The sequence below is a fragment of the Rhineura floridana genome, chromosome 2 (genome assembly GCF_030035675.1).
Source record: "Rhineura floridana isolate rRhiFlo1 chromosome 2, rRhiFlo1.hap2, whole genome shotgun sequence".
NCBI classification, from domain to species: domain Eukaryota; kingdom Metazoa; phylum Chordata; class Lepidosauria; order Squamata; family Rhineuridae; genus Rhineura; species Rhineura floridana.
In genome coordinates, this window is record NC_084481.1 from 183,661,617 (window position 1) to 183,783,512 (window position 121,896).

The window sequence follows — 121,896 nt, forward strand, 5'->3', positions numbered from 1 at the left end:
TCCTCCTCACTCCCCATCTGCAACTCCTGGAATCCCAAATCTCCCTCCCCACTCTCTCTTAGAGCATCCTCAGGATCTCGATCGGAAATCCCGACAGTATCCCCTCTCCCAAGGCTTTCCTCCCTCCAACCCTCGGGCCTGGGTCGTTGGGGAAACTGCTGGTGAAAGTCTCGTACTAAGTCCGGGGCGTGGACGTCCTCCGCATTCTCCCACGACCTTTCTGCCGGGCCGTATCCCACCCAGTGTATGAGATACTGCAGCCGATTTCTTCTTTTCCTGGAATCCAAAATACTCTCCACTTCAAATTCCATTTGTCCGTCTATCTCTAGAGGGGCCCCTGGCTGCACCTCTGGTCTGAGGGGGCTTGGGGGGTGTTCTTTAGTGAGTAGGGAGCGATGAAATACAGGATGCACCTTGAACGTAGGTGGCAGTTTCAACCGGTAAGCCACAGGGTTGATTTGAGCCTCCACCTCAATAGGACCTACTCTTCTATCCTGTAACTTCCTGTACTTACCTGGCATGGGCAAGAACCAAGTTGATAGCCAGACCCTGTCTCCCACTTGGATCGGGGCTCCCTCCTGGCAGTGCCGATCCATGACGCGCTTGTAATCCTTCTTAGCCTCGTCCAACTGTGCATGCAATAGCTGTTGCATCGCCTGTAGCTCCTGGACAAACTCCTCGGCCGCCGGCACCGCCAGTGTTTCGCGGGAACTAGGGAAGGCCTTGGGGTGAAGTCCATAATTTGTGAAGAAGGGCGTTTGGCGCGTGCTGGTGTGCAAGGCGTTATTACAGGCAAACTCCGCGAGGTGCAAGTAAGACTTCCAGTCATTTTGTTGATACGAGATATAGCAGCGCAAGTATCCTTCCAAAACCGAATTGAGACGTTCTGTCTGCCCATCCGTTTGGGGGTGATGGGAGGACGACATCTTGAGCTCTGTACCTAGTTGCTTCCATAGAGCTCTCCAGAACCGTGCGTTAAATTGTGTTCCTCGATCCGAGACTATGCTGTTAGGCAACCCGTGCAACCGGTATACCTCTCTCACAAATAGTTTAGCAGTTTCTTCCGCGTCCAGTACTCCTGCACACGGCAGGAAATGAGCCATCTTCGTTAGAGCGTCTACGACCACCAGTATGGTCGACATCCCTTGGGAGTCAGGGAGGTCTGTTATAAAGTCCATCGAGAGTTCTTTCCAGGGCCCCCTTGGCATGGGCAAGGGCTCAATTAATCCAGCCGGCTTCCCAGGCGCGTGCTTCGTCCTCAAACAGACTGGACAGGTCTGCACATAGTTCTCTATCTCTCTCCTCATCTGAGGCCACCAAAAGTCTCTAGAGGCGATTTGGATGGTTTTGAAAACGCCAAAGTGTCCGGCCGACGGAGAGTTGTGGCACTGCCTTAATACCCAGGTCCTCATCTCTCCTGGTGGTACATACCTCGTGGATCGGTGACACAAGAGTCCATTGCTTTCATGGAATCTGCTCTCCTTTTTGGCGGGGTGATCCAGTTCGGCTAGGCACTGTAGCGCGTAAGGGTCTTTAGCATGAGCCTCCTTAAGATCTTTTTCCCAGGACCCCTGGCACGCGCCCGCAAGCACTCTCTCTGGAGGGATGATGTATTGGAGAGCAGCTGGGGCTTTTCCTTCCAAATACTCCGGTAGTCGTGAGAGAGCATCAGCTCGCTGGTTCTTGGCTTGGGGGTAGTAAGTAATTCGGAAGTTAAACCGAGTGAAGAACTGGGCCCATCGTATCTGCCTCTGGTTCAGCTTCCTAGCAGTCTGCAGACTCTCGAGGTTCTTATGGTCTGATCTCACCTCAATCTGATGCTGAGCTCCTTCCAGGTACTGTCTCCAGTGGGAGAAAGACTCTTTAATTGCAAGGAGTTCTTTTTCCAGGACAGTGTAGTTCCGTTCAGGGTCCATTAGTTTCCTTAAAAAGTAGGCGCAGGGGTACAGTCCCTCTCCCTCTTTTCCCGGTTGTAAAAGGATCCCCGCAATTGCCAGATCCGAGGCGTCAGTCTCCACGACGTAGGGTAGAGTGGGGTCTGTGAACTTCAGGATCGGTTCAGCTGAGAAGTGCCTCTTTAACTCCTTGAAGGCTCTCTTGGCCTCCTCAGTCCACCAGAACATCCCGTTACCCCATAGGCTGTCTGTCAGGGGTCAGTCAGCTTGGAGAAGCCCGGAATGAATTTCCGGTAATAGTTAGCGAACCCCAAGAAGCGCTGGACATCCTTCTTGGTTTTGGGCTGATTCCATTCCAATACACAGCTCACCTTCCCTGGGTCCATCTCTACCCCCTCTGGGGAGATTCTGTACCCTAAGAAATCCAGGGAGGTCAGGTCAAAGCCACACTTTTCCAGCTTTGCATACAGCCGGTTCTCCCTCAGTCTCTGCAGTACCGTTTTCACGTGCCGTTCATGATCCTGTGGGTCCTTTGAAAATACCAAAATGTCATCCAGATAGATGATGACGTAGGAGTCCAGAAGGTCCCTAAACACCTGGTTCATGAATTTCTGAAACACTCCTGGAGAGACGGACAACCCGAAATGCATCACTAGGTACTCAAACTGCCCTTGCGAAGTGAGAAATGCTGTTTTCCATTCGTCTCCCTCCTTCAGTCGCACTAGATTGTACTCTCCTCTCAGATCCAGCTTGGTAAAAACCTTGGCCGAACGCAACCGATCCAACAGCTCAGGAATGAGGGGTAGGGGGTAGCTGTTTGGTGTGGTAATCTGATTCAATGCGCGGTAATCATGGCATGGTCGGAGCTCCCCCCCTTCTTTTTGACGAACAGCAAGGGCGCAGCCGCTGGTGATTGCGAGGGTCGAATGAAGCCTCGCTCCAGTTTCTTTTCCAGGAACTCTCGCTGCGCTTCCCTCTCTGGCTCTGTGAGTGAGTAAATCCTCCCCGCCGGGATGCTAGCACCAGGAACCAGATCTATGGCACAGTCATACAGGCGATGTGGAGGTAGATTCTCCGCTTCCTTCTCATCAAACACGTCCTGGAACTCTTCATACTTGTCTGGCAGCACTACCTCCTCTGGACCTTGTCCGGTCCTGGCCAGGATGGCTCCTGTTTCTGAGGGCTGGCAATTCTCGTGGCAGTACTCAGAGGTAAACACCACCACTGCTTCCTCCCAGTGGATCCGTGGTCCATGCTTCGCCAACCACGGCATTCCCAGGACCACCGAGAAACTTGAGAGATGAGACACATAAAACGAAATAGTCTCTGAATGTCCCGGGATTTCCATCTCCAAGTCTCGAGTCGCTCGTGTCACCCCCCCCAACTTCAGAGGTCTTCCGTCAATGGTCTCCACCGCTAAAGGCTTTTCCAGCTCCTATGTTGGGATCGCGTAGCGGGCCACTAGCTCTGCATCCATAAAACAAGTGGAGGCTCCGCTGTCTATCATGGCTTCTGTCTTAAAACTTTGTCCCTTGGGTGTCGTAATTCGAACTGGCAACACCAGGACCCCTCGCGAGGGTGGCTGTGTCACTGCAGGCCCTTTGTTAATAGCGGCCCCCAGCACTCCGGCCTCGACGAGAGCTGGGTCACTTAGTTTCCCAAAGGCTCGGGTCTCCCCACCTTAGCCCCACAATTCCTCGCTAGATGGCCTGGTTTGGCGCAATACAGGCAGAGATTCTCCCGTCGCCGCCTCTCCTTTTCCTCATCCATCAAACGCGGCCGGATCCCTCCCAGCTGCATGGGTTCCTCGCCGCTGCTTGACGGGGGCGTCGAGCTTGGCAGGATGTGGCTTCGGGGCACCGGTATGGGGGCGGGGTAGCGGGGCGCCTCGTGCCTCTTCTCCAGTCAGCGCCCTTCCAGCCGGTGGTCTATCTGCAGGCACACACGGATCAGTTCTCTCAAGGTGTCTGGGGGTGACATTTGGGCCAGTTCATCCAGGATCTCTGGACTCAGCCCGCTCCGGTACAAATACATATGCGCTGGATCATTATACTCAGTCTCTTGGGCCAGGAGTTTGAATGCATTGGTGTAACTCGCCACGGACCCTGTCCCCTATCGTAGAGCGCCGAGTTTTCTCGCCACTGTCTCCTTCCTCTGGGGGTCTTGGAACATCTCTCCCATGGCGGTCTTGAAACCAGCGTACACTCCCAGCACAGGGTCAGCCCGGATCAGGTAGGGAGTTGCCCACTTCGCGGCTTCTCCCTCTAAGAGGCTGATGACAAAGGCCACCTTCGCATCGTCCGTCGGGAAATCCGCCCAGCGGACCTGCATGTAAAGTTCGCACTGGGCTAGGAACGTGGCAAACTGATCGCTCTGCCCTGCATACCTCGTGGGCAATCCTACAGGAGTCTTGACTGGAGCTGCAGCGACGCCGGGAGGCGCTGCCTGGAGCTGGGCTACCGCCGCCCTCAGGGCTTGGTTGTCAGTCTGCAGGGCCTGCGTCGCGGTCCGCAGATTCTGATTCTTGGTTTGCAGGGCTAGGAAATTCATCTGCAGCATCTGTAAATCCACCTGCAGCGACTCGAGGGTGATCCCTCCTGCAGTTCCCAGATTCATCTTGTACGCGACAAGTTGCTGGGGACTTGAGGGATGAGAAAGTGGCTCTGTCAAACTGTCGCGCCCAGGCTGAGACTCAATGACGAGACTCAATGTTGTAAGCAATTCTTTCTTTATTAAGGAGATCTCAACGTTATATTTACTGCGCTTCATGCAAACCCCTATTCTAAATCACTAGTATCCCTAACTACCTAATCCTGCAGCGTTGAAAGAAAGTTGACAGAGCAAAGTTTTCCCGCCTCTGCGACCCTTATGAAGGAGGGAGGCGGGCGCGTAACCTCACGCTTCTCCTGAGAGATTCCCCGCCTCCCCCCCTTTTCTGCTCATCCCTCCTCTGCCTTCTTCGGGCTTGAGGAGACGGGGGATCCTTGGGCCCCTCCCCTTCCAAAGTGCTGACTTCCCTATCCAGCCCGGGGGGGGTGGAGAATGGAGCGCCGGGCACCGGCTTCTTCCCAGGACTGCTGGGTTGAGGGGGGGTTAGGAATCCTCCTTCTTCCATCTCCTCCTCCCCTCCCTCTCCCTGCAGCGCGAAAGGAGGCGTGAGAACTGGTAGGGATGAGTCTTCGTCAGTTGGAATTCCAAGGTCCCTAACTGTCTGCATCTCTCACTCGTCCCCTTCCTCCTCACTCCCCATCTGCAACTCCTGGAATCCCAAATCCCCCTCCCCACTCTCTCTTAGAGCATCCTCAGGATCTCGATCGGAAATCCCGACACTCAGCTGTGTCTGTTGAATCTCCTGCCACATTCGCCTCCTGGTGGAGCCTCTATCACTGTCCCATCTTCCCCCTCCAGGGGAGGGGGGCTGCCTGCTGGCGATGTGGGCGTAGGGAGAGAGGAAGCATCAGGCTGGGAAACAACCAGCTGGTTAGGTTGACTCTCCAGAGGGGTATCTGGAGCTGCTGGGGTTGAACTGTCCAAGTCCAAAGCTGGGGCACCTTCTGGGTCCCACTCCCCACTCAGCCCTTCACCAGCTTGAACTTCCCACTCTAAGTCTTCCTCCTATGCTTCGTTCTCATCTGTCCACCCCCTACCAGCAGGGCTTACGACATTCCTTTTCATTGCAATGAACTGACCTTTGGAAGTGTGAATCAAGTCACATTAAAGTTTATTTATATACTTCATTTTCTGCAGTAGCTGCAACAAAAGCGCAGTTTTATTTCCCCCTTGTTGTCATTATTTTTATCACTGCCTTGTACATTTGTTATTACATTTTGCATTAAAGGGGGATACGGTACAGAAATGTTTCGTATAGACTGAAATAAAATAAAATAAAGCAGATGTTGGGAATTGGAGTCAGAGAAAGCTTTCTCTGTGTCGAATCCCCCTCCAATTATTGCTTGATTGAAGACAGGTTTCAGCTCAGAGGAATCTTCCTCGAAGTGTAATCAACTCTCCGACAGTCACTTTGCAGGCAAAGCATGGCTAGGGGCTGTGTGTGTGTGTGTGAGAGAGAGAGAAGTGAGGAATCTGGACTCTGAGACAATGTGACAAAGTATGTGCTATCTCTGAGATTAATCCCTGCCCCTTGCCCACTTTTGCCTTGGAGACAAAGTATGGCTGGATCTATTTGATCTAGAATAGATAATGTAGAGAACAGAGATCAGAAGTATGACTGTAATCTAGTGTAATTCACTTGGTCCCATTCGTTCCAAATGGACACCTCTGGTAGATAGGATGCCAGCATGGAAGCTACTGTTTTGGCCATGCTGGCTTGGGCTGATGTTGTAGTCCATAATCTGAGGGATCACCTTACCCCATATATGCTCTCTTGATTGCTTCAATCGGTGAAACTGGAAGTGTTATAGGTGCTACATAATATTCATTTTGCTCTTGTATGAAACTGATCTTTTAGCATGGCACTTTAGCATGGCACTATTGACATCAGGCAGGCACCTTCATTGTACTCTTTTCAGTGCCTGCTAAAAACATTTTTGTTCAGGCAAGCCTACCCTGATGTGTACAAGCTGATCTGTGTTTTAATCTGTTTCTAGCTTAACTGTTGATTTTAATAATATTTTGATTTTGTGAAAATACATGCTTTTGACTTTGTCTTGTATTGACTATTTTAGTGTTTGTTTTATTTTTGTTAACCAGTTAAGAGGTTCTATTTACAATCAAGTGATATGTAAATGTTGTTAAATAAAAATAAATAAATAAAAACGTCTGGAAGGCATCAGCTGGGAAAGGCTGTATTAGATTTTGAGGTGAATCAGGAAGATACACATGTCCTCTTTGGGAGGCACAAAGCAGTTTAAAATTCATAAATATACAAACAGTTCCGTAAAACTCAAAACCATCCATTCAAACTGTATCATCTTTAGTTTGAGATAAGCATTAAGTATAACAGTTGTCTGTAAAAGCCTGTTGGTAATTTTTTTTAACATTTTACTAAAATTTTGTAGAGTCACCAAGTTTTGGCTGGTTCATTTTCCATAGCGGGGGAGATCTAGCACCTAATTTTCTAGGATGGAAGCCCCCGCCTATAAGGCCCATGGAAGCCAACGTTGAAGGCAGGTTTAGATATTGATATTGGGTTATATTTAGGGTTACGGCCTCCAAGAGGTCTTCTGTATCTTTAAAAGTTGTGCAGGGGGAAGGGAGAATTCCACCTTCTGGTTTTTCCTGTTACAGTGTTGCAAGAACACCTGCACTTGGCTGACTTTCTCTTCTCCTAAAGATACAGGATCATTCTCAGGCCCTGAACCTGGCAACTCTAGTTATATTCAACTGTCCTACTCAGAGCAGACCCATTCAAATGAACCTAAGTTTGATTCTATTAACTTCAATGGGCCTGCTCTGAGTAGGAATATAGCATCATATGTCACTCAATACCTCTTCTTCACTGTTGCCTCACCCTGCAGACAATATAAGGAGTGCCTTCTATCAGCTTCGGCTGGTGGCCTAGCTACTACCCTATCTGGACAGGGATAGCCTGACTTCTGTTGTCTACATGCTGGTAATCTCTAAATTAGATTACTGCAGTGCATTATACGTGGGGCTGCCTTTGAAGACAGTTCGGAAACTGCAGCTGATGCAGAATTCAGCAGCCAGCCTGCTCACCAGAATAAGACGGCTTGACCACATAATACCAATTCTGGTGCAACTGCACTCGCTACCAATTAGTTTCCAGGCTCAATTCAAATTGCTGTTTTTGACCTATAGCCTTATATGGCTCAGGACCCCAATACCTCAAGGACTGCCTCTCCCTATATGTACCAACCTGGACCCTGTACTTGGCATCAGAGGCCCTTCTTCATGTGCCCCCTCTGAAGGAGGTGTGGAGAGTGGCAACAAGAGAAAGGGGCTTCTGAGTGGTGGCCCCATTTGTGGAATGCTCTCCTCAGGGAGGTATGTCTGGCACCAACATTATCCACCTTTAGGCACCAGCAAAAATATTTCTCTTCTCCCAGGCATTTGGTTCTTAACTTTGGAAGGCTTCTGGAGGGTGTCTGTTGTGTAACCTTCCTAAGGACAGTTGCTCCACTGCCTTATGCACTGCTTTTGTTTTTAACTTTTTATATATTTTTAATATTTTCCTTTATTTTTTTATTCTATTTTAAATTTAATTTATTAACTCCAAGTTGTTCTGAGCATGCATGTGTGTGCAGAAAAGCGCCTAACAAATGTATTTATTTATTTATTTATTACATTTATACCCCATCTTTTCATGATAGAAACCCAAGGCGGCTTACATATGGTTCCCAGGAGGTCTCCCTCCAGGCACTGACCAGACCTGATTCTGCTCAGCTTCAGCAGGGTGCTGGCCTCATGTGCCTTCAGACCATAGCATGGGACTAAACTGTAATATGTCAACTGTAAATGTAATAAAGTACTGGGAAGAAGGGTAGGATATAAATCAAACAAATAAATAATAAACAAATAAATAGGCCTTTGTACATCATACAATTGTGTAATATATAGGCTCTTCTGGTTTGTGAATTTTAATCCGCAATGATGCTGTTGATGTGCTAGACCCTGACTCTAGGTTTTGTGAGCTGTTCCTTCAGTGCAGCTGCTCACAGGATGGATCATTGGTTTTAGGCCTTTCTACTTAGTTCCATTAGTGGCTGACAGGCTTGCACAGATGGGGCTGCATTGCTGATCTGACTTCCCAACACTGCATGCCACGGCTGGTTACTGAAAGGAAGAGGGTGAAAGACAAGGCAGCAGGGAGCTTGATATACTGTGACCACAGCGTCAGAAGCATTGGATTGGCTGTGCTGCTGGACCTGCACCATGCTGAGTTCTCTGCTACCTTGTCCTTCCCCTTCTCAGTGACTTGCAGTGGCATTAAGAAGCCAGGTCAGCACTGCCCCACTGGCTGCTGCTGCTTGGCTCCTAAGCTCCTTCTAAACATAGTATGGATCTCACTTTGGTACTGTCATCTCTATGATGTGTTTGCATTTCATTTGTGTTTATGTGAGAAAAAGATAGGCTGGAAATGCTTAACAGACCTCACTGGGGAGTGCTCAGGGGAAATACATTACACATTCCATATCTACACATATACACATTCTCTCTTTATAATTTGTGAATGTTTGCCAAAGATTACTGTCTTGCTATTTCTCATCAGAGCTGGAGTTTATCAAAATGTCAACATAAAGACTAACACAAGGGGAAATTTTCTGCAGCGTGGCTAGGCTAATGCTCCCATTCTGTCAAGGAAGTCACAAGTGAAAGTTGCTGATGTAGCTGGAAGCATTATAAACTGAGAACTAAGGAACTATTTGTATATGCTACCTAAATAAATAAATAAATACATTCTGCTTTCTTTGACTGCAGTGTGACTGGAGGTGCTTGGGACCTTGAAAAATGCCTTCAGCTGTTTCAATAATTAGGTTGCAGGTAGAACCTATCTGGCTCCATTGTGACCCTACTGACCTAGCTTGTTTCGCTGTTGTTCTAATGATCAAAGAAAGCTATTCAAGATTACTATAGATTGTGTCATGGGAATGTGCCTGGTAAAAGTGAAAATGCACTGCTAATTTAATCATTTATTAAAGAAAATTGAAAAATAAATGTCCCAAAATGTTCTTTGGTATCCAATAATCCTTTGCACATTTTGCAATCTTGCTGATGATATCTCAGTAAATGCAAGGATTCTTTGCTTTCTTTTAATCTTATTTATGTTTGGTTTGGCTGGTGGTGGGGTGGGGTTAAGTTGGTGGGGATAGGATTTGAGCCCTTTTGTATATTTAAGACAAAAGCTCATGAATAGTTTTATGCAAATGGAAGCTTCGAGAACGGGAATTGAGTAAACCAGTGAATGTGCCATTCACCGTTGCATCAATGGAATGGCATAATTGTCCAGGCTCAGGCAGTAAATTACTTGGCTCTCCTGCAAATTCACAGCCTGATTATAGAGCTCTGAACCACAGCAATAGTACAATTAAACTTTAGTCAGCCTTATGAATGAGTATCATTTACATTATTTGAACTCCAATTACAATACAAGTTGTTGATATAAGTGCTTCCCAAACTAACACAGGTCCTCAAATGGGCCCCGGATCTTTAGGAAGCATACTCCTGTGGGCTAGCTGTGCTTTGTGTAAATACTTTTCTTGTGTAGGCCAGGGTGTTTGGATAGCTGTGACTTATTAGGTAAGGGACATGACTTTGGCTGAGAATATTGAATATTTGGTGTCTCATGTATGATTGGCTAAGACTGGCTCTATCACCGCAAGTGTTGACACGGATCTCTAAACTGAGAACTAGTTCTTCAGAATGAGCACCTGAGGTGGTGAACCTGTGTCTGGGCTGCACCGTTTCAGACTGGAGGTGGGAGCTCACATGATGGAATGCATGGGGAGAAGGTAAACTTTCCTATCTGAGGTAGGGATGGGTGATCTGTCAGTTTCATTTCTCTTTCTTCCAATCCTAAATTCAGTTCTTTCTTGCTTTCTTTTTTTTTTAAAAGGCCTCATGAAAATTCATCAGCATTTTAGTGTGCATTTCTCCTAATTCTCACCTTATTTGTATGCCATTCAGCCTTTCATTTTTTTTTTTAGTAAATTAATGTCCAGCCCTTCCTCCCAAAAAAGGAGCCTATGGTTTCTGTAAAGATCCTGGGCCCATTTGAGGAGCTATATTAGTTTGGGAAGCACTTACATCAATGACTTGTATTGCAATTAGAGTTCAAATAATATAAATAGTGTATTTTTGTGTATTATCTTTACAAATATATGCATTTTTGTGCGTGCTTCACCCAAGTTGGTATATCCATTTTTGTACATACTACTTGGTGGGATAATTGCATTGCAACATTCAGAGAAGTGCAAGTTTCAAAGAATGGCTTTGTTTTTATTTGTGTATTATTTTAGAAAATGCAAATTAGGTTGGTTCACCTTTAAATGCAAGCTCAGTTGAATTTCTCCCCCATCCCTAAGTCTAGCCTATCAGTTTAGAAGCTGTGTCCTTGACATCTAGTTTTCTGTGTTTAAGGTTTGTTTGTTTGTTTGTTTAATGGAGGAACATGCAGTCGTAGCTGCTACCTGCAATCTGAAGTGGTTTCCCTCATCTGCTTTTTGTGGAAACTGGGAAACACAAATGGGAAGGAACCAATTGCAGGGAAAGTAAGAGAGGAAAGCTCCAGGTGTGCAGGAAAAATGTTTTTATTAAGTCCCATGTATTTTTGAACTGTGTTCTTCCTCAGGGGTATCTTAAATATAACTGACAACCTGGTATCAAATTACTATTTACGAAAGATGATGGTGCTAAATAGGCTGGAAGTGACCCGTGTGGCTTCTCCTTCTGGCCCAGTGTCCCCTCCTCATCTTGCCACCTACACAACAATTTAGGCTTGAAAAAAACACATCAGCTCCAACTTTAGCTTTACTTCTTCAAACGTACTGCCCGGGAGGGGGGGTGATCTTCCTGGAGAATGTATCTGGTGAGGAAAGGTTTAACACTCTCTTCAGTAGGTGCACTTTCCAGGAAAATTTCTCCTCATTTGGCAATTCATTTTGGGGGGAAAAAAACCTAATTTTTTCATGCCTAATTGCAGTGTGGTGCAAGTGTGCATGTATGTTTGTGCAATGTGTGGATTGTGTGTGGAGGTGGCCATGCCTACTTTTGTCTTGGCTACCCCCAGCATTGACATTCAGCCACTGAAGGGCTGGCCAAGAGAAGGTACAGCCCTTAGGGTGAAAAACAGTTTCCCACCCTGGTTTACAACTTGTGAGAATTTGGCCTGGCTCCCAAGTTCAGCTTTATAGTACACCACTGGTAAAAGAGGCTGGAGTTCAGGTATGCTTCTATATATAGCTGGGTGTATTGCCAAATGCCTGGCCAGTGCAGGCACAAGACAAATTAGTTTGAAATTTCAGAAGGCAATGAACACACTGGTGGTGAAAAGGTTAACCAATTTATTAAAATCAGAGCTGCTGTGTTTACATTGAGTTTCAGTAAAGCTGCTGCTTTGACAGGCAATAAGACAAATACAGCAATAAAACAGAAACTAACAGCTAAAGGGCAAATTCCTATCCCCCTTGGCCTTATCTTACCTTGGCCTTATCTATTCAAGGTGTTTCCCCTCTCTGATCTTATCTTCAGGCTTCTTCTTGAGGCTTAATCTCCCTGATCTAGGGGTCTTCTATTTATACCAAAAATACCCTCTGGGAGGGGGCACCTTATACCTGTGAGATCATTATCTTCCCAGTGCCCAGATTGCTGGGTTCTGACCCTAAATTTGCTACAACCTGGACTGGAAATATAGCTGTGACAGACATTCCCAGCTTTTGCCCTCCATGCGCATAACTGCTATATTTTGACTAACTAAGAGTCTTTCCCTGACTCTTGTTTACATGTGCAGGGTGAGAACATTTGCAAACTACGCTTACCAATTAAACTTACTGTCTCTTCTCAGCTTGGGAAAGCCGCAAACAAGCCCACCTGGGCAAGCAGGGGTGGGAGATGAACTCATCTTGATTGTTTTAGTTAATGGAACAACTTTTCCCAAGCCCAGTTTTTGAACATAGGCAGAGTGAAGACTTCTTCCCTAGCTTTTTATAAACAGCATCAGGAAGCCTGTGATTTGAGCTTTCCAGACTCCAGTACTGTGCAAGCAGTTGGCAGAAGCAATAAGAACCCAATAAAGAAGGGGTTTGGGGCAGGAATTATGGGTCGGGGGAATGGGCATGCCATACTAAACCTCCTCAGTTGTACACCAAGATGTCTTGCGGTTGTGTGTTTGTTTTTTGGCTCTACATTGGGACTGCAGGCCTTCTTGCTCTGTCCTGGAGAACTAATAACTTCTGCTGCTCCAGGTTGGGCATCCATGATGGGGGAAACACCATTGCCTGCTCTTAGAACACTGTTTTGTTGGGACTGTGTTGTCTCACATTTTTGTAAGCTGTATTGTATTGCTTGAACTTTATATATTTGCTAGTGAGCACACTTGGGGACCCTTTTGATCAAAAGGTGGCATAGAAAAATCTCTAACATTTTCTGCACAAGAATATTACAACTAAGGGTCCCTCCAGTTGTTTTTATTGTGAATTCATTATGATTTGTGCTCATGATGGTATTTGGGCAGTTATACAATTCCCCACTTTCAGTACAGTGTGCACATGCAGAAGCTTCGGAGCTGACATACTGTTTCGTTTCCAGTCACTGCATATCCCATAATGTCCTGCTGAAATCTTGTAACTTTTTCTATCACAAATGTTCCAATTTATTTTTTGGCCCGCTTTTATTTAATTTTTTATTAAATTTATATGCTGCCCTTCCTCCCTGAAGGAGCCCGAAGCGGCAAACAAAAACATGAAAAACGCTCTAAAACAGCTTAAAACCACAAGACTTTAAAACATATTAAAACAAAACATTTTTTAAAAAATACAATAAAATATCTTCAAAAACATTTTTTTTAAAAGTTTTTAAAACATCTTAAAAAGCAATTCATTGATTTTTTTGTTGAACTAGGGTGCACAAGTGCCCCCCCAAGATGACAATAATGCAATAACACTGGGGAAGATCACAGAACAACTAATAAAGCAGAATAGTGTGTTAACTGTCCAGCATCAATCTACCAATAATGCACCATTATTGTGTCAATAACATGTTGCAGAATACACCAGCAAAAACAAAACAGTGGAGGGGTCCTAAGCCTTTGTAACCCTGAACAGCCTGAACACCTAAAGATCTGCCTTCTCCCAAATGAATCTATCCATCCATTAAGATTTGCATTAAAGGCCTCATGTTGGTTTCTTAGTATATGGAGTATGACAGGATATTAACATTTTAGCAAAATAAACATTTTAAAAGTGATAGATGCATGCCATGCTATCATGGTTCAGCTACATCCGTTGTTGATAGTTTTAGGAGAGCAAGTGAGAGAACAAGAGACACTGAGAGGTGAGAAGTACTCCCTCTAATAGTGAAGTCAAGTGGCTAATGCGGCTAACAGGAATGCAGCCAAAACAGGGCCGTTGAGAAGCAACAGGTATGAGCATGCACAGGGCCCCCCAAAGTTTGCTATAGAATTTTTTTTATTAATAAACATAAGTGGGTATCCCCCCCCAAAAAAATGCCTAGTAAATGGAATACTGAGTATCAATGGGGGCGGGAAGCCTATTGAAAAGCCAGGGTGGGGGAATGCCTGCTGGGGAAAGCTGTGGCTGGCTGGAACCCTGAAAAGGAGCTCTTCTAATAGGTGGTATGTATGCAATGCAACATTTTGACCCTTCCTAATCCAAACTGCAATGCCATGTGAGTATGTGATGCAACACTAGTTCTTTTCTAATCCAAATTATAACACAGAGTACACCCAATCTGGAACTGTTTATGACCAGTATATGCTGCTGCAGGTGATGATAAATTTACAAACCTGAAGTTCACCTCTTAGAAGGAATAATTATTGTCCAAGTAGTAATCCTAAGATTTCTGTTTAGAGTGAATAAATGGTCTATATTGGTTTGAAAAGGCTCTCTCCCCCCCCCGCCACCTAGAGGGATATAAGCATAAATTTAAGCATTTCCCCTCCCACTTAATTCCCTGTGGCTTTTCGCTCTGCATAAAATTCACCCCTAATTGTTTTTCCTACCTTTAAAACCACCTATAAAACTTTGAGTGTTCAATAAATATTTTTCCAGAACTGAAATAATGGTAAAGGCCCTGAAATATTAAAGTACCCTTCGGCTGTGTCTCTTTAAAATCTCTAGATTCAAAAGCAAATAATGTCCCCTCCTTGCCCATCCTTTCGAATAGTTTCTGAAATATTACAAGCTATCAAAAACTTCCTAGTGAATGATGCTTCTAAAACACTCCTTATTTTAAGATGGTTTTCCTTCCTTTTAGTTATGCAGGCATTTTCACATTCATTAACCTTAAGAGTCTACTTTCCCTTTCAGAAGGAAGTGGAAGACTTCGGGAAGTGTTTGCGTCTGGGAGATGAAGCATAAATTCCAGTAAACCTCTCAAGGGAAAGTCACAGACTCAGAGAGAACAGAGACATACTCCAGCTGATTTGTGTATTTTGCTGCTGCTGCAGTGATTTTTCCTGATGAAAGAAGAGGAGAAAGAGAAAAAATGAAGCAACTTTCAGAATCAAAGTCACTTACGGTTTCAAGCAGAAGGATCAACCGGTAGTGTCCTCCTCCTGCCAAGTCTGGTGACATGCCAGAATCCAAACTCCAGTCACACTGCACATATTACAAACTCCCTATCTGAAGGCATTTTCCATTGAGGGAGTAACATGAATACTGCATGTTGTCAAGGACTCCAGAGGAGTAGGGCAGAGGGGCTGTAGCCTCCACATAGATATAAGCAGAGATATCACTCAGAGAGAAAAAAGAAAGAAGCATCGTTAGCTGACATTAACAATAAAAACATTCCATCGATCCTAACTTAAACATATAAATTAATATAGTTAGTACATATGTCCAAATAGTTATTCAAACAAGATTGATTATAAACTGTACGTTTGGCAGCATTCAATTAAACAGTTCCATGTGCACAAGGATTACTGCTAGCACCGGGAGTTCCCCCCTCTCCACCCCCAGTGCATGCCCCATGTTGCCCCCAAAACTGCTTGGGGGCCTAGGGGAACCTTTAGAAGAGATTACATGAGGGAAGGAGAGGAGAGGAAATCCCATGTGCAAGGAGAAATCCTTGCTCTGATGGAACAAGCAGCTTAGAACTTGTATTCAGTGTATTCAACATTGAATACAACCCTTTATGTTCAAATGTAGAAAGGACAGTGAGTTCTTCAGAAGCAGACAGAGGGTATTTATCATTGCACATTTCGTAGTCTACTATTGCATGGGCAGAGAGGAGATGAGCTAGGCAAAAAAGAGACTGCTGTAGTAGTCAAGGCTGATTGATAAAGGAGAGGTAGAGGTGCAGGCTGTTCTCTAGGATCCAGCAGATGACTGTAGAATCTTGCTTGCTGTGCCTTTGGAGCAGAGCATTGCAGTGGAGGAACTAAAGAGAGACAGAGCTGGGGGTTGAGAGCAGGGGTGTAGTCATCCAGGGTCTCGGAGGGTCTTAGACCCCTTAATTTTTTGGGAGCAGGGTCCCAGCAAGGTCCCTATGTCTCCAGCATCCTATGAGCCAATCAGCATGAAAAGGAGTGTTAGCCACTGGAAAGAGTCTCCTAACATGCTTCTTTCCTGCTGATTGGAGCCAATCAGAGTGAAAGGAGATGAGTTAGCATCTGAGAAGACTCTTCTCAGTAGCTAACACTCTCCCCTTTCATGCTTATTGGCTCCTAGAGACATCTGATTTTGTGGAAGAAGGCATTGACAAGGATCTCATTCTCAACCTAGCAACATAAAAGGGGGGTATGGCTGTGACTATCATGAAGGGACCCTGCACTTCTGAATTTGCCACTACACTACTGATTGACAGTGGGTAGGCTGAGCCTCCAGATAGCGAGCTTCAAATTTTTCTACCATTCTATAATATTCATGAGCTGTATTTTTTTGGCATAGTTGGGATGCCTTTTGGATTTAATTTCTAACTTAATATTGCACCCATTAGAGCCTGCCACCACTGTCTGAAACAGAGGAGGCATATACTCTAATTGTCATGCTATGATATAATCTAACTGTCCAATCCTATGTGTGTTTACTTAATAGACTGATTTTAATATCATTATTTATATAATTTGTAAGAAAAATGGATGCTTTGATTACTTTTAGGATGCCATTTTAAAAAGTGTAAAACTTTATTATTTATCCATTAAATAAGAAGATGTAAAAATGTGCCTGAAAAGTAGGCAATCTGCATCACATTTGGAGTGTCTTGAGCACACCCCCACAAACCTTCAAGTCCCTGCATATTGTTCATCATATATCATCACATATGTAAGTTTTTGCAATGTGGATGCTCTGGCCAGTTGGCCTTCCCAGAATATGTACACCATCCATGTGTGTGATTTATTTATTTTAACAATTTCTATCCTACATCTTCAATGGCAAAGTTCCAAGGTTGTTTTACACAACATCCGAAAGGACAATATCAGATTTGCAATGGCTTTATTTTTTTTTTATTGACTGGTTTATTGTTTTTAGGGCTGTGCCGAATCCCAAGCCAAATTGGCCCCATGTGAAAGTTTGGGGGCTTCAGCCAAGTTGGGTTCTGACTGACAACCACCAATTGCTACAGGTTGGATTCAATGATCCAGAGTGATACAGGGCTGTGGGGCAGGGCATCAGGCAGGAAGACAAGGCAACCACAGCTCTCCTCCCTGGCTTAGGATCAGAGGCAATGATTCCCCAGGGGTGTGCAGAGCTATTGGGCAACTCACAATGAGCTTTCTGTTGTCCCTATCCCCGCCCTGAAAAATGCTGGTTTGTTGCATGCACAGTTATGGCAAGTACCTGTGTGGATCCATTCTCCCACAGTGCAACTGAAACCCTTCTCCTGAGAAGTCTATGGTTTCTATGTATTATATTACAGTATATATATTTAACTTGTATAGCACTTTATATTTCAAGAACTCTCAAAGCAGTTTACATTTCAACAGCAATCAATGTAAATTCCACATTCAAACATCAAACGTCTTTCTACATTTTAGGCCTTCTGTCCACAGTGCCGTGGCAGCTAGTGCAGGGAGAGTGATTTATTTTGGGCTGCTTTGTTGCATGTGGAAGATGGGTGCATACTGTGTTATCTGATGTCATGGGGTCTTTTGGTGCCTTTTACCCATGGTTAATATGTGGGAGTAATTAGTGCACAGCATCATGATCTGGTGGGTGGCAGCAGAGTTGTGAGGATCACTTCAGGAGTGTCTTTCAGTGATGCTGCGTCCCCTTGTTTCTAGCTCTGTCCTGTGGATTCTGATGCTATGAATGCATAACATCATGATTATGTTATGCTAGCGTTAGCCCTGGTGTAACAGCTACGCCACAGAGCAGGACAGCAGCGTTTTGTATGGTTTGTCTCAGAGCAATGTGCTCAATCCAGAGGCTGCTGGCAAAGCATTACTATGTTGATATGTATAATGGTATGAAATTACGATCAACTTTTGTTCTTTCAAATATTTTGTTAAATAAAAAGGTGCAACTACTGTCCAATATCAAACACATTAACACCTAGTAGTTTTTTGAAATGTTTTTGTGTTTTGTTGTTGTTATTATTATTTATATGCTGCTTAATGCCAAAATAGGCTTCAAAGCAGTTAACAAATAAAAAACCAATTAATACACAATGTTTGCTATTATGCAGCAGTGTAATGCCACATTTCCCTTTATTTGTTGAAGTTTTTTGTGTAGGTTGTTCTTTAACTTAATTCATTAGCTGAAAGTTTTGTAGTGTAGTGAATTTGTGTTTGTTTGGAAAGGCTATTCAGCAAAGGATTACTTCTTTACTGAATGAAATATTGTAGACGTTAATTGCACAGCACAAACCTTTAAGTATAAAACTAGATATAGTTTTAGAAAGCAAGCAGATAATGATGTTTCTCTGACTAATGACTGGATTTATATATGGAAAATGCTGCAGATTGTGACAAATATAAATTATGGAACTGAATAGATGATGTTTAAATATCAATGATTTTATTTCCTTAAAGGAAGTTGAGAGTACAGGTATTTATAATATCATTTATAATATTGTTATTATTCATAACTATAATGTTAGTGTGTATGTACACACATACATAATGTGTGTATAATTATTACTAGCAAGTGTGGCAAGAATAGGCAAAATTCAGAGAGATATTGCTTTCCGGCTATTGAATTTCCTTCTTCTAAGGGCCTTAACTATTTCTGAAGGTGATTAGGGTTTGATTACTCGCTTCAAGGGATGCATCTACAGTATACTCACATAGGTTCAGTATGACTCCCCCTTAGGAATCCTGGAAGCTCCATTTCTTTGAGACTGCAGAGAATTGTTTTGCAGAAATTTCTAACCCCCTTACAAAAAGACAATCCCCATGTAGTATTCTGCTTCATTCAAATTAATGGAGCTAGAGGGACTTTTTAAGACTGATTTTATTCAAACTACAACAGCATAATAGTATATGCGAAACCAGCTTGTCCTCCATCTGTTGGTTAGGACTGTCTGGAACTAGTTCAGTTTGGTCACATAAAATGTCCTTCAGAAAGGAACAGCTTCAGGTTTTAATATCCCCTTTCAGACCAGTGGTGCAGTCTATAGTTTAATCTTATTTTAATGTAGACTTAGTATGTTTTTAATTATATGTATTTTTTATCTGGAAGCCGCCATGAGTTCCAGTTTTGGAAAAATGGCAGGGTATAAATAAAGATAATAATAATATAATAATAACAATGGGCACAGTGGATGAATTCCAGAGTATGGCAGCCCAGCCCCTACCCAAATGAGCACCCAGAAAACAGAGCAGCAAGTGGTCGGGGTAGTGGCAAACAGATCCCATGGGCCTACCGGGTATGATGCTTGTAGCTGTAACACCCTTCCTTTCTTCTTATTTGAAAAAAAAAACAGGTTATAGTCTGAGGTTACAGACTATCCTGTACATCAGGGGTGCAGAGCTGGATCTGGTCCACCTCTCCTTGGGTCACTTTTGACAGGTGGGCGGGGCTGCTCACCTGGTGTACTGTTGTGTCAGGTGATTCAAACTTCAAAGGAAGAATTGGGAGCACACTCTAAATCAGCCCTGGCTTTAATTTAAGCTGGGGCTGAAAAGGAAGAATCTTTGCAGTGCAGTGTGAATTCATGCTGGAGCTGCAAAGATTCTGCCAACAGTGGGGCTGGTATTAGGCAGCACAGACTGCAAGCTCTGCTTTTGGCAGGAATCAGCTCCACTCAGCTGCTCTGATGGGGAACTCCTGAATGGAACCAGTCCCAGCAGGGCTTGCATTTGGCACCGAGTTTAAAAGCTGCTCAATGCAAGCCTCATTTGCTGAGGAACAAATGGAAGTACACTTGAAGGCTCCTAATTGTTCTTTTGCAGCCAAAGCTTTACCTGCCCTATACATGATGTTATGTGATGTCACCTGTGTGGCAGGTGAGTGTGACTGGGGGGGAAAGGGCCTTGTGGGTCAAATTAAGATCCTGGTAGGATCTGAAGCCGATATAGTATATATCTGGTTCTGCTTTTATATTTCCAGTGCTCAGATGCCCATTGTTTATCTACTGAAGCATGTCCTTTTAAAATACTTTGAACCTTATTTTTAGCCTGATGCAGGTAAACTTGGCACATTCTGCCTGCTTTGTTTAAACTAATATCCAAATATTCCAAAGGTTTTTTGTGCAACTTTGGATTTCAAATGTCAATCACAAGTTCATCTCTTATGGAATATCTGAGCTGCCAGTAGTAGTTGCTTTCATCAGGTTCAGGTCTATTAAAAATTCTTCAAATGCCTTCCATCTCAGCCTTTTAAACTTAGGTCTTACATTCTATGAACTTCCTTTGGTATACAAAACTCTTAAAATTTATTTATAACTGTACAGTATCATAAGTGGGCCTTTCGACTTGCCATAGTTGCATGTTTTTTACATCAGCCGCTTCTGTTCTGTAAAAGAGCTACTTCTTTCTCATTCTAATCTGCCACCTCTGTGTATGTATTGCAGCTTCACACAAATCTCTTTCAAGGTTCTGCAGAATTTCTTGAATGCTTCAGTTCTTTAGAGAATTTCAGATGCTCCATCTCTGCAGCCCTATCTTTCTTCACAGGGACCTTCTCTTTGAATTAAACTTTTCATTGGCACCCCTCCTGATATTGTGCTATGCTCTTCTTTGCTCAGATTGATTGAGATAGAGACAGTCTATAGATGAAACTGGTTTCATTCAACCACAATAACATTGGGACCATTCATAAAGTATGCCACATTTTAAGGGACTTTTAATCAATGCACCCAAGCCACTGCTGCCTTGGTCATGTATAGAGGTGAGGCTGGCTCTGTACTAATTAGGCTTAACCAAGAGTCAGCTTCGTGGATGTTCACTTACCTCCCCCACCCCATTCCTCCATTTTCTGGTTCAATTTCCAACTTCCTTTTCTTTTCTTTTCTTTCCAGTGCTAACGATGGTTGTGCGTTACATGTGCCCTGACACAAACTAAGCTTAAAGCAAACCAGTTTTCTTTTGTAACTGTGGCTTGCAAACCCACTTAAAACCATGACTGTAACCTCTAGCTGATGAAGGGACCATGATTTATATTAACTGTAGTTTGTGTGGGTAGGAAGGACAGGGAGCACCCTTTCAGAAGGCTGGTTACCAATTTGCAAACCATGGTTTACAGGAATATAATCTTATGTCTGCAGTGTACCTGATTTGGTACACTCCCCATTTTAACCAATACCCCGTTCTTGCTTTGTCCTCCCAGTCTTCCCACCTGTTCTTCCACTTGATGTATGGTGTGTGTTTTTGGACACTCCTATTGTTGTTGTCTTGAGCCTTTCAGCATAGTGAGGGCAAAGAAATAAAACAGTTAGTTAATAATAAATAAATACAATCAAACCTTAGCAGTTTTGCAGTCATGTATGAGCAAAAACAGTATGCATTTGTACAACTTGGCACATGCTTCTTTGTCAAATTATAACACAGTACATTAATTGTAAAGTGCTGTTTTGCAGAAGTAAGTGCTGTGAAAAAGCTCTATTCTTTTTGTAGACACAGCCTAGATACTTACAACAGAGGCAAAGCCCTGGAGGAAAATAAGATATCATGTTTATAAGGGCATAATATTGATGGAATAATTGGAAGGATTCTGACAAAATTCTCAGTGGAGATGATCTACAGTACCATGACTTTCACAGTCAATATTCTTCTTAGCCAGCACAAATATTTCTTTTAATGGCATATAAATCCATTTAAATTGAAAGTGCCATCTGTCAAACTTCCTAATCTGACCAGAGGTTCAACAACAGCCAATCGCCATTGAGCAGATGATAAAATGGATGTCAGCACAGTCGAACAAATTTGTATTAAAGATAGATGAGGCTATGAGCCTGAAGCCTGCTTCCACTTTAATCTGCAGGAGGCTTCCTCTCTTGCTTCCAGTGAGAGAGGGGTGACATCCGTTATTTATATCTTGTAGTGAATGGGTGTTTTTTTAACACACCTATTTACGCATTAGCCTTCCCTTCCCACATTAAACTCTGGAATATCTTTTGTCTTCTCCTCTGTGATACGTGCTGAATGATGCTATTGTATCATATTTCACAGACACACACACAAAAAACCCCACTGGGTTATAGCATTCCTGAAAGCACCAGACAGTAAGAAAAGGATGATTATAGAGGGAAGAGCCTTTTTAAAATGGTAATCCTTGTCACTAAGAAGCAAGGAGAAGGAAAAAGCAAGAGGCCAAGAAGCAAATTGACCTGAAACATAAAGGGTGTGTGGGCTGTCCTACCTTTCTGCGAGGGCAATCTGCTTTTGGTATACTCCCCATATTATAGTCCTCATTGTTCTATCTCATATTTGGCCTCCTTCAGTTGTTTCCTGTTTCCCTTGTCTTATATGCAGCTATAATTATTATAGCATTGTTCAGCTACAATTTAGTACAAAATTGTACTAATTGCTCCTTCTCTTTCTAGTTATTTGTTGGTCTAATTTTCTTACATTTCTCATTTTCTTTGGCACATTAAGCACGTTGACCTGGTTTCAGAGCAAGCCAATATGGTCTGGAACCATTTTCATACCAAGTGTATGAACATAAACACTTGGGGCACGATCTTGCCCAAAGTGGGCACTTTTAAATCCCATTGCTTTAAATTGGACATCTTTAATTGTGTATTTGTTTCTTCTGTTGGGAATTCAGATGTGCCTGACTTTGGGTCTGTTGTATGGTGATTGCACGGTGGCTGGCTGTGACAAATTATTGCAGATACTCAATTGCCCCTTTCACATGCACACAGAACCATGTGGGAGCTGTTTCTCTAAATGATACCTCATATGGCAGCAGAATGTTATCCATACAGCCAGGGCTGGCGCCAGCATGACTGGGCCCTTGGGCACCAGCCTGCCATCGTCCCATGGTGCCATAGTCCAACACCTTCCCATACACGCAGCACGGAGCTAATAAGCCCACCTGCACGTGCCACCTACCTCTCGTGAATGATATGCACACATGGTGCTCATTCCTGCCATCAACCAAGATGGTGGCTGGGGTGTCAGCTCCTTAGAGAAGCCCCCGCTACCATCTTGGGTGATGGCAGGCATGTGCGCACAACATTCAAACTGATGGGAGAGGTAGGTGGGGCGTGCATGCAAGCTTATTGAAGCACACACTGCCTGTATTGGGGTGGTGCCTGGGAGCTCCCTCTCTGACCCTGCTGCAGATCACGGAATGGGAACACCATACTCCTATCTAAGGAGGCAGGGGCCCTCAGCCAGGACCCAACCTGGCCACCCTCTGGCGCTGGCCCTGCATACAGCAGCCATGTAAGTAGCATCAATTGTGTGTGGGTTTCCCCATCCAATCAGCACCCCATCAAGAGGCAAAAATATAGCTGAGCAAGAACGCCTCTTCACTTTCACATCTCCACTAAGGTAGAACACTTATCTACATGAGCCACAATCTCCTCCACCCCACCCCACCGCACCCCAGTCCACTTCTGGAAATGTTGCTATTTCACGACATTGTGTTATTTCAAGGAAAGGATTGTGGAGAAAAATGGCAGCCTACCAGCCACTGATTGTTGTAGCTCTGTTGATGCATGGGGCGGTAGAGCAATACAATAAATAAAGAAAATAAAACATTACATTTTTCTTTATTTAATTTATTATCCTACCTTTCTGGCAAGGCACCCAAGGCAGGTTACAATTTTAAAATAGTAAAGCAAATGAATGATATAAAATGTAAAGTTGGCCCTGGCTGAGGTGGGGTGTGTAGGCCCTAATCTTGTCTTTTCCTTCCTTGCTTGCTCTCTTCTTCCTTTCCCCAGGACAGATAGTGTCAGCTGCTGTCACATTTCTAGTAAGCCCATCATACCCCAAGATTTTGAGATCTCTCTCCTCCCCCCATTTCTTTTTAGCCTTCCCAGTTCCCACCTTTTGCCCTGCCACTTTCAGAGAAAAAGTCTCCAAAAGACCTTTGGCTCAGCTCTACTAAATGCATTCATTGGGGAGCTTTACAAATGCTAATGATGCACAATTTAAAAGATTAACATAAAAGAGTCTGCATAAATGTTTCAGCAGTAATGTTGTACACTTGGAATACTGAGGCATGCTTGCAGAGTGGATGTATTAATATCATTCCAGTCATCTTTACACACTCTGCGTTGTGTAGACACTGAGAAAGAGAAATTAAAGTTGATGAATTCCATAAGATATAGGAATTGCACAAAATCAAGTAAGAACAGAGTGTCCATTCCTTCAGTATATTGTATATCACATTCAAAATGTATGCTTTCTCCAGGCAGAATATATTACTGTGAAAGATTCTGAATTCATTGGTTTCACATAAATTGTTTTCTGGGCTGGCATAACTAACATTAGCATGGTTCAGAAGTTCAGTTGTTGTTTTTAAAATGTTTTTGCTATTTTTCTACTCACTATGAAAAACATAATAATGAATCTAACTTTGTGAGGAATGAATGGGAGACATTTATGTGGGAAGTGACACATCTTAACCCTGATTTCAAACATGTTGTGGCATAAGATCCTCTGTTACCTTTCATGTGCATACTTCTGTCTTCATGAGCCACCCTTTCTACAAGGCCTGTTATGATTAGGCTCTTTTAAATACTGCTAAACTGTTGTGGCATGAGGTCCTCTATTTCCTTTCATGTGCATATTTCTGTCTTCATTTTCTAGTAAATGTTAACAAAAAGCCTATTTGTTTGGGTATGGGTAAGGGAATGAATGTGCATGGAAATGGATATCATAATTGCTGGCTATGTTTTAGTCAGGTTTGAATAGTGCGTACTACATTCACTTTTCTACAAATTCATCATGTCATCTTTAGGACCAGGGGGTCAAATTCTGCCTGCCTGACTCACACAGAAGATTGTGGTGAAATGAAAGGGAAAATAGGAGTGAGATGGATAAGCACAAGTTCATGATTAATTGTGGTTTTTAAAATACCACTGAAATATGAGCATAGCAAGCTATGTACTGATCCACAGAATACAAGCACTGTATCATTACATGATTTGAATTGTTAGTAATTGTCTGGCATTAAATAAAACATAAAACTTGCTATGTGATATTAGAGATTTTTTTCTTAAGGGCACAATCAGTGTGGAAGTTCTGTGCCAAGCCCTATTGAAAGTACAAGAGGACACATCTCCCATTCAATGTGGTACATCAGAAGCCATGCTAGATCAGGGCAAAGACCCATCTAGTCTAGCATCCTATTCTTACAGTAGTCAACCAGATGCCTATGGAAACATGAATATAGTAGCACTCTCTCCGCTTGTGATTCCCAGCAGCTGGTATTGAGAGGCATAGTATCTCTGACAGAGGAGTGAGAATACAGTCAGTTCAGGAGAACCTCCAGGTGGATTGGGACCCTCATTGCCAAAAACATGTTACATCTGCATAAAGTGCAAAACACTATAGACATTATATTCCTGCCATAATTTGAAAGGTACAGTGGAGGATAGAGGCAGTGATCAGTTAGAACCTGAAAGCATAGCATTACGTATCTACCACGGATAGAGTTTTCATGAATGAGCCACCATTTCCACTATATATTAAGCAAGGGCTTTCTTATGATTAGGACCATAGTTAGCTTCTAAGTGGCATGCAGAGCAAAAGTCATCAAGAGTTTTAACCCTCCCAGAACAGATTGTGCACCTAATTCCCAGACATGGGCATCATCTACTCACAGCACTTCTGTCTCAGTTTATGGGATCCCATGCAGCCCATCACTGCCTCCAGATACCTGTCCAACACCTTCACTGCCTCTCCTGATTCCAATGAAATGGAGAGATAGAGTTGATGTTTTGTGAGAGTGCATTATATAAATACTTTATAAATAAATAAATGAGCATATTGATGACATTATGCTCCAAATCTCTGGATGATGGTTCCCAATATTTTCATATAGATGTTAAATACACAGGCTACAGAATGGACCCTTGTGGATCAGGGCCAGATTAAGCTGAGGAGGGCCCCTAGGCTGATTGGTGTTTGGGGGGCCCTTCTCCTCTTAGGCAGTGTTTTTTTGCAGCTACACGCACTTCAGGCGCAGGTTTGCCATCAATCAAGATGGTGGCCGAGGTTTCCCTAAGGGGCTGAAGCCTCTGCCACCATCTTGTTTGATGGCAAACCGCAAAAAACAGTGGAGAAAAAGGTAAGTGAAGCGGGGGGATGGCAGGAGGTTCGGAAGCTCTTGTCCCACAATCTGCGGCTCCTGTCCTGGTTCCGCCGATCGCACGGGCCCCCAAGAGCTCTGGGCCCCTAGGCTTCAGCCTACTAAGCCTAATGGATAATCTGGCCCTGTTGTGGATCCCACAGTCCCAAAACTGTGGCATCAAGTTCAGCATGGATTGAAGTAATATCCCCCTCAAAGTGATTTGCAAATCTCTCACAGCAAGCTATTGAGTGGTCCATTGTTAATGATACCACATTGGATAACCACTCTAAACTGTTCTGCTGGGTAATTCACTGAGAATGCAATAGAGGCCAGGATGTATTTTCTCTTTGCTGCCACCACTGCCATATAGTAGAAACATCTATGCACTTGTGCTTCTTTGGCCAGATTTGTGCTAGAACTTGCACCACCTGCATTCTAGCCTTATTAGGTCTGTGGCCATCTAATAATAAACAACAACCGCTCTAGCCAATGTCCAGCCTGCTTCATCGCTTGGCGCTCCTTGGTGAACCAAGGAGCCTCCTAGACTCCCCGTGGCTGGAGAGGACACTTAGGAGCGATCATGTTGATGGTCCTTTCCATCTCACTATTCCACAGTGAAACTAAGGCTTCAGCAGGAGACACCAGGAAAGTCCCCAGGAGCATTCAGAAATCCTTCAGATTTCAAGAGCCTCTGTTGGCAGATCGATCTAACTGGGACCTCACCCCTGTAGGCACCACCAATCCAAATCTTAATAAAGAGTGATCCGTCCTTGACAGGGCAATATTTACTCCCTCAACCACTGGATCCTTTCCAGTGCCCTTTGTAGTGAAAATCAGATCTAGGGCATGACTTGCAGCATGTGGTGGAGGCACAATGTATTGCGACAGCCCCATGGACATCATGGCAGCCGTGAAGTCCTGAGCTGGCCTAGACAAAGCAACATTGACTAATGTCCTGGGATTCTCCAGCACCACACCAGAGACTCTACTAGCTCAGCCAGGAAGGTTGCTGGGCAGCAGAGTGGAGAGTACACAACCAGGTACACTGTTCCGTCTCTGCCTTCCAAAACCAAGTAAACCCTCACATCCAGCTCCCAGATAGACTGCCCCCCTGGCAAAAATGGTGGAACTTTTTATGGGTCACAGTGGCACCCCCCTCCCATCCCATCTCTGTGACCTTGACTGGTACTGCACTAAATACCCAGGTGGGCACAGCTGGGATATGTCAGTCCCCCCCCCAGCTCACCTACCCAGGTCTAGTAATACTCACCAGATCAGCTGCCCTATAAGATCAAATTATGGATGAGTGTTTTATTGTGGACTTACTTGACATTAAGCAATAGCACCACCAGATGGGAGGGCAACTCAGTGTTGTGACCCAGGTTCAGAGGGGAGGCTTGGAGAAGGGGACATTGACTTGGAGGACGGGGATGACGAGGAGAGTGTGCAGTGCGTCCCGTCACCTGACCATCCCCGTGGGAGAGCCGTGTGAACTGTCAGAGCCTGTAATTCTGGACACACACCCCTCGCCTGCGCCTGAGAAGCCGCCTTGCCAGCTCATTGATCCTCAGTAGGGCACCCAGCAACTTCCCATGCCATAGTGCGCTGATAGCCTCCACCAGTCCGAGGGAGAAGTTGAGGTCCAGCCCCCTTTGCCCTGTTCTTGCAGGCAGCTGAGGCACAAAGAGCAACGGTCAGGGCTTAGGAGAAGCCAGGGACTTTGTACGAAAGTCAAGCCTTCATAAGGAGGTGCACACACGGGGAGGAGTATCTTTGCTGCATCAATGTCTGTAGCTGCAAAGGCACTTAGTCAGGGATAGTAAGGGCAAATAGTTCCTAGAAAGCATAGATAGATGAATGAGTCACAAAGCCTTTGAAGTTACTGTAACCAAAACTCACAGCACCGAGTGCGCCTGGATTTCTTAACTTCGGGCGGGACACTCAGCATGGCTACCCAAGTCTCTGTTGTGGGGAGACTCAGCAGGGGTGGCAGATGTCAGGTGTCTTCCCCCCCTCTTCTACAATACTATTACCTACTCCCTAACTTCATACCTCCCCAGGACCCTATTAAGAGCGGTCCCCTGAACCACCCCAACCTGCTTCCTGTGATCCAGGTGCATGATGCCATTAATGATTTTTCCCCTCTGCCCCAAAGCAACCCACTGCTCAACCCACCAACAGCAGAGCTCAATATCACATTACCAGCAGCCAAGCATGTGCCCATGAGTGGTTTCCATGCGGTCACCTGGTCACCATTCCCTAGTACTCTGTCTCTCACCATGAAACTGGGTGTATTTATTTAGTTACATATTTACAATCCCCACTTTCATAAGAATATATCAAGGCAATATACAACACATAAAAATAAGTAAAAAAAAAAATTAAAAACATCAAAAGTCAATAAATACACATTGGTGAAAAAATAAAATAAAACTGCAAATAAAACTCTAAACAATACAGTTTTCAAAAGACATCTGATAGAAGAAAGAGATGGTTCCTGCTAAACTTCTACCAGTAGGGAGTTGCACAGGCCAGGGCCTACCACACTTAAGGCTCAGCCCCTGGGGAAAGCAAACCAAATCTCAGGGGTGTGCCCCATCAGAAGATCTCAGTAACTGAAGTGAACCATAAGGAATCAGCCAGTCCTTAAGGTATTTTGAGCCCAAGGAGTTTAGGGCTTTGCGAATTAACACAAGCACTTTGAACTTGGCCTGGTAGCAAATCAGCAACTAGTGCAGCACTCAGCAGCTAAATGACATGTCAGTTATCTGTTCCTGTGAGCAGCCTGGCCACTGCTTTCTGCACTAGCTGAAGCCTCCTGAACAAATGCAAGACAGCCCCACATAAAGCATGTTACAGTAATCAGTTAGGCACATACACAACCTCTCGGTTGTTTTTTGGCTGTCACACAGGAATCAACCCAATCAGCAATCAAATTACCAGGAGGTAGATGCCTTGCCTGAGTGGCTCCCATCCCATAGGAGCAACCCCTTTGGTGGTTACCCCAGTGGTCCTTATATGCCCCTGTGGAACTGCTGGAAAAGGCAAGTACAGTAGGGCCCCACTCATATGGCAGGTTACGTTCCAGACCCCTGCCTAAAAGTGAAACCTGCTGAAAAGTGGAACTCTGTAAACAGAATGGCGCCCGACACCCGAAAAACACTGTAAAAGTGGAACAAGCGCTGTATGAGTGAGGCCTTACTCTAATTGAAAACAGTTTTAGCGGAACGCCGAAAAGCGGGCTGCCGAAAAGTGGGTTGCCGAAAAGCGGGTACCTACTGTATAAGTGTTTGCAATCAGGAACTGCTGAGTCAGGCCTGAATATCCTCTCTAGGAAACCATGCTCTCTGCTCTGCAAGAGTTCATTGGTGATTGCTCGTGGCCGAGTAAGATTGTCTTCCAAGATAAGGTCTTTAACAGTGGGCCCGTAAGTGACTGTGGAGGCCAATTCTGGATCCACACAGCCTCCCACAGTAAGGACATAGGCTTCCAGATGGATTTGCTTGGAAGATCCCTGTGTGTGAATTTCTTTTATGTGGGGAGATCGACGCACGACGATCAACACACAATCTTGACAGAAAAAGGCTTTGATCCAATGGCATGGATACCATGACGATTGGAAGTCTTTTATCTGCTGCAGCCTTCATCCGCCTTCACAGCCGTTGTAACTACACATTGTTATCCTCCTCCTGTTCTGCTGTTGAGGACTTTCTTGGATCATTCTTTGTCTGGTTCCTCTCCCTTGACCTTACTGCCATGGGTGACCCTGCTGGGAGTACATGACTCCCAACGGCATCGCTCACAGGGTTCATTGGAACATGCAAGCCCACTCGCCACTACAAGGTGATGATCCAGCAAGGGACATTACATCTGCAAGAGTACCACATGGTAGATTGTTCAGGCTTCTTCTCCTTCTGCTGTTAATGTAGGCTAGTGTAGATGGAGCCCCTGGGCCTCCTGTGAAATGAAGGGGCCTTAGAGCCTTCCCCCACTCCCAGTATGCTCCATTTGGGGGCCTAATGCTGACTACCACTAGCAGGAACACTGCAGTCTATAGATTTATGACCATAAAGCTTGCTGTGGGCATAGCAGGTCCCTATGCAGCTGATGTGACACTGGTGGAGCTCTTTGCTGGCAGGGGGAACTTTCATCCAATCCTAATCTCCATCTAGTAGATGTGGGAGTTAGGATTGTTCTGCCCATATGAAAAATATATTATTGTGTTTTGTAGGAAATGAGAGTGTGTCTGTAACAAATTTAGAGAAGTTCTTCTTAAAAGCAGTATGAAAATAAAATGACATGACAGATTCCAGAGAAAAATAGGCATGATTCATTTATATCTTGGAATGCAGTTGCTATTACATCAATCCTGGGTTGTTCTAATTTACGTTTCCTACTGTGTTGAAACATTGCTAAATATTTTCTTAAGAAAAATATGAAGGTTCCTTGTTGTTCTGACTTCATGGAATCCCTTTCACTGTATAATGCCATTCATTTTTTCTGAAGTAATCATTCCTGTTCTTCCAGCACAATAGGGTGCAAAGGAATGAAGCAGAAAGGGTAATGATGGCTTTGGTAAGGAATGTGTGAGGCACATTTGTACATAGGCTGCGTACATGCCAAATATTTAAAGCACATCCTCCCCCTAAAATTCTGGGAACTGTAGTTTACCCCTCACATAGCTACAATGCCCAGCACTCTTAACAAACTAAAGTTCCGAGGATTCTTTGGAGGAAGCAATGTGCTTTAAATATATGGTGTATACATACACAGCCAGAGTTTAGATGCAGATGTAGCTTATAAAAATCTATTATGCCTCCCTGACTGACTCTAACCTATTGAAACAAAACAAAATAACTGCCTTCAAGTCAATTCCGACTTATGACAACCCTATGAATAGGGTTTTCATGGTAAGCGGTATTCAGAGGGGGTTTACCATTGCCTTCCTCTGAGTCTGAGAGGCAGTGACTGGTCCAAGGTCACCCAGTGAGCTTCATGGCTATGTGGGGATTCGAACCCTGGTCTTCCAGGTCATAGTCCAACACTCTAACCATTACACCACACTGGCTCTCTCTAACCTATTATGCAATCAATTTGGGGGGGGGATAGCTTTTTACCTACCAATGCATTGCTTCATAAATAGAACCAATTCTTCCAAAATACTTTTAAAAAAATGCAATTAATCCATACAGAGAATTTTGATGTAAACTACTACCAATAGCATAATATGCTTCAAAATCAGTTTAATGAAGGAAAAAATTTCATTGACTTTGCTTCTTAATGTAAAGCAAAAGGTTATCCACTTTTAAAAATCACAGAAGCTCTCTAGCTTTGTACGTTGCTGGCCATGTGCAGTAACAGCACATCAATGAGAGGGCGATGATGGTGACAAGTGGGCTTGACCATTGGGAAAGAGAAGGGGAGTGGCCTAAATGTTCTCTTTGTATTGCTAAATCTTATAGTTGCTTGTGCATATTCAGTCTGATTAAATTCAGTGGAATTTACTTGCAAGCAAATGTGTATGGGACTTTAGCATGTAGTCCAACACACTCATATCATGTAAGTCTGAAAACGTTGCTTCCCTTTAAATACAGGATGTGAAATTTGTATCGCTACAGCAGCCCACACTTTCAGCAATTTCTGAGCCATAGTCTGGGTTGTGGAAATTGCCTTCACACACTTGAAGCAGCCTCACATTGGGGACGGCTGATTTGCAGTGGCAGCTATGAACAGAAGTCTGAAAAGTGAAAATGGAACAAGTTATACATGCATGGGACTGCTCTCATTACTCACCTTATATAATTTCTGATTAAGGGGAGGCTATCTCATCTAATCTAGGTATTCCATCAAAGGGAAAACTAATGCTTTGTGCATTTAACCTTTTTTCTAGGGGGGGAGGGGAGGCCTAGGGGAAAAAGTTACTCATCTCCATGACATACCAGGGAGAAAGAGAACGAATGCCAATTATCTGGCCAGCTCCAGCACTTCTCCACGTAAAAACAATAGTGATGCCTGCATGCTGGGCAGCATAACTTTGGTCTTATGGCCATCATTATATATCTTTAGGTGCCAGAAAAAACATTACTGTTCTCCCAGGCATTTGGCTCTTAATTTTGGAGGGTTTTGGGAGGGGTTTTGATGTTGTAACCTCCTTTGGGGGCGAGACTGTTCCACTGCCTTTTATATTAATGTACTGTGTTTTTTAACTTTTTATTTGTTTTAGTTTTTATATTGGTTTTAATATTTTTATTGATTGTAAGTCATTTTGGGTTCACTTTTGTGAAAATGACAAATAAATAAAATACTATAAAAGGTGTAGTCCATAATCCACTGAATAGATGATTGTATAATGTTTTGTTGTGTTTTTTTAAAAAAAGAAACACCACAGGAAACTACTTGAATCAAACTTACATTAATGTATTTATTGTGGATATACATTTGCTTTTTGTGCCTGGGAAACTTTCAGCTGTCAATAAATTCTCATAAATTCTAAAGATTCCCATTCAGGTGAACTCCCTGTATTCTAAGAGTTAATCCACAAATTGGCAAACTGGGATTTTTTATCATCATGCACGATTACTATGTTAGCTACACTTGTTGCTGCTCTATATTGTTTGCAATCATCTTCAGTAGTGTCAAAATATTTTTCACCACTTCTGCCAAGACATTTCACACCTTTCCCTTTTAGAAAGAGAAATCTATTGTAGCCTTAAAATAACCAGGAATCTACTTTCTCTTCTTTATTCTCAAATATCCCTGAGGCATCAGGCACTGAAATGTTTTGGCACTGTCCAATTATCTTACAAAAAGCCATCATAGAAATAATATCCTCCCCAAACTCCCCTCAGTACTGCCCCAAGCAGATCAATATATTTCAAAGCAGAATAGCTTGAGCGCAGTGAGAGGAGGAAGAGGAAGAATGGAGCAGGCATGGCACCAACAGGCCTCCTTCATGCTCTGTCTCCAGGAGTTTTTGCTGGTATCTGCTTTTCACAAGCCACCTTTGTGTTCATGTGGTAAATGTAATCTCATTGATTGATTCAATAACCAATAAAAGGTTTGTTTATAAAGCTTTCCCAGCCTCTGAGACTATTCTCTATTAAAAAATTATACACACCTAGCAAATCTGAGTTTGCAACCAAATAGTTACAGGTGTCCACAAGCGGCCTTTACAAAGCTTAGGTAAAGCGACATGACTCTGCTGATATACTACCAACACAATGTTGGGTGAGCAGAGGTCTAACATGCACATCACTTCACTGTGCACAAGGATCCTCTTGTTCCAGATTTCAAGGCCCTTGTTGTTCACACTAACACTAGCGCAATGCCTCCAGTTTAACTGATGGATAAATTTATGTATCGCCACACCCATGTATGTCTTGTACATCAATTTGCTTTGGGAGTAATGAGATGCTTAAGTCCTTTCCCTAGGTGTGCCTCCATTTTCCGGTTCTCAACCCTCACACAGCAAACAGGCATTGCTAACTGAATGCGATTCTCCCCAGTGCCTCCATTGCTATTGAAATTTTAAATGTAAATGGTTGCGGGCATGTATTGGATAGTGCCCATGATATCACTTACAAGAGACACAACATGCACTCATAATGCCTATGCATCTCTGGTTTTTAAAAGGATATTTAATAGGATCTGAATTTCAGTGGATTCTTGTCCATATAGTTCTTTGAAAGAAACAAAGCAGCTATTGTGAGCTAGGGTCCCATTCCCACTCTGCAGCAATGCCCCACCATCTCCAGAAGTTTTTATTACTTTTGATGTTTCCCCCACTTACACCCCAATAGCAAGTCTGTCTCCCCTTCCCCATTACTTAGAATAGTTTTAACACCACTGCAAGATGAACGCTACAGTTATAGTAGTGTTTAGAGGAAAGGGATTGTCTGTACAAGCCTTGCTTTGGGGGCGGGCGGGCAAATGATTACACTATTGTAAAGGGCCATTCTAGTTCCTGTAAAATTTACAAAACCTGAATGTGAAATATTTCCAAACTAGGAAATGTGGTAGTAATGGGTGACTTCAACTACCCGGACATAGACTGGCTGCATATGTGTTCCAGTCATGACAAAGAAGCAAAGTTTCTAGATATTCTAAATGACTATTCCCTAGACCAGTTGGTCATGGAACCGACCAGAGGGACGGCAACCCTGGACTTAATCCTCAGTGGGGACCGGGACCTGGTGCAAGATGTAAGTGTTGTTGAACCGACTGGGAGCAGTGACCACAGTGCTATTAAATTAAACATACATGTAACTGGCCAATTGCCAAGAAAATCCAACACGGTCACATTTGACTTCAAAAGAGGAAACTTCACAAAAATGAGGGGATTGGTAAAAAGAAAGCTGAAAAACAAAGTCCAGAGGGTCACATCACTCGAAAATGCTTGGAACTTGTTTAAAAACACTATATTAGAAGCTCAACTGGAGTGCATACCGCAGATCAGAAAAGGTACCGCCAGGGCCAAGAAGGTGCCAGCATGGTTAATGAGCAAAGTCAAGGAAGCTCTTAGAGGCAAAAAGTCTTCCTTCAAAAAATGGAAGTCTTGTCCGAATGAAGAAAATAAAAAAGAACACAAACTCTGGCAAAAGAAATGCAAGAAGACAATAAGGGATGCTAAAAAAGAATTTGAGGAGCACATTGCTAAGAACATAAAAACCAACAACAAAAAATTCTATAAATACATTCAAAGCAGGAGACCATCTAGGGAGACAATTGGACCCTTGGATGATAAGGGAGTCAAAGGTGTACTAAAGAACGATAAGGAGATTGCAGAAAAGCTAAATGAATTCTTTGCATCTGTCTTCACAGTGGAAGATATAGGGCAGATCCCTGAACCTGAACTAACATTTGCAGGAAGGGATTCTGAGGAACTGAGACAAATAGTGGTAACGAGAGAGGAAGTTCTAAGCTTAATGGACAATATAAAAACTGACAAATCACCGGGCCCGGATGGCATCCACCTGAGAGTTCTCAAAGAACTCAAATGTGAAATTGCTGATCTGCTAACTAAAATATGTAACTTGTCCCTTGGGTCCTCCTCCGTGCCTGAGGACTGGAAAGTGGCAAATGTAACACCAATCTTCAAAAAGGGATCCAGGGGGGATCCCGGAAATTACAGGCCAGTTAGCTTAACTTCTGTCCCTGGAAAACTGGTAGAAAGTATGATTAAAGCTAGATTAACTAAGCACACAGAAGAACAAGCCTTGCTGAAGCAGAGCCAGCATGGCTTCTGCAAGGGAAAGTCCTGTCTCAGTAACCTATTAGAATTCTTTGAGAGTGTCAACAAGCAAATAGATAGAGGTGATCCAGTGGACATAGTGTACTTAGACTTTCAAAAAGCGTTTGACAAGGTACCTCACCAAAGGCTTCTGAGGAAGCTTAGCAGTCATGGAATAAGAGGAGAGGTCCTCTTGTGGATAAGAAATTGGTTAAGAAGCAGAAAGCAGAGAGTAGGAATAAACGGACAGTTCTCCCAATGGAGGGCTGTAGAAAGTGGAGTCCCTCAAGGATCGGTATTGGGACCTGTACTTTTCAACTTGTTCATTAATGACCTAGAATTAGGAGTGAGCAGTGAAGTGGCCAAGTTTGCTGATGACACTAAATTGTTCAGGGTTGTTAAAACAAAAAGGGATTGCGAAGAGCTCCAAAAAGACCTCTCCAAACTGAGTGAATGGGCAGAAAAATGGCAAATGCAATTCAATATAAACAAGTGTAAAATTATGCATATTGGAGCAAAAAATCTGAATTTCACATATACGCTCATGGGGTCTGAACTGGCGGTGACCGACCAGGAGAGAGACCTCGGGGTTGTAGTGGACAGCACGATGAAAATGTCGACCCAGTGTGCGGCAGCTGTGAAAAAGGCAAATTCCATGCTAGCGATAATTAGGAAAGGTCTTGAAAATAAAACAGCCGATATCATAATGCCGTTGTATAAATCTATGGTGCGGCCGCATTTGGAATACTGTGTACAGTTCTGGTCGCCTCATCTCAAAAAGGATATTATAGAGTTGGAAAAGGTTCAGAAGAGGGCAACCAGAATGATCAAGGGGATGGAGCGACTCCCTTACGAGGAAAGGTTGCAGCATTTGGGGCTTTTTAGTTTAGAGAAAAGGCGGGTCAGAGGAGACATGATAGACGTGTATAAAATTATGCATGGCATTGAGAAAGTGGATAGAGAAAAGTTCTTCTCCCTCTCTCATAATACTAGAACTCGTGGACATTCAAAGAAGCTGAATGTTGGAAGATTCAGGACAGACAAAAGGAAGTACTTCTTTACTCAGCGCATAGTTAAACTATGGAATTTGCTCCCACAAGATGCAGTAATGGCCACCAGCTTGGACGGCTTTAAAAGAAGATTAGACAAATTCATGGAGGACAGGGCTATCAATGGCTACTAGCCATGATGGCTGTGCTCTGCCACCCTAGTCAGAGGCAGCATGCTTCTGAAAACCAGTTGCCGGAAGCCTCAGGAGGGGAGAGTGTTCTTGCACTCGGGTCCTGCTTGCGGGCTTCCCCCAGGCACCTGGTTGGCCACTGTGAGAACAGGATGCTGGACTAGATGGGCCACTGGCCTGATCCAGCAGGCTCTTCTTATGTTCTTATGTTCTTATGCAACAACACTCCAATTTAATTCTTTTAAGTATTAGCTGCATATAGCATGTTTGGCAGCCTGCCCAGAGGAAGTTGTTTATGCTGTCCCAAGGGCTTAGCATAAGGAACGGAGCTCTACTTCAGTTGGACCGGGCGAGTGTGATTGTTTTTATGCAGAGGCAGCGTTCGGAAGCAGCTTCACTAACTTGTTGAAAATTTCTGAAAATACTGGAAAGAATGCTCTGAACACCCCATGAAATATTAGCATATGCTTAGATGCAACTATATCTGGAATAAGGTCATAAGCCCCTGTGTGACCACCACTTTTATTTCCTCCTCAACACTCACCTTCTATGGAAAACCTTAATCACCCCTTTATTCCTTATTGTAACTAAGCCAAAGTGTGTGTAATTGATGTAATCACATGTTCCTCCCCTGCCTGCACATGCCTCCACTTCCTTCCTTCCTCTGTTTCTAAGCCTCATGGGGTAGGGACCTGTCATACCTGTGTTTTTTAAATGGCAGGTACATAGATGGCACTATATAAATAAATAAAATCATCCTATGATCAACTGATCTAGTAAAAGCTCAGAAGCGCATAAATCAAGAGCTGTGACTGGCATCAGAGTCTAGTCTGGACAGAGTTGCATTTCTCCTCTGTCATTCATACCTGAGAATCAGCAATACATGTGAAATTGTCTCCATACCATTTAACATTTTGTCTGAACTTCTATAAAACCGAAGCTGCTTTTCTCAGCCACTATCCTTGCCTTCATTCCCTGCGTTGAAGTGTGCCTCCACACAACTGTCACCTAAATAAGGTTCAGCTATGGGTTTTATATGAGTATATATTGACTATTCTCCTAAAAGGATTAATGAACAAGACAGTGATCATCATTCTGTTATCACATTTGCCAAAATCATTGTGAAGCAGTATGTTGGAAAAGCAAATCAGTGATTAAATGATGGCAATGATCTTGTCTTGTATATGGCTATAAAGAAGGAAGATGTATATTTTCATATATCCATATACATGGTATAAATTGTAAAAGGGATTCTCCCAGCTTATGCCCCCAATAGTGATATGTGAAAATATAAGAAAGATAACTTTATTCACACAGTTCAGTATTACATAGAATCATAGTAGAGTTGGAAGGGGCCTATAAAGCCATTGAGTCCAACCCCCTGCTGATGCAGGAATCTGACTTACAGCATACCTGACAGGTGGCTGTCCAGCTGCCTCGATTGTCTCGTGTTGAGAGCCCGCCATCTCCTTAAGTAATTGGTTCCAATGTTCTACTGCTCTAACAGTTAGGAAGTTTTTCATGATGTTCAGTCGAAATCTGGCTTCCTGTAACTTGAGCCTATTATTCCATGTCCTGCACTCTGGGATGACCAATTAAAACACAAAAAAAACAATATAATTTACAAAAATAAAATAAAATAAAGAATATTATCATAATATTGTTAACTAAAAGCAGGGAGAGCCCAGGGTTCCAATCTCCCCTCAGTCTTCTCTTCTCAAGACTAAACATGCTCAGTTCTTTCAGTCACTCCTCATAGAGTTTTGTTTCCAGTCCCCTGATCATCTTTGCTGCCCTCCTCTGAACCTGTTCTAGCTTGTATGTTCTTAAAGTGTGAGGTCCAGAATTGGATGCAGTACTCAAGATGAGGCCTAACCAGTGCCGAATAGTGGGGAACCAATACTTTACACGATTTGGAAACTATACTTCTGTTAATGCAGCATAAAATAGCATTTGCCTTTTTTGCAGCCACATCACACCATTGGCTCATCTTCAGCTTTTGATAAACAATAGTTCCAAGATCCTTCTGGCATGTAGTCTTGCTGAGCCAAGAATCTCCAATCTTATGACTGTGCATTTTGTTTCTTTTTCCTAGGTGTAGAACTTTGCACTTATCCCTGTTAAATTTCATTCTGTTGTTTTAAGCCCAATGTTCCAGCCTATCAAGATCACTTTGAATTGTTTCTGCCTACCAGAGTACAGAGCTTGGAAGTAACTCATTATTTTTAACGAGTTACTTGTAATTAGTTACAATTTTAAATAACGAGTGGGTAATTCCATTACATTTGGCAAGTAACGGAATGACTAGTAATTTCCCTACTTTTCAGCTGCAACTTTAACGTTTCCATGTTAGGTTGGACGTTACTTGGGGGCGGGAACAAGGGGAAGTCAGCTCCTGGCTGTGATTGGTTAACACAAGACATGTGCCTCACACTGATTGGACCTCTGCGCAGACTCTCTCTTCCCTCGTGATCTGTGTTAAGAGGCACGAGGGAAGAGGTGAATAGGCAGGGCCTGCTAGCGTCTGAGAGGAAAAAATGGACGCCGGAGGAAAAAGCCAGGGCAAGGACAACGGAGAAGGCAGCAGCAGAATGGCGAAGAGCTGTGGAGGTGAGTGACGATGATTTTGTGTGTGTGTGTGTGTGTGTGTGTGCCCCCCGTGGCCCCTTCTGCCCCCCCACAGCATTTTTGCCCCCCCGCCCCCCGTGGCCCCTTCTGCCCCTCCCACTGCCTCTCCTTGCCTTGCTGCCGCCCCCCCATCAATCACAAGGCACTTCTGAAATTTCGACCCCTACTTCTCTTCCTTCCCCCCTTTTTGAACTCTTCCCCTTGTTCCTATGCATACCTGTGTGCTGTATTTATCCAGACAGAGCACTCCTGCCTTTTAAAATGCCGGCTAGCTTTTTATTGTATATTTATTTGAACTCCATCTTTCTTTTTATTTGTATTTTTGTCCTGTTTAATCACAAGACTGAATTGTATGTGGGACAAAAACTGTCTCAGTAATAATAATAATAATAATAATAATAAATCATTAGGCGTATAATAAATGGCTTAAGGCTGATTTTTTTGTTCTTGGCAGAGATGAGGTGAGAAGTAGGGTCCTTGCAGCTCCTCCTCTCAGTCCCCCAGCTCTCAAACTCATGTTCTGTGAGAAAGAGATTCCTAGTCCCAGAGAGAGATAGACTGTTGACAATCTCTGCTAATATCTATACAAATGTACATAACATGCATCACCTGAACTCACATGATCTAGAGTTACCTTAGATCTTGCAAGATTTGCAAATGAGAAGCAATAGGGTTTTATATTAGTTCTGATTGTCTATTGGGCTATCATAGGTTATATGTTTTTTTCATTTTCTATGGCAAAAACTCCAACTTCAGTGGAATTTATGTGATGTGTTCTAATCATTTGAATTTGGCTAATGAATGCTTTATTCTTTCATCAGAACTTTAGCAGTAGTACTAAAATATTAATAAAAAAGAAAAGGGAAAGAAAAAATACTTTACATACATCATTCAGCTGTATTGCTAATTATAGATATAGATATAAAAGATAAACGGCATTTTGTCAAAAGTATTTTTGTCTACATTTTATACCTCATCCTTGGTTTTCCAAGCTTGGCATGGAATGCTTCTCATACAGAATTAATTTGAAATGCTGCATATTTATTATCATAATCATCATATTCAAAATAAAAAATATATGTACCGCCTTCAAGTTGATTCCAACTTATGGTGACCCTATGAATAGGATTTTCATGAAGCTGAGAGGCAGTGACTGGCCCAAGGTCACCCAGTGAGCTTCATGGCTATGTGGGGATTTGAACCCTAGTCTCATTTTGTTCTCACAACAACCCTGTGAGATAGTAGGTTAGACTGGCCCAGGCAGGGTTATTCAGTGAGCAAAAATAATGCAAATAGGATCTCTTTTAATTGTGCTATCGACCTGCTTACTTCCACTCTGACTGGGGCATCTTGCAGCATGGGGAAGAGATGGGGGCACATCACAGCTGAAGTTCACCCACATAGGAGCATTATCTCTTGTTTATTACAGAGATGCCTGTTGCAGGTTTTGCTGCTGAGAGCAGCAGTCAGTTAGTGCGGCCACTTAAGTCACAGCTTGTTGATCCTGAGGAGGCAAAACTAGAAAGTGAGGTTCAGAAAGGAGGCCCTGTGCATGAGGAGGAGGAGGGCATGAAGCAGTGCCAGTTGCCCACAGCCACATCTGCAGAACAGCAAGTACCATGGTTTGGCTTTGAGAAAGCTTGTACATTTGTGAGCCAGAGTGGGAAAAATGTTGTACGATGCAATTACTGCCTTCCAAGGATCAAAAATCTGAGATCAGCTGTTTCCTCCTCATCCAATGTGAAGAAACATTTTGAGGTAAGCCTTTGTCATGCTGGTCCTCAAAGAGTGTCCATTGTCTATTTATGTTTAAATTGTGAAGTTCCTCTTCCATTTTTTCTTGGATTCATGCTTTGTTCTTCTTCCTCAGAGGGCACACCCTGAGAAGCTGAGACCAATTGAAGAAGCAATAAAGGCAAGGAGATGTGGCCTTTCTGAACCAATGCATGACACCCCTCCTCCCAAAATGCTGAAGCAGCAGCAGACAACCCTTGAGAGGTGGGGATCTGGCAGGGAGCCTGTCACCCAGAGCAATCTCAACAGGAGAATCATTGATTTCATTGTAGAGGAGACATTACCACTTCAGACTGTGGACAAACCATCATTCATTAATCTGGTTCGCATTGGACTCCCCAAAGATCTCACCATCATATGTGCCAAGACTCTGAGAGACAGAATTGAGAAGAGAGCATGCCACATGAGAGAAACTCTTGCAAACCGAATGGGTGCTGTGGCATATATAGCAACCACTGCAGATTGTTGGACCAATGGCAAGAAGAGTTACTTTGGGGTAACAGCCCACTGGATCAACCCAACTACCCTGAAACGTGAGGTCGGGGCCTTGGCTTGTAAGCGTCTGAAGGGGCACCATACATACGATGTCCTTTCAAAAGCACTGCATGATGTACATGTGCAGTACAGGATCCACAACAAAGTTATGTGCACTACTACAGACAATGGCTCCAACTTTGTGAAAGCGTTCAGAGTTTTCATGGCCAAAGAACCAGTGGAAGCTGCAGGCACCAGTGACGATGATGGTGATAACCAGGAGGAGGAGGCGGCTGAGGTGGAGTTTGTGCCTATCTGTGAGATCCTGGACACAGGACCTGAGGCAGAGGAAGAAGCTGCAGACTCAGGAGAGGATTTTGTTTTACCACCACACCAGAGATGTGCTAGCCACACCCTCAACTTTGTGGCAACACAAGACATAGAGGCCATGCTTTCTGACTCCTCCAAAAGTAGTCTTCTTGGTCCTTTCAAGAAACAGTTTCGTTCCTTGATGGGAAAGTGCAGCAAGTTGTGGTCCAAGCAGAACCACTCAGCCCAGATTGCTGAGTATATCCGTGTGCAATGTGGTGTGTATCTGAAGGTACCGAATAAGACCAGGTGGAATTCCACCTTTGATGCGTTGAAGCAACTACATGAGCTCCTGTCAACTGTGCCACTAAAAATGCATGCCATAATGGACCGCTGCTCCTGGTCCAGGATCACAGCTGCTGAGATTGAAGTGGTACAGGAATACACAGAGATTATGGAGCCACTAGCCCAGTCCCTAGATATCCTGCAACGGGAGAACAGCATGTTCATGGGATATTTGCTACCAACGCTCTGCAATCTGGACCGCAAGTTAGAAGGACTGGAAAACAAACCTGAGAGGTACACATACTGTTTTCAGCTGCTGAGAGGTGTGCGCGAAGCCCTAAGAAAGCGGTTTGCAGCTATCTGGGAGGACAAGAGGCTTCTTCTGGCAGCCTGCCTACACCCTCGCTTCAAACTAGATTGGCTGGAATCGTGTCAGGCCACCACCCATACCAACAAGTAAGAACAGTAGGGAAGCCCTTTGGGTGGATTACTCCAAGGGAAATGTTGTCTCAAGGGAGGCATCAGAGGGCTTAAGGTGGTAGGCAGGGGCTGGTCCTTTTCTTCCTGGGGCTCCTCATCACAACTTTGGGTTGCTGCAGGTAATCCTTAAGGGTCTGCTGTGCTGCCCCATGAGTGTGGTGACTTGGTCACCTTCCTACCTTCCATGTCATCATCCACAGGCTCAGGCTGGACCCTGAACCAGGGGACATGACAAGCATCAGGAAATGAAGAGCAGATGATGGTTTCCTAACATATATGTGTTAACATATCCTCTCTCTTTCTTAGATACACAATGGAAGCCTTGTTGAAAGCTGAAATAAAGATGGGTGTACTTAATGAGGACAGTGATCAGTCTTCAGATAAAGACCAGGAAGGAGATGACTTAGAAGATGACTTCTTTAACTTTCTGCCCCAGGGCAAGAAGTCAGCCGTGGACACTGCTGAGGAGGAACTGGTGAGGTACCTGAGGTCTCCCAGCAGGGAAGTGTCATCACTCCATGGCTTTCCATGTGTGCTGCGGTGTTTTTTGCAGCACAACACAGGCATGCCTTCAAGCGCCGCAGTAGAACGCCTGTTCAGTACTGGTGGCAACGTAATGACTGTAAAAAGACATTCCTTGTCTGACATGCTCTTTGAGCATCTTGTTCTTTTGAGACATAACAGAAACATATTATAAAAGCATTTCAAGTGTAAAATTTGATTTCAAGAGTTGGGGTATCTTCATTGCTTGGGGGGATGTGAGATTCTGTTATGCCATTATGTTAATCTTATGGATAATTTTTTTTATTCTACTACCTCCTGTGTGTGTGTGTTTATTTTTAATATTGTTTTAGGCTTCTTAGATGTGCAACAGCCAAGGCCAGCACCTTGTAGGAGTTTTTTAAAAAAAGTAACTGAAATGTAATTGTAGTGATTACTTTTGAGAAAAAGTAATCAGTTACTTTCAGAGCAATTGTAATTGTAACGGTAATTACTACTTTTTGGGCCAAGTAATTGTAACTGTAATTTGTTACTTTTTAAAAGTAATCTTCCAAGCTCTGCCAGAGTATTCACTATCTCTCCCAATTTTGTATCATCTGCAAATGTGATAAGCATTCCCTACGCCTCCTTAACCAAGTCATTAATAAAAATATTGAAGAGCACTGGGCCCAGGACTGAGCCCTGTGGTACCCCACTTGTTACCTCCCCCCAGTTTGAGAAGGAACCATTGAAAAGCACTCTTTGAGTACGATTCTGGAGCCAACTGTGGACCCACCTGATAATCATTCCATCCAGCCTGCATTTACCTAACTTGCTAATCAGAATATCATGAGACACTTCTGTCAAAATCTTTGCTGAAGTTGAGATATTATTACATCCACAGCAATTCCCACAGTCTACCAGGGAGGTTACCCAATCAAAACTCTGATCATATGATCATAAGAACATAAGTTGAGCTCTAGTGGAACAGGCCAAAGGCCCATTCAGTCCAGCATCCTGTTGTCACAGCGGCCAAGCAGAAGCCTGTTAACAGGACCTGCATATTTATTTATTTATTATTTATTTATTATTTAATTTGTATTCCGCCCTTCCTCCCAGCAGGAGCTCAGGGCAACAAACAAAGCACTAAAAACACTGTAAAACATCATAAAAACAGATCTTAAAATTCATTAAAATAAAACAGCGTTAAAAACATTTTTTAAAAAACAACTTAAAAAAAGTGTTTAAAACATTATTTAAAAACATATTAAGCAATTCTAACACAGACGCAGACTGGGATAGGTCTCATCCTAAAAGGCTTGTTGAAAGAGGAAAGTCTTCAAAAGGCGCCGAAAAGATAGCAGAGATGGCGCCTGCCTAATATTCAAAGGGAGGGAATTCCACAGGGTAGGTGCTGCCACACTAAAGGTTCGTTTCCTATATTGTGCAGAACGAACTTCCTGATAAGATGGTATATGCAGGAGGCCCTCACCTGCAGAGCGCAGTGATTGACTGGGTATGTAAGGGGTAAGACGGTCTTTCAGGTATCCTGGTAACGAGCTGTATAGGGCTTTGTACACCAAAACTAGAACCTTGAACTAACAGCATTCTCCCCACTTTTGATAATCAGAAACTGCTATTCACAGGCATACTGCTTCTGACAGTTGAGGTAGAACACAGCCATCATGGCTAGCAATCATTGATAGCCTTATCATCCATGAATGTTTTATTTCCTTTTACAGCTATCCAAGTTTGTGACCATCACTACATCTTGTGGGAGCCAATTTTGTAGTTTAGCTATACACTATGTGAAGTACTTTCTTTTGCCCATTTTCTTGCCCAACTTCCAACATTCAGCTTTATTGGATGACCCTGAGTTCGTATTATGAGGAAGAAAAATTTCTCGCTATCTACTTTTCCCACATCATGCATAATCTTATATATCTTCATATTACCCACCTATCCTCTAAACTAAAAAGCCCCAAATGTTGTACCCTATTTCTCATTCGGGAATTGCTCCGTCCCCTTGATCATTTTGGCTGCCCTTTTCTGAATCTTTTCCAGCTCTATATCCTTTTGAGGTGAATGGACCAGAACTGTATAAAATATTCCAAGTGCGGTCACACCATAAATTTGTATAATGGTGTTATGATATCGGCAATTTTATTTTCATTCCCATTCCTAATGATCCCTAGCATGGCATTCTCCTTTTTTTCACAGCGGCTGCGTGCTGCCAGTCACCCCCAGTTCAGACCCAATTAGCATATGTTAAATTAGCGGGTTTTTTGTCCCAGTGTGCATCCCTTTACACTTGCTTACATGGGATTGTATTTACCATTTTATTTCCCATGCACCCAATTTGGAGAGATCCTTGTTGAGCTCCATGCTATCTCGTTTTCTTTCAACCACCTGGAACAATTTGGTATCATCAGCAAACTTGGCTACCTCACTGCTTACCATTATCATTAATGAACAAGTTACAAAAAAAACAGGTTCCAAAGGTCTCTTTGGAAACTCCAGTTTAGTTAAGTGCTATTCAGATTATTCCTGAACCTGTGCAAGAACTATCGATCCTTCAACCTGTCTAGTCAAAATCTTACCAGCCACTCACACACAGTTCCTTTGCAATGACGTTGGGCTTGTCAGTCTGGCCTAGCTCATTCCAGTTATATTCCATTCTTGATGTTCAGGGCCCATCTGCCACAGATTGGAAGAGCACTGGAGGTACTGGGAACTCTCTGTAATAGTCTTGGAACAATGCCATGGTGACATTGTAGATCAATCCCATCAATATATCATTGATTTCCCTAGACACTTCAGAGAAGGGTATAATCACACATCATACCTTGATGTGGGGTGGTATATTCATATAGAATGTGAAAACTGTTCAGTGTATATGTTTCCTGATGTTAGCCATATGTTTGGAGTTACTGCTCAGAATTTTGATAATTCAGAAACATCATTTAATGGGAGCAAATTGTTTTTATTTATTTATTTATTTAATTGTATTTGTATACCGCCCCATAGCCAAAGCTCTCTGGGCGGTTTACAGTAACTAAAAACAAATATACAAATTTAAAACACAGCTTTTAAAAACAATTTAAAACACACTTAAATTTTTTTAAAACAATTTAAAACAACTATCAGCACTCAGTTGCTCGATCATGTATGGGAGTCCTCCTGGATCCTGCCCTGCTGCTTGAATATCAGGTGGCTGCGGTAGCCAGGAGTGCTTTTGGTCAACTCAAACTAGTCTACCAGCTGCACCCATTCCTGAAAGCAGTTGACTTGGCCACAGTGACACATGCATTGGTGACATCAAGTCTTGATTACTTTAACACACTCTATGTGTGGCTGCCTTTGAAAATGGTTTGGAAATTACAGTTGGTTCAAAATGCAGCAACCAGAATGTTAACTGGAGCACGGAGCAGGGAGCATATCACCCCTGTGCTTTATCAACTCCACTCACTGCCAATTTGTTTCTGGGCCCAATTCAAAGTGCTGGTTCTGACCTTTAAAACACTAAACGGCCTTGAACCAATGTACCTAAGGGACCGCTTATGCCCATATGTACCTGCCCAGGATTTAAGATCACCTGCCTCTGGTCTCCTCTGTGTGCCTGGAATTTATTTATTTATATTTATTTATTATTTGATTTATATCCCGCCCTTCCTCCCAGCAGAAGCCCAGGGTGGTAAGCAAAAGCACTAAAAACACTTTAAACATCATAGAAACAGACTTTAAAATACATTAAAACAAAACATCTTTAAAAACATTTTTAAAGCTTTCAAGACTTTTTTTTTAAAAAAAGGTTAAAAACATTGGGGTTTTTTTTAAAAAAGTTTTAGAAACATATTAAATAGCAATTCCAACACAGAAGCAGACTGGGATAAGGTCTCGACTTAAAAGGCTTGTTGAAAGAGGAAGGTCTTCAATAGGCGCCAAAAAGATAACAGAGATGGCAACTGTCTAATATTTAAGGGGAGGGAATTCCACAGGGTAGGTGCTGCCACACTAAAGGTCCATTTCCTATGTTGTGCAGAACAGACCAGATAAGATGATATCTGCAGGAAGCCCTTACCTGCAGAGCACAGTGATTGACTGGGTATATAAGTGATAAGACGGTCTTTCAAGTATCCTGCTCCCAAGCTGTATAGGGCTTTGTACACCAAAACCAGAACCTTGAACTTGGCCCGGTAGCAAATGAGCAGCCAGTGGAATTCTTTCAGCAGCGGGGTGACATGTTGGTGATACCCTGCCCCAGTGAGCAGTCTTGCCACCACATTTTGCACCAGCTGCAACTTCCGGACCAACCTCAAGGGCAGCACCACATAGTGTGCATTACAGTAACCCTGTCTGGAGGATACCCGGGCGTGGACAACAATGGTCAGGCTATCCCGGTCCAGAAATGGCCTCAGCTGTCTTACCAGCCAAAGCTGGTAAAATGCACTCCTAGCCACTGAGATCACCTGGGCCTCTAGTGACAAAGATGGATCCAGGAGCACCCCCAGACTACGGACCTGCTCTTTCAGAGGGAGTACGACCCCATCCAAAGCAGACAACTGACCAATTATCCGAACTCAGGAAACACCAACCCACAGTGCCTCCGTCTTGCTAGGATTCAGACTCAGTTTATTGGCCCTCATCCAGCCCACCGCCGAGTCCAGGCAACGGTCAAGGGCTTGCACAGCCTCTCCCGATGTTACGCAGAAATAGAGCTGGGTATTGTCACCATACTGCTGACACCTCGCCCCAAAGCTCCTGATGACTGCTCCCAAGGGCTTCATATAGATGTTAAACAGCATGGGGGACAAGATGGTACCCTGCGGTACCCCACAGCACAACTGCCAGGGGGCTGAAAGACAGTCACCCACTGCTATTCTCTGAGAACAACCCTGGAGATAGGATCGGAACCACTGTAAAACAGTGCCTCCAGTACCCATCTCAACAAGTCGGCCCAGAAGGATACCATGGTCAATGGTATCAAAAGCCGCTGAGAGATCAAGTAAGAATAACAGGGTTGCACTCCCCTGGTCCTTCTCCCAATAAAGGTTACCCATCAGGGCGACCACCTTCCCTAAAAAGGGGGTATTTGCGACAGGTAGGTAGTTGTCACAAACCAATGGGTCAATAATGAAAGATGAGAATGAAAGATGTTAGGCTGACAGGCATGCAGGAGAGAGCCTTTTCAGCTGTGGCCCTCAAGTTTTGGAATACCCTACCCCAAGAAGCCTGCTCTGCTCCCTCCCTGATGGTTTTCCGGAGATTTCTGGGAATGTATGTATAAAATATATTATTTTAATGTTTTTGTGATCTTTATTGTGTACAATTTTATTAGGTATGTGTTCGATTTTATTGTAAGTTGCCCTGAGTGCCTTATTATAGGGTAGAAGGGCAGGATAGAAATATTTTAAATAAATAAATAAATATTATCCCCTCCCCTCTTGTCTCTCTGGTAAAACTGCAACTCAGGGCTTGCCTGTTGCACTTGAGTAGCTTTTATGCAGCTAATTATATTTCCAATCTTCCATCCTGTGCAGCACTGGCACTGAGTGAGTGTTAGCTCCTGATGATGATGATGATTTCTATCCCGCCCTTTGGCCAAAAGGCCCTCAAGGCGGCTTACAAAAAATAAACACTAATATAGAGATACGTATCAATAAAAACAGTATAATTTACAAAAATTAAATAACAAGGTAATAACATTTTTAAAAAACAACAATTGGAACTTTCAATGAACTTTCATATCAGTGGTGAATAGGAGAAAGCACCCATTCATGAGCCACTAATTGTCCTATCCCACTGGGGTACCCCTAGATTTATTTGTTTACATCATCTGTATCTCATGCCTTCAACAGTACAGTTGTTCTGGGGCATTGTACAATTAAAATGAAAATACAAAACACGATTCAAGAATGGAAAAACAGTGGTGTTGCAGATGATGGATAGGAAATGTCTAATTTTATTCTATACCCTCTTTCAAGCACAACATTAAAGAATTCTATTAATCTAATTTTAATTATGATGTTTATTGCAAACATTTCACCATGGATCATCACATCTTTCTCAGTGACAGGCTGGCCCTACCGTTAGGCAGAGTGAGGCAGCAGATTTTAGATATCATGAAAGGGCAGGTAATTGTTATTTATTATTATTGTGTTTTTACATGTGGATTTTTTTGCTTCTGGTGCCAAAACAATATGGCTGGCCTTGGGTATTATGCACCTTGAATTTGTGGAGGGACAGGATGTCATTTGCTGCTTTGTCTCAGGCAGCAAATGGTGCTCTGCTCAGGAAACACGCAAGAAAAAGAAAAACACATACCTGCCATTGTTCAGTTTAATTTCAATAAACCAGTAGTCATCTAGCAAGAGAAATCTGCAAGTGAAGGTGCTTTGTGATTTGTGTCTCTGTTCATAAAACAGGCTGCATATGAACTGTACTTCCCTGACTCCAGAATACAGAGGTATATAGTGTTCCTGCATCACGTGCACTTATGATCATACTGTAGCTCCAACAACAATGCTAATTGGTTTGGGAGGGGGATGAGGGACTTTTTCAGGGTTTCTCTTTCATTTGTCCCTGGGAAACAAGCTGACAGCACCAACCATCTACTACCTGAAGATGAACTTTGCATGCAGCTCTCTGGCGCATATGAACACCTCTTGACTATAATTGTACATTTAATTGTCACTGGCTTGGGAAACACTTCCTGAACCAACTCATTGCCACTACTGATTTTCCTGCAGTGTTGTCTAGTGGAATTATTAAATGTTGCAACAACCCTGCAGTGTTATCCGTTGCTTTTATCCCCACATTGTAGGCTGGGTTGAGAAAGTAGTAGTATTGGTTATATTTTTATTTATTTATTAAAAGCATTAGTCTACTCTTCAACCTGAAGATCCTAGGGAGGAAATACCAAAACAAAAGCAAATTAAAAATATAAACTAACACAGATGAAACCAAAAACACAAAAAAAGAGATCTACAATAAAATGGCAAGTAAAAAAGACCACAAAAAGGAGCGACAAACAATACATCTCAGCACAACAACCCTATGGTGTAGTTTATTGTTACACCCCCATGTTAGATTGGAGGGCAGTGCTGAGAGAGAGCAGCTTACAGCAGCCCTGTAACATTGCCCACAGTTAATATTGCAGAGCACAGTGAGGCTGAGATTGGTTTGGATTCCCAATCAAAAATCCTTTATATTTCAGGGCAGTCTACTTATATTGGTTCCCAAGACCTCTTTCCTGCCCTCCACAAGCACTTAATTAATCTGTGATGTGTTTGTCATCTGAGCCTGTGGCTGAGGGGGTTGAAAAAACCCACAAAAGTTCACACCAAAGACAGGAGTGCCTGCTTTAACTTGGGTGGAACTTCATGTACATTTTTTAAAGAGACTGGTGGTACTTTTAAATGTTCCAAATAAATCTTTGAAAAAAATGCACAGGAAGTAAGACTTGGAATCTAAATTGAAGAATCTGTTGAAGAATAGTATTATATATACTTACTTCTTTCTTATATTTGAAGATATATCTAAATTCTAACCTTATTTCTCATACACTTATAATTTGTCCTCAGGTGGTGGCAGTGAGAACCTAAACAGTTACATCTTCCTGCCCAGTGGAGGGGGGGCAACGCATCCCATGGATCCCCTCCTACACTGCAGGAAAATAGTAGTTTTTGCATCCTGCAAGAGTGAAAGGTGGGCAAAACTGGGGAAATATAGGCTTGGAAGTTGCACTGCAGTAGTTACTTGTATCTACCTGTTCTGTAGTGGAAGGAAGAACAAGGAAGTGAAGTGTGATTTCTCACTACCGCTTGTTGATATGCTATCATCCATTCACTGAAGGATTACAGGTCCATAACCATCCTTCAGGATTCTTTTACATACACTTTTGTGAATGCCTGATCCCTTTCCTTGATAAGATTCAAGGTGGGCTGTGATGGCTGACTATGCAGTGCTTGAATCAAGCTTTGATACCACTTGGATTCTTTGGAACCCTTCTGATTTGGTTGAAAAATAGATCCCCCCTTCAGAAAGAAATAGAGAGCTCCTCACTAGTCCCAAAGCAAAGTATCAAACATGGTTTAAAAGAAGGAAGCATTAGGATGATAGAGGCAAGGAAACAGATCTAGCAAAATCTTAAGTAGAGGCAAGAAAAAAAGCCAGCTCTTCCAATCTGTCATGGGAACAGAGCATCTGAAAAAGAGTGGCATGAAGCAGCCTCCTGGTAGCATCCCTAAAACTGAACAAGCTGGGGTACCTTGTGCACTCAGTTATAGGGAAAAATGTAATATACAATCTTGCCCTGAACTTGAAAGGGCTTTTCTACAAAGGAGCCAGTCTTATACCCGAGTGTCTTGCATAACAAAAGACATAAGTGGCACATTCTGTGTCTTTTAAGTGTCCTGCTACAGGATTGAAGCCCAGCCATGGAAGGATGTCCTATTCAGTTCATACTTAATTTAATCCTGAAAAGACAGAGATCTTATGTGTTCTGAGTTCTTGAATTCTGAGACTGGATTGCATTCCCTTGGAAGGACTTCTATAGTTTGGGAGGTATGGTATTTTGGGAGTGCTCTTGGATCCAACCCTGTCAGTGGAGGCTCAGACAGCCTCAGTGGCTATGAGTGCCTATTTCCAACCACAGCTGGTTCGCCAGCTACAGCCCCTCTTGGACAGAGATGACTATACAGTACTTACTATATTCCACGTTCTGGCAACCTCCAGATGGGACTACTGCAATCCACTCAACGTGGGGATGGATGCCCTTGAGAATGATTCAGAAACTTCAGCTGGTCTAAAATGCAGTAGCCATATTGTTGGCCATGGTTCAATTTAGAGTTCAAATAACCATTTTTAGAACAGCTGCACAGGTTACCAGTTTGCTTCTGGGCCCAATTCAAGCTGATGACATCAATGTTTAAAGCCCTAAAGGACTTAGGCCCTAAATATCAGGAAGACTACTTACAAGATCTGAACAGGGTGGCTCATGACAGATGCTCTTGGAGGTCACTGATTCATAGGGTCACCATAAGTCGTAGTCGACTTCAAGGCACATAACAACATACTTGCATTCCTACCAACATTCTTGGCAGAGGGGGCTCTCTTGATAGTTCCTCCACTCTCAGTAGTGCAAGGAATGGTGGGCTGGGAGAGGGTTTTCTGTGACAGCCCCTAAACTGTATAACTGTCTCTCCACAGAGGTGTATCTAGCATCCTCCTTGTACAGTTTTTACCAAATGCTGAAGATGCACCTCCTTACCCTGGCCTTTTTCTGTTAATGGTATTTTGTTCTGTGTGGGACCCATCTCTTTTGCTTTTGGAACTGTTTTAGAATTGTAATGGTTTTATCTTGCTTTTATAAGTGTGTGCTGTACTGCTGCACCTACCCTGGGACTATGTGGTGAAGGGTGGGTGGGAAATCTTATAAATAAATAAGTAAATAAATAAATCCACATAGGGTGTGCTTGCTGGCTGGGAACCATTTACTCACAGTGGGAGATTACTAGTCAAATTGTAGGTATTACTTGCACTAGACATGGTATTGGCCTCCAGAATTAATTGCAATTTGTCAAGAGCAAGTGCCTACAGCTTACATCAGAGCTGTCTGACAATGTAGGGGCTTTTCCTGTTGATCATAATAATGATCTAGTTGCAAGTCAAATCACACATACAGTCTTGGGTCACGAAGGGTTCAGCTTAACAGAACAGTACTGCTTGGAGCATTGTTGCTGCCTCCTCCTGCCAGGTAAGTCTGCCAGGCAGCCCACCAATGTAGGATGGGGGGCACTAGATGGAAGTTTGCCCAAAGCCCTCTTAAACCTGTTGCTAACCCTTCTCGAGTTTTGATCGGTTAGGAAGGTTCAAATGCTCCCTCTCCTCCACCCCACTTTGATTACTGTATAAGCTTACTGGATAGCCTTGTGCAAGTCACTTTCTCTATGCATAGGCTACTTCAAGGAATCGTCGTGATGCTGAGTTGCTGTTCTGAACGCGTTGGTGGAAAGCTAGTGTAATTATCGCAAATCTTAATTGTGAGCAACTGGAGTTTCAGGTATTTTTGAAGATCTGCCCACCTGGATTTTCTGTTTTCTTATGTATACGATTTTAATCGCGGCGGAGTTTGCATGTGCTGCGGTCGCCCGTTCCTTTCCCTAAAGATTCACTAACGCCATCCCAGGTTTCCATGGAACACAATTACTGGCAAACCGCGGGAGGTCCCAAAATATTCCGTTTCCCCTTCCCTACGCCTTTAAATCCCAGGACCTGAGGCGGGGACTAAGAACCGCCTCCTCGGCGTTTTCGGTCAGCAGAAGGAAGAAGGCGACAGCGCAAAAACGGCCAGGCTCGCGCCCGAGAGCTTGCTTTTGTCACGCGCATAGTGCGTGGGCAGGGCTTCACGAGAACCTCACGACGACCGCCCCGTGGAAGAAACGGAAACGTTTACAAGGCCCATACCGCGCACGCGCAGCCCGGGGAGGCCTCGGGGGCGCGCGCGCTGAGCCGCGGCGGCGGGCAAGAGCAGGGAGGGGGGAGGGAAGGAAGGGAAAGCGGCTGAGGTAAAGTTAGAGGTGGGGGCAGGGAACGGAACCGGGGGGCGGCGGCAGAGTGTATATGTGAGAAAGCGAGAGAGAGCGGCTCCATCAGCTAAGCTAGTGCCGGGGAGGCTCGGCCGCCGCCATTACTAAGCCGAGAACACCGGGGAGGGAGGAGAGAAGGGGATGGGGCCAGGCCGGGAGTTCTTCTGAGGGACCTGCGGTCCGAAAGGGGGACGACGGCCGCCGCCGGCGCGGAGCGAGAGTTCCGGGAATGCTGCTGCTTTTACCTTGGAAGAGCCGGAGACCGAGGTAGGGAGGAATAAACCGCTCCTCTTTTTCTCTCACCGCCCCCCCCCTGTCGGCCAACAGTGGCCTCTCCCCCCCTCCCCATAACTACACCCAAGCCCATCAGCTGCCGCCGCAGCACCAGCATTGGGGTCGGGAGCCGGGCGGGTGCTGCAGCCGCTGTGGCTCTGGAGGCTGCCGCCAGTTCTAAAGAGGGCTGAGGCTACCGCCACCAGCAGGAACTGCTGAGTGAGTGAATGAGTGAGAGCTGGGCAGATCGGATCTCCTTTTTCTTTCTCCTTCCTTCCTTCCTTCCTTTCCTTCCTTCCTTCCTTGTCCGAGCCCGTTCCCCCGCGAAGGAGGGGGAGGGAGAGATGGTTGGACGCGTTGCTTCCTCAGGTCCCAGACAGGTGATGAAGGCCTGAGCCGGCGGGGAGAGTCAAAGGCTGCTCTACCAGGCTCTAGTGACTGCCAGCTGGTCACGGCTCCCCCAGCGAGGGAGGCGGCAGGAAGGGGGCAACCTACCTTCTTCCTCATTCCTTTCTCTGCCTCTCCCCACACCATTCTTTCTGCTTTTTAAAAAAAATCTCATGTCTTCCATTCTTCTCCCTCTTTCTTTCCTCCACCCCACCTCCGTTTCTGTTCCTTTTGGTCGTCTCCGCAAATCTCGCCATAGCAAACTTTCCTCTCAGACGTGAGTGGCCTACTCTTACCCCTTAAACCCTTCCTACCTCCATAGGGTGGATATAAGGATTTTTGGAACACAACGTTAGACAGACTGTGTTGCTGTTTACAATTCTTCATGTTCTTTATTGCTTCTATGTAACCCCTGTATTTTCTCTGACAAGGAAAAACTCTAGATGGAAGTCTGGAAATGACAGTTTGAGGTGGGGAGATATATAATATTTCAGGGGGAGGGTAGAAAGAGAGAAAAAGTGTGGAAACCTTCCCATATGCCCATTTGAATATGATGTTTTCAGCAACTCCAGTGTTGAGGATTTGCCTGAAAAGTAGGAGGAAAATGTTTTAGATCTGGACTAAAATAGGCCAGTGGGTGGGTGTGCATGTTAAGTTTAGGTTTTTTTGGAGATAATTGGTGTATTTTCCCCCTTGGTTAGATACAGCAATTGGCAGAGATTTCTTAAGTATACATTGCACAGTAAGGCAGTACAATTGAGCCAAGCATTTGTGGATCTATTGCACATCCATTTTAGCTGTCTATTTAGAAGGTTTGAATTGAAATTTATTTGTAACCACCATTTAGAAAGTGAATGGGGAGTTTAGTAGTAGTGTCTCTATGGTGTGAACAACTACACATTGTCGTTTAGGATCAACTATATGTATTGTCTTCTATGTGTTATATATCTGTTTCAGATTATTAGTAACTGCAGTTGTCAAAGGTTTTTAACATGTGAGGAACATATGGACTGTCTGAACATTTTTGTTTGTAACAGAGTTTCTTAATAATCAAAACATTAAGACATTGCTCTAACTTCATAGTACAAGTACTTGAGATTTTAGTGTACACGATCCAATGCGGTATGTTGCTCTAATGCAGGCATGGGGAATCTGTGGCCCTTCAGCTGTTGCTGAACTCCTATAATCCCTGACCATTAGCTATGTTGGGGCTGATTTGGAGTCCAACAACATTTGGAGGGTTACAGGTTCCCCCCTACTCTAATGTTTTGTATGTGGTCAGGCAGACTCTTGTCTACAAAAGTTCAGGCCATGATACATCAGATACTGCAAGAGTAAGCATGATTAGTCAGAATTCCCATTGAGTTAACATTGTCCCAAGGAGGAATGCTTAGACTTACACTCATACAGTGGGGCTTACTCTCAGGCATGTGTGTTCAACTCTTAAAATGCTGCTCTTTGTCAAATTGCTCAATTTTAGAGTAACACTAGTTAATTCTAATCTTAATGATAGAATTCATGAGCTGTTTGGCATGTAATGAGCTGAATGAGTTGTTATTATGGAATACAGTGTTCATCAACCCGTAGAATGGACTTCCGCTTGTGCAGTAGGACTTCTTCCTCCCTCTCCTTGCAGCCCCCTGCTCGCTCTCAAAATTTGTTCTGCAAAATTGCGGGAACAGGTTGAAGGAGGACTCAAGGGGGTGATGCAGAGGAGAGGAAGAGGTCTTGTTGCGTGAGTGGAGGTCCACCCTTTAAGAGAGCTTCAGCTATGGGGCGGTATATAAATTGAATAAATAAATAAAATAAAATAAATAAAGAGGAAATAGTTGCAAATCTTTTTTATCATTGCAAAAATGCATTATGATTTAAAGCTTAATCTAGGTATTTAGACTTCATTTATGGAATGTTTTAGCAATACTGTTTCCAAGTTAATACTTTGCCTTAATTACTTTCAATGCAAATATTATAAATGGAAGTGGAAATAACTGCTTGTGTTCTTTGTATATTTGAGAACAATGTCTATAGTAAAATAACTAATATTACAGATTTCTTCTGCAGAAAATTCTTATCTTGTTGGAAGGTCTTTGACAATGTGCTCTATGAAAGAATATTTTATAGGACAATGTAATGCTCAAACAATTACATTGGCAATATGTAGTCAGTGAAACTAATAATACATATTTTGAAAAGGCTCTTTTAATCTGCTCAACTCCTTTTAAAAACTTTATTTATCGGACTTATATCCCACCGTTCCTCCCAAAGGAACCCAGGGCAGCAAACACTTCAACAAAACAATTTAATAAAAATAAAATAGTTGATATAAGCAAAACTGGTGAATGTTGAAAACTCAAAACATTTGAAACTATACTATCTGTTTCTCAACAACTTGGCACATAACAGATTTTTTTTCTTCAGCAGTTGCTTTTTAAAAACAAAAACTCCAATATAAAAAGTATCTGAATTCAAATGGAAAAATATTTGCATAGCACTGTTAATTATAAGTGGCCCGCTGGCTAGGTTTCCCTGCATTAGACATGAAAGTAGTAACTAGGAAAGGATTGAGACTTTCCCACTGTGAATCTGCTGTGCAAATATGATGAAGCTTAGAAACTGAATGAATGCATAACCTATTGAGGGGCACCTAAGACAGTGTCAGAATTTGAGTTGTTTGTCAATGTCAGATCGTTGTTTGTCTTGCCAGGATCTTCTGCATTGTAGACTGTATCAGAACTTAAGAGAGCGAGTGTCAGGATTTCACTTCATGCTGGTGTGACTGCATTTGGAATACTGTGTATAGTTTTGGTTGCCTCACTTCAAAAAAAGATACTGTAGAGTTGGAAAAAGTTCAGAAAAGAGCAACCAAAATGTTCAAGGGAATGGAACAACTCCCATATGAAGAAAGGTTGCAGCATTTATAGTTTTTAGTTTAGAGAAAAGGTAAGAGTCGACATGATAGCAGTGAATAAAACTATGCATGGCATGGAGAAAATGGATAGAATTGTTTTTCTTTTCTCATGACACTAGGACTCGTGGACGTCCAATGAAGCTGCATATTGGAGGATGCAGGACAGACAAAAGAAAGCACTTCTTCATGCATGGAATTCGCTCCCACATGAGGCAGTGATGGCCACCAACTTGGGTGGCTTTAAAACAGAGTTAGACAAATACATGGAGGATAAGGCTATCAATGACTGCTAATCATGATGGCTGTGCTGTGCTTCCACCCTCAAGAGACTGTATGCTTCTAAATACCAGATGCTGGGAATCACAGGAGGGAGGGTGCTCTTGCATTCAAGTCCTGCTTGCGGGCATCCCATAGACATCTGGTTGACCACTGTGAGAACAGGATGCTGGACTAGATGGGCCACTAGCCTGATCCAGCAGGCTCTTCTTATGTTCTTATATTCCCTTGCTGCTTCCAACTTTCCATGATAAGGATAATAAATTTATATCCTGCCCTTCCTCCCAGTAGGAGCCCATTACCCCAATAGGGTATCACCATTCTTACAAGGCTTTGGTGGGCATTTGAAAACAGCAGGAGCAATTCAGGGAGAGTCTTCTGGAGTTTTTAAATGACAGATGAGACCACCCCTCCTCCTAAATTCTCTGTGTGTAGAAAGACATAGAGCAGGGCAGGTTGTTTTTTCACATGTGGAATGAAATAAGATCCATCTCCTTTCGAGTTATCAGTAACGAAGGAGAAACTTGGAAAAGACTGTTTGTACTTTGTACTGAGCATGCAGGGAATGGGTAAGCAGTTGCCAAAGTTGCCACTGGTGGTTAGCACTGGCCTGGGAACAATATTTTGGACCCCTGCCTTAGTATGTATAAATGTATTTGGTCATATAATTGCTCATGAACTGCAGTAGTTAAATTCTGTCTTGTTTACATGGTTTCACATCAGTAGTTAACTGTGGTTGTGTTCTGCATATACTTGCTGTCGAAACTGGTTGTGTACGCTAGGTGTGTTCATACATTTAACAGGTGAATGCTGTATGAATGGACAAGAGGCAATAGTGCACATGCAAGCCCCACACTCAGTGTCTTTGCTGCCCTGTGTGTTTAGTCCCTGATCTTCCCCTATGCCTAGTGGGGAAGATATGTGGGGACCTTTTTCTGAGGCTTGCTTAAATGTGAGTAAAAGCCTCACACAACCAGGGTTCCTGCTTTACCAGGGTCCCCAACAGGGGAGATATTCTGGAAAATTTAAAGGAATGTGAATAAAAGCTGCCACAGACCTTCTCTGGGGAAGAACATAAGAACCCTACTGGATCAGGCCAAATGCCCATAAATATATTTGTTAATGTTAAATAATTTATTTGTCGTGCTGATGATGGTTTTCAGTGTGTAGTAGTATGTACTGCTTAGGCTATGGGTGAGTAAGCTGCTGCCCTCCAGATGTTGCTGGGCTCCTAACTCCATCAGCCCTAGCCAAAATGGCCAAAGGCCGGGCTTATGAGAATTGAAATCTGGAGGGCAACAGGCTACCCATCTCTGACTTAGGCCCTTCACTCCTATAAGTCTTAGATTCCCTCATACTATAAAACTGTACTGGCAGGTAACTTTCTTGTGGTGCAGCTGTGCTGGGAAACTGCTTTCTACAGCACCAGCTCACCTCTGTGTGCTTGGAGAACACCGTATAAAATCAGATGAGGGAGAGAAGAGAGATTACCTGCTTCCATGTTTCTTGAGCTCTGTAGTGGGGCCATCTGGCCTTGTTACCCAGTCATCCTTCGGCTGGTACAAGTTTTATGGGCGAGGGCTTGTGCAGAGCAAGGTGACCAAAGCTGGTGGCTAAGGAGATGAAAACCTCACACTGCAGTATATGGTATCATCTTTAAGCACCACAAGCCTAAAGAATTTCCAATATAACACGGAGGGGGGGATTGGTTCACCACTGTGTAAACAGGAGGAACTGAACCACATCCCCCAGTATGCAGAGGAACAAGAGCCCAGCTTCCGCACGCATGCACACGCACGCACGCACGCATGCACATATATGGTGTGTGTGTGTGTATGTATGTATATATTTGCTATCTTCATTGCTATGATTCTACACCCTATTAAGGGGAAACTTCCTACTGGTGTGGAAATCATATACAGTAGAGCCCCACTCATATGGCAGGTTACGTTCCAGACCCCCGCCTAAAAACGAAATCCGCTGAAAAGCAGAACTCCTTCAATAAAATGGCACCCAACGCCTGAAAAATGCCGTAAAAGCGGAACAAGCGCTGTATGAGTGGGGCCTTACTCTAATTGAAAACCGCCGTATTAGTGGAACGCCGAAAAGCGGGGCCCTACTGTATCGAACAGATGGAAAACTTTTTAATCTCAGTAGGCTGAAAGCAAAAAGCAAGGTAATGTCAACCTCTGTCATAGAACTTCAATATGCCGATGATAATGTAGTCTCCGCACATTCAGAGAAGGATCTTCAACCTATCCTAAATGCCTTTGCAGAAGCATATGGAAAGCTTGGGTTCTCACTGAATATTAAAAACCCCAAAGTGCTTCATCAATAGGTGCGAACTAGTCCCTCTGTAGCATCATCATTCCAGCTTAATGGTGTGATGCTGGAGAATGTTGATCACTTCCCCTATCTTGGCAGCCATCTCTTTGTAAAAGCTGACATCGATGCTGAAATTCAACATTGTCTGAGCTCTGTGAGTGCTGCATTCTCCCAAATGAAGCGTGGAGTGTTCTAGGATCGGGATATTCGCAGGGAGACCAAAATGCTTATTTACAAAGCCATTATACTACCGACCTTACTGTACGCCTGTGAAACATGGACCATTTATAAATGCCACTCCCAGCTTCTTGAAAGATTCCACCAACGCTGCCTCCAGACAATTCTGCAAATTATTTGGGAAGATGGACTAATGTCAGGGTTTTGGAAAAAGCAAAGACTACCAGTGTTGAAACAATGATCCTTCAACATTAACTTCACTGGACCGGCCATGTTGTTCGAATGCCTGATCACCGTCTTCCAATGTAGCTACTATACTCCCAGCTTAAGGTTGGAAAATGGAATATCGGTGGACACCAAAACAGGTTTAAAGATGTTCTTAAAGCGAATCTAAAAAAATGTAACATGAGCATTGAGAACTGGGAAGTCTTGGCCCATGAACATCCCAAATTGAGGTTGGCTATTATCAAAGGTGCTATGGACTTCGAAGAAGCACGAATACAGGGTGAACAGGACAAACGAGCTAAGCGGAAGGCACGTCAAACAAATCCTCATCGCAACCATCTTCCATCTGGAAACCTATGTTCTCTTTGTGGGAGGCTGTGTGGATCTAGAATTGGCCTCCACAGTCGCTTACGGACCCACTATTAAAGACCTTATCTTGGAAGACAATCTTACTCAGCCACGAGTGATCACCAATGATGAATGAATTACATGCCCCCCCCCTTGAGTAACTTGGGATTTATAGTCCCCTCATACCACATAGCAAAATCCCAATTTATTATATTGTGGGCATATCCACCACACTTAAAAATCTGCATTCCTCCTTCCAAGGGAGTTCTAAGAATTATATTTGATGGAGGAAGCTTATGATTTACATGTAAGAACAGCCCTTTTGATCAAGCCAAATGTCCATCTGGTCCAGTGTCCTGTTCTTACAGTGGTGCATCAGATGAGTATGGGAAGCCTGCAAGCAGGACCTAGGGATCATAGCACTCTCCCAAGTTGTAATTCCCAGCAACTGGTATTTAGAGGGACAATGCCTCTGACAGCGGAGGTGGAACATAGCCTGCCATCATGGCTAGTAGCTATAGATAGCTTTATCTTCCATGAATATGTGTTGGTTTTAACCTATAAAGCCTTATACGGTGCAGGACCACAATACCTCCTGGAACGCCTCTCCCGATATGAACCTGCCCGTACACTACGTTCAACATCGAAGGCCCCCCTCCGAGTTCCGACTTATAGAGAGGCTCGGAGGATGGTTACCAGAACCAGGGCCTTCTCAGTGGTGGCCCCTGAATTGTGGAATAGTCTTCCCGTTGAGGTGCGCTTGGCGCCAACATTGCTATCTTTTCGGCGCCAAGTTAAAACCTTTCTCTTTGCTCAGGCATTTTAGTTTAATATGTTCAATTTGGTTTTAGATTTGTGGATTTTTATATATATGTTTTTGTACCGATTTATATGATTTTATTGTATATACTTTCTGTTGTACACCGCCCAGAGAGCTATGCTAGTGGGGCGGTATAAAAATTTAACAAATAAATAAATAAAATAAATAAATAATCCTCTTTTAAAGCCATTGTAGTTGGTGACCATCATTTCATCTTGTGGGAGCGAATTCCATAGTTTAATTATGTACTGTGTGAAGAAGTACTTTCTTATGTCTGTCCTGATTCTTCCAATGTTCAGTGTCTCAGGATGGCCTAGGTTCTAGTATTGTGAGAGAGGGAGAAAAACTTCTCCCTATCCAATCTCTCTACACCATGTACAGTAGGGCCCCGCTTATACGGCTGGTTAGGGACCAGGCCCCCGCCATAAAGTGGAAATCGCCGTAAAGCGGAACCCATTGACTATAATTGGCTGCGTCACGTGAAAATGACGCGAAAATGTCGCAAAATGCCATAAAATAGCAAAATCAGCTTTAAAACGGGGAATTTCCCCTAATTGAGAGCCGCTTCATCAGTGGAACGCCGGTAAGCAGGGCCCTACTGTATAATTGTACACACCTCTATCATGTCTGTTTTCAGCAAAATGTTTTCAAAAGTCTTTAGAAACAGTGTTGATTGGATCATCTCTATCTATAGAATTCTAAAAGTGTGACAGGACTTTTTGTTGATGAAACCATCCTGGCTCTGCTTCAGCAAGGTTTGCTTGGTAATTCTATATATAATAATGTTGTACATTTTTTTGGAACAGACATTAAGCTAACTGAACTGTAATTTTCTGGATCCTTTTTTAAAAATTGGTGTTGCTTCGTCTTCTCTCTAGTTGGCTGATCTTGGGGACAAGTTACATATTTTCGTTAGAAGATCTGCTATTTCACATTTGAGTTATTTAAGAAATCTCATACATCCACTTGGTGATTTGCCAGGAAGGACTAGAACTCATATCTTGTCCCCATCCTTTGCTTCAGTTCCTCAGACACCATTCCTGTAAAAGTTAGTTAGTTCATGCACTACATCTTCCACTATGGAAGACAGATGCAAATAATTCATTCAGCTTCTCTGCAGGGAATTAATTAGATGGGGTGATACAGATGGGGTTGTTGGGATGGGGCTTGACTAACTCAATCTGGATCCAGCTGTTCATATTCTCCCTCTCAGCCCAATCAAACCTTATGTAATACAAAGCTAAATTTATCATTATCCTGCAAAATGCCTTTTTTCCAAACTACATTTTATGACACTAGAGCATCTCTACCAATCATGTTAATATCTGAAAAAGGTAACATGGAATTTGAAGTCAGCTTGAGAAAAACATAATCTTCATATGTCTCAGTATGCAGATTTACATCCTACATTAAGCTGGAATCTGGTTAGTCTTCATCATGGCTACCATTGCTACAGATGTAATGATTAACTGTGATTAAGCCTGGTAAGGGAAATTTGTGCTGTAGAAGAGTGAGATGGGTGAGAGTATGCAGTCCTGCAGCCTCCTCCCAATTGCTTTGTCGTCGTTACGCATTGGTAGCATTATATTTGCAACAACTGTGTAACAGTCCTTGTACTCAGTTGCTAAATTATACATAGAATTTATTTTGTAGTATCTAAGAAGTTTTAATATCAATGTTGGTGAGCAATTAATATCACTGTGACCGATGAATTTCAAGAAATTCTGGTCATTCACTAATTTGTCCAATAATTAGTGTGAGGGAGGATTTCAATACTTCACTAATAATCATTAGAACAATGTGTATTCTTGGCTTCTTTCTTTTCAGCACCATTGCTGTAGGACCAGTGAAAAATTGGCCCCTTTGTTGCTGCTTTGCTCCTTCCTTTGCACGATTAATGAAGCAAACCAAGGAACTTTGGTTAAAGCTGGCTTTCAATTTGGAACTCCTTTCACAGGGTTCCAAATTTCAGGCGATTCCCCTTCCCACTATAGCCTTGTAAGAGAGCCCACAGTGTTTGAAAGGTTGGGAGGCAACTACCAGAGACACTTTTTAAGGGCAGTTCAGGGGGTTTGGGGTGGGGAGGAAAGTAAGATAAAGATCAGTTGCATGGCCTTGTCTTCTGCTAGCACAATATTGGATGCACTCCTATGGATTTAAATGCTGGTGACATTAATTACTGGTACTTGGATAACACCTTTTTATCTAGCACAGATGACGCAGTTGTAGTTCTAATCCGATGTCTGAGGACACTGATGAGCTAAGTGAGGGTGAATAAACTGAGATGGAGATATTGATTGTGAGAAGCCTGTTGACTCTGAAGTTGGTGTTTTCCTCTTCTTGATTAGATCACTCTGTCTTAAAGATCAGGTCCACAGCTTGGGAAGGCTCCTGGATCTAGCTCTGACCTTGGATGCACAGGTGGTGTATGTGACCAGGACTGGCTGTTCACTAATTGCCATTGGTGTATCAGCTGCACTGTTTTGTGGAGAGTTGCAACATTTCCATTGTCACCCATGTCTTGATAACCAGATTGTTGCAGTGTCCTCTGAAAAACATTCAGAAGCTACACTTGGTCCAAAATTACTGGCATCTGCTGCTTTGAGTACATAACACAAGTGCTCAAATGTCTTCACCCACTTCCAGTTGGTTTCTGTGCACAGTTCAGGACTGAACCTGCCTGAATGTGCAGATCTTCATCTGAGGTCTTGTTCTGGGTGCCACCCATGCCAGAGTAGGTGGGAAGTTACAACAGATAGAACCTTTTGATTTATGGAGTGAACTTCCAGCAGTCTGTCCATTCTTTCTCTCCCTCCCCGTCCCCGCTTCACCCAGAGACAGGTTAAGACCACTACTTAAGAGACCTTTTGAGGGAGAGAGGGGTAAGATCACTATTTGCTTATGTAATTTTGGTTTGTTTTAAATTCATGCTATTGTTTGGTTTTTTTATCTTCCGATGTTTAAAATTTGTATATTTTAACATGGTATAAAATGTTATGCTTTGTGTCCTATTAAGGCTCTTAGTTGCCTTGGGTCCTGCATGGAGAAAAAAGAGCAGAATATGACTTTCTAACATCTCAGTCCTAACTATATGGGGCAGTGCTAGAAAAGGTCCCCCATGTGTAGCTGCATAACAATCTTTTGATTGTTGTAGCACCACCAGCTTCCCTTTTGGATCTCAAGGCAGGAGCAGGACTATATATGAGAAAGCACTCCTTCAAGTATTCAAGTCCTGAGTTGCATAGGGCTTTATACATCAACATAAGCACCTTGAGTTTGGTTTGGTAACAAATTGGCAAGCAGTGCAAACTTCTCAAAACTGGTGTTAAATGTTCCCAATAGGCTGCGTTATACAGCAGTCTCGCTGCCGCATTTTACACTAGCTGTAGCTTCTGAACTAGCCTCAAAGGCAGGTCCACATAGAGCTCTTTACAGTAATTCAGCATTGAGGCTACCAATGTATGTGCCATTGTGGCCAGACTATCCCTGTTCAGGAGTGGCTGTAGTTGGTGAACCAGCCAAAGTTGGCAATTGGTGTTCCTAGCTGTGGAGACCACCTGAACCTCCATTGACAATGTTGAATATAGGACCTGTTCCTTCAGAGGGAATGCAACTCCATTCAGAACAGGTGGCCTACCTAATCCCTGGGCCCAGGTTGTCTGTTTTGTCAGGATTCAGTTTCAGCTTACTGGCACTCATCCAGCCCATTGCTGTGTCTAAGCACTGGTCCAAGTCCTGCACAGCCTGACCTGACTCAAATGATACAGAGCTGGGTGTCATTTTCACAACTGGTGACACTTTGCTCCAAATTCCCTATTAATGACATCATATAGGTGCTGTTTGAGAACAGATGGAACCCTGTGTAGTTTAAGTGCCAGGAGGCCAAGTTACAGTCCCTAAATGCTGCCTTCTAAAACAGCCTTGTAGGTAGAAATAGAAGCACTGTATAGCACAGTATCTCCCATTCTCAACCCATAGAGCTGATCAGCAAGATCTGTTGATGGTACCAAAAGTTACTGAGAGATCTAGGAGAATCAATAGAGTTGCACTATCCAACCCCCTTTATGTGGTTTAAATAAGACTTGCTGAAGATGATACACTTAAGTAAAATGACCTGTCACCCTTTTCTGATTTTTGTGCATTCATGCTTTTAAAACTCTCATCTGGTTGACTTTCAGATCTCTCAGGGAGAAACAATTCGAACATCATTTAAATGTGTGACACTGCTGCCAAGAGGATCATAGAAAGTATCAGTCTTCTTGCATGATTTTAAGTAAGGGTAAGTTTGAGCTTTTGAATGTTTGGGGGGGAAATAACATTGCCTAAACTTCTGAGAATTATGCACTTTGAATCTAAAACACTATATTAATAAAATGTTATGGAAGACAAACATGTTCTATGATTCCTTCCTATTTCCACACACACATCAGGTTATAAGAGTTGCCTTTGGAGATTCCAGAAGAAACAATTGCAAGCTGGATATAATAATAATAAAATCTAGACCAGGGCATATCAGGTTAGCCTTGCCTCATTGGCTATTCTCATTTCTGTTGTACCAGGATAATATCACAGGGCCAAACATTATTGAAATCATTCTTAAAAGTATGGCTAATACTGGGTGCCACCAGTGCCATAATCCTGATCTGAATCAGGGCCCCTGTGATGATTTTTTGCTGAAGATTACCCTTCCCCCTGGCTGCTTTTTGCCTTTGAAGGTACTGTTCATAATGAATAGCACCTTTTGGTGACAAATATCTATCAGGAGTAAGGTGATATTTGACAGAAAACCAGTGCTGGTCCCTGACTCAAATGATGCCTGCTTTTATTTCAACATAAGCAGCAGCATTATCCTTTTTGAAAGTGTGATTAATTTATGGTTTGGACCACACATGCTCACTTCTGTACCCCTATTCCATATTCTCCACTCAAGATGTCCAGTCTTGGAACTCATCTGCTTGCTTACTTAATTCTCTTTTTGCCTGTCCTGTATCTCTGGTTCTTTCAAACTACATTCTACTGATTACTCATATTGATTGCTCTCCTTTGCCATCCTTCATGGCTTCTTCTGTTTCCCAAGAGATAAGGCCATTACATATTCCTCATCCTTTCAGCAGCTTCAGGTACCCACTTGCTGCTTGACATGTTGACATACTTGTCTCTCACCTGTTCAAAACTGCCTTTACATGCTGTAATCATGCTTCCTGAAGATTATGCTGTTTTTTTTGCAAAAGTGCCCTCTTGTGGTCATGAACAGTATCATTGTCTGAACTGGGTGAAAACTGTGTTACTTGAGATTTTTGCTACAACCATAAAGGCCAAAATATTTTAAAGGAAATTGAGACTATCTAAACAAATGGCACATGAGCCACAATTAGTCTTGGAGTCACACATTTGTTCTCTCCCTCTTCTCTGAGCGTGAAAGGAAGAGAGCAAAAGCTGCTGCTTTTATTCAGTTTTGATTAAACTAAGGTTTCCTGTTATGTATGAACACACCACATTAAACTTTACAATGTAATTCCTCTCCCTAGAGCCATCCTTAATCTTGTGTTTTCTTATGTATTGCAGCCTTGTTAGTAAGCCCCCCAAAGTTACTAGTCTTACAAATGTTTTTACACTCCTGCTTTTTACATGCAAGAGGGGCTGGTAGAGGATGAACAAAGCACTCATTGCTCCTTTGCCAAATCCCTCATATGAATAAAAAGTAAACTAGTAAAAAAAATTTGAAGGTAGGAAATGCAACAGGCTAGCAGAGGAGACTCATTCCTTCACCAGTCCACTGTGGGTGTTTTTATGTTTGCTAGCTATTGAGGCCAGCACCAGGTTTGAGGCAGGGTTCTCTAGTGGAGCCCCCAGGGTCTTCCTGGTAATCCCTCCCCACAATATAAAGGCTTACTGGGATAGATGGGTACAAGTGGTGGCAAACAGTTAGGGGGAAGTTTGTGACCAACCTCTCATACAGGAGCAGAGCAAGAGGGAGCTGGAGCTTGGTAGGGACTTAATATGCCAACAAGAGGTTGAGAGAGACTGAGATGCTTGTATCCTCATTAACAGTCCCTCCTCTTCTTGGATTTCTGCTGGATCATTTTTCACAGCTACATCTTCTCTGATGACTTTGCTCTTGACCTCTAGGGGAAAGAATTGAGGGTCAGAGCAGGGTTTGGATATGATATGGGGGAAGGGACAAAGATGTCCACAGTACTAGGAACTTTGGGATGCCATGAATATAGTGGGCTCCTCCTAGGCTTCCACACCTCATTTTCCAAGGAGGTTTCCCCAGGGTCCTGGTTCGGAGGGATCCTGATAGGGGACCAGCAACAGTGGCAAACAGTACAGGGGACTGGTATTGGCAAGCAGAGCCATCTCGTACTCTCTCAAGAGCCCAGCACTAAGCTCAGCTCAGCCCAGCCCAGCTTCAGCTGCAGCTGCTATTCACTTCCTTATTCTCAGTGCCTCTGGGCCTTGTCCCTGAGATATAAATAATGACACGAGTTGCAGGTTTGCCTGACTCGTATCCAATGTTGTAAATAGAATGCTGTGTTTGGGCAGCTGCCACTAACTACTTTAGTCTCAGTGCCCCTGACTGAGAATAAAGAAATGTGTGATGGCTGTGTCTTCCAGTTTGTTTTCTTACAGAACTGGACATGAGGCAGTTGTAGTTACCACATTTTTCGTATTCCCAATGGCTCTGGGCCTTGCTTACAATTTGTGCATTGAGGACAAGGCCCAGAGGCATTGAGAATGAAGAAGAGAGTAGCAGCTGCTTCACACCCAGATGGGCCAAAAAGTAAGGGATATCACTTCCTCTGTGACTAGTACAGAATCTGAGTGAGTAGGTGAAGGAGGGACAGAAGGGTCTGTCCCTCTTTCACCAGTCTGCTCACTCAACTACCTGGAATTTTGATTCCTAGTCAACAGTGTCAACCAGGCTACTAGTTCATCTGCCTTGTACTGGCTTGTTTCAAACAATAGTTGGGGACTTACTGAAGATCAGGAGTCATATAACTAAATGGCAAGGGAGGTGAGGAGAGATTAAAGTTGAAAGATTTGAAAGAGAAAAGTGGTTTCATGAAATGAAATGAGCAACATGAAGTGGCAAATAAAGATAGATGGGCATACCGGTTGCAATCGAAAGAATCATTTTGAGTGAGCAAAAAGCCCAATGGAACTTTAAAACTTTCTGCTCTCCCAACAGCAGATCCCTGCACCACCTTACAAACTGCATTTAAAGTTCTTCCTGCTTGAAAAATCAGTGTTTGGTGTCCTGGTGGGGGAAGTAAATAGAGAGTAAACAGTGACTTTCTGGATTGTGGCAATGTGGGATTGTAAGGAGAGGCTGGAAAGTACTCCAGGAGAATTGACTGATAAGGTCTAGCAATAGGAGATTAGGTAAATTTGGGTATTTTCAATCTAATGTAGAAGAGGAGGTTGCAATGGGTGGGAGGCTACAGTCCTTCAAATGAAAGGTGACCTTCATTTTAATATTACATACCGATGTAAAAACTAGGCTACATATTGGGGATAATGAAAAAGAAAGTGGTTGAAGTTGTGACCACTTTAATGTACAGGAGAAGGGATTGAAAATGATTCTGAGATTGACTGCTGCTATGGCACATGCAGAGGTTGAGGATCAGGAAGAATCTCAGAGGGAAAATTAGCAGCCTTTGCTATGTCACCAATCTGAGCTAAGTAGAACATCCAGAAATAAAGCAATCAAATGCAACTCTGATGTTTTCATTTAGGTTTGGAAGTTATCATTGTAAATGATAGCTGAAGTCACGTAAATGAAGGAGAGTTAAAACATTTGGAGGGAGGGAAAGTAGGGTACCATCAGTGATGGCCCCTAGAAATCTACAGAGAACGGTAGAATGAGGATGTGTCAACAAATCACAGGGTTCTACCTTATGTAAACAGACCTTTGAATTGTACTTTCTCCCCTCTTATTTCTTCACTATGGTAACTAGGCTCAAAGAGGGAGATGACACCACAGTTATTCGTAGAGTCTCCTTGACCCAGGTCAAACTTTCAAGGAAGATTCTGCATTCAGATATCTGGAATCGTATAATAATACTGCATACCTTCAGACCATAGTGTAACTGGCCATACTTGCATGATTTATTGTTGGCCATTATGCTGTATTTTATGGTGGAACATGTTTTTATTTTTGTTTTTAGTGTTTAATTTTTATTTGTTGTAAGCTGTCTTGGGCTGGTAAAAGAACAATTAATAATAATCTCCAAGTTTGGGCATTCATCATTTTTCTGCAGTGAAGAAGTTGGGAAGCAAAGAATAAGAAGTATGCAGGCTGCCATGAGTCCTGAGTAACCTTCCCTGATTGTTTTCTGAGGAGAATCCCATATTGGGAAGTAGTGTCTGATCAGGCTTTAAGAAAGCTATTTGGCAGTTCGGCTTTCTGGGAAAAGACAGTGGCTTGCAAAGCCCAAGTAGGAGAAGGATTTGGAGAACACCTTGGTTTTGCTTTGCAACCCTTATACCATCTTTATTTCTTCCCAACCTATCCCATGCTCATGCTCTTGAGCATTTTTTCTCTTGCAGACTAATTCACCCAATTGGGTGAATGCTTGATAGAGGAGCAAATCCTGTGGGACAATTAAAGGACATTTTTATTATCAGTTTTTGGTTTCTATTTTTTTAAGTTTTACTTGGAGCACCCCTTAAGCTTTCACTTAGAAGGTCAGAGGGTCAAGAAGATAACTGCATATCACAACTGTGCCAGGCAGGAATGCTAGCAAATATTCTGAGGAGATTAATCAACGTAATCCAGATTGTGTACCACAATAGGACAGCAGGAATGAGTAAACTTATGCCTTACTAGAAGCTGAGGAATATGTTTTAGTAAAAACACTCCATTCTACAAAGTAAGACAAAACAATCTTCCTTGATCACCAGGCCATCTGTCATGCTTGAAACTACATCTGTCCTTCCTGATTGGCAATATGGCAGCTAGTCTTTGAACCATGGAAACACAACATCAGCCAAGTTTTGCTAGCAAAAGACTTCTATTTACAAAAAATGTTTGTCAGAGGCAACAATGGAAATAAAGGATTCAACTATGTTCTGAAGATGATGCCTCCTGAACTATGTGATTTACTAGTATAATTTCATCTACCAAACTCTTTTTAATGCCTGATAATATCCTATTGAATTTATTGGGAAAAGGGCTCACAATCTGATCTTTACATTAAGTATAGTCCAGAGAAGCAATTCTGTGAATATAGGTAGAGCTTCCCAAATTTCATTATGGAAATGGAGAGAACATTTTCCATTGCAGGCAAAGGGAGCCCTAGGTAAACACAGGCTGTGGGTTGTGGCCAATTACATCTTGGATGTACAGGATGTGTAGGATATCATAACCAATATTAGCATCTTAATTCTTTAAACCGCCTTATAATCCATTATTTATGAAGTCAGTTAAGTGGGGTCCAGCAGCGGTGCCTGGGGGGAGCAGAGTGGCAGCTGTGCAGTGCTGCATTTGCCAGGACGAGGGTGAGGTGTCAACGAGGTCAGCAGCATTGCCAGATTGGTGGTATTGCGACCTCCAACCTGGACTCCTTTGAACTCGCTGCTGCTTTGCCCTTCCCCATCCTCGTGAATGCAGCCCTCCTGTTGGAAGGCTGTCACTGCTGCCTCACCCGCTCACAAGCTTCTCCTGGTGGGGGTTATACTTTGATCAAACAATGTCATTAGTTATACAGTTTGGAGACACTTTGAAGTGAGATTTATTAAATGTCTGTAATTACTTCTAAATATCTCATGTTTCTGTTCCAGGTTTTTTAAAAAACATTTTTTCTCTTGTTGCTTATGTGCTCGCTTTCTGCCTTTTGAAACCTCATTGTTTTGAAAGGAGAGAAAACTCACCAATGCTGAATCATAAGTATTTGTGACATGGTTCAGGTTCCATTTCTAAATGCAATTAATTAGAAGTTCAGTTGAAATTGATAGAACTAACATTCCAGTCCGGAGAACTTTGTGTGCTGAAACTGAATGTATGCATTCAAGCTGCTGTGTGTGAAGATCTCCTCTGATTAGATGGTGGTTGTGGTCAGCTTTGACATCAGTTATCTACTTTTTGGAGGATAGGGTTCTGCAGTTATTGCCTATGTATCATAAATACATTGAGTATTGGCTGCACAACATCCTTCTACTTGCTTAGGCTGCAATCCAATACCTGTCTACTCAGAAGTACGTTCCATTGGGTTCAGTGGGGCTTACTCTCAGGTAAGTGTGTATTGGATTGCAGCCTTAATGTCCTAACCAGGACACTTGTCCAGACATAAGTGCCTGTGTTTTCACTGGGGTTGCCCTTGCTGGATCAGGGATGTTAACTGGAATCAAGAGCCATTGAGGTTGATAGAACATGATTTCATATAAGTGTGCTTAAAATTAGAGTGCTAAATGCATATATGGTGCATTTAGGTTAAGAAGTAACAGATCAAAGCACTTTAATCTAATCGTTTACACAAAGGGATATAAAAGTCCTGTACCTTAATCAATACCAAAGGAAGGTGATTCTTTATAAGCCATTATGGTTAAATTTACAGTAAAGGTAAAATCTAATTTTATATATAACTTGTTTAAAAGCATCAAATATATGTCTCTGAATTTATTTTAACATTTAAAATTGAACTATAGATAACTGTAATTGACAGACTGTTTCTTCTTTCCCTTTCAGAAACATGGGACCACTTGATTTGAACATCTAAGTTTGTTGTATGCATGGGAATCAAAGAAGAACTGAAACTAATTTTGAAAATTTGGAGATAACATTTTAGCGTGTAGAGGCACTTTTAAGAATGAACACTACAACTGGTTGTGTTGGTAAATACAGAAGGATGAGAAGAACACTATGATGGCAAAGAACAAAGAGCCTCGTCCCCCATCCTATGCTATTAGTGTGGTTGGACTTTCGGGGACTGAAAAAGATAAGGGGAACTGTGGAGTTGGGAAATCGTGTTTGTGCAATAGATTTGTACGTTCAAAAGCAGATGAATATTACCCCGAACATACCTCTGTGCTTAGCACAATTGACTTTGGTGGACGAGTTGTTAATAATGATCACTTTTTGTACTGGGGTGACATAACACAATGTGGAGAGGATGGAGTAGACTGCAAGATTCATGTTATTGAACAAACTGAGTTCATTGATGATCAGACTTTTCTACCCCATCGGAGTACAAACTTGCAACCATATATAAAACGTGCAGCTGCAACCAAATTGCAGTCAGCAGAAAAACTTATGTATATTTGCACAGATCAGCTGGGATTGGAGCAAGACTTTGAGCAAAAGCAAATGCCTGAAGGGAAGTTAAACACTGATGGATTTTTATTATGCATTGATGTAAGTCAAGGATGCAATAGGAAGTTTGATGACCAACTTAAATTTGTGAATAACCTCTATATTCAGCTATCAAAATCTAAAAAGCCTATAATAATAGCAGCAACTAAATGTGACGAATGCGTGGAACATTATTTACGAGAGGTTCAGGCATTTGCTTCAAATAAGAAGAACCTTCCGGTAGTAGAAACATCGGCAAGATTCAATGTCAATGTAGAGACGTGTTTTACTGCACTGGTACAAATGATGGATAAAACCCGCGGTAAGCCTAAAATAATACCCTATCTGGATGCCTATAAAACACAGAGACAACTTGTTGTGACTTCAACAGATAAATTTGAGAAACTTGTGCAGACTGTGAGAGACTATCATGCCACTTGGAAAACTGTTAGTAATAAACTGAAAAATCACCCAGATTATGAAGAATACATCAATTTAGAGGGAACAAAGAAGGCCAAAAATACATTTTCAAAACACATAGAGCAGCTTAAGCAAGAGCATATAAGAAAAAGAAGAGATGAATATATTAATACATTACCAAGAGCTTTTAACACACTTCTGTCAAATCTTGAAGAAATTGAACATTTGAATTGGACTGAAGCTTTGAAATTAGTGGAAAAAAGACCAGATTTCCAACTATGTTTTGTGGTGCTGGAGAAAACGCCCTGGGATGAAACTGACCACATAGATAAAGTGAATGACAGGAGAATTCCATTTGACCTTTTGAACACACTAGAAGCTGAAAAGGTCTATCAAAATCATGTGCAGCATCTAATATCAGAAAAAAGGAGAGTTGAAATGAAGGAGAAGTTCAAAAAAACACTTGAAAAAATACAGTTCATTTCTCCTGGGCAGCCCTGGGAAGAAGTTATGTGTTTTGTAATGGAGGATGAAGCTTTTAAATATATCACAGAGGTGGATAGTAGAGAGGTATATAGTAGGCATCAACGGGAAATAGTTGAAAAAGCCAAAGAGGAATTTCAGGAAATGCTTTTTGAACATTCAGAACTGTTTTATGACCTGGATTTGAATGCAACACCTAGTTCTGATAAAATGAATGAAATTCATGCGGTTCTGAGTGAAGAGCCTAGATACAAAGCTTTACAGAAACTTGCACCCGATAGAGAGTCTCTTTTACTAAAACATATAGGGTTTGTGTATCATCCCACAAAAGAAACATGCCTCAGTGGCCAAAACTGTATGGACATTAAAGTAGAGCAGTTGCTTGCCAGTAGTCTCTTGCAATTGGACCACGGTCGCTTAAATTTATATCATGATAGTGCCAATATTGATAAAGTTAATATTTTCATTTTGGGTAAAGATGGCCTTGCGCATGAGCTGGCAAATGAGATTCGGACTCAATCCACGGATGATGAGTATGCTTTAGATGGAAAAATATATGAACTTGATCTTAGACCAGTTGATGCAAAGTCACCTTATCTTCTAAGCCACTTATGGACTTCTGCCTTCAAACCACATGGATGTTTCTGTGTGTTTAATTCAATTGAATCACTCAGTTTTATTGGAGAGTCCATTGGGAAAATCAGGACAGAAGCATCTCAAATAAGAAGAGACAAATATATGGCCAATCTTCCATTTACACTAATACTGGCTAATCAGAGAGACAGTGCTAACAAGCATTTGCCAATTCTCAGACACCAAGGACAGCAATTGGCAAATAAGTTGCAGTGCCCTTTTATAGATGTGCCTGGTGGTACTTACCCACGGAAATTTAATGAGGCTCAAATAAAACAAGCTTTGCGGGGAGTTCTGGAGGCAGTTAAACACAATTTTGATGTTGTAAGTCCTGTTCCTACAATTAAAGACCTTTCAGAAGCTGATTTGAGAATTGTTATGTGTGCCATGTGTGGAGATCCTTTCAGCGTAGATCTTATTCTTTCACCCTTTCTTGATTCTCATTCCTGTAGTGCTGCTCAGGCTGGCCAGAATAATTCCCTAATGCTTGATAAAATTATAGGTGAAAAACGGAGGCGAATACAGATAACAATATTATCATATCATTCTTCAATTGGTGTAAGAAAAGATGAACTTGTTCATGGGTATATACTAGTTTACTCTGCTAAACGAAAGGCATCTATGGGAATGCTTCGAGCATTTCTTTCAGAAGTACAAGATACTATTCCTGTCCAATTGGTGGCCGTTACTGACAGTCAGGCAGACTTTTTTGAGAATGAAGCTATCAAAGAATTAATGACTGAAGGTGAACATATAGCTACTGAGATTACTGCTAAATTTACAGCTCTGTATTCTTTATCTCAATATCACCGTCAGACTGAAGTTTTCACACTGTTCTTCAGTGATGTTTTAGAGAAGAAAAACATGATTGAAAATTCTTATATGTCTGATAGTACAAGAGAGGCAACACATACAAGTGAGGATGTTTTCTTGCATTCACCCAGAGGAAGTGCTCTTGCTTATAACTATTATCCCGATTCAGAAGATGATACTGAAGCCCCACCGCCTTACAGTCCAATCGGAGATGATGTACAGCTGCTCCCAACACCTGATCGCTCAAAATACCGATTAGATTTGGAAGGTAATGAATATCCTGTTCATAGCACACCACTTAACTGTCATGATCACGAACGCAACCATAAAGTGCCTCCTCCCATAAAGCCGAAACCAATTGTATCCAAGACAAATGTGAAAAAACTAGATCCAAATCTGTTAAAAACCATTGAGGCAGGTATTAGTAAACCAAGAAAAACAAGAATGCCGCTGGCACCATCTGATGATCTAGATCAGTCTGATAATTATGCAGAACCTATTGACACTGTGTTCAAGCATAGAGGTGTTACTGATGATACCTACGCTATTCCAGATGATAGTCAGAATCGCACGATTAAAATTCGAAATTCATTTACTATAAATAATGCCCAAGGAGATGAAGAAAATGGATTTTCTGACAGAATTTCAAAGACCCACGGAGAAAGACGACCTTCAAAATACAAATATAAATCTAAAACACTGTTCAGCAAAGCCAAATCTTATTATAGGCGAGCACATTCAGATGCAAGTGATGATGAAGCTTTTACAACATCTAAAACTAAAAGAAAAGGAAGACACCGTGGCAGTGAAGAAGATCCACTTCTGTCCCCTGTAGAAACATGGAAAGGTGGTATTGATAATCCTGCAATTACATCAGATCAAGAGTTAGATGACAAAAAGATGAAGAAGAAAACTCAGAAAGTAAAAGAAGACAAGAAAGTAAGATTTTTTTTAAAAAAAACTTTCTGTTTAAAACTTTCTTTTTCAAGATTCAGTAAGCTGTTTCCAGTGTTGTGTAAGTGGGAGGCACCTTGCATGGTGGTGTATCTTTCCCTTCCTCTGCATTACTCTGCCTTTATAGAAGGTATATGGGGGAGCTATCAGATATTGTGGACTCTGTTGTCCAGAAGGGATGGAGGAATCTTGCACAAGTGGAACACAAAATTCCTCAATCTGATTTTGATTCCCCCCGCTTTCCTGCATGGCACAGGCCACAATGTTTGGTAGGTCCCTCTGATATCTGAAGAGGCTATTGTTGAGGCCAGGGCCGTGGAATCGGAAGCAATTTTGGGTGGAGTCGGAGTCGGTAGAAATGTACCACCTCTAACTCTGGCTTCAAAATAAATTTTGATTGAAAATTTTAAAAAAATATAAATTCAAAATGTCAAAAAGCTTCCCATGAGTCAGCTGTAGTTGAGCATTTCACCATAACTCAAGATGGAAAACATTTTGTGTGTCAGTGTATGACACAGGACCCAGATGAAGACAAATGCTGTGATGCCAAGATCAGCGCATATTCAGGCAGCGATAAAAATGCTCATATGAGAGCTTCCAATTTAAAAAGATATTTACAGCCCTTTCCAGGGCTGTGGAGTTGGAAGCAATTTTGGGTGGAGTCAGCGTCGGACAGTAGAAAAATAGAGGAGTCGGAGTCGAAGGTTTGGTACCGACTCCACAGCCCTGGTTGAGGCAGAACTATTACAGCGAATAAAAATAAATTTGCTTTCTCTTGCTACTAAATACATAGCTGTGATTTGCACAGGTTTTGTTTTGTTTTAAAGAAGTAACAAGAGAGGCATTATTCATTGTATAGCAGGTGCTTTATTATTGGCCAATGTAAAGAGTGTAAATAATTGTGTAGTATTTAAGATGCCAGTAAAGTTGGGTCAACATTTGAAATACCTGTTCCTGAATTAAGTATGTAAAATGTGAAAAATTAAATAGGGGAGGGGAATGGGCTGCTTCAAAATTTTAACATAATTGTTTTTTCTACATTATCTTTTTGGAAGTGCCTTAATGATCTTGAAATATAAAATGGAGTTAGGTGCTTTTTTTAAAAAAAACAACCTACTGATGCTATGCAGATCTAGTTCAGTGTTTTGTTGTCTTGGAAGTGGGCAGCTGTGAGACATGTTCACAAGCAGAATGCGGTATATATGCATACTGTCATTGAGCTTAGTAGGTTGTTGTGTCCTGACATGGGGCAGTCAACTTGTGGAAACAATCTTATGTGGATAGCCCTTTTGGATAGGGTGTCATATGCAAAAGGGTGCTGTGCAGGGAAAAGCCCCTGCATCTAAACCTTCCAATTAGCACTCTTCTTGATAATTATTATTTAACACAGGTAGTTGTAGAACTTTACGGAATGAAAACGTGTCTTTAGTTCAATAGCCTTTAAGGATAGCTTAAACATTTTGCCAGCTTTCTATGTATTTTAGTGGCTTGTATGGTTAGTTTTGAAAAGATACTGGCCCAGAATGATTTTTTACCCTGGAGAAATGCTTTTTTTTTTTTTTTTTTGGTAAATTTACAAAGTACGACTAAAAAATAAAACAGTTACTTTGATAAAATATTAGAAAAGGCAGTAATGATGATGTGCCTGGAGAAGCAGTTAAAAAAGATTAAAGATTGTTTAGAACCATGATTACTTATATGTGAGGGAGTTTGCCTGCGCTGTATAGATCTGCTGTGCCTTAGTTCTGATTATTACTTTGTGCTATTTTTACGCTACCCGATAACCTCTGGGCAGCATTAATAAAGTAGGAGAACTAGAAAGACATCAGTTTAAAAATCTAGAATGGTCTTGGAAAGGGATTAACCTTTTCAGCTACTATGCTGCTTGCAGAAACTACTTCAGCTCAGGCACTGGAAGAAGCGCTTCCTGATTCCTGGTCACTGGGTGTCTAAGAAATGGAGTCAACCCTGGGGTCTTACTATTTCCACTATAAACTTTTATGTTTTAAAAAAGTTTCTGTAACATAATCTTTGTGTTACCAAAATACAATGCTATCAACAAAACTAGTGATAAAATTATTTTGAAGTTGCCAGGTGTCTGTGAAAATGTCCCATTTTAAAAATGGGATACAAGTTAATGTGATGGTGAGAAGTATGTGGTGTGTGGTGTAGTGGTTTGTAGTGGTTACAGTGTTGGGCTATGACCTGGGAGACCAGGGTTCAAATCCCAACATAGCCATGAAGCTCACTAAGTGACCTTGGGCCAGTCACTGCCTCTCAGCCTCAGAGGAAGGCAATGGTAAAACCTCCTCTGAATACTGCTTACCATGAAAACCCTATTCATAGGGTTGCCATAAGTTGGGATCGACTTGACGACAGTCCATTTCCATTTTTTCTTCCCAGTAAGGAGCCCAGGTGGCAAACAAAAGCACTAAAAACACTTTAAAACTTCATAAAAGCAGACTTTAAAATTCATTAAAATAAAACATATTTAAAAACATTTTTTTAAAAAAACTTTAAACTTTTTCATGAACCATAAATATTTTATACAAAAAGTCTTCAGAATTTTGAGCTGCTAATAAAAATTATCTTTAGCAATTCAGCAACTTTATTCAGTTCTGTAGGAAAACCCTGCATAGGGTCAGGGCTTTATTAACTAAAAGAACTCAATATTTGGCTGTTGGCATATGGCTGAAGCTTGCATTCTACATCTGTTACTACTATTTTATTCAGGGATCACTGACAGATGCCCATGATAAGTGGAATGATGTTTTCATGCAATGTTTTTTTTTATTTTCTAACTTGCGCTTATGCAATCAAGCGGATAAGTAGTGTTATTTTAAAATTAGTTTTATCTTCCCTTATGTATGTGTATATTTTGATACTAATGATGCAACCTAGTATTTTGTTTTGGGCGGGAGTAAGGGAGAGATCTTCACTAGTTTATACACTATTAGTGAGAGGTTAACAAGGAAAATACATTTTCTGTTGTGAGGTTTAGTCTACTGATTGTAACTGTGAATATAATTTAGGATGATAGGCCAGGGGTTGCAAATGATTTAATCAGGAGGCTATTTGAACTATATTGCTGATTTTTAAAATGATATGAAATGCACATGTAGATACCCATGGCATATCATTAATACATATCTGACTTCTGGCTTGTACAGTAGTAAAAAAAATATAGAATATCCAGTGCAGCGTTAAGTACATTCCATTAGCACAAGGATTTACACTTACGCAGCAAACATTTCCCCTGTCATATCCCCCTACACTCCTCTAAATCTGTTCTGGGAGTTCTCTGAATTGTCTCAAGCAGATTTGGGGAGGGTGTGGAGGGAGAGGAAGTTCAGTTGTGAAAACTTAAATCCATGCATTAATGGAACAAGTGTATTGGGTATTGCCCAGTGTTCATGCAAGTCTATGTCAGAACATCAGAAGGGAACCCACAGTGTAGCAAAATGGAAAAAAGCTCAAACATTATTTTTTTAGTTTACGTGTGGTATCTGCGACAATGCCATTCTGAGCCATGTGGGATAATCCTCCAGCAGCTATTTTTCAACGTGGGCTCCTTCCAGGAGTCCCAGATCTTTTTGTGTGGATAGAACAAAAAAGGAGGTGATGCTTCAGTTCCTACACATAACAGGAATTTTAAATGATGACCTTTCTAATAGCATTAATTCAAAATTAGTAGTTTTATAATTTCAAAGTGTGAAACTTTTTTGGGGGGGAAAAACCCAGAAAGGTGTAATGCCTATGCAATATTTGAAAATTAAAGCCAAAGCAACTGAGAGCCAATGTGACCTAGTGAATAGCATATTGGACCTGACTTGATGCTTGTAGATTCAAATGTAATTAGATCCATAGATATATTTTGTGGCCTAAGGCACCATTTCTCAGCCTCAGATCTGTATAGTAGATATCGTATTGGCTTATTTTACAGTATTCTAGCTAATACAATACGTTCTGTAAAGAATTTTGTGCCCTGAAAGTGCTGCACTTGTAAACTGTAAACAGTTGAATATTCTGCTGCAATTATTCTGAACTGTTTAGAAAACAACAGCAACAAAAATCTGTAGCTCATCTTAACCAGCAAAGAGTATCTTTCTTGCACCTCACAGAAACATATTTTCTGTAGTGTTTTTCAGTGTAGGTCTTGATAAACAAGGATTTAGATCCAAAGGCATACAAGTAAAATTCTGCTTGCACAATGGGGATTTCCTGCTCCCTCTTCCCCACTGTACTTCCTCTACTCTGAAAGTGCCACTGGAATGAAGAGACCTTATAAACAGCTTAGGAAATGGCCTAATGGGTGTCATTAGGAGGGGAAAGTTAGCAGAAATGGGGGGTGCAACTTGTATCAATTGATGTTCTGTCAGCTCATGTAAGAACACATTTAAATGTAGGTCACAGTTGCGTAAACCTTTAAGTTCAATATAGTATTCCAAACCATATTGTTGCTTAGCTTTTGTTCATTTACTCTTTTTATTCATTTTCATTTTAAAAGAAGAAAAAATCCTACATTGAACCATAACATAGAAAATTAACATTCCTCCCATCCATATACCTGAAAAATAATCCATATATTACAAAGGAAGTTCAAAAAATAAAAATGGAAACCAAAACACTTAATAAAAGATAACCTCCCATATCTTGCTTAGCTTTTTATTACCTTGCATAGATTGTATTGCAGAAAGATTTTTAACACTGTTGAAAAGCTTGTTTGCTCTTTTTATTAAATACATCATAAATTAATACCTTCAAAATTAGTTTTTTTAAGATTTGTTTGTTACAGGTATGATCTTATGTAGATATTAGTAAATTTTTACTTTAGTTACTGACATACTTGGCTAAGAAAGCTGTTGTTGTGTTGCAGCAAAAAAAGAAAACCAAGACATTTAATCCACCAACTCGTAGAAACTGGGAAAGTAATTACTTTGGGATGCCCCTGCAGGATCTGGTTACATCTGAAAAACATATACCACTATTTGTTGAGAAGTGTGTGGAGTTCATTGAAGATACAGGTAGGAGACAAGTTGAGCATCAATAACTTTTCTTGTTGGCTAACTATAAAAGTCTTGTTAGTTTTATACTGTATGGTAACACAGAAATAACAAGTATAATGTGTGCTAAAGACTGTTTACTTTCACATATTTATCAAAAAAGATTCATTCAAATAAAGTTAAATTAATTCTTGAAAATATTGTATTTGAATAGCCGTGCAAAATTCTAATTGCCCACTCACTCCTCCCCTTCACAAATCTTGATTGATTGCTAGAATATGGTACTGGCAACAGAGTAGATTTCTTCTATTCCTGTACATGCGCTGGTTGTGTCTGGCACTTCCCTGTTGCCTTGTTCTCTGCTCTCCCTACTCTCAAACCCAGTTTGCTGAAGAATCTGTTTAATCTTACATATAGTTAAATCACTTTTAAAACATGCTGTTAATGCAAATATAAATAAAGCATACAAAGTTGAAGCTTAGAAATTACACTAAAATAAGAAAAGAGCAAGAAATTTCTTTCATTCCTTTCATAGTGCATTTATGAGCAGTTTTTTTTCATTACAGCCATCTCTCACTTTGAAAGTTCTGATTAGAAGGTGTTTAATCCCTGCAAAGAAGAGATTTGCAGAAACAGTAGCACTGAATAATAAGCTTGTGTTTCAGTGCCTTGCAAAAGTGATTAGACCCCTGACCGATGCTCTCATATTACTGAATTACAAATGGTACATTGTAATTTCGTTCTGTATAATATTTTATTTTGAAACACTGAAACTCAAAATCAATTATTGTAAGGTGACATTGGTTTTATATTGGGAAATGTTTGTAAGAAACAAAAAATGTGAAACATGTTGCTTACATAAGTATTCAACTCCCACACATTGATATTTGGTAGAGCCACCTTTCGCAGCAATAACAGCTTTAAGTCTTTTGGGGTAGGTATGTACCAGCTTTCCATACAGTGTCACAGGGATTTTGTCCCATTCTTCTTGGCAGATTCGATCCAGGTTGTTCAGTTTGGCTGGACGTCGCTTGTGGACCTCAATTTTCAAAGAGCGCCACAAATTCTTATTGGGATTGAGATCAGGGCTATGACTGGGCCACTATAGGACATTCACCTGTTTGTTCTTGAACCACTCCAATGTTGTTCTGGCCTTGTGCTTGGGATCATTATCCTGCTGAAAATTGAATTTCCTCCCAAGCTTCACTTTTTGAGTGGACTGAAGCAGGTTCTCTTGCAGTATTTCCCTGTATTTTGCTCCATCCATTCTTCCTAAACAAGATGCCCGGTCCCTGCTGATGAGAAGCATCCCTACAGCATGATGCTGTCATCACCATACTTCACTGTAGGGATGGTGTGTCTTGAGCAGAGCTTGGAAGTAACTCGTTAGAAATAACGAGTTACTTGTAATTCACTCCTTTTTTGCGTAACGAGAGGGTAAATTTATTACATTTTGCTAGTAACAGAACGACTAGCAATTTCCCTACTTTTTAGCAGGAAAGGTAATGCTTCCCGTGTTACATTTGATGTTACTGAGGGGGAAACGGGAAGTCTGGGCGGCTTGGCTCGGCAGAGGCGGGTGAGGAAGCGGCGACAGGCACAGAAGCAAGGTGCGCGCGGAGAAAAAGCCATCCCGGCTGGTTTGCAGCAGCAGGAGGAAGATACAGCCGATGAGTCTCCAGCCAGACACCAGCCTCGCCCCGCTCAACTTCCCGGTCGGGGATGTCTGCCAGGCGAGGCGGATGGGGGCTCCGCATCCAGGTGTACGTCGCCCTCACCGAGCTCCACGGGGCTGCCAAGTTTGAGCCTCCGCCGGGAAGAGTGCTTCTTCTTTCTCCTGCCTCTTGCGGGGCGGGGTGGGTGGGAATGAAGTTTCTCCGGCGCGTCCCTTCTGAGCAGTGCTCCTTCAAAACCATCTCGGCTCCTGCGATGGGCCATTTAACAAAGGGAATCGCCCCGGTGGTAGAGTTGGTGCTCCTCCTTCCCTGGGCTGAGTTGAGGACTGGGGCAGACCCTCATTGCCTTGAGGAATGAAGGCACTGGGGCTGGAGCACCTGGCTTCTTCCGTTTACCCGCCATCACTTTGAGGTATTTAACAGCCCAAAAGGGCTTTCGGGAAAGTAACTTGCTTTGGAGGCTTAACAGTGCTGTTCTCAGTAGTATTACCCACTGGGTTGAATGGCGCTTACTCTCTGGTAAGTGTGCGTAGGATTGCATGCTCTGTACAAATGCGTGCATAATGGAAATTTAATTTTTGGAGAGTTGCTGCTGAAATCTTCAATTCCTATTAAACCCTCCCCCCTAAAAAAAACTTTTGTTTTGCAGTAGAATTGCAATATATTTAGTACTTTGGATGCTGGAAGAGCGAGTTAAATTTCCCTACTGTACTAGGGAACAGAATGAAACAAAAGTTGATCTGTTGTGTCCAAAACTCTAAAATATTAGGTGAGCAGCTTTGTGTGCAATATTTTCCAGGCTAGCCCCACTTTTTGAGAATCTTGGCCAGATAGCATACAAGAACTCTTATTTTCTAATTACCTGTGCACTCTGGGGTATTTCTGGGTGTGTGTGTGTTGCATGTTCAAGATCACTTAACGTGGTTTGATTACAGCTTAAAATGCCATAACCTCTTTGTTGCATGCAAAATCATTGGCATATGTATTTTTACATGCATTACTTTGACCTTTAACAGTGTTTTCATTGATGATTTAGAGATTCTGATTTCCATTAGGGCTGATTCAGGTTTGCTCAGGGGTGTAGTTGTCTGGGGTCTCGAGGGGTCTTAGACCCTTTACTTTTTTGGGAGCAGAGTTCCAGCAGGTCCCTAGCCTCCAATGACTTATGAGCCAATCAGCATGAAAAGGGAGTGTGTTAGCCACTTAGAAGAACCTTCTAACATGCTTCCTTGACCTTTGCTGCTGATTGGAACCAATCAGAGTGAAAGGAGGTGAGTGAGCTACTGAGAGGACTCTCTTCAGTGGCTAACACTCACCCCTGTCATGCTGATTGGCTCCCAGGGATGTTTGTTGTTGTGGGAGAAGGCATTAACAAGGATCTCATTCTCAACCCAGCAGCAAAAGAAAAAAGGGGGGAGGGCGTGTGGCTGTGACTGTCATCAAGGGACCCTGCACTTCTGAATTTGCCACTACATTACTGGATTTGCATGCCCAGGTCTAGGGATGACTTGCATGGATGAATGAGGCATCACAGAGCAGACTGATTTGATTTGGATTCCTGCATTGAGCAGGGGGCTGGACTTGATGGCCTTATAGGCCCCTTCCAACTCTACTATTCTATGATTCTATGATCCTCTGACTGGTGCACAAAAGACATGTGCCTCAAACTGGGCTTCTGCGCAGTGTCTCTCTTCCTTCCCTCGTGCTCTGTGTTAGGAGGCACGAGGGAGGAAGTCAAGAGCCAGACCAGCAAGGATAAAGGAGTAGAAGGCAGCAGTAGCAGAATGGAGGTGAGTGACGATGTGTGTGTGTTACCCTTTCCAGCCCATTTGCACTGCCATCCCCCACTCATCCTGCAGCCCCTCCGCTCGTCCTGCAGCCCCGCCCCCCGCTTGCACAGTCCTTTCTGGTCCTGTGCACTTACCAAGCTGCTGCTTGCACAAAGTGTGGCATCTGCACAGTTTTAAAAAAAGCATTCTCCGCCTCCGACCACTGGTGATCAGCTCCAGCCATCCACCAGCTGATACTTTTCAAAGCTGCAGTCCTTAATCTGGTAGCACCCTCAACCCCCCCTCAAGTGCCTGCCAAGGCCTGCATCTACCTTTAAAAAATGAGCTTCTGTGGGAGGATTGGCTATGATCTCAGTTTTGTTTTGGAGTGCATTTAGTTGCTTTGCCTGTTACTGATTTTCTTCTGGGAAAATGGAATTGTATGGTGTCTAATGCAGTTTCTCTAAATGTGCCTCTGGGCCCGTAAGGGTCGGAGACCCTTGCTATGAAGCTTTTTGATGTGGAATAACGTGACAATCAGTTATTAGTATGGATATTTCATGTATCTCTTTTTAAAATCTCCAGCAATTCATCCTGTCAGCTATCAGTTCCTTGCAACAGAAACGTATGCAGTGAACTCATTCAACCCCAGATAAGCTTTGGTCTACTCCATATAGTAACCCCCCTTGAGTGGGGGACTTTCCCCTTTGAAATCCACAATAATTTTCACCAATTGAAACTCACACATTTGCTCTATATGCATACATACACAGCCCCTTACATAAGAGACAGAGCGCCTCTAGCACCCACAGTATGCTTTGGGCCATTCCAAAATCGCACATGCAGGAGACTCCCCTCTATGAAATGGCATTAAATCATGTCTGGCTCAGTGGTTTTCTTAGGTGCAGGACATTGTGAATTTTGCATATCTATGGTACTAGCAGCCAAAATATGGAGAAAATGAGGAATACGCTTTGGGCCATCCCAAATTATATACATCCACACACCTTCAGGAGAATGCCTTCCCCTTCCCCCAAGGTGTTTAGTAATGTCTATTCCTAAAACTCCAATTTCCTTTGGAGAATAACCTTTTGAGATGGAATAGAATCTTTCCTAGTGCAATGCTTATTTTGGTGAAGGATACTGTCAAACGTGGTACCCCATGAATAAGGTACTCTGGCAGATATTTTTATATATTGGACTAGTATTAGATGGCAATATTCAGCAGTAATAAGTCTGAATACATCTGTTCCTGTAACTGTGCCATCAAGGATGAAGCAGTTTCTTATGTTTATATTATTAGATTAATTATATTTGCATCTGTAATTCAGAGATTGTTAAAAACAATTTCTAAAATAAAAATTACAGCAACATTAGTCTGTCAGTTTTGAAACAACATCAGTTGCCCCTCTACCTCTTAAGTCCAATTTAAAGTGCTGGTGCTGACCTTTTTAAAGGTCTGTGACATGGCTTGGTACCTGAAAGGCTACTGCCTTCCATATACCTGTCCATGCAGTAAGATTGCTATCAGAGGCCCTTCTCTTGGTGCTCATTGTTTGAGGTTAGATGGAGAACTGCATTCTATCTCGGAAACCCTGTCCCCATGGAAACTTATGTGACTTCTATCTTTACGTCTCTTTGGTGTCAGGCAAACATTTTTATTTTGTTCAGCCTCTTAAATTTTAGTTGATTTTTTTTACCTCTATTGCCTCCGTGCTATTTAGTGTGGACCTCCAAGAGCATCTGTCATGAACCACCCTGTTCAAATCTTGTAAGTTCAGGTCTGTGGCTTCCTTTATGGAATCAATCCATCTCTGGTTTGGCCTTCCTCTTTTTCTACTCCCTTCTGTTTTTCCCAGCATTATTGTCTTTTCTAGTGAATCAGGTCTTCTCATTATGTGTCCAAAGTATGATAATCTCAGTTTCATCATTTTAGCTTCTACTGATAGTTCTGGTTTAATTTGTTCTAACACCCAATTATTTGTCTTTTTTGCAGTTCATGGTATCTGCAAAGCTCTCCTCCAACACCACATTTCAAATCGGTTGATTTTTCTCTTATCCATTTTTTTCACTGTCCAACTTTCACATCCATACATAGAGATCGGGAATACCATGGTCTGAATGATCCTGACTTTAGTGTTCAGTGATACATCTTTGCATTTGAGGACCTTTTCTAGTTCCCTCACAGCTGCCCTCCCCACTCCTAGCCTTCTTCTGATTTCTTGATTATTGTCTCCATGACTGCCAAGGTATTGATAATCCTTGACAAGTTCAATGTCCTCATTGTCAACTTTAAAGTTACATCAATCTTCTGTTGTCATTATTTTAGTGTTCTTGACATTCAGCTGTAGTCCTGCTTTTGTGCTTTGCTCTTTAACTTTCATTATCATCATAGTCTGTGGGTGGGTAGGAGGCGACAAGGGAGGAGGTGGGGAGTGAGACAGGGTGGAATGGAGAAAACAATTGTTTTTAAAAATGGAGTGGAGGGGAAAAGGAGTCGAAGGGCAAAAACATGGATAAAGGAGGAGAAGGGGGCAGCAGCAGAATGGAGATAAAAAGAACTGTGGAGGTGAAAGATGACAACATGTGTGCTTGCACTTGGCACACAAAGTGGCCTCCACCACCCTCTCTGGCTACTGTGCTGCATTTGCGGTATTTTAACTTTTTTGCATCTCAGGGGAAAATGTTTGCTTGGGTGAGTGTCCCTTAGTTGATGGCAGGGCAGGGTCTGGGAGGTGGTTAAGTGAGAGAGATTACGCTTGCTGGCTCAGTGGGGGTGGCAGCACTTGGTTTGACGTGCAAAGATTTGAGTGGTGGCCTCTGCCTCCCTCCCCACCTCCCTTACTAGTGGAGAGACTACCATTGCTATCATGGATAAAAAGAATTATTCTACTACCTCTCTGTATGTGTATGTTTATTTTTAATGTTGTTTTAGGCTACTTAGATGTGCAACAGCCAAGGCCAGCACCTTGTAGGCATTTTTTTAAAAAAAGTATCTGAAATATAACTGTAGTGATTACTTTTGAGAAAAAGTAAAGTAATCAGTTACTTTTAGAGCAGTTGTAATTGTAACTGCAATTACTACTTTTTTTGGGCCATGTAACTAATTTATTACTTTTTAAAAGTAATCTTCCAAGCTCTGGTCTTGAGTCATGGGCAGTGTTAGGTTTGCGCCTCACATAGCGCTTTGAGTTTTAGCCAAAAAACTCTCTCTTGGTCTCATCTGACCACAAAACCTTTCCCCCCATCGCAGCCGGGGCACTCCCATGCTTTCTGGCAAACTCCAGACGTGCTTTCAGATAGTACTTTTTGAGTAATGGCATCTTTCTTGCCAGCCTCCCCTACAGGCCACTGTTACGCTGAATTCTTGATGTGGTTGACTGGTGCACCATTACTCTACTCCCAGCCACTGAACTCTGTGGCTCCTTCAAAATGATTGTTGGCCTCTCTGTGGCTTCTCTCACAAGTCTCCTTCATATTAGAGTGCTGAGTTTTGAGGGATGGCCTTTTCTTGGCAGTGCCTGTGTGGTGTGATGCAGCTTCCACTTCCTGATTATTGGTCCAGCTGTACTCACTGGGATATCCAAACATTTGGATATTATTTTGTACCCTTTTTCTAATCTATGTATTTGTATTACATTATCTCTCACTTCTGTAGAATGCTCCTTGGTCTTCATTTTCCTTCCGATCCACAGCCTGACCAATGATCCTTCAACAGTGGGGTTTTTATCTTGACAATGTGACAGCAACTTTAATGGTTCACAGGTGGAGGCCAATGGTAACGTCATTGTGTCCTCGATAGGGCAATTTCTTTCATCTGTGTACACTGGGAGCTTCCAAAGCACAGGGGTTGAATACTTATGCAATCAACATGTTTCACTTTTTTATGTTCCTTGCAAACATTTCCCAATGTAAAACCAATGTCACCTTACAATAATTGATTTTGAGTTTCAGTGTTTCAAAATAAAATATCATACAGATGAAATTACAATGTACCATTTGTAATTCAGTAATATGAGAGCGTTGGTCAGGGGTCTGATTACTTTTGCTCGGCACTCTATGTCTTTATTTTCTTTGCAATGCAGTCTTTAAGAACTTTTACTGAGATGTTAATCCAATGGACTGCAATTGGACTTACTCATATGTAAGTGTGTAGTGATTTGGAACTTTACCTAACAATCATATAAAGTTACCTGGGAGTAAGTCCCATTGTTGTAAATAGGCATGTATAGGATTTTGCATTAAGTGTAGGATTTCTTGGCAGGTCCTAACTGGAAGATTTTAACAGGCTACTGATGGTTTCAGTGTGCTTTCCTAATCACTGAAGCTGAAATCCAAACTCCACTTACCTGGGAGTAAGCTCTGATGAATCCAATAGAACATGCTTCTGAGTAGACATACTCAGAATACTGTATGGATACTGTGCCTTACCTTAGTTATGGCATAGTTTGAAGGAGTGTTTGCAAGAATAGAACAACAGCTACAGAGATGAATTTAAAAAAAAAATTGGCAAAGAGGACATATAGGACCAGTCATCCACTGTATGACCATAAATGAGAAAGATCATTTATGGATTTGCTCAAATCTCTGCAGCCGTCACCTTCCCGGGGTGTTATATGTGCCCAAAGCCATATGATGCAGCTGCTTTGGTCAGCAGATTCTAGAGAAGGGTGCCATTGTCTTGCCTTTGACCTTAAGATGTGTCAAGGTTTGGCACATGATACTTGAGCCAAAAAGATGAAGGCTGTAGAGATATCGGCAAACCTATAAATAATATCTAAAGCAGAGATGATGAACCTGTGGCCCTCCACATGTTATTGGTCTATAACTCTCATCATCCCTGACTATTGGCCATGCTGGCTGGGGCTATAATAAGCATGCCATTTTAACACAAACCTATCTTGTAAGGTGGCTGTATGGATTTTAATGACATTTTTAATGTTTGTAAAGTTCTTTTAAACTCTGATAAGTGGTGGGAAGACTTTAGGCTTGCAGGATCTACTTTTGTTTTTACTATATCCCCAAGTTCCATCAGCCCAGAATCAGATACAGAAAATTCATACTTAAAATTTAAACCATTCTTGGCCTAGGAATGTTAAGTTCCAAAACTGTACTGACTTTGCTCTTTCCTTCTGAAACTTCCACCCACAAGCTTTAATCATTTCATTAGTGTAAATCAGGTGGGAATTCATTTTGTTACTGCCATTGCTGAACTAGTCAGAAATATCCCAATCTATCTTCTGCCCTTCTTTGCTCTAAGGTGCTATCTAAAGACTTAAGTATTGTGAAATAAAGAGATATTACTGATGAACTTTTTGATACTGATCTACAAGCATTTCTACTGAAAAAAGTAACCTTTAAAATAAAGTAATCCAGTCCCACATACTACAGCAGCATCTCTCCCAACCCACTATGGCACAGCCCAGAATTTCACTGAGTGTTTCACAAATCTCAAGAAAGGCTTTTCAGGGGGCAGTATGCTAAAGTGGAAGGAGGGGGTGGAAAGTAGTGGGAGAAGGGATTGGAAAGCCCCCTTGCAGTCTTCCCCTTGTGTGTGTTATGAGTGCAATCCTGCATATTATATCAGTGCTATACACTATTCTCTAGAAGAAAGCAGGTGCTGAAAGTTAGAAGAATGATTTCAGTTCAAATGTCTTAAGTAGCTTATATCCCCTCCCCCCCAAAATACCTACATTTATTTTTTATGTAAACACTCAATATACTTACGATTGCAATTATACAGACCTACCTAGAAGTAAGTCCCATTGAACTCAATTGGATTTCTGTATAGACATATTTAGGAGCTGTGAATACCTACCTCAAATAAAACTATACGTTCTCTAAGAATAAGAGAGACCAAAGTGAGCATAGTTACAGTCTACTTTCTGCCACACCTCTTTCCATTGAATGTAAACCTTGTTTTAGGGAGTAAAACAGACCCAATATGCCTTGCCTTGTTTCCATTAAAAGGGAATTGCTTCAATGACTCATTTAATAAGTGTCATAAAAGTCATTTCCTTTTGCTGGCAGCAAAGCCAAGTATACTACATTGTATGCTCATTGACTGCTTGTGTGAATAATTGCAAGAGTTTACAGCTCAACAGTTTCTGTAGTACGTTTGTGGAATGCAGCGTGTTACACCATTTATGGCCAGTATGATTTCTACATACCGGGCCAGAGCAAAAAACCACATAATTCTAATTGTGTTCTGTGGTTTTCAATTGGGATTCCAAGCTCGCCCTGAGAGCCATAATAATGTTGTATCATGGATACAAATATGAAAACAGAACCCAGGCATCCAGTATTGCACAAAAATATCCAATTGAGGGGGGGCGTGGCTTGTCCTAGAGCTGAATGGAAGCAAGATAGATTAGCTCCAACAGCTATGGGACGATAAAGGCGATAAAAGGTGGCAGAATTAAGCGATCGAACGTTTAAAAGTAAGTCACATATAGAGAATGCTACAGAGCACGCTTTGGCAGCATTCAAAAATTCCGAAGCTGAGCGCGAGTGGGAAAAATCTGGATTTTTGCCTTCCTCACCAGACAAGGACGGGGACAACATGGCAAAAGGCAGCACTAAAACACAGAAAGGCGTGCAACTGACAGGCCTTTTGACAGACAGTAATAATGTTGATGAGCAAATCGGCAGACAGGCTTCAATGGCGAATTGGGGGGCAGCTCTACAACCATTAGAGACTAAAATAGAAGCTATGTCTGCCTAGATTTTGGACATTGCTAAAACGGCAAGTGAGGCAATGCAAATGGGTCTTGACAACCATACTGAGCTCCAACTTGTCAAAATGGCGACGACTGGCATCGAGCTCCGTCAGGAAGAACAGGAAAATAGGGAGCGTAGAAAGAATTTTTGGCTACGTGGGATCCCTGAACAAGAGGAAGGGGTGGATGTGCCTAGTTGCTTAGTAAAATGGATTGACTCAATTGACTTGGGAATTAATATATCACTAGAAGATATTGAATGGGCTCACCGTGTGACTAGACAAAGATCAATGCCTGACGACCTCCCTAGAGACATAATAATACGATTCAAGAGATACCGCATTAAAGAAGCAGTATTTAAGGCCTGACGGAATTTAAAGGAAGTTAAATACGGAGAAACTTGCATAGAAGTATTCCAGGACATTTGCCTGGAAACCCTAAAAAGACGTCATGCTTTCCGCCCATACAGAGCAGCTCTGAGAGAGGCAGGAATCCCTTATATATGGGAGTTCCCCTTTAAATTGATCATCCAGCACAAAGGAAAGTTTTTGTCAGCCTCAGATGACACCCAAGCCGAGTGCCTGCTCACAGAGCTAAAAGTAGCTATACCTGAAATGGTTAATCCAAGGATGGGAAGTGAGGACAACAGAGATAACAGCCTTACATGGCAGATTCAAAGGAAACAAGGAGGAAAAAAAATAAGAACTGATAGCCCCATCTATATACAGCGGCCCTTACTGATACATTTTATTTCCAGTATAGGCAAGAAAGACTATTGCATCTATATCATAAAGCCACCTGCATGTGACAATTTATAACCGTAGATACCAACTGTCCCATAGTTGGGAGAAATTTATTGAGTTTTTTCTTTTTAAAATAAATAAATAAATAATAAAAATAAACATGCAACCCCCATCATTCTGGGAGAGGCCTAGAGATGCAGGTCAAGTCCCCAACTGGGCCCGCGATACCTGCTCAGAAGGCAGGTATCATCTTGCTAGGCATAGCAAGTTTAGTTCAGAACAGAGTTTAGCAGTTCTTTGGTTCATCTATGTTTTTGATGCAGTGCAGCATTCCTTGTTACTCTGAATGAAAGCGCTCACCAGATGCAGGAATTATTATTTTTAGGCAAGAATCTCTGGACATGCGAATCCTGTCGCTTAATGTCAATGGCCTTGGCAATGTAGTGAAACAGGCCCAAACAGAAGCACTGCTCAAACGAAAACGACCAAACATAGTGCTATTGCAAGAAACTCATCAACGTCACAAGCCCAAAGCCAAACTGCTAAAGAGCCCCTGGATAGGTGATCAGTGTTACGCTCCAGGCACTTCCGAGGCATGGGGCATAGCTATACTGTTGGCCAAGATGTGCCCTTTTTCAGCATCCGACACTCTGGCAGACCCACAAGGGCACTATATATTTGTCAGAGGCTTGCTCGGTCCACTTCAACTAACGTTAGGCTCCATTTATGGCCCCAACGCAGGACAAGAACGGTTTATAATAGACGGATCTCATTTGCAACATTTTAGTCAAGGAGCAATCATCCTGGGAGGTGATATAATAAATGCTTAGATGAAACCATTGATAGGAGCGCTTCCATAGCGGAGTCTACAAAATGAGGATCAAGACTAAAAACTCTTTTCAACAATTATGTCCTGATAGATATTCACTAATAGGCAAAAAACCTTGCAGTTTAAGAATGTACCTATAGCCCACAGATATTTCTACCAAACTTTAAAAAGCAGGGAAATTGGGCAGCTATAGTGAATGCACCAGGGGAGCAGGAGACCTAAACTCCTCTCTGAGATATTGTACTGCCCTACAAAGTTGTCAAAATGCAAACACCATTTGGGTTGGTCTTTCACAGTTCAATCCACTTGCTGTGTAGCTTGGAAGAATTTGGTAACATGTGCCTCTGAGTATATGGTGAGTGGTGGCAACACCTGCCATCTCCAAAGATGGAGACTTATATTTTTGTGTGTTTGTTGGTGGTGTTCTTACTTTGCTTCTTTCCTGTGTTACTAATGTTTCTACAGAGAATCTAAACTAGAAAATTTTATTTCCCTCATTATTCATCTTAGAAATCTGTGTCAAATTTATTTTTATTAATTTCAAACCCTTTTTATTGGTCAATGTCATATGATGGTGAAGGTAGCCTTTTTTGTTTCAAACTGGAGGTTATGGTCTATTTCTATTTTGGGTGCATTAACCCTTGGACCTGAAGCTGCAGTTTAATGTAAAATCATATGCTGCTACTTTAGCAATGACTCTAGTTGTTGGAAAAAAGAGGATGCATGTTTTCAACCTGCTATGTTTAAACCACTTTATTTAAGGCAAGGTGTTCACGATCAATTAAAAACATAGAGCACACCTAGCATTTTGCTAGAATATATTTCACCTCCCACTGTTTTATCTTGTGCAAATTGAGACACTTCTGAGGTCCACTGGAGACTATTTTGCAGAAGTCAGTGCCATTATTCCACAATTACGTTTGGAGTTTTTTTAGTAAAAATTTTGCAAAGTGTTGCTGTATTTCACATATTCATAGAAACAAAAGCAAAAGAAAATGATTTCCTATAGAAAGCTTCACTAAAATTGCAAAGTAAATCAGACATATTTAAAGTGACTATCTGAACTATATCAACTGTCTTAATAATGTTGTTTCCTCCCGGCTAAAACAAGATCAGCACAGCACATGTCTTCTTTCTATTATTTGGGCTGATTACAGGTGTTGCCACCACTCACCATATGCTCAGAGGCACATGTTACCAAATTCTTCCAAGCTACACAGCAGGTGGATTGGACTGTGAAAGACCAACCCAAATTGTCTTTGCATTTTGACCAAGTCAATTGATTGTGTTCCTTTTTATTTATTTTAAAAAAAAAGGATAGCAAAGACCAATGCATTGGGAGAGAAGTTCCTCAGATCAACTCTAAAAATCACAGCCAAAGCACAGCTTTTTATAATCAATTTCACATCATACATGTAGATATGTCTAGGCCCCTGCCCTTTTCCTCTCAGATGGTATAGAGGCATCTCGGCCTTGCCCCTCTAGATGCATCTGAGCCCTGCCCCTATAACTTATTTACATCGAAAGTACCCAAAGCCACGTAGACAAAATTAATATTAGCACACCCAGATGCCTCTCATCTCTTCCCGTTACTTTTGTAGTTTCAGCAGTTCTTATAGCTTCATATTGTAAAATTGGCTACTTTTGTTTTTCAGTCAGAGCACAGTTCCTCTTTTTACACTGTTCACTCAAGCACTGCTTTTTCTTCTAAGATTAATAAACTGCATAGAATCAAGCAAGCAAGCATTGGAATAATCTCATTAGCTTCTTAAAATCAGGAATACATATGCTCAGGATCAGAAATCCTTCCTCAACTGTGAAAGACCAACCCGAATTGTGTTTGTATTTTGACAAATTTGTAATATCTCAGGTCTCCTGCTCCCCTGGTGCATTCACTATAGCTGCCCAATTTCCCTGCTTTTTAAAATTTGATAGAAATATCTATTGGCTATAGGTACATTCTTAAACGGCAAGGTTTTTGGCTATTAGTGAATATGTAAAATACTAGTCGATGCTAAAATGGGGAACACTGATACCTTTTGCCAGGCTTGGGAAGATGACTTAAACATCCAAATAGAAGAAACTAGATGGAATAATCTGTGGTCATCTCCCCCCTTGAAAACTACATCCGCTTGTATTCAAGAGGCAGTCATCAAAACCTTATTAAGATGGCACTGGACCCCAGTTAGACCCTCTCGTATTACAGGTCAAGTGTCACCATTATGTTGGAGGGGTTGCAATGAACAAGGAACATTAATGCATTTATAGTGGAATTGTGGGGTGGTGTCCAAGTTTTGGACACATATATTCACTGAAGTATCCCAAATGATGCTTCAGAATGTGGTTAAAGACCCGTCCTTGGCACCGATATAACTGAGAAGCGATTTGAATCGTAAGGTAAATCACAGGGAGCTGGTTGCTTTACTATTTACTGCAGCCTGCATGGAAATAGCAAGACATTGGAGGGGTCCTATGGGTCCCTCACACTAGGGCTGGTTAGAAAGAGTGTGGGAGATTGCCTTTTCAGAACACTTTACTCAGTATAGAAGGGTGGCTTGTGGTCTAACACAAAACGACAAGTTTGAGAAAATATGGTCTTTCATCAATTTTGTTAACATGGAAGAAGAGACCATTTGTCCTCCATTTACGCATGGGACTATGTGGAGAGGTTATGTACATGTATTATGAGAAAAACGTTGATGTCAGCAAGATGCTTACAATATGAATAACGTTCTCCAATGAATTTATTTGATAACTTTACATCTTCAAAGAACCACACTTCATACGTTTGTATTTTATGTTCAGTTGTTTACCTGAGAAAAGTTTGTACAAGTTAATACAACCTGCTATATGTTGTCCGTTGTGAAAATTTAATGAAAATATAGATTTTTTTTTAAAAAAAATCCAATTGATACAGCACTGTGCAACAGCTTTTTAGCAAATTACTTCATTGGAGAGAAATAAAGTTTTTTCTTTAGTTGCTGTAATGAAACAAAGCAAAGATTGCTTCTATGACTCGAATGGTGAGCTTTGATGCTACAAGCAAGGTTCAGTTTTGGCTAATAAGGGCTAGTAAATGCATGGTTCTTATGCAGTTTTCATGTAGAGTTTATTTCCAAACATGCTTTAACGTTACTTATAAAGAGCTCATTCTCGCTTTCTCAACTGGTTATTTCTATTCTTTGAATGTCATATGAGTTGTAGTGCATAACCCAATTGGTAGAATGATTGTGAGTCTTATGTCACAGGTTCAGATTATGATTTTGTGCATCTTTCCAAGCTTCCCAAAAACTAAAGAAAAAAAATGAATCATAGAATAATAGAGTTGTAAGGGGCCTACAAAGCCATCAAGTCCAACCCCCTGCTCAATGCAGGAATCCAAATCAAAGCATTCCCGACAGATGGCTGTCCAGCTGCCTCTTGAATGCCTCCAGTGTTGGAGAGCTCACTACCTCTCCAGGTAATTGGTTCCATTGTCGTATGGCTCTAAGACAGCCTTTCCCAACCAGTGTGCCTCCAGATGTTGTTGGACCACAATTCCCATCTCTCCTGACCATTGGTAATGCTGGCTGAGGCTGATGGGAGTTGTGGTCCAACAACATCTGGAGACACACTGGTTGGGAAAGGCTGCTCTAACAGTTAGGACATTTTTCCTGATGTTCAGTCGAAATCTGGGTTCCTGTAACTTGAGCCCATTATTCTGTGTCCTGCACTCTGGGACGATCGAGGAGAGATCCCGGCCCTCCTGTGTGCGACAACCTTTCATGTACTTGAAGAGTGCTATCATATCTCCCCTCTCTTCTCCATGCCCAGTTCTTTCAGTCTCTCCTCATAGAGCTTTGTTTCCAGTCCCTTGATCATTTATTATTTATTTATTTATTTAGTTGCATTTCTAAACTGCCCTATAGCTAGCAGCTCCCAGGGCAGTGTACAACATGATAAAACCACAATATTTAAAATATAGCAAGTGTGTATTGCACAGACAATATAAAACACTATATAAACAAAGTAAAAGAAAACTAGAAATAAAATAAATAAGATTAAAAGCATTAAATACATTAAAATGCCTGGGTGAAGAGGTGGGTTTTTACCTGGCGCCGGAAAGATGACAGGGAAGGCGCCAGGCGTATCTCATCTGGGAGGGCATTCCATAATTCGGGGGCCACCACCGAAAAGGCCCTAGATCTTGTTACTGTTCTCCGGGCCTCTGTATGGGTTGGGACCCAGAGAAGGGCCTTAGACGTCGAGCGGAGTGAACGGGTAGGAATATAGCGAGAGACGCGTTCCATCAGATATTGCGGTCCAGTGCCGTTAAGGGCTTTATAGGTAAGGACCAACACTTTGAATCTGGCCCGGAAACATATTGGAAGCCAGTGCAGTTGGGCCAGAATAGGTGTTATGTGGTCGAATTTCCTCGTCCCAGTAAGAACTCTGGCCGCAGCATTCTGCACTAGCTGAAGTTTCCGAATCGTTTTCAAAGGTAACCCTACGTAGAGAGCATTACAGTAATCCAATCTAGAGGTTACCAGAGCGTGAATAACTGAGGCTAGGTTCTCCCTGTCCAGATAGGGTCGTAGTTGGGCTACCAGCCAAAGCTGGTAAAACGCATTTCGTGCCACCGAGGCTACCTGAGCCTCAAGTGACAGAAGCGGATCTAATAAGATCCCCAAACTACGGACCTGTTCCTTTAGGGGGAGTGTAACCCCATCTAGGGCAGGTCTGACATCAACCATCTGAGCAGAGGGCCCCCCAACCAACAGCATCTCAGTCTTGTCAGGATTGAGTTTTAGTTTGTTCGCTCTCATCCAGTCCATTATCGCGGCTAGGCAGCGGTTCAGTACAGCAACAGCCTCACCTGAGGAAGATGAAAAGGAGAAATAGAGCTGCGTATCATCAGCATATTGCTGGAAACGCACTCCATAACTCCTGATGACCTCACCCAGCGGCTTCATATAGATATTAAAAAGCATGGGGGACAGAACTGAGCCCTGCGGGACCCCATACTGGAGCACCCAGGGACTCGAGTAGTGCTCCCCAAGCATCACCTTCTGGAGACGATTCCCAAGATAGGAGCACAGCCACTGCCAAGCAGTGCCTCCAACTCCTAAATCCGCGAGTCGCCCCAGAAGGATACCATGGTCGATGGTATCAAAAGCCTCTGAGAGATCAAGGAGAACCAACAGAGTTACACTCCCTCTGTCTTTCTCCCGACAGAGGTCATCATACAGGGCGACCAAGGCTGTTTCTGTACCAAACCCCGGCCGAAAGCCGGATTGAAATGGATCCAGATAATCAGTTTCATCCAAGAGAGCCTGGAGTTGGCGAGCGACCACGCGCTCTAGAACCTTGCCTAGAAATGGAACATTTGCTACCGACCTATAGTTGTTAAAGTTATCAGGGTCCAAGGAGGGCTTTTTTAGGAGCGGTCTCACTATCGCCTGTTTCAGGCAAGGTGGGACCACTCCCTCTCGTAATGAGGCATTAATCACCTCCTTGGCCCAGCCGGCCGTTCCATTTCTGCTAGCTTTTATTAGCCACGAGGGGCAAGGGTCCAGAGCAGAAGTGGTCGCCCGTATCTGTCCAAGCACCTTGTCCACATCCTCGAGCTGTACCAACTGAAACTCATCCAATAAAACAGGACAAGACTGTGTTCTGGACTCCTCATTAGATTCAACTGTTACAATATTGGAGTCAAGGTCCCGACGGATGTTTATGATCTTGTCTTGAAAATGCCTCGCAAACCCCTCACAGTGGGCCATTGATGGTAATATTGCGTCCGGAGAACCAGAGTGTAAAAGTCTCCGGACAACCTTATAAAGTTCGACTGGGCGGTTACAAGATGACTGAACGGAGGTAGCGAAGTATTGCTTCTTCGCCATCCTCACCGCCTTCACATAGCATTTCGTGGAGGTCTTCACAAGTGCATAATTACAGCCGTCGGGAGTTCGTCTCCATTTACCCTCCAACCGTCTCCTTTCTTGCTTCATCACTCTTAGCTCCTCGGTAAACCAAGGAGCCAATTGAGCTCTGCAATGGAGAGGGCGCACCGGGGCGATTGTGTCAACTGCCCGGGTCATTTCTGTATTCCACAGAGTGACCAGGGTTTTGACAGGATCGTCAGTTTTATCAGCCGGAAAATCCCCCAGAGCCCTCTGAAATCCTTCAGGATTCATTAGTCTCCGGGGACGGACCATCTTAGTTGGTCCTCCACCCTTGCAGAGGGGAGAAGACAATGTGAGTCTAAATCTCAAGAGGCGATGATCTGTCCATGACAAAGGAATAGATGTAAGATTCCTCACTCCCAGATCACCTTCCCCCATTTCAGTGGCAAAAATCAAGTCTAGAGTATGTCCTGACACATGCGTCTGCCAGTAACAAATTGAGACAGCCCCATGGCTGTCATGGAGGTCATGAAGTCCTGAGCTGCTCCAGACAAGGCGGTCTCAGCATGAATGTTGAGATCCCCCAATACCAAAAGTTTGGGAGATCGCAACACCAAGTCCGAGACCACCTCTGTCAGCTCAGTTAGGGAAGCTGTTGGGCAGCAGGGTGGACGGTACACCAACAGTATTCCCAGTCTGTCTCGCTGGCCCAACGTAATGTGCAGACACTCCAGGCCATTAGCCACTTGGATGGGGTGCCTAACAAGAGAGATGGAACTTCTATAGACCACAGCGATTCCCCCTCCCCGACTCTCGGATCTATCTAGATGCTGAACCGAATACCCAGGTGGGCACAACTGGGAGAGATTAATACCTCCCAGATCGCTCACCCAGGTTTCGGATATGCATGCCAGATCGGCCGCCTCATCCACAATTAAATCATAGATGAGGGAGGTTTTGTTATTTACCGATCTGGCATTAAGGAGCAGCAACTGGGGATCCGAGAGTTGGCTGGTAGAACTACCAGCAATCCTGTGGATGTGTGGAGGACCGGAACACGGCACAGCCACCAGTTGTCTGGGCCGAGTTCCCCTTAACTGGCGTGTCCTCCTCACAGCGCCATACCTCCCATTACCCGTCACTGCGCTGATTGGGGCCCCCTCTGGTCCTCCCTCCCAACACCCTATCCTCTCCCCCAGGCACATAATAAAAATAAAATAAATAAAAAAATTCATACTGCATATACAATCACACACTCATTCATACAACCATTCATACACCCAAATAGCACAGCAATAACAGCAGGGTCCCAATAGCCACGAATTGCAACAGTGGCAGCTGTAACGTCAGGGGCTCAGAAGTGATGAAGCGGCAATGCCCCCCACCAGGCAACAACGACGACGACTGGAACGATCACAAAAGCAACAGCAGTGGCAGCCAGCAGCAGCGGCAACGGTCCCCAAACAATCCGAAATAGTCAGGACAAAGCAGCAGCAAGGTAGAGCAGCATCCGGATCCACAGGAGCCGCAGCGTCGATGACAATATCCGCAGCAACGCCCAAGACCGCAGCAGCAGTGACAAGGTGGTATCCAGATCCACAATGGTCGCACAGCGATGACGACAGGGGGTGGCAAACCGGGTCACAAAGATGCGGCGACAACTACAGCAGAGCGGCAGCCAAGCCCCCAACCGTCGCGGCAACAGCCTAGGCACCAAACCGCACCAAACTCCAGCAAAAAGCCCCCAAGGACTAGAAGCTCGAGCGGAGCCGACCTAGGCGGTGACAACAACGGCCGAAACCAGCACAGCCGCGGGCCGGGAGAGCTGGCATAAGCCGATACAAGCCGGGAGGAGCAAGACACTCCCACAACGACCCTAGCCGCACCAGGTATCAACAGCAGCAGCAGAGACAAAAGGCCGTTATCATCCCCGGACTCAACCAGCCACAATTCCCGGCTCCTGCGGCTCCCGGCTCCCGCGGCATTCAAACCACCGCGCCGATTCAGTCCATTCCAGTCCTTTCGAGTCCCAGGTATGTCTCAGTCCAAATAAAACCGCAATTAAAGTGCGATTAAAGTGCTAAGAATGTTAAAGTGCTAAATATTAGGTGTTAAGAATCATCCTTGTTGCCCTCCTCTGAACCTGTTCCAGTTTGTCCATATCTTTCTTGAAGTGCGGAGACCTGAACTGGATTCAGTACTCAAGATGAGGCCTAACCAGTGCTGAATAGAAGAGAACTGATGGAAGGCAAAAAAAGGGAAACAGGAGGCACTGGGGCATACCACTGTAATGCAATGTAAAGAAGTGTACAAATAGCCAAAATACATTGGAAATCACAGCAAACTAAATATTACAGATACCAAAGACAATGAAGTATAACACTGAAATCCCAATAATACAATGCAAACATATTACAAATGGCCTAAAGTCAGTGCAATACACAACAACCAGTACAATATGCCAAAATAGCTAAAAGCAGTGAAATGAGACACAATGATGGCATTACAATGACCACAAGCATTAAGGAATGAAGCTGCAATGAATAATCAATATGCTCCACTGAAAAAAATGCAAGATATTCCCAGGAGAAACTAATATTCAAGAGACTGGCTCAAATACCATCATCTTGTGATTGTAAAAACTGTTTCAATACTTCTTCACATACCTCTGCTTCTAAAATCACAGATACTTGAATTAGTAGCTGGCCTTGATTCTCCCGCAAGAATATCCTCCACTGAAAAAAATGCAAGATATTCCCAGGACAAACTAATCTTCAAGAGACTGACTCAAATACAGTTTTTGTGTGGGGTAATCCTCCCCTTATCATATCTCAAAAAGGATAGGCAAACTAACTTTTATCCAGAGAAATGATAACGCTGCTGTTCCCCCATTTTTGCTTTCCATCCCAATGGGTAGTGACTCCTTTTTTGTGTCTGTTTTATGGAACCCTCTCCTTTTTGGTAGTTCAGTTGGTATTTAAATCCAGGACACCCGGGATCACAGTTTGCACTGTTAGCTGCTATGCTGTTAGCTGATGTCATTGCCTAAGTGATCTAAGAGTCCAACTTGATCTAAAAATCAGTGGCACAGTTACCACATCACAGTAAGCCATGGTCAGTGGCTTACTGTGAGCAAGCAGTATACTAGTGTACACTCCTTGATCTCTTCTGCTTTGCGCCTACCCTGGCGAATCAAGAGCACCAAGCCACAAAGTTTGGCTTGTTGTTAAGCTTGAACCTGGAATTGTGGCTTGCTTCTTCTAAATAAAATGCAATCATGAAGCCAAGATTTGTTCTCTGATTGATTGTGGTTTGTTAGGGAGCAACAAACCACAGTCCCCAGTTTAGATGTAATGATACCCCAAGCTTTATGGTTTGTTGTTTGCACCAGAAGAAAAGCAAAGAGGGGAATGACTGGGCAGCGTGCACTAGTATGTTGCTCTTTTACAAAAAGCTACTAATCATGACCTAAAATGACATGCAAACCAATGGAAGTTGAGCCTTTCTCTGGAGAGTGTATGAAGTTGTTATTCAAAATAATTACTCTTGGGAATACTGTATAACATTTATTGTTCTTTTAAATGGAATCATAAGTTTGTGAGGTAAATTAAAAACCTAGTAACTTATTCCTGGCTTTTACAATGTATTTGGTGGACTTTTAACTGTAGATGATAAGAGTTACTGGACAATTGAACTTGATGTTCTAACGCATATTCTGGAAAAGTTAATACGTTCTGTCATTATTTTTATTATTTATATTAGTTGCTTTCCTTACAAAGCAATGCAAAGCAACTTAAAACATTAAGATTAAAACCAGTTATAACAAACCCATTAAAACAACAAACACAACCCGCCCTAAAAACAGATCAGTACAAATAAAAACAGGTCTTACAAGACCTTCCACAGTAAAAGGGGCCATTGATACCTAACACCCTTCAAAGGGCCAAAAGCCCAGGTAAAAAGGAAGGGTTTTGCCTGGCACCTGAAAATAGATAATGAGATAACATTCCACAAGTGGGGAGCCACCACTAAAAAGGCCCATTCTCATATTGCCACCCTCCACATCTCCCTCAGACGGGGCACATGGAGAAGGGCATCAAATGAAGAACGCACGGTCCCGGTTGGTTCATGTGGGGAGAAGCTGTCCTTGGGTATAGGGGACCTGAGCTGTGTAAGGCTTTATATGTCAAAACCAGCACTTTGAATTGAGCCAGAAACTAATTGATAGCTAGTGCAGTTGTGCCACAATAAGTGTTATGTGTTCCAGCCATCCTGTGCCGGTTAACAATCTGGCTGCTGAATTCCTCACCAGCTGCAGTTTCTGAACTATCTTCGCATATAATGCATTAGAGTCATCCATCCTAGGGGTTACCAGTTGAAGTTAGGCTGTCTCTGTCCAGGTAGGAGTGCAGCTGCGCCGCCAGTAAAAGCTGATGAAAGATACTCCATGCCACTGAGGCAACTTGAGCCTCAAGCAACAGTAATGGTTCCAGAAGTCTCCCCAAGCTACAAACCTGCTCCTTCAGAGGGACTGTAACCCCATCCAGAGCAGGTCATGCCCACCCATCCAGTCTAGGGAACCACCCACTAACAATGCCTCAGTCTTGTCTGTATTAAGCTTCAGTTTATTGGCTCTAATCCAGTCCATTACCAATTGATCTAGCACAGCCTTTCCCAACTAGTGGGCCACCAGATGTTGTTGGACCACAGTTCCCATCTTTCCTGACCATTGGCAATGCTGGCTGAGGCTGATGGGAGTTGTGGTCCAACAACATCTGGTGGCCCACTAGTTGGGAAAGGCTGGCCTAGCACATCCACTGCCACATCTGCAGATGAAAAGGAGTAGTAGAGCTGTGTGTCATAAGCATACTGCTGACAATGAACTCTAAAAGTCCGGATGACTCCATTCAGCAGCTTCATGTAGATGTTAAAAGTGTGGGGAATAAAATTGAAACCTGCAGAATCCCTCACTGAAGGCTTCATGGAACCAAACAATAGTCCCCAAGTACCACCTTCAGATAACGATCATTCAAGTAGGACTGGAACCACTGCAGAGCAGTGCCACCCACCCCCAACTCAGATAGCTGTTCCAGAAGAATACCATGGTCAATGGTATAAAAGCCACTGAAGAGGTCAAGGAGGATTAATAGGAGAACACCCCCTTATCTCTCTCCTGACAGAGATCATCATACAGGGCAACCAAGGCAGTTTCTGTGCCAAAACAGGACCTAAACACGATTGAAATGGATCTAGAAAATTGGTTTCATCCAAGAAAGCCAGGATCTGGCCTGCGACCACATGCTCAAGGACCTTGCCCCCAAAGTGAAGATTAGCAACCACTGTGAATCCACCATTTTCTGAATCCATCAAAGGTTTCTTAAGGAGTAGTCTTACCACTGCCTCCTTCAAGCAGTCAGGACTAGACAGTATTCTGGACGCCTCTTGGAATTCATCTGCTGTAATAGTGGAGTCATGATCCCAGCAGATGCAAACAATTTTATCCCCAAAGTACTTTGCATACAAGTCACAGCAAGCCTCTATCAGTTCCACTACCTCCTTCGGGCCAGACTGTAAAAGACGTACACTACCTGGAAAAGCTCTGCTGGATGACACAGTGAGGATGCAATGGAAGCAGCAAAGTATGCTGTCTTCACTGCCACTTGATAATGAGTAAGCTCAATAATGAGCACTTACTAGTGTTTGGTTGCATTCTCTGGAGTTTTCCTCCACTTGTGTTCAAGTCGTCTTCCAGCTTGTTTCATTGCCCTAAGCTCTGATGTATACCAAGGATTATAAAATGGATTGCATGCACCCAGATCTACATGGTAAAAGAAACCCCAGAAAGGTTAAAATATCAAATTAATAGATCTCATTCCTCTTCCTCCCTGCCCCTAGTTCTGTTCCCTCACTGCTCAATTTAGACTGGGTTCTTCCTTGCCACTAGTAGTGTCTGTGCACATCTAATTTTCTCTTTATGAGACTACGGAATGCCTCTGAGTTACTCCCCTTGTATATATTCCCCGGGACAGAGATTTATCTCCTGGTCACCTCTGGGCTAAAAACAATTGCAACAAAAAATGTTCTCACTCCCATAAACATGGTCTTTCTTTTAGCAGTATAAAACATGATGGGCATTTTAAGGTTCTAGAAATAATAATAATAATAATAATAATAATAAAATGGTTGAGTTTTTAACTAACTTTTTCATGGTGAGTATGTGATAAAATCAAAAGCCAAACAGATAATGGGGGGGGGTATTTTTCCTGTATTTTTAAGCTTTGACTTACCATCATGATTTGTTTAGAGAGAAACCATGAGAACTAGTTTGCACATCACAGTAAGCCATGGCTGGTGAGTTGTTGTTCCCAGCTTCTGGGAGCAAAATGGGAGCAGTTTCAGCAGCATGCACTAGCATCACTCTTTATGGTAAGCCATGGTTTATAGTTTACTGTTGCACGCAAACATAGTTATAGAGTCTCTCTTACGACCAGCACCTCTGACACTTTGTGACATGAAATATGGGAACATGCACAATTGACAGTTTTGTCTTGTCTTTTTTTAGTGTTGCTCCTTCCAGCTTTGCCCTGCCTTGACCCAACCCCAGTCATAAAGCAAAACAGCAAAAAAAAATGAAATGCCCATAACTGATAGGCAGAAGTAAATTACTTGGCAGTTTAGGGCAGTTTAGAGCAGTTTATTCTCCTCAGGTCAGAATGTGTTTGATAGGTACATTGGATGGTATTTTACTAATGCGTCCTGTCAGCACAAGGATTATTGTGAAATGGGACTTTCCGCCCTTTCCTCTTTCTGTGCATGCACTGCACCCTCCCCAAATCTGTTCTGGAAGGTTGGGGGAACCCCTAAAACTGATTTAGGGTGTGCATGGGGGAGGAGAGGGGGGAAAGGTCAGTTGCAGAAGTAGAAATCCTTGCACTGATGGAACTACTTACTTAGTGCTACATTGAATACAATCCAGTACAATAATATTTGAAAAATATCATATTGGAGCTTCATTTATAAGAAAAGTTTCCTTTATTTCACTGTCTCTGCTTAGAAGAATTGGTTCAAATTAGAGGTTAATTATCGGGCTGACCTGTTTATATGTAAAATACTTAACCTAGCTATCATTTAAACCTAATGTCTACATTTTTAAAAAAAGATTTAAATAAAAATACAATTTTTTCTTTTTTTAAAGAAATCATATTTTTTGTTCATCCTGTATGTAGTTTTTGACAGAAGAGTTTTTCTTCTTCTGAGCATGTTTCCTGTTGAGTTTTTTCCCCTACGTCAGTGCATTATGATGCACTATTCTCTTTTCAAATGTGTTTTGAGTTTGGGGCATTTGCAAAGTATTTGCTTTATATCTTATTATTTTTTGAGGTGGTTTACATGAGTAAGGATGGTGGATATGAAGGGATGAAGAGGGATTGTGGGAATTTAAAGCATAAACACTAGCACTGTGGTTTATTCATGACAGTTCCTAAGACTGTAATATATCTTCTTCAATAGTGATTAAGATATGAAACTTCGTGGGAACAAGTAGTTGAATATGTTTCGCTTTTAAAAGAGCTGGTGATTCATTACACTATGAATTAGAATTAGCTTACTATTATTACAGCCATTGTTTACTCTGAAGTAATCCCCACCTAACTGAAGCTGAGAGTTGTGTTTTAGGATTGTAAATTAACAAGAAACCAGACCATATTAACTGAAGAAATTGACAGCGCAGCCTGATAGCCATAGGCAACAAGGAAAGAACATGGAGTTCCTTGCAGGTGAGTGTGGTGCAAGAGGGATGGAGTGCTCCATCTCTGCTCTGCACCCAGCATAGAAACCAAATAGATTGTCAGAGGAGGGCTGTTACAGGAAAGACAGAGAGCTCTGCCATCCTCCAGCAGTCTAGTAAAACATTTTGCAGGCAATTTGTTGGGCTTATTTCAAGGCTGTGATAGTGTTAAATATTTCAATATGAATTCTGTTTATATTGGAAAAATATTTTTTAGTTTGAAAAACATAATCATGTACCATTTGCTTTCCCTCCCCCCAGGTTTATGTACTGAAGGGCTCTATCGTGTTAGTGGGAATAAAACTGATCAAGACAACATTCAGAAGCAATTTGATCAAGGTAGTGGGACATATGAAGAACAACAAAATTTATTTGTGATGGATCTTATTGTCTGCTTATATTTTTATACACTGTTTAAAACCCTGCAATCTAATCTTTGTGTTCCAAATAGTTAATAGTAGAAACTGACAAACGTGCCTTTATATAGTTGGTTATATGAAGTACAAATTATTATTTGCTGAATAACAGATAGATAAGGTATGGCCTCATACAGTAGTAAACTGTATGGTAACTGTATAATTCATTCACTGTGAATAGCATGGCATTGCATTTTGAGGGTAAAGTTGTTTGCCTCCATAACAGTCTTGATGCGCCATCCACATCTAATGTCGTTCCCAGTGAAGTGTGTAGTGCAACGTATACTGCCACTTCTTGGGATCAGTTCCAGTTGAAGCCGCCTGATGACATGGACAACTTGCTTGTGACAATGTAGCCAGCAACATGTCCTCTTGATCCTTGCCCTTCTTGGCTTACTAAATCTTGTCAAGGAGGTATGACCAAGTGGATCCAGCATGTGGTCAATGCATCTTTACGGGAATGGTCCCAGCTGCCCTGAAAGAGGTGGTGATCCAACTACTCCTGAAAAAGCTCACCCTGTGATAACTACTGCCCAGTTGCAAGTACTCCCTTTTGAGGGAAGGTGATTGAGAGGGTTGTGGCACAGCAATTGCAGGTACTCTTTGTATCCCATTCCAATCTGGGTTCAGGCCTGGTTATGGGACTGTATCGGCCTTGATCGTCTTGATGAATGACCTTTATTGGGAGGACAGGGGGAGTGTGACCCTGTTATTCTTACAAGGTCTCTCAGTGGCTTTTGGTACCATTGACCATGGTATCCTTCTGAGCCAACTTGGTGAGATGGATATCAGAGGCACTGTTTTACAGTGGTTGTAATCCTACCTCCAGGGTCACTTTCAGAGAATAGCATTGGGGGATTGTTTCGGCCCCCTGGCAGTTGTGCTATAGGGTGTGAAAGGGTACTATCTTGTCTCCAGTGCTGTTTAACATCTATATGAAGCCTTTAGGAGCTGTCATCAGGAGATTTTGGGTGACCTGTCGCAGTACGCTGATGATACCCAGCTCTATTTCTCTGTCACATCGAAATCAGGAGAGGCCATGCAAGCCCTTTACCAATGGCTAGACTCGGTGGTGGGCTGGATGAGGGCCAATAAACTGAGCCTGAATCCTGGCAAGATAGAGGCACTGTGGGTTGGTGGTTCCCAAGTATGGATAATTGGTCAGTTGCCTGCTTTGGATGGGGTTGTACTCCCTCTGAAAGAGCAGGTTCATAGTCTGGAGGTGCTCCTGGATCCATCTTTGTTTCTAGAGGCCCAGGTGAGCTCAGTGGCTAGGAGTGCCTTTTACCAGCTTTGGTTGGTAAGACAGCTGTGGACCGGGATAGGCTGACCACTGTAGTCCATGCACTGGTAACCTCCAGGTTGGATTACTGTATGTGGGGCTGCCCTTGACGTTGGTCCAGAAGCTGCAGCTGGTGCAAAATGCAGTGGAATAAGTGCTCACTCGGGCAGGTTATTGCCAACATGTTATCCTGGTGCTGAAGGAATTGCACTGGCTATCCATTAGCTACCAAGCCAAGGTCAAGGTGTACAAGCCTTACACAACTTGGGACCAGGATAGCTGAAAGATTCTTACCCCTTATATACCCAGTCGATAACTGCGGTCTGCAGGCGAGGGCCTCCTGCAGATCCCATCTGATCAGGACGTCTGTTCTGCACAACATAGGAAGTGTACCTTTAGTGTAGTGGCACCGACACTCTGGAATTCCCTCTCCTTATTAGACAGGCACCATCTCTGTTATCTTTTCGGTGCCTATGAAGACCTTCCTCTTTCAATAAGTCTTTTAAATAGAGATCTTATCCCAATCTGTGACTGTGTTGGAATTAATTTTTTAGATGTTTTTAAAGCTTTTCAAATATGTTTTTAAAGATGTTTTGTTTCAATATGTTTTAAAATCTTTTGTTTTTAAGATGTTTTAGAATGTATTTAGTTTTGTTTTTTGCTGCCCTGGGCTCCTTCTAGCAGGAAGAGTGGGATATAAATGCAATAAATAAATAAAATAAATATTTAGTTCTGTAGCCTGCTTTTCTACAAAATGACCCTCCAAACTGATTACTGTAAAATAAAACATAGCACAGCATCATAAACCAATTCAGTTTGAAAAAAATCACAACACTTTATCAGAAATAGCAATATCTAAAGAAAATTCCACCTCTTTCATTTGCAGCTTGTTCCCTCTAAATCATCTAAGTGGTTGGTCTATAACTTTGAGCTGTACAGTTTGTCATGGATAATTTGTCTGTAACAACTGTCAATTGGGTTGTAACAATGAAGCAGAAGTTAAGCTGAAGCAGGCAGCTTCCCCCCCCCCATATACATTTTTCATCCTATGGAAATTATGTTCTATTTTTGTCTAGAAACTTAAGCTGTGTTCTGGATTGGTTCTAGAATGCCTCCTGGACCCTAGCTCATTGTGATGACACAGAGGGAGACTTCCTAGCCCAAGATGAGAGATGGCAGGGGCTATTCTTTGAGCATAGGAAGCTGCCTTATAGTGAATCAGATTGTTGGTCCATCTAGCCCAGTATTGTCAACCACTGTCTGGCAGTGGCTGTCCAAGGTTTCAGGCAGCAATCTTTCCCAGCCCTACCTGGAGATGCCACGGATTGAACAAGGAACCATCTGCATGCAAAGGATGTCTTTAGACATTGAGGATTAGGAAGTAACAAGACTTTCTACTTCTGAGTGCCTACAAAACTCACCATGACATCAGACTTTGTTTACACTTTAAGGTTTTCAAGCATAAATGGTTAATAACAACAACAACAAAATCTGTTCTTTCCCTGAATCTGGAGAGAGGCAAAATTGGTAGTTCCCACAAATTATAGTTGGCTGTGGACCTCTGGTTTGATGAGTAAATCAGTAATTTATTTCACGCGTTCACCAAAACTATAATTCTTTGAATTTCTACTAATGGTGCACAGGTTCATGATTGAACTCTCCCAAGATCAGCATCATTGGCATTTTACTTTGTTGATGCAATGGTTCTAGTATTATAAAAATATTGTAACTTGATGTCACATTTTGAAAAAGTTATATTTTTGTGAAGTACTTAATTTAGCATAAGTTCACCTATATTGTGAGCAAAGGGGAAGGCTTAATTTCGTGAGAAGGCAATGTTTTAATCTTGTCTAATTTATTATTTTATATAAAAGTTATCCTGTAACTTTGGAATATGTGAATTTTACATAGGAGGACTGCCATCAAGCGGGTTATAGCTCCACCTATCGTCCGAAGGCAAGAATGTTTTTGAAGACAAGACTAGGGGCGTCAGGCCCCTCCCACTCTCCAGTTCATTCTTGCCTTCGTCCGTGCTAGTTGGATATATAGCTAGCGTCTAGATAAGTTTTTGTGTATTTGTGTGACATGGTGTGGAGGTTTTGTGTGTGTATTCCATGTTATTTCCTTCCCTCTGTCTTTTACTTTAGAGTCTGTGCGACTGACTGTACTTTGTTTGTCTTTGTACTTAAGGAGGATCCCCTTTTTGTCTATTTTTTTCCCTTAGTCCCTAGCTATTTACTGGGAGACTGCGGCTGCGGTTCTCCCTTCCTAAGGCAGCGGACGCAGCCTTGTTATGGGAGCTTGCGGCTGCAGCTCCCTGCCTAGCCGAACGGCGATTCTGGGAGACCATGGCTGCGGTTCTCCCTTCCTCAGTCAGCGTACGCAGACTTACTCCAGGAGCTTGCGGCTGCAACTCCCTGCCTAGCCGAATGGCGATTCTGGGAGACCGTGGCTGCGGTTCTCCCTTCCTCAGCCGGCGGACGCAGACTTAATCCAGGAGCTTGCGGCTGCAGCTCTCTGCTTTGCGCTGCCGCTCTTTTTTCAACTCGCCGCCTATTTTCGCAGCAGCTCCCTTAGTTTTTTCTCCAGAGCCTGCGGCTGCGGCTCTTTCTACTTTCAGTGTCCCTTTCTGGTTGGGCTGCCCCGCCTCCCCCGGCTCGTTCTGCGACATTTTAAATCTCACCGCGACTGCCTTCGGAGTCTGCGGCTGCGGCTCCTTATTCCCCTCGCTTGCTGAGTCTGTCCCGCGGCTGTAGAGATCTGGCTCGCTCTCTAAGCCGTGATCGCGCTTCTCAGCCCCGCATCTCCAGAGCGTTTTTTGAGGCCGTTTTTTGAGCTCGCTGGTGCTCCCCTGTGACCGCCATTGCTTCTTCATCGCCCCAAGCCTTTCTGATTGGCCAATTTTCCCGCTCTTTTCGTGGGCGCCATTTTGTTCCTCCCCCTTTTTTCCCGCCCTTTCTGTTTGATCCTTTCCATAGTAAACGATTCTGTTCTAGGCCTTTTCTGTCAGTTTCTGCCTTTTCTGTGTGTATGCTGCAGAGCAGAACCTCTATAATCCTGCTATAAGTTCTTCAACACAAACTGCTGCCTGAAGCTGACTATTGAAGCTGTTTCGTGTATCCAGCCTAGTTGGAACTGTGCATTCTGCCCCATCCGTGGCCGTGTGCAAAGCCTGTTTGGAACTGTGCATTCTGCCCCATCTGTGGCCGTTTACCAAGGCTGTTTGAAATTGTACATTCTGCGTATACTCAGGCTGTCTGGAACTGTACATTCTGCCCCATCCGTGGCCATGTACCAAGGCTGTTCGATCTGTACATTCTGCCCCATCCGTGGCCGTGTACCAAGGCTGTTGATACTGTACATTCTGCCCCATCCGTGGCCATGTACTAACACTGTTGAAATTGTACATTCTGCCCCATCCGTGGCCGTGTACTGAGCCTGTTTGGGTCTGTACATTCTGCCCCATCCGTGGCCGTGTACTGAACCCCCTAGAAAATATATGATGGCGGAACAGCCAGCGACAACTCAGGCAACCAAGCCGAAACAATCTAAGGCGGCCAAGCATAAGCACACCAAAGCGGTTGCCAAAACTAAACATCTATCCAGCCACAGCACAACCAAGCGGCCACGCTACGTCTCTGTTCCGGTTTCCGAGGGGGCGGGCCAGGAACAGTTAACGAATCTATTTCACTCTCCGACTGCATCCTCCTCTGAGGAGGACTTTGCTGGGTTTCCTGACCAAACAGCAGCCAGCCACCCTCCTCCCATATTACCACCTAGGGCTTATTCATCTTCACAGCCTGCTGAGCCATCCATAACGTCGCCTCTACAAGCGCAACCATCTACCTCACTGGGGCTGCAGCTGTCTCATGAGTTCATATCACAACTACAAGACATGCTGTCGTTCTTCACTCAAACACAGTCACCGTCACAAGTCCCCGCCATTCCTCAGCGCAGTGTGGACCACTATGTACGCAATGAGGCAGATCCATCATGCTCTCCAAATCCTTTTGACATTGCCAGGGGCAGGTTTGTTGATGACGTTTCTTGTGGGGAGGAGTCACCATTTGCTGTGCAAGCCGAAGGAGACGAATGGAGTGATCATTCGGAACATGAGGACGATACATCTTATCGCCTGTTTGATGCCTTAGATTATCAGCCCCTTGCTTGCAGAGTATTGAACACCCTTGGTCTCCAATCTACACAACCTGCAGCTGCCACTCCCGGTATTAAAGGGGCCAGGGTCTTGAAATCCCCCACACCAGCAGAGCACTACCTTCCTGTGCCAGATCCTATTGCTAAACTGGCCAAGGACAAATGGTCTCATCCATTACAAACACGCCGTTTCAACGCCCTTGCGGACAGACTTTACTCTTTGGCTCCGGACTTTACAAGCAGACTGGCCATCCCTGGCATAGACAAGCCGATCTCCAGTCTAGTCTCTAGATCCCTTTTGCCGAGGGAAGGAGATTCACATTTAAAGGACGCCACTGAGCGGAGGCTGGACTTTGCCTTATGCAAGAATCATGAGGCCACAGCTTTCTCCATGCGAGCCTCTGCATCAGCTTCCATCTTTTCCAGGGCAGCGATGATGTGGTTGGATGACCTCTTAGATGATCCTAATCCCGATCCTGTCTCTCTGAGGAGGTCACTGATGAAATTGCGCAAGACAGCGGCTTTTGTGGCTGATGCCACCTTGGACGCAAATCAGCTGGGAGCACGAGCTATGGCAGCTCAGGTAGTCGCTCGACGGACCCTCTGGCTTCGTCACTGGCAAGCGGACTCTACAGCCAGAGTTAATTTATCAAGAGCACCTTATTCCGGTTCATTACTCTTCGGCGAGGAAGCCCTAAAGGCAGTGCTTGTTGACCCCAAGGATGCTCGAAAGCCTGTCTTGGCCGCTGTCAGGAACGTTGATCGCAGGCCTTTCAGATGTTTCACCTCATACCGCATGACCCAGCCCTTTCGAGGAACGCGGCCCGGGGCACGAGGCCGCGATTTCCAAACCTATGATTTCCGTCCCTCCAGGGGAGTCTGGAACAGACGTTTCCCAGGCAGAGGTCAGTACCAGGGGCGCAGAGGTACGTCAACGTCCTCATATAGGGGAGGGTCTCGCCAGCACAGACAGTACTGACACAATACCGGTTGGGGGCAGACTGCGTCTGTTTGGAGACCATTGGCTGCGTCTGACTCAGGTCACCTGGATCAGAGATCTTTTTCATTATGGCTATGCACTAGAGTTTTCGGCAATCCCTCCGGACAGATTTCATCCCTCCCCTTGTCCCAGGGCACCAGCCAGGCACTGCATCATGCAGACAGCCATACATCACCTCTTGAACACAGCGGCGATAGAGCCAGTCCCTACAACAGAGAGGTCGGAAGGGGTGTACTCCCTCCTATTTGCTGTGCCCAAACGAGATCTGTCATGGAGGGCGGTGTTGGACCTCAAGTTCATCAGCCATTTCGTAAAGTATCGCAGGTTCAAAATGGAATCCCTCCACTCCATTACAGAAAGCCTTCAAGAAGGAGACTTCCTGGCTTCTATCGACCTAAAGGAAGTGTATCTCCATGTGCCTATTTGCATAGCCCACAGAAAATTCCTTCAGTTTGCTTTCGGCCCCCAGCATTTTCAATATTGAGCGATGCCGTTCGGCCTCTCATCTGCCTCGAGAGTATTTACCAAGGTGCTACTCATACTACTGGCTTGCCTCCAGCTTCAAGGGGTCCATATCTACCCTTACTTGGACGATCTTTTAATACGGGCGAGTTCCAGGGAGCTGGCTCATCGCCATCTAACGCTCACGCTCCATGTCTTGCAGGCCTACGGCTGGCTAGTCAATTTCGACAAAAGCCATCTCCAACCAACCCAACGCCTACAACATCTAGGGGCGATGTTGGACACCCTGCAGGCGACGGTGTTTCTGTCTCCAGACCGCATAACTACTATCACAGACATTGCATGGTCTCTGATGCACCACACAACCGCAGACGTCATGCTTCTAGCCAGGGCTCTCGGAATGTTGGTGTCCACCATCCATATTGTGCCATGGGCTCGAGCTCATACTCGCCAACTCCAGTGGGCTTTGTTGCCGTTTCAGCAGGACATTGCCAGGTCAAATCATCAAGCAATTCCCCTGAGCCCCGCACTGCGTCTTTCATTGGTGGACGAGGGTCCAATATCTCACCCAGGGCACTCCGTTCAGAGAACCCCGCAGGACTGTTATCACCACAGATGCCAGTCTCCTCGGCTGGGGAGCCCACTGCAACTCCCAGTTTGTTCAGGGGGGTTGGACCACAGCAGAGCAGACTCAGAGCATCAATTGGCTAGAACTGAAGGCTGTCCACTTAGCTCTGCTCCATTTTCAGTCTCTGTTCCACTTGGACCATGTTCTCATTCGAACGGACAACATGTGTGCCAAATCTCATTTGAACAGACAAGGGGGGACCAGGTCCTGTCCTCTGCAGAACCTAGCTTCCCTCATATTCGACTGGGTAGAGCAACATCTGCAATCCTTAAAAGCAGAACATCTCAGAGGAATTTGGAATGTGACAGCAGACAACAAGTTTTTCCGGGAGAATGGAAACTTCATCCGACCATTTTCCATCTTCTCCAGTGTCGGTTCGGCGTCTTCTCAGTCGATCTGTTTGCCTCCAGTCGCAATTGCCAGCTACCCAGGTACTTCGCTTGATACCTGGACACGACAATGGAATCTGTGGATGCCCTATCGCTACCGTGGCCGGGATGGCCTATTGTACGCCTTCCCTCCAATACCACTGTTAGCCAGAACCTTGAGAAAGGCGCGACGCGAGAGGGCCAAACTGGTTCTGATAGCTCCATATTGGCCCTGTCGACCGTGGTTCTCGGATCTCCTTGCCATGTCAGTGACGGACCCTTGGACGCTCCCGGTCAGGCCAGACCTCTTATCCCAGGGCCGAATATTGCATCAGGATCCCAATTGGCTCAAGCTAACAGTGTGGCTTTTGAACGGGGACATTTGAGATCTGCTGGCCTGTCTAACGCTGTTATTGACATTATCTTGGCCTCGAGACCACCATCCACCACCTGTATATATCAACATACTTGGGTGGCATTCTCCAGGTGGTGTCAGTCCCAGCACCTCGATCCTTCCCAGGCCACAATACAACAGGTGCTGCAATTCCTTCATAGGGGCCTCCTGATGGGACTGAGACCCAACACCTTATGTAGACATGCGTCCACTCTGTCATCCATTCTCTCAGTGTCCTCCGCTGGTGCTCCTATTGCCTCGCACCCGTTCATCAAACGTTTTCTGAGGGGAACCGCGTTACACTCACTGGCTGTATTCCACCGTTTTCCCTCATGGAGTTTGTCGAAGGTCCTACAAGCTTTACAACGCCCTCCGTTCGAACCCCTTAGGACTGTGCCTTTACGTCTGTTGTCATTCAAGGTCCTGTTCCTGATCGCGATCACCTCTGCGAGACGAGTTTCGGAACTGGGCACATTGTCTTCTGCCCGCCATCTCTGTGTCTTTCACAAGGACTCTGTTGTGCTGAAAACTGATCCTTCCGTCCGTCCCAAGGTCAATTCAGTTTTCCATTGCAACCAGGACATTGTTCTTCCTTCATTTTGTCCGAATCCTACCCATCCTCTAGAGAAGGCTTGGCATTCATTGGATGTTCGGAGGGCTCTCAAGACCTACCTGTCTAGGACCCAGGATACACGACGAACTGAGTCTTTGTTTGTATCCTTTCATCCACGTTCTATGGGGCATAAAGTAGCTAATTCCACCTTATCCCGCTGGTTGCGTGCATGTATTACCTTAGCCTATGAGTCCCTTAAGCTCCAGTTCCAGCTAGTATAACAGCTCATTCCACTAGGTCAGCGGCCACTACGGCTGCTTTTGCTACCAACGCTCCTGTTGCTGATATTTGCAGAGCTGCTGTTTGGTCTACCCCGCACTCGTTTATAAGGCATTACAAAATAGATCGTTATGCCTCTGCTGATGCCTCTTTTGGCAGACGAGTGTTGCAACAGGTTCTTAATGATGATTAGGATGTGGGTGGTCCCTCCCTGTTATGGGCTGCTTTGGTACATCCCGCTTGATGGCAGTCCTCCTATGGAAAATGGACCATTGGTCTCACCTGAAGGGTGATTTTCATAGGAGGACTGCCATCACGACCCTCCCAGTTGGAGGATACCTGGATACTTAGATATTTTTGGGTTTTTTTTCATATACTCCTGTGACGCTATTATATTAGATTTACTAGTGAAGTCAAGACTGCTATTAATGTTATATCGCTACGTTAGAGTCATATTATTATGATTATTGCTATTGTGTTATGTCTTTGCTGGTAGGCCCGTTGGCCTTTTCTCCTGCATTTTTAGATATCTCTCTTTGGACTCGCTGCGAATGAACTGGAGAGTGGGAGGGGCCTGATGCCCCTAGTCTTGACTTCAAAAACATTCTTGCCTTCCGACGATAGGTGGAGCTATAACCCGCTTGATGGCAGTCCTCCTATGAAAATCACCCTTCAGGTGAGACCAATGGTCCATTCCTCCTCATTCACCACTTTTTAAGTGCAAAGGAAGATAATCCCATAAATACCCTTAATTGTGAAGTGGGAAAATAAATTCTGATGTCAGTTGTGGTTGGTGTGTGGGTGTGGGTGTGTGTGCGTGCATGCACGCACACATTAAACCACTAGGTGTAAAAACCACAGGGTAGAAAGTCATTTTCATAGCATCATAGTCTAATAATATTGATAATTATGATAAATGTTTATGGTAGACAACTTCACTACAGCATTTTATTCATGGTTAATTTAAATGAATGTCCAATGGCCACTTCGTATTTGCAATTCAGTACATCGTTTTTAGAAATGTGTCATGATAGCGCTCATAAAATACTGTTCTATGTTGTTTTATAGATCATAACATCAGTTTGGAATCTATGGATGTAACAGTAAATGCTGTGGCAGGAGCTCTAAAAGCTTTCTTTGCAGATCTGCCAGATCCTTTAATTCCTTATTCACTACATCCAGAATTAGTTGAAGCATCAAGTAAGCAATTCTTTTTTCTTTTGTGAAATGTGTGTTGTAGATAACCAGTTGAAAATTAAATACAACTCTTGGAAAATGTTGTCAATAATGCATTGAAATAACTATTACATGTTAAATTGATCTCTTTCTAAAAATGTTGATAATGTGATGCTTCAGATAACTGCTATGAGTGCCTGCTTGTTGGCTTCAAACATGCTATTAGAAATGCTACTAAATGGCTTTTATGAATCAAATCTATGGGTTGGATCCAGTGTAGCCTTTCTGCAAACTGGAAGAGTCCTTTTGTTTTTGGAACGGCCAGCAGTCCAGCTGATTCCTCTTTTCTTAGGCTTGCCCACCACCTCCCATGTTGTTCCAGAGGCCCCACTACATCCTGGAGCATATTTTTGGGGTGGGTGGGTGCAAGGAGCTGGTGAGAGGAACACAAATTGACAAAAACTGGAAGAGTGTTCAATGAGTGGAACTCCACTCCCAATTTTCTTGGTTATGTTTTGTTGTTGAATATTACTTTAACAATTACAGTCAATAGAAGAAAAACTGCTCAGGGTAGCTTGGGTTGATAAACTTTGAAACTTTGAACCTTAATTTCAGTTGTAAAATTAATTAGTGATTGTTGACTTTCTCTTTTATGACTGTATAAAGCATAGTGGCTGCACTTCATAAAACTGCGAGCATGTAGCATCTTTAGCTGCGATCTCTGAAAAGCTAAGATTGGTGCTTGTGCACATATATGAAGACTTCTGCCACCCATGCAAAAAAATCATGCATCTATCTTTGCCATTTTATAGCTAAATCAAGAATCATGTGAACGCAAAACCCTGAATAACTTGTTACTGATGTCATTTCCCAGGGATTTTACTGAAACAAAGAGTTAGTAAAACAAAACCTGCTCAAGCATTTAGGAACACTGCCTCAACTCTCCCCACAAAACTTTTTTTTCCAGTTCCCTGTAATGTTTCTGTAAAGATAATGCATGCAGCCCTTTTACAATAGTGAATTAGAGTGATTTCTAATAGTTTCATCGTCTGGACTAATTAATACATTAGTCCATGGATAAGAATCTCATTGGTGGAACTTTCCAGTCCAAATAAATGTTCTAAAATTTTCTTAAAACACTGTTTCAAATTTTATGAAACTCCCCCGCCAGCAGGATATCCCCACAAAAATCTAGAAACTTTACTTGGTGTACCAATTTAGGTTCTACTTTCCCAAACACCCACCAGTGCATAATCCAGAACCTGGGTTGCTGCCTGCACTTGACAGATCACCTGCTAATTTATATGCTAGTTCTCTGAAATCATTTGAATGACCTCTTATGTGCCCATGCATAGATTTGAGGGTTCTTCACTTTTCCCTTAAGCCTAAACACACATCTTAATACATATATAGAAAAGAATGACAATTTAAATTTCACCCACAGGGACTCAGATAAGTCTTGGAATAAGACTCGGCCTACCACAATATGCTATAACGGTGTCTTCTGACTTCACTGTTACCTCATTGTAGGAGAAGAAAAAGCATTCAGCACATGTAGTTGAGAGATGGTTGCCTCCCCCCCCCAAAAAAAAAATCTAAAGTCCCCATCCTTTCTTGCTGCCAGTTTCCCTCTCCCTTATAATTAGCTTGTTAGGAGAAGGAGAGAGGGAAGCTGCCAGCATCAAATGCTTGGTCAACATAGGGCCATTGTTTAACATCCCATTGTTGTTAATACTGTTCCTATTCAAACGCTTTTCTAATATTTAAAAAAAAAACTATTTCTACAGAAATCCTTGATAAAACAGAGAGACTCTATGAGTTAAAAGAAATTGTGAAGAAATTCCATCCAGTGAACTATGAAGTCTTCAAATATGTAATAACTCATCTGAACAGGTATTTGCAGTACCAAATATCAATTTAAATGATTACAAATATAACACTTTGGGTGGTGTTTAGCTAACGCATCCTCTCAGTGTAAGAATTACTGCTGGTGTAACTGGACTCCCCCTTCTCCCCACATGCACTGGTCCAAATCTAGTCCAGAGAGTTGGGATAACCCAAGAACAGATTTGGGGGGTAGGATGAGAGGGGGAAATCCTGCTGCAGAAGCAGTAATCCTTGCATTGACAGGACACTTACTTAGTGCTACATTGGATAAGCCCTATGGCTGCAATACTACACACACTCACTGCCTCGTAAGTCCCAGTGACCCAAGTGCATCTTAGTGCAATTCTATATATGTCTATGATCAGTTAATATCTGCCAGGAATGGCTATTCAGAATCTTTTTGCCACGTTTAAACTGTTTTTCTTTGCTATGTACAAAAGTGCCTTCTGCCAGTGATATACCATGACTACATGTAGCAGTGGTGTTGAGAACTGATAATGCCATAAAAAAGCCTTGTCTGTAGTATTCCAGTGACATGTTGTTAATGTCCAATATTGTCTATGGATGTACGTGGATGTGTACTGTAATAGCTAAATGGCACTCTGACCCATTTTGGATCCGTGGGTTTAGATATCCTACATGGACTTTAGGCCTCATGGGATGTTTCCCGAAGGTGGTTTGGTAAAAGCATTTGCATGTTCTACTAACAACAACCAATTCTCTCTGGGTAGATGTGAATAGATCTCCCTGAGCTTTGCTATCCATGCAGATACAAAGCAGGTCCATGGAGATCCTGGATAGAGCTGTATGAGGTAGCATTGTTTCCTTGGGGAGAATGGGTGTGGGTAGACACAAGTCTTGAGACTTAATTCTCTTTCATCCCGCATTCAGGATGTAATGTTTGACTTGTTCTTATGACTAATATAACCATCAGCAGCAACCTTTAAAGAGATTACATGGAATATTTTTAAGTACACTTAATATGATCTTCCTAAATTCTGTTTATGAACTATTAACAATTTCACCATTTTTATTCTTCTTAAAGGGTTAGTCAGCAAAGCAGAACCAATCTTATGACTGCAGATAACTTATCTATCTGTTTCTGGCCAACTTTGATGAGACCTGATTTTGAAAACAGAGAGTTTCTATCAACCACCAAGATTCTTCAATCAGTAATAGAAACATTCATTCAACAATGCCAGTTTTTCTTCTATAATGGAGAAATTTTAGAAACCTCTGACAATGCGGCACATCAGCCTCCACCTTCCATCCCAGTGCAGATGGTGGAGCCAATCTTACCACTCCAGTTACCACCACCTCTACAACCTCAGTTGATACAACCACAGTTGCAAACAGATCCTCTTGGTATTATTTAAATATAACAGCTGATAGTAAAAAGAAGACAATTGTAGGCAGCTTGGCATTGGATAGAAAACGAAAACTAGGCATGCATGTTTCAAGATACAAAAGCAACATTCATACTTAAGACAAAATATGGATTAAAACTCAGACCTTTTTGTTGTAGTCATATTATACACCTTGTTTCTTAAACACTGCAGGTCAAAATTATGTGATTAGCATGACTGGAGAGATTTATGTTTTAAAGAAACAGAAATAAAGTGCAAAGCTGCTGTTGCATGAACATTTATTGCAATCACTATCATTCCTGTGACAGTTTGTCACAATTATATTGTGAATAAAACTTTTCTATAGAAATGTAATAATTAAATAAATCATTTATGGAACATTCAGTGCTTACAGCCTGCTTTAGGGCTGTTTTTGTTATTTAATGTCCTTTTTTTGGCAGTTTCATTCCCATTTAACCCTTTGCTGTGGACAGCTAAAATAGAGTTGTATCTTATTTGTAAATTCCAAACTACTTATGCTACAGTACAATTTGTTTCAGAAAGAACATAAACTGCACTATTATAAATACCATACTCTCACATTTCTCATTTCTTTCCAAGAAACCTGTGAACACTTTTGTTTAAGGGATTGGTAAAATTATTTTTTCCTACAGCACAATACCAAGGACATGCTTATTGTAAAAGTGAGTTTAACCATTGTACAAAAATGTCACTATTACTTACTTTTCCCTTGTTTTGTAATACAGTTTGTTCTGTAAACAGCTGCATGTTTGAAAGATCATTGATGGTCTAGTAAACCTAATCTAATATATTTAAGATTCTTTAATTTTTCCCATTTGGGAATTCATCTAGTATATAGTAAATAGTTTGGCATTTTCATATAAGGCTATATAACTTTTCATACATAAATGAAAAATTTGTTGTAGTGTATCTTGCTAAACCAAAATTTAGGACTCAAATTTAACATATACACTATATTTTTCTGTGGCCCTTCAAAGGTATAAAAAATCATTGCTAATACATAGCAATAAATACTTTGGGTACTGAAGCATCTTAATGTGTACATAAAATGATACTTGTATTCATGTGGCTTTATTTCTGTGATCTGTTGTACTAAAAATTCAAAATTACTGGTTTTGCACCATTTTAAAATTATTTTACTTTTACATTGGTACAAGTTTCGCTGTGAAAGAATGCTGCTTAATTTAAACATTCTTGGTTAATCTTTGATGTTCAGTAGATGTGATAAAAGGTTAATAATCATGCAACAAATTAGAGAAGAGCATAAAAATAGTTTTGAGTTTTTCTTATATTTTTTCTTTCTTACTCAAAAGAAGAAAACCCTGATTTATTCAGCTGCTGGGATATCTTGAATAGATGAAAAACTTTACAGTCACTGTTGTAAGTGTATAGTTTGCTATCTAGTATAGCAAGTAGAACCATAACGAATGTTAAGGTCATTAAGAATTTATCTGCAATCCCTTTTTTAAGAATTAAGGTTCTTAAGAGCTTTGCTCCATTTCTCAAAAATAAAAATTGCCTTTTTCAATTGTTATG

General features: G+C 42.7%; 1 protein-coding gene across 4 annotated transcripts; it reads left to right on the forward strand.

Annotated features, from left to right (window-relative positions):
• Positions 1 to 53,342: 53,342 nt before the first annotated feature.
• Positions 53,343 to 121,424, forward strand: ARHGAP5 (Rho GTPase activating protein 5). Of its 4 annotated transcripts, none has more exons than XM_061611606.1 (8): positions 53,343 to 53,897; positions 65,548 to 65,648; positions 72,060 to 75,950; positions 80,842 to 80,989; positions 106,634 to 106,711; positions 116,978 to 117,109; positions 118,873 to 118,978; positions 120,018 to 121,424. In XM_061611606.1, exons 3-8 carry the CDS (start codon positions 72,234 to 72,236, stop codon positions 120,346 to 120,348), a joined length of 4,512 nt encoding a protein of 1,503 aa, XP_061467590.1. In that variant the 5' UTR covers positions 53,343 to 53,897; positions 65,548 to 65,648; positions 72,060 to 72,233; the 3' UTR covers positions 120,349 to 121,424. The 4 variants fall into 4 exon arrangements, with proteins under 4 accessions (XP_061467590.1, XP_061467593.1, XP_061467592.1 ...); XM_061611609.1 differs by having other exon boundaries at positions 65,548 to 65,642; XM_061611608.1 differs by lacking the exon at positions 53,343 to 53,897 and adding an exon at positions 54,042 to 54,122.
• Positions 121,425 to 121,896: the final 472 nt, after the last annotated feature.

Bases quoted from the DNA above. Each gene is read 5' to 3' on its own strand.
- ARHGAP5 (XM_061611606.1), top strand. From the start codon at position 72,234: ATGATGGCAAAGAACAAAGAGCCTCGTCCCCCATCCTATGCTATTAGT. The intron at 75,951-80,841 runs GTAAGATTTTTT...GTTGTGTTGCAG, and splicing joins AAGTAAAAGAAGACAAGAAA to CAAAAAAAGAAAACCAAGAC. The intron at 118,979-120,017 runs GTATTTGCAGTA...TTCTTCTTAAAG, and splicing joins GTAATAACTCATCTGAACAG to GGTTAGTCAGCAAAGCAGAA.